Here is a 121,896-nt window from a genome sequence, read left to right on the forward strand (position 1 = left end):
CGACTTGACGAGCACTGGCCGGCGGGGCACAGTAAATACGTTTACAAATGAATGATCATCAAAGGAGTGAAAGTAGGAACCAATTGATTTCTGAGTGGGGTAGAAATCTCGCGCTGCGCGCGAAGGAGCTCTGTCCCGATGGAACGTGAACGATTTAACCTCTAGCCAATGAATGAAGAATGCATGAACGGGGAGTTTGGGCGTTCGTGCGTTTTTCGCCGCAGGGATCTGTTGACGGGGGAGGCCACGCGGAACGAACCCTTATCGATTCAACTAATTAAATCGGACGCAACGATTGAGCGGCGTCTTTGGTCACGGGCGAATCGATCGCCGGACGAATGGCAACGACACACGTAGTGTAGCCCAGCCCCTCCCCGCCCACCCCGCCCCGCCCCCCACCCCGCACGTGCCTTTGGTGACGACGCCGTGCCCGGCGGCACAGCCGCTGTGCCGCTCGCAGAACTCCTGCGGCAGCGTCAGGAAGGTGCCCGGCTCGCACTCGCACACGCGGTCGTGCGTGGGGCTGCACTCCTTCGCGAGCCGCTGGCCCTCCTTGCACGGCGGGCCGCAGTAGAGACACCGGTCCAGGGAGTTCCAGAACTGCGTGTAGTGGCGCGGCGGGCACGGCGTGCAACGCGCCTCCACGTCGGACGCGTCCTCCAGGAGGAGCTGTTGCTGCTGCTGCTCGCTGGCCTTGGTGGAACACGGCAGCGAGACGTGGTGGCCCGGGGGACACAGCCCGCACGGCGGCTGGGACGGTGAAGGCATCGGCGAGACGTCTACCGACGCCGCCGCCGCCGCCCCCGTCATCACCACCAGCAGCAGCAGCAACATCGTCGTCGTCATCGTCGTCATCATTGTCATCGCTAGCGTAGCCCCGATGCGATCTGCGAGGGGGGGGGGGTGCGGGAGGAGCGCGCACGTTTTGTGTTTAAGCACAGGCGGGCGGGAGATGCCGTGCATCGCGTTACATCGCTGGTGCGTCGTCACCAGCGACCGCTGAGAGACGGCCGTGGGTTGGCGGGAGCGTCTTCATCTCCGCCAAGGATCGAGCGTGGCTGACGACAACGATGACCGCGTGGCTGACGACAACGATGACCGCCGCGTCGAGATCAGCAAGGCGGGGGGGGCGGTATCATCGCCGACCATTCGATGGGCACCGATGCGATCACCACAAGTGTTGTTCGGCAAAGAGACGGACCGCGCGGGGGCGCAACGAGACGAAGGCAAAACCGCAGAATTCAAACGCGAGTTCACAGACAACGGGGATAAAACAATGAGACAAATTATACATTACTCATTGTGTTTTTTCGGTAAAGTCACGTGTGTAGGAATACCATAACATTATATTAAAACAAATCAATCACGATGTTTCGACCGCAACACAAGCGATCCTCATCAGGCGTAAGAAACGAATCACGGAGGCAAATACAACAAGGAGAGACGAGAATTCAACAAACCTAAGGAAAATTACGTGATACACAACCAGTCAGGTCAACAACACAGACACTTACCTGGCGGACCACGAATTTCAGAAGAGTGTTAAATTTCGTGTTCAACCTCTGGATTGAACATACCAGCATAGACAGAGTGAACAAATACGAGGTACAAGTCAGAAATACAGAGACACCAAGAGGCAAGGACGGACAGAGAAGTGAGGTCGGATGAAACGGAAGCCTTAAATAAGAAGTGAAGGTGGGGGGAGGGGCCAGAGAGAAAGGACGGGGCAGGAGGAAACGTCGTGATTTATTTGTTTTAATATAACGTTATGGTATTCCTACATACGTGACTTTACCGAAAAAACCAATGAGTAATTTATGCAGTCACAGAAGCTTTAATTCTTTATTAACACACTTCTACGGGGAAGTTACCTTTACATCGTGATTGATTTATTTTAATATAACGTTATGGTATTCCTACATACGTGACTTTACCGAAAAAACCAGTAACTAATTTATGCAGTCACGAAAGCTGTAATTCTTTATTAAATAATCCATTCTTCTGGAATCTTCTCGACACAATCGGATCGTGGTGGTGGGGGGGGGGGTGGATGAGAGGACGGGGATCTTGGGACATCGAGGTGGGGGGAGGGATACGGGGAATGTTTGGTGGGGAGTGCGAGGTTGTATGCCGAGTGGATCTCCACATCCTGCCGCACAGAGACATCAGCAGGGGACTCAAGCCCCAAGCCTGGGGCAGTGTCGCGAGCGACTTCGGCATTTCGCCTTGGTCAAACGCTACAATCACGTATTCCAATCACGGCTCCAACTCTTTATCAATCGCACGATTTGTAATAATAATAGGGTTTTTCCCCTTTTTTTCTGGCAACAAAACTGAAACCTTTTAACAAGGAATCATGTCTACTGCATTAACCACAATACCTGCAGTCAAAATGCAAACAAAAAACATACTATGATAATATATGTGGCATTGTCCCTTAGAAAGAAAGCCGTCCCTTGGTGTGGACCAACCAGTTTCAAGGTCAATGCATTATATATTATCATAGTATGTTTTTTGTTTACATTTTGACTGGAGGTATTGTGTAAAGTCACCACGTAGAATGAGAATAAAATAATAAATTGATAAAATAACACAATAAAATTCTCACGACGTTTTGGCCACAACACAAGTGGCCTTCATCAGGTGAAGGGACAAGACTGTCTGGAGGACAGCGCTGGAGCGAACAAAGCCAAGCTCAGACCTTTAAGCTGTGTGAGAAGAAACAGAGCGCCTTGACAAAGGAATTAGCATAGCATTTAGCATTGAAACGGCTTGTGTTGTGGCCGAAACGTCGTGAGAATTTTATTATTTTATTTAATCAATTTATTATTTTTATTCTCATTCTACGTGTTGGTGACTTTACCGAAAGAACCAAAGAAGATTAATCCTTGCAGTCACGAAAGCTTTCAATCGAAATTCCGACTTGTGCTTTTTAATCGATTTGTGTACACGCCACGAGGCTCTCTCCGCTCGTCGCGTTCACCGCGGCAGGGAGTCAAACTTCGGCCCCCACTGTCTCAGGTCACGCTCGATGTACCCAAAGACAAAGATCCCCCGGGTAGCCTCCGGCAAGACCGCCGGGGGCAAAGCGCTGCCGGCGAGCAGGGCCGCGAAGGCCGGGGAAAGGTTGCACGAGGCGGGAGGGTGGACCAAGCGCCAGGGCCGCACCCGACGAGGAGCTCACTCGAGGCCGAGTCGACCACCGGGGGGCACGGCCAGGAACGGCGCGGGCGTCCCCACCGCTCCATCCTCGCCGCGTCCCGTCTCTTACCTCGGGGGGCGTGGAGGCGGTGCGGAGCCCCGGGCGACTGTGAGTGGAGTCGCCCTTCGGATGTGCCGCTCGCCACTCGCTCGCTTCTCGTCGACTTGTGGGAAACTCCCCACCCCCACCACCACCCCCACCCCACCCACGTGCTCAGCCACCGAACAGCAGAGCCAAGTGGCGTGGGCGGAAGTGACGGGCGTGGGCAGGAAGTGAGGCGTGGGCAGGAATTGAGGCGTGAGCGGAAGTGAGGCGTGGGCAGGAAGTGAGGTGTGGGCAGGAAGTGAGGTGTGGGCGGAAGTGAGGCGTGGGCAGGAAGTGAGGCGTGGGCAGGAAGTGAAAGTGACGGGCGTGGGCGGAAGTGACGTAATTGGGCGGAAGTGAGGCGTGGGCAGAGAGTGACGGGCGTGGGCAGGAAGTGATAGTGAGGGGCGTGGGCGGAAGTGACGTGTATGAGCGGAAGTGTGTGTGGGGTGGGGGGGACAGGGGGGGTGATGCTCATTGCTGTGGCTTGTCATGTGTTCCGTAATGTAAGGACCAAGTCAGTCCTTACGCTTTGGTTCTTTCGGAAAAGCCACGTGACTTTACCGAAAGAACATTTTATTTTATACGTAGGTATAAAATAAAATATATATTTTTATTTTCTACCTACTACGTATGGATTCCTGCAGTCACGAAATCTTTAAATAAAGATTGAAGTCAGTCCTTGATTGACCCACTGCTGGATGATGGTCACGGTCACTTCACCCCTTCCGCACGCCGTTGTTGTCGGTCGTGATGGTGGTGGTGGGGGGGTGATTCACCATATTTGACCACTCTGGCCAGTGGGGGCTGGTGAAGTGTGGGGAGGGAGGGGTGTGTGGGGAGGGAGGGGTGGGTGGGCAGGTCCAGGACCGGTTCGAATATTGCCACTGATGCGCGCCGCCGTGGGCGAGGAATCGAATCCGGGCGGTGTGCTAACCACTGCGCCACCGCTCCACTCGGCTCATGCGGCAATAAGCATTTTAAATGTCACACTCGCAACCTGATGACGGTTATAATTACCCACAACAGCAAAACGTTTAACAACACCGTGGCCTTAGAATGTTTAAACGTATATATTCTTAGCTCTTTCGGTAAAGTCACGTTGAAGGGATACAAAATAATAAAATATATGAGGATTTTATTGCGTTATTTTATTAATTTATTATTTTATTCTCATTCTACGTGACTTTACCGAAAGAACCAAAGAAGATATATTATTTTATATATTTTATTATTTTATTGTTTCTCTTCTATGTGACTTTACCGAAAGAGCTAAGAATATGAATCACTGCAGTCACGAAAGCTTTAAATCAAAATGTTTAAACGTGTATGCAGTCGGCGGCGTTTCGGGCAATGACTCTTTAATTGTGCGTAAAAATAAAAGAGGCGAGCGATGGGAGTTGGGGTACAAAGGGAAACGCCAGCGGTGTTGACAATCTCTCTGCTGCTCGTGTTGAGGGAAGTTCGTCTGGCTGCTTTGACATTTACTGATGACGTCCGGCTGCATCAGAGGCTCAAATGGCATACATTGTCCTTGACAACAACAAAAATCCATTTCAACTTACACGTAATTATATTAATATTTCCTCCCTTGCAGGTTTGCACTCATTTTATAAAGAGACGTATATACGCACACACGTACGTGTGGGGTGAAACGTTCCCCGGGGGAATACAGGAATGCCTTCAGATGCGTCAGCTGTGACTTCACTCCATTCCGGTGTTCCACATTAAAGAGAGAGACGTCCCTGTAGGATCTTGGTGTGTGGCTGTGGACCAATCTTAGCACGCAAACTCAACAACAAAATAACAATAAAAGTCTCACGACGTTTCGGCCACAACGCAAGCGGCCGTCTTCAGGTGAAAGGTACAGACCTAACGGGATGACAGACATTGAAGCTCTGTTGTCCCGACAGGTCTGTACCTTTCACCTGAAGACGGCCGCTTGCGTTGTGGCCGAAACGTCGTGAGAATTTTATTGTGTTATTTTATTATTTTATTCTCATTCTACGTGACCTTACCGAAAGAACCAAAGAAGATGAATCCTTGCAGTCACGAAAGCTTTAAAGCGAAATTTAAACTCGACGTTTTAATTTAGGCAGGAATTCTGGAAAGGCTGCAACAACCGGGGGGTGGGGGGAGAGTAAACCACCCCAGGTGGCTGTGGTTGCAGGCCGGTTTGATCGCCTACGCTCAACGTTACGAGAGAGATGAAAAAAACAGCGTTGAACATTAATTCACCCGATTCCAATCGCACGCTCGAGAACCCAAATTCAAACGGCCGTGGCGAACGTCGCGCCCGCTAGCGGCACCTGGGCCCTGCGGCACGATGAGACAGATTACTTGTGGGGAGACAGCCGTCGTGTGAAACCAATCTTAGAAAGCCTCGCAAAGAGGGCACCGCCACAACGCGCCCCGCCGAGGCGTTCACAAGCGGCTTCGCGTCGCGACGCGCGTTGCTGTTGTTGATTGTGCGGTTGTTGTTGTTGTTTGTGCGGTTGTTGATTGTGCGGTTGTTGTTGTTGATTGTGCGGCTGTGGTTGGAGTGGTGACGTCGCCGTGCTCCTGGCGAAGGGGAGCGGTGGTGTAGCGGTCAGCGCGCTGCGCTACGAACCTGCCAACCCGAGTTCGATTCCCGCTCGCGGCCAACGCCAGTGAATATTATTATTATCCGAACCGGGGACCTGCGCATTCCCCAGGTCCCGGTTCGGATTAAAAAAAAAGGGCTTAAGGCCATCCTCTTAAAACGCCTAACTTGGCGATCGTGGTATTGTTGTATATCTGGAGGTGAGTTGCCCTGAACCGCCCATGTGCACGGCGAAGGCTTATTATTATTACGTAACACATTTTCTGCATTTAGCAAGGCAGGGTACTGCTGTTGTACGACGGGCAAATTCTTCAACGGGACACCTGTTAGGTGATTTTTTTCTTTTTTTAGGCCGGCATACATACGGGCACATGCACAACGCTATTTAAGACGGGCAGTTCGGGGCGAATTACCTCCTGATATCCACAATAGCATGATCGCCAAGTTAGGCGTTTTAAGAGGATGGCCTTAAGCCCTTTTTACAAACAGAGAATGATTCCATAAAATACAGGCACCACACTGTGAATATGCAAAGCGCGGCCTATACCACACGTACAATTGACATACTTTGCAGTTGCTTATTTAGTGATTTAAAATATAATCAGTTGAGCGTAGTGGCGTATACGCAGCTTACACAGAGTGATGCCAGAGTTTCATGTGAAATTCTCTGCAGTCTTCGCCAAAGGTGGAGGCAGTTCACGACTGCACCGGCCACAGCTGAAAGGCTACAGCTGGGTGACCCTGTTACGTGTAAGATTGCCCTGCGATTAAATTTAAACATCGTAAATAAATCAACGATCAAATTCACTGCTGGATGAAGGCCTCAAGCCACCGCCACCACTTCTCACGATTGTGCCGATGCAACGATCAACCCACAGCACGTGAGCTGATTTCATCATTTTCTTTGGTTCTTTCGGTAAAGTCACTTAGAATGAGAATAAAATAATAAAATAAAACAATAAAATTCTCACGACGTTTCGGCCACAACACAAGTGGCCTTCTTCAGGTGAAAGGAACAAATCTGTCGGGACGACAGAGCTACAATGAACGCTGCTAAGCTTCGCAGCATCTTTTAAGCTGGTTGAGAGAAGTGAGGCACCTTGACAAAGGGGTTTACATATCAAACAGGAGAGTTTAGCATTGAAACAGTTGAGGGATTAGCTTGTGACTGGTCACAGAAGTAGCTATGTTAAAGTGATTTCATCACCTTTATTATGAATGATTTCATCACCTTTATTATGAATGATTTCATCACCTTTATTATGAATGATTTCATCACCTTTATTATGAATGATTTCATCACTTCGTCTCCATTCGGAGGAATCTCGTTTCTTGGCTTCCACTCCATCGAGTGTTCTTGAATGTTGGTCATGAAACCCTTCCAGTGATGTGTCCTGCCCAAGCCCGCTCACTTTTGAATGTTTTCATCAACCTGCTTGTTTTCTGATCCACGTGTTCTTCTTCCTGTCTCTCGGCACAATTTCCAAATGTGCGTCTCGACAAGCCTGTTTACATAATTTCCAGTTTTCGTTCAATGTTGTTGTCGGTTGATGGCTGTGTCTCTAAACCGTATATCACAGCAGGCAGTACGCACCAATTCAACATTTTAGTCTTCAGGCCACGTTGCTATGTTACCTTTATTTATCAACCATGAGGTTTTTTTTTGGGTTAGCTCACGTAAATGTGTCGTTACATCCACCACCACCCCGCAACACAGCCAATCAGCAAGGTTTGTCACGTAAACAAAGCATGCCAATTCAGCACACCGGTTGGTTGTGTGTTGGATAATAAACCCCCACACAACATTTACAATTCGAGTACTGTGATGTTTTGCCAGTAATTACAGCCAGCCTCATCAGGCAGCAGCAGCCAGAGCTATGGAGAAATCCTCCTGTTTCCGTATATATAAAAAACCTATGGATATTGGTCACGAAAGCCTAAGTGTTGAATTGTCAAGTTCAGCGTTCTAAACTCCAACTTGCTCACATCTACCTTTTTACGTAAATATTTTGATCCTGGTCCATCTTAAAAAGCTGTCCCAGGTGAGCATTAATCTGCTGTTTCCAGTTGTGTGTGTGTTTTAATGTAAAATGAGCACAGTACTTCCCCATGTGTTTGCACAGTTACCCTGTGCATGAACGTACGGCCGACACTAAACACGTAACACCAGAGTGAAACTCGGTCATCTGAAATGTAAGCAATAGTGTCCCCCTGCTCGACATTGGCATTGTGGTTGGTGATATTCTTGGTTCTTTCGGTAAAGTCACGTTGAAGGGAAACAATAAAACAATAAAATATATATAAAACAATACAATTCTCACGACGTTTCGACTGTAACACAGTCATCATCTTGCTGTTGGTTTTTTCACACCTGATGATGAATGTTTGTGTTACTGTCGAAACGTGAGAATTTTATTGTTTTATATATTTTTATTATTTTATTGTTTCCCTTCTACGTGGTGACTTTACCGAAAGAACCAAGAATATGAATCACTGCAGTCACGAAAGCTTTAACTCGAAATTGGGTTGGCGCTCAACTTTGTTGGTGGATCTGAGTTACAGGTGGACATTCCACATTCATATGGCCAGGATTGGATAATGTGGAGCATAACCGCAAGTGACCTGGCCACAAAAGCGACGCGTTAGCAATCACCAGAGAGACCATGAGCTGACTTCATTCCTGACCAAGGATTTTAACTTTTAACCCATCCAAATGCGAGTTGTGCTGTCTAACAACAGCACTGCGTAAGCTAGAAACCGAATCTTCTCACAGTACAGCCATAATCCTAGCCCGGGTCCAAATCCCACGGTATTTGTACTTTTGGGGGCAGTCAGTTTTTCAAGCCCTGTAGGCCTCCTCTTTCACGTCGGCATATTATCCGCAAATCTTCCAATATCCGCTGCTGGCAGCGGATTTACAATTCCTGTTGTCGCTACCTTCGGACCACTGATATATTTTAATTTGAGTTGATTTGTAGATTTCCCACAAAAAATGTACATCTACCCTGATAAAGACCTTGCTCGAGTGGCCATCGTGCAGCGTGTCCACGTGTCACGTGCTTGTTCTTGCCGCACGGCTGCTGATGTAGACGCAGGGCAACGACACCAGTGTCACATTCGGGCGGTCAAGTCAGACAACCGCGTCAGGAGCGGCGAAGCGCGTCACCGCCGTGACGATGTCACCTTCGTATATATTTGTAAACTTTTTAGGCATAAGCGATTAGGCAGTAACACCGACGATCCAGGAAACAAAAAAGATTGCGTTACGTAGCGCAATCAGTGGCTGGCGAACGTTCCAACGCAACCGTACGTGACTCGCGAGAATGAAGGAACGGAAACGCTGAGAAATTAGAAACGTAAATGACACAACGGTGTCTAAAAGATGTGGATTACTTCACCTGGTTATAGAGGAGGTCGTGAGTTTGATCCTAACGCCTGCTGCACATTCGGAGTTTCCCTGTCTCTCCCCAACTCATCGCGTGGATTTTTATCTGGGTTCTCTGTTTTTCCACCCTCCAGATTCTAAATCAACGTCCCGATTTCAGACTATCTGGCTGCCATAAAGTTTCACGTTACGATGGGCCACTTCGTTGAGCTGTCATTTGTGGCCAGGTTGCTTCTGATCAAAAGCTTTACTTGAGAAAATGTTAATAATACGGTAACAAAGACAAAGACCCCCCCCCCCCCACCACGGAACCTACACAGACTGTCGGGGCAAGCGCTGTCAGCGAGCACCTATGAAGGCCGGCACTGTGGCACACGAGGGGGTGGGTGGCCAACACCACGCCCGTCCGCCTTTGTCTCCCCAGTGATGATGTTTAAACATTGCACCAGGTACTCATTTGAGGCTGAATCGACATAGGGGAGACCCAGGACAGGTTCAGATAATCATTTCTCTTCCGTCCTGCTCCCCACGCCCCCACGCTACTCTCCCACTACTTCCTGTCTCCCTTCCCCCCTCTCTTCACCCACTTGGGGTAAACTGTCCCTCAAGGGTCGTAGATCGAAGCCCCCCTCCACACCTCACTCTCTCCCTCCCTGCCCCCCCATCTCTCTCCCTCCCTGCCCCCCCATCTCTCTCCCTCCCTGCCCCCCCGTCTCTCTCCCTCCCTGCCCCCCCGTCTCTATCCCTCCTTCCCAACTGAACCCCCCTAACCTCTCGCTTACAAGTCGCTGAAGGTGAGGCGTCCTCTGATGTCTCTCTCTCTCTTCCTGCCGTGCCCTCGCCTCCCCGTCTCTTTGCCTCTCTCTCGCCACGTCTTTGCCCTTCGACTCTTCCAGCCCCGTCGTCTCTCTCGCTCCTTCCGAACTGTGCGCCCCTAACCTTTCCCTTAAAAATCGTTGCATGAAATTCCTCTGATGGCGATCTCTCTCTCGCTGCATCCCCCACGCCGTCAGGTCTCGCTGCCTCCCGCTCGCCCCGTCTCTCTCTCCCCTCTTCCCCTCCCGCTCCCCGGTTCCGCCAAGTTCCTGTGCCCCTCGAAGCGAGCCCCGGTCCCTCGCGGCCGTTCGTCGGCCCCCCTTCGATGCTCTCCCTCAGGCCTCCCTCGCCCCGTTCCTTGGCCACCTCTCTCCCTCGCCCCGCTCCCGCCTCTCTCCATGGAAGCTCTCCGCGGGTCGCGTCTCCTCGCTCCTCCGGACGCCGTTCGGCCTCCTGCGCACACCTCCTGCACCGCCGCCGCCGCCGCCAAAGCTCCCCCGTGTAGCCTCGAACAGGCTGTCGGGGGCAAGCGCTGTTAGTGGCGAGCAGCAGCACCTACGAAGGCTACCGGCACTGTGGCACACGAGGGGGGTGGGTGGCCAGAAACCACGCCCAGCACCCCTTTGTCTCCCCAGCGGTGATGTTTGACATGTCACACAAGGTACTACTTTTAGGCGGAGTCGATCTCGGGGAGGCCCACGACCGGTTCAGATAATTGTCACACTTCTAGATTTTTTGTTGTTTTTATTTTTTTACCTACGTGACTTTTACCGAATAGAACCAAAGAGTATAATTGTCACACCGGTTTTTGGGCCGTGAGCAAGGAAATCCAACTCGGGGTCTCTGCAGAGTTCGCTCGAGTTTGCAAACGAAAAAACTAAAACGTGTAGCACTAAACGACCAAATCGGTGATGACAATTCCTGCGGAACGCCGCAGAAGACCAGGCCCACGACGTGGATAGCAGAGCCACACCCCACCGGCATCAAACTCTGCCCACACATTGTAAACAAATGCAACTCGTGTAACGCGTAGGCTTTTCGCGAGCAGCATTATTCGTGAATGTTTTTGGGGGTTAGTTCGCGTTATTGTTAATGTGTCGTAACCCTCCACCACCACCACCACCGCCCGACACGGACAATCAGTAAAACAAATGCAATTGCTCCACTGTAGGGGCGGCCACGTGGATTTTCAAGAACGCCAATGTTGGTTTCACTGTTGTTAGATTTACACATTTTGGCCGAGGAGGTGAAAATCCACGAGTTGTTAATTCACGTCAAAATCTGAGAATTCGCGGTGAATCCACAAATTTGGCCGAGTCTGCTGTATCCATCAGTCACTTTCCGCATCAGATATTAACCAACATATCCATGATGCAACGTAACTATTGCAGTCTAACTGCATTCTAAATGGATTAAAAAAGCATGGACTGAATGACCATTCATTATGAATATCCCGAGATGACACCAAAACACACTTTACGCACATTCAACAATCTAACAACAACAATTCTACACTATGTGCCTGTGTTCAACCAAGTTAGCGATCTTAAAACCATTCAAATTCACCACCACCACAACCAAACCACCAGAATCGTAAAATCGAAATCCCAACGAAGTGAACGGCGGTCCACAGAAGTACGTCCTGGCATGAGAAAACATTCCCCGCTCAAACACAAAGAACACCACCACAACACCACCACCACCACCACACCACCACCTTCACCCCACACCACCTCCACCACACCACGTCCCCCACACCCCACACCACTACTACACCCCACACCACCACCACCACCTCACCACCACCACCACACCCCACACCACCACCACCACACCACCACCACACCCCAGACCACCACCACCACCACACCCCACACCACCACCACACCACCACTACCACACCCCACACCACCACCACCTCCCCTACACCACCACCACCACCACCACACCCAAAACCACCACACCCCACACCACCACTACCACACCCCACACCACCACCACCATACCCCACACCACCACCACCACACCCCACACCACCACCACACCCCACACCACCACCACCACACTCCACACCACCACCACACCACCACCACTACCACACCCCACACCACCACCACCACACCCCACACCACCACCACCACCACACCACCACTACCACAGCCCCCACACCACCACACCCCACCACACCACCACCACCACACCCCACACCACCACCACACCCCACACCACCACCACACCACCTCACCCACACCACGACTACCCCACACCACCACCATCACACCACACCCCACACCACCACCACACCCCACACCACCACCACACCCCACACCACCACCACCACACCACCACCACACCCCAGACCACCACCACCACCACACCCCACACCACCACCACACCACCACTACCACACCCCACACCACCACCACCTCCCCTACACCACCACCACCACCACCACACCCAAAACCACCACACCCCACACCACCACTACCACACCCCACACCACCACCACCATACCCCACACCACCACCACCACACCCCACACCACCACCACACCCCACACCACCACCACCACACTCCACACCACCACCACACCACTACCACACCCCACACCACCACCACCACACCCCACACCACCACCACCACCACACCACCACTACCACAGCCCCCACACCACCACACCCCACCACACCACCACCACCACACCCCACACCACCACTACCACACCCCACACCACCACCACACCACCTCACCCACACCACGACTACCACACCCCACACCACCACCATCACACCACACCCCACACCACCACCACACCCCACACCACCACCACACCACACCCCACACCACCACCACCACACCACCACCACACCCCAGACCACCACCACCACCACACCCCACACCACCACCACACCACCACTACCACACCCCACACCACCACCACCTCCCCTACACCACCACCACCACCACCACACCCAAAACCACCACACCCCACACCACCACTACCACACCCCACACCACCACCACCATACCCCACAACCACCACCACCACACCCCACACCACCACCACACCCCACACCACCACCACCACACCCCACACCACCACCACACCACCACCACTACCACACCCCACACCACCACCACCACACCCCACACCACCACCACCACCACCACACCACCTCTACCACAGCCCCCACACCACCACACCCCACCACACCACCACCACACCCCACACCACCACCACCACCACACCCCACACCACCACCACACCCCACCACCACACCACCACCACCACACCCCACACCACCACACCCCACACCACCACACCGCACACCACCACCACACCACCACACCCCACACCACACCACCACACCACCTCCCCTACACCCCACACCACCTCCCCCACACCACCACACCCCACACCACACCACCTCCCCTACACCCCACACCACCTCCCCCACACCACCACCACCACACCACCACACCCCACACCACACTCACACACCACCTCCCCTACACCCCACACCACCACACCCCAAATCACCACACCCCACACCACCACTACCACACCCCACACCACCACCACACCCCACACCACCACCACCACACCACCACTACCACACACCACCACCACACTCACCACACTCACCACACACGCTCACCACACTCACCACACTCACCACGCTCACCACGCTCACCACACACACCACACTCACCACACACACACCACACACCACACTCACCACACACACACACACCACACTCACCACAAACACACACCACACACACCACACCCACTCACCACGCTCACCACAAACGCTCACCACACACACCACACACCACACACACTCATCACACTCACCACACACACACACCACACACACCACACTCACCACAAACACACACCACACACTCACCACACACTCACCACAAACGCTCACCATACACTCACCACACACACACCACACACACCACACTACACTCACCACACCACACACTCACCACACTCACCACAAACGCTCACCACACTGTTCACACACACTGTTCACACACACTGCTCACCACACTGTGCCCCGGAGAGGCCTACCCACCTGCTGGGAGGCCTACCCACCTGCCGCTGGGAGGCCTACCCACCTGCCGCTGGGAGGCCTACCCACCTGCCGCTGGGAGGCCTACCCACCTGCTGGGAGGCCTACCCACCTGCCGCTGGAGAGGCCTACCCACCTGCCGCTGGGAGGCCTACCCACCTGCTGGGAGGCCTACCCACCTGCCGCTGGGAGGCCTACCCACCTGCCGCTGGGAGGCCTACCCACCTGCTGGGAGGCCTACCCACCTGCCGCTGGAGAGGCCTACCCACCTGCCGCTGGAGTGGCCTACCCACCTGCTGGGAGGCCTACCCACCTGCCGCTGGGAGGCCTACCCACCTGCTGGGAGGCCTACCCACCTGCTGGGAGGCCTACCCACCTGCTGGGAGGCCTACCCACCTACCGCTGGGAGGCCTACCCACCTGCTGGGAGGCCTACCCACCTGCCGCTGGAGAGCTCTACCCACCTGCTGGGAGGCCTACCCACCTGCTGGGAGGCCTACCCACCTGCCGCTGGAGAGCCCTACCCACCTGCTGGGAGGCCTACCCACCTGCTGGGAGGCCTACCCACCTGCCGCTGGGAGGCCTACCCACCTGCTGGGAGGCCTACCCACCTGCCGCTGACAGTGGTACCTGGAGCGTGCTGACGCTCAGCTGATGTGTCACACCGTGGCGAACCCCGCAGCTAACTCATTCACGTGGAGCAGGCCAAGAAACGACATTCCAGTCGTGGGCTGAGCTCAAGGAGGGCTAGCTCGAGCACCATCTTGCGGCGGGGAAAGGAGGCGGTGCAAGCGGTTCAGCCGAGCCCACAACAGCCAAGAATCTGCTGTCTGGGAGAGGGGGGTGGGCGCTGTTAAACCCTAGCACATGGGCGAGAAGCCGTGCATGTGTGACGAGTGCGGCAAGACGTTTTTCTCACGCTCGGCCTACAAGTATATATATATATTTTTCTATTCCACGTGTGTGTAAATCTGTGTATACCCCGGATATTTTAGAGATGGCAATTCTCCTGCTGTGTGTCCTACTGCTGTCCCTCCCGGCCATATCTAGTGCCACACTCAACTCTACAAACGGCTACCCTCGTTATTTTGCGTCAATACTTGTTGCTCGATTTGCCACTACACCTGCAAATGAAACAGCTCATAGACACTTCTACACTCCATCATTGTATCCTTTTAAACCCTATCTTTGTCCCATTACTTCACCAGCACTCCTTCCAAACTTCATTCTGCTCTTAAAAATAACACCATCTGCGAGCTGCTGCTATTCGTCCAAGGTTCGCCGCTCTTCATCCTTTCACAGAAAATACTTATGCAAACTGTTAATTCTACTTTTCTTATTTCTGGGTGGTATTGAGCTTCATCCTGGCCCAAATGAAAAGAGCTCGTATAATTCTGTAGATTTTTCTGGCAGGAAAGGTGTTGGTGTTCTACATGTCAACATCAGAGGGCTTGTGATTAAATTAAGTCAACTAAAACTAGAAGTGGCAAATCTTGACCCGGACTTTTTTTGCCTAACAGAAACATTTCTCACTCCAGCCGTCAATGACTTGCAGATTACGATTGAAAACTACAACCTTTTTCGGCTTGACCGAGGATCTAAAGGAGGTGGAATTGCCATCTATGTTCGTAACACTATTGCATGTTCACCAGCTCACTCCTTGTTTAAAAAATGTTGCTTTGAACGTCTGGCTCTCAGAATAACTCTCCCAAATAATCAACAGATATTGGTAGTGTGCTGCTATAGACTGCCTTGTGGGAAGGATGTTGAAGCTGCATCGGCACTGAGAGAGCTTTTTGGGGGCCTCCCTAAAGGTGAAATAATTTTAGTGGGTGATATAAATTGGAATTGGCTAAACCCGCCGGCCGTGGCCACAAATTTTACAGATGAATTTAACTTGTTTCAATTAATAAATGTCCCCACAAGACCCAACCTAAAAAATCCGGGACAGTCAACTCTGCTTGACGTCCTATTGACAAATGCCCCTCACAATTTCGCACTGACTGGTGTTCTGGGTAATAACCTTAGTGATCACTTTCTTTGGTTCTTTCGGTAAAGTCACGTAGAATGATAATAAAATAATAAATTGATAAAATTAAATAACACAATAATATTCTCACGACGTTTCGGCCACAACACAAGCGGCCTTCATCAAGTGAAGGGGGCGAGACTGTCTGGTAGGACAGCGCTGGAGTGAAAGAGCCACGTTCAGATACGACCTTTAAGCTGTGTGAGAGGAACAAAGCGCCTTGACAAAGGAATTAGCATATAATTTAGCATTGAAATGGCTCAATGATTAGCTTGTGACTGATCACAGAAATAGCTATGTTAAAAGTTAAAGCATACACACCCGCAGAGGCACCCATTGTTAAAGGGATTAGCATAGAATTTAGCATTGAAATAGCTAAGTTAAGGCATACACATCTTGACAATGGAATTAGCATAGAATTTAGCATTGAGATAGCTGAGTGGTTAGCTTGTACCTGCTGCAGAAATAGAGCTTGTACCTGCTGCAGAAATAGCTACGTTAAAGTCAGAGCATACACATTCACCGAGGCCCTTAGTACAAATCAAACAGGAGAATTTAGCATTGAAATAACTAGGCGAATCCAGCATTGAAACAACTGAGTGATTAGCTAGTGACTGGTCACAGAAATGACTACACATCTGAGCTATTCACAGTACTATATAGTGAACCAATAAAAACTAAAATATAAATTACCTTCATGTTATCAATAAACTCTATATTCTCCAATCAGCTAAGCTACCAACAATAAGTCGTTATATATGACAATGCTATATGGCGAAAAAATGGGTGGATTCTTACCCTCAAATTTCAGCACCACGGATAGCTACGGGTCCCGTTCAGACGGACGAGTTCGTCCATGGTCGGAACAGAGGAGGGGGAGAGAGACAGCTGCGAGGCCCTAGTATGCTCCATATTGTAAAACTATACCATTAACCGTGGTGTGAGAGGTATTAAGAGGCAATGCTGGCGAAAGAGCTGTGGTCTGATGGTCATCGTAAAAATACAATTAATTAAGAACAGAAATGATTTAAAACATCTTTCCAGTGGTTACTAAGCCTGAATCCATCTTCTCGGTTGAAATTGTCTCTGTGCTTGTATATGTGAATGGCCTCATGAATGAATCTCTCATGGTAGCCGTTGGTTTGCAAAGAACCTCCGTCTTGGAGAAGTCAATGTCATGTGAGCCCACTGAATTATAACAGTGATCTGCCACGGCAGAGGAGTTCGTCCTACCATGTTTCAAGTCTGCTTTGTGTTCGCGGATGCGGTCCCAGATATGTATTTTGGTTTCTCCAATGTAGCTACTACCACAGAGGCACTTTAGTTTGTAAACGCCCGGGTACTGTATGTCTGGAACAGCATCTTTTACAGATGGAACTAAATCACGGATTTTATGTACTGTGTTGAATCGGACCTGGATCTTGTGTTTGTTCAGGATTTTGGAGATCTTTTTAGTGACCCCTGCAATGTAGGGTAAGGTGATGGTTTTGAGTGGATCCACAAGAGAATCCTTCTTCATGACTGGAGTGATGGCTTTGCGGATTGTGTAGTCGGAGTAGCCATTAGCCCTGAGAGCCTGGTGTACGTGCTTGAGTTCACTGGTAATGTGTTCCTGGTCGGAAATGCATTGGGCTCTATGGTATAGAGTCTTGATGAGGGAGTTCTTCTGGGATGGATGGTGGTGGGAATCCGGTTTCAAATAAGCATCTGTATGGGTAGCTTTCCTGTAGACAGAGTGGCTCATTGAACCATCATGTCTTCTTTTAATTAAGACATCCAAAAAGGGTAGTTTGCCATCTTTTTCGACCTCCATGGTAAATCTGATGGCTGGGTGTATGGAATTGATGTGGTCGCGGAATTGGTCTAGAGCAGGCTGGCCATGTGGCCAGATGACAAAGGTGTCATCAACGTACCTCTTCCATAAGGTCGGGCGTAGAGTGGCAGTCTGGATGGCGTCAGTTTCAAAATTTTCCATGAATACGTTGGCTACAACCGGAGATAGGGGGGAGCCCATTGGGGTGCCCTCAGTTTGTTTGTAGAAAGTTCCATTCCAGGTGAAGTAAGTGTTGGTTAAGCAATGTCTCACCAGGGGGGGTATATCAGTATGCAGTCCTTGATGAACCAGGTCTTCAATGATAGCGATGGTGTCAGGTACCGGGACTTTGGTGAACAAGGACACCACATCAAAACTGACAAGCAGGTCGTTTGGGGACAGGGAAATGCCTTTGATTGTCGATACCAGGTGAGTAGAATTTAGTACCGCAGAGGTGGTTTTTCCAGTGAAAGGTCGCAGTATATCAGCAAGAAAACGTGCCAGTTTGTAGGTGGGGGATCTGATAGTAGAGACGATGGGACGAAGGGGTGTATCTTCTTTGTGTATCTTTGGAAGGCCATATAATCTTGGTGGTCTGGCAGCAAAGGGCTTCAACGAGAACTGTTTGATCTCATCAATTAATGCTGTTGAATCAGAGATTATTTTGTTCGTTTTGGTGACCAGGCTGTTGGTGGGATCTCTTTTTATTTTTGTGTAGCTGCCATCGTTGAGTAGTTCTTGAATTTTGTTGTTATATTCTGTTTTGTCCATGATGACAGTGGCATTGCCTTTGTCGGCTGAGAGGACGACAATATCATCCCTCTTTTTTAATTGAGATAATTAAAAACGTTCGTCTTTGCTGATGTTGCTGGGTGGCAACTTAGCGTTTTTGAGGGTTGCAGCGATTTCAGATCTTGCTACGTCTGCAGAGATGTGACTCAAGCCCTTGAGTGCAACGTCGACATGGGCAATGATATCATTAACCGGTAAGTGTCTCGGTGTGACAGCAAAGTTTAGACCTTTAGCTAAAACGGATTTCAGACCATCAGAAATGGAACTGTTACTGCGATTAAATACGACTTTGTTGACGTCTATCTTTTCGGTGTGTGGATCCGATTTTTTGCTGGAGAGGTGATTGAATTTGGGAATCAAATTTTCCCTACATTTGTTCGACATAGTGGCAGCCGAAGAGGTAGTCATATTGTCTACATGTTCCCAATCCGATGTAGACATTGTTGCTGTCAATTTTAAGTGTGATTTGTAGAGTGTCTTGTCTGATCGAGTTCGGTGCGTGTAAGTCTGATTTTTTCCGAGATAAGAGCGAAGCTAGTTCTAGCTAGAATTCGTTTTGCATTGAGAGAAGTTGCAACAGCAGAGGTTAGTGTAAATGCGGTTGGTATTACCTTAGAGTCGTGTAATTTTATTTTATCAATTTATTATTGTATTATCATTCTACGTGACTTTACCGAAAGAACCAAAGAAGATGAATCATTGCAGTCACGAAAGCTTTAAATCGAAACTTAGTGATCACTCCTTCATTTTTGGTGTGAGATCATCAGCCAGACCCAAAGCCCCCCTTAAAATTGTTGAGAAGCACTCTTTGAGGCACTTCAGCACTCAGGCATTTACAAATGATGTGCTTCACTCGGATATTGATAAGGTCTGTGATATCCCCAACCTGACTACGGCTTGGGAGACTTTCAGGTACACGTTTCTCCAAATTCTTAACAAACATGCTCCGTTGGTTAGATTTAAAACAAAAGGCAACCGCCCACCATGGTATGATCCTTTGATTACAAAGCTCATGAAAACTAGGGACAAGGCTTGGGCATGTGCTCAGAAAAGTAATTTGGTAAATGACTGGCTAGAATACAGGATTTTAAGGAATAGATGCGTAAAAAATACGGCATGCAAAAAATGCCTATTTTTCCTCCACTCTCCTGGAATCACATAGAAATGCCAGGATTTTTTGGAAAACAATCAAATCTATCGAAAAGGCATCCAAAACAGAAAATCTGCCTGTTGAGCTTCACCGAAATGGGGAATATTTTTCAGATCCCAAAAAAATAGTTGACAATTTTAACCTTCATTTTTCTGAAGCTGGTAATCTTTTTGATAATGTATTGGGAGTCACCCCTGCTCCTGCAAATTCCTACACCCCTGTCCAAACATTAAACGAATTTAGTTTCCAACCAATCCACGAAAATAATGTTCTGAAACAACTGTCCTACCTCAAAGGGTCCTCCTCTACCGGAGCAGATAGTTTTCCCGTCTTTGCTCTACTAACTGTTGGTCACCTAATATACAAACCTATAGCCCATATTTTCAACCTGTCCATCAAAGAAGCATCAGTTCCTCTAGAATGGAAACATTCCTACGTCCGTCCACTTTACAAAGGGGGCCCTAAAGATGATCCCAATAACTACCGACCTATCTCAATTTTGTCCCCATTGATGAAAATTTTGGAAAAATTATTGAACTACCAAATTAGCAGTTTCCTGTCCACCAACAATCTACTAGATCTAAAACAATCTGGGTTCCAGAAAAAATACAGCACCACATCTGCTGCATTAGACTCTTTGAATCAAATTTACAATAGCCTTGATAATAAGTAGTACTGTGCCTGTCTTTTTCTTGACCTGTCCAAAGCTTTTGATAGTTGACCACAACACCCTGCTTAGTAAACTAAGTTGCCTCGGTTTTTCCGAGAACACAGTACAATGGTTAAAAAATTACCTCTTTTCTCGCACCCAAACTGTATTCACAGATGGTTGGAGGTCAAACAGTGTTAAGATAACAAAAGGGGTTCCACAGGGTTCCATCCTCGGCCCCCTCTTGTTCTCTCTTTATGTCAATGACTTGGGCACTGAACTGGATCATTCCAGGGTAAATCTTCTTGCAGATGTCACGATACTGATTACTGCTGGCCGCTCTCCGGATGACGTGATTGCTAAGCTCCAGGGTGATTTCAACAAACTACATCAGCTAGTTTCTCTTAATCTAGTCCTGAATACCTCCAAAACCAAGGTGCTATGCTTCTCTCCGGGACTAAAGCAGGAAGTTATTTTTCCCCAATTATAATTCCTTGAATAATTATCAAATAGAGCAAGTCAAGATCTATAAGTATCTTGGGGTCATCCTGGATTCAAAACTTAGTTTTGAAGATCACATTGATTATATTGGTAAAAAGACAAAAATAAAAATTGGTTTTCTGTATCGACACAAGCACTGCTTCCCCCCAATGTTCCGTTTGGAATTGATAAAAGCTACAATACTGCCTCTACTTGACTACTGTGACATTGTGTATAAATCAGCCCCAAGTACTGTACTGAAGAAGCTTCATTCCATCTATCACTCGGCCTTAAGATTTGCATTGAACTGCCCATATAGGACTCACCACTGTGATCTCTACACTGGGTCAAACTTAACATCTCTTAATGTTCGACGGCTTGTGCACCAGATCTTATTTATTCACGATGTACTTACAAAAAATTCCGCAGACTACCTACTGGATCTCCTGTTTCAAAGAACAAATTTGACCTCAGGTCTTCGCTCATTTACCAGCTTCACATTCCCTATTGCCGTACAAAAACTGGAGGAAGGTCCTTTGCTATTGATGCCCCCAGGGTCTGGAATGCTATTGCCAATAAACTGCAACTTGAATCACTACCTATGAGATTTTCACTCAAAACTGCTCTAGAGGAGTTGTACAACCCTAGCTGCCACTGCTATTCAGTGGCCTAAAATATGGCTCTAGATTTTGGTGTTATAATTTATGTAGTTTATTGTTAAAAATTCGGTCACAGTCCCTATGATCACTGTTACATTGGATTTATGGCTTTTATTTTGGTGATTTCGAAAAGTTTGTTTTGTTTTGGCCATGTTTTTCTTTATTGTAGTACGGAGTTAGACTGATCGCCTTAATCTTAGTTGTCTTGTGGTTGTTGTTATTTGACTTGCATCCCACTGGGATTTTTGCATACAGCGTTGGTGTACGGTGCTATTTCAGGAATATTTTGATATTTTTTTCCTGTATTTTCTGTTTGCACAGTCACACAAAGTCACTTTAAGATGTTTTCTTGTTCATGTTTTTTGTTTGTTGTGGTTGCACCCGATTCAAGAGCCGAATGGCTCACAGGGCTATACCAAATAAATGAACTATGTCCTAGTTCGACAAAATCTACGTCAACACGTAATACAAAACTACAATTCGTGTTGCAGAGAATGAACCTCCTCTACGTGTAACCTTTGAGTGGTGTGCCATGTAACTGATTAATGATCCGAGTGTTCTCCCTATTTCAAAGACAATGAGTTGCTCCAGAGGGAGATGCTTCCTGAAAACACAAAAATACCCTTCTTTGGTTCTTTCCTCCAGACAGTCTCGTCCCTTCACCTGTTGAAGGCCACTTGTGTTGTGGCCGAAACGTCATAATTTTATTGTGTTATTTTATTTTATCAATTTAATATTTTATTCTCATTCTACATGACTTTACCGAAAGAACCACAGAAGATGAATCCTTGCAGTCACGAAAGCTTTAAATCGAAAAACAAAAATACCCTTTGACCTGTATCACAAGAACAATGAGTGTCACCTGAGTTATCTGTACAGGTTACTTCCAAACACACACACACACTTTGTCCTAACATCATTTATTCAATGTTTGACCCTCAGACAAAATGTTACATGTACGCACACAATCAAACAAGTATTCATTCTAAATTATTGACAGGCATATTAACAAAATTTAATTACTGCACTGAAATATACTGCATCACGTTACATCGCATTAACAAGAAGCTATTTAAAAAAATACGCACCGTCTGCTTAACAGTGTATGTACAACGTACTATTGTTGCGTCATTCAAAACGAGTAGGCCATTGCATGCTGGCGTCTGAGTCAAAATTTATCAAATTCTAAACATTACCTACAAACTCCACAACTAAGATGCCACATCAACCATCGCCCCCTACTGACAGGCTCTTGTCCACATGCAGGCTGGTGCAGGGCCACCACCTTGTGCCACACAGGGGCAGCTGCTACTTGGGGATGCTCTTCGTGTGTCTGAGACGAGATACAAAACTCCGAATTGCCAGAGGCGATTAAGCAAGCACCATATAAGTGGAATTATTAAATAACAAAAATCACGACGTTTCGGCCACAACACAAGTGGCCTTCATCAGGTGAAGGGACCGTGCTGTCATGATGAAGGCCACTTGTGTTGTGGCCGAAACGTCGTGATTTTTGTTACTTTATCTTTTTACCTACGTGACTTTACCGAATAGAACCAAAGAGTATGGATCCTTGCAGTCACGAAAGCTTCAAATCTAGAATGGAATTATTAAAACCGAGTGAATGCTTGGGAGCTTATTGGCTCTCGCTCATGGTTAGAGATCAACCCAACCCACAGGTCCACAAAGACTGGCCGCTCTCACCATGCAGGTTTAACCTAGGAACTGAGTGTTCAACTTCACGTTCTTGTCATTAAAGGCCTGTGACTAAGGTGCATCCATTGGAGCGACCAGAGTGGAGTCGGCTCCGGGAGAGGCAACCACCTTGCCCCACGCTGCTCCTCCACTTCGAGGTCTGCGGAGAACTTCGCCACCACCACCAGCGTGGCGATCTTCACGGCTGTGCTCACTGTGGTTCTGCTGCTCACGCAGCCAGTGGTTGAACTCCTCGGAGGATCTCGGCGTGGGGGTACGAACATCAACGGCTCCACCGCCACCACCACGATCAACAACTACTCGGGAGTAGTCCTGGCAAACAGCCAATCGTTGCGCGTGACGCAAACGTTATTTTTATATAAATAAATAAATATGCCGTTTTCAAAATACATTTATGCAAACCGACACACCTGATGATGACCGTTTGAGTTATGGTCGAAACGTCGTGAGAATTTTTATTGTTTTATATATATTTTGTTATTTTGTTGTTTCTCTTCAACGTGACTTTACCGAAAAAACTAAGAATATGAACTACTCGGGACTCGTGAAGGATGTCTCTCCACCGGCAGCGGTCGCCACCTGGGGACCGATGTTCACCAGCGGCCACGCAGACGGACAGGAGAGGGACGGCCCAGCCTGCCCCCCCGGGATGTCCTGGCTCATGGCCAGCGCGCCGACTCCTCTCCTGCACGCTGCGGGTCAGCTGTGCAGTAGCCACAGTGAGGACATTGTGGACAGCATGCTCCCTGCCCTAGTGCAGGCTATGGGTCAGCTGTGCAGTAGCCACAGTGAGGACATTGTGGACAGCGTGCTCCCTGCCCTACTGCAGGCTATGGGTCAGCTGTACAGCAGCTGCCAGGACATAGTGGACAGCGTGCTCCCTGCCCTAGTGCAGGCTATGGGTCAGCTGTACAGTAGCCACAGTGAGGACATAGTGGACAGCGTGCCCCCTGCCCTAGTGCAGGCTATGGGTCAGCTGAGCGGCAGCTGCCAGGACATAGTGGACAGCGTGCTCCCTGCCCTAGTGCAGGCTATGGGTCAGCTGTACAGTAGCCACAGTGAGGACATAGTGGACAGCGTGCCCCCTGCCCTAGTGCAGGCTATGGGTCAGCTGAGCGGCAGCTGCCAGGACATAGTGGACAGCGTGCTCCCTGCCCTGCTCCACGTCGTGCGTCAGCTGTACAGCGGCTGCAAGGAGGCCATCGGCTCCACCGTGCCGCTGAACACCCCGCACATCGCCGCGCGTCTCCGTCGTTTCGTACGTCGCAAAGTTGAGTGAGTAACATCCATCGTCGTCGTCATCACCATCAGCCACGGTCAATCCACTGGCGGGTAGAGACTTTCCCGTGCCGTCGCCACCTCCCACGATGCCGCTGTGCGGTGATCCACCCAGCGCCTGACACGTGTAGCGATTTCATTGCTTCGTCTCCCCACTGGGCATCCTCTCGGGTGACCCTCTCGCCGCCGATCGGCATCACTCGGCCCCTTCGCGCCCTCCACCGTCACCCTCAACTCCACCCGCAGTGTTTTCAACACTGCCTGGTTGGCCACTGGAACGGTATCCCGGACATTGCCGGATTAAGCTCGTGCGGGTCCTGTGGCATATATTATAAAGGTGCCCAAAATAAAATAACACAATTATTAAAACGCAAAGTTTACACATCTACCGGGTCTCCACTTGACTTTGTATTGTCTTGGAGGAAGTCCACCCACACCTCCACTTCCACAAACTGCTGGGAGTTGCCTCGCTCTGCCTCACAGTCAGAATTCTCCTTCTGCTTCACGTTGCCTCCATCGATGTGAAGGTCCCATTTTGGAGTTGAATCTTCATCTTCATATTTCACCTTCACTTCTTCGCTCTTCACCATCACTTCTTCACATTTCACCTTCACTTCTTTGCTCTTCACCATCACTTCTTCCCTCTTCACCATCACCTCTTCATATTTCACCTCGATACCTTTAAAAGTGTCCAAGCTGGGATTTTCTTTCGGTTCTTGTTTCATGAGGGATGGGCTTATTGTGGCACTTTGACTTTCACAAGCTGATTTCAGACTCCACTCCTTGTGGACCTTCTGATGCTTGTGCGTTCTCTGGTGTACTTGAAGATGTGATGACTGTGCAAACGCCATCCCGCACAGAGTGTACCTGAAGGGTTTCTCTCCTGTGTGTGCTCTCTGGCGTTTTTTAAGAGCAGATGAACGTGCAAACGCCTTCCCACACACACTGCACTTGAAGGGTTTCTCTCCCGTGTGTGTTCTATGGTGTACTTGAAGATGTGATGAAAGTGCAAACGGCTTCCCGCACAGAGTGCACTTGAAGGGTTTCTCTCCCGTGTGTGTTCTCTGGTGTGTTACCAGAGCAGATGAATGTGCAAACTCCTTCCCACACACACTGCACTTGAAGGGTTTTTCTCCCGTGTGTGTTCTCTGGTGTACTTGAAGATGTTGTTGCTGTGCAAACGCCATCCTGCACAGATTACACTTGAAGGGTTTCTCTCCTGTGTGTGTTCTCTGGTGTCTTTTAACAACAGATGACCGTGAAAATGCCTTCCCACACACACTGCACTTGAAGGGTTTCTCTCCCGTGTGTGTTTTCTGGTGTACTAAAAGATGTGGGGACTGTGCAAACGCCTTCCCGCACAGAGTGCACTTGAAGGGTTTCTCTCCTGTGTGTGTACTCTGATGTCTTTGCAGATGTGATGACTGTGAAAATGCCTTCCCGCACACCGTGCACCTGAAGGGTTTCTCTCCCGTGTGTGTTCTCTGGTGGATCTCAAGAACTGATGGCCATGCAAATGCCTTCCCACACACAGTGCACTTGAAGGGTTTCTCTCCCGTGCGAGTTCTCTGGTGCCGTGTCAAATTTCCAGTCCGATCCGTGCTGTATGCACGCTGGTCGCATTGTTTCCTTGTCGTACCGAGCTGCGCTGAGTGCCCTTGCTCCATCAGACCAGCGTCAGCTGCAGACAGAAAAAAATAATATCCACATCATCTACACGTCAGTATCGAGGCACAGAGGAATGAATATATACACAGTAACACGTGACTTACACGTCTATACTTATTCATATATTCATGAAGTAGTGAAGAAGTGTCCCAAATTCATCACAGGGCTGTTATGGCACACAATGAGAGGGCAAATGGTCATAAACATGCCTGGAAGCCCTCGTATTTTCAAAATGAATGTCCACCCAAAACTCCGAGCACACAATTTCAGCTGTCTGGCTACAAAAGGAATATTTATGAGAGCTAAATTCAGCTGACATAGCAAAGGGTGGTGAAAACAATACTATATGTGTTAGGCAGAAATGCATAAATTAACGTTCAATCGCAACTTTGAGGTGTGAATCCAGGCTCAGATGTCCTTAAATGCTGGGATGAACAGTTCCGACTTCAGCTGAATGTGTGTGCTGTGTTAACTTCCTGTTTCCATTCTTATAAAGAGTTCCAGAGGAAAACAAAAATAAACTATTGTTATGCTATAACCTCCATGTTCAACAGAGTTAATAGACGTTACTGCAAACACAAACTGTACACTGTCACTGGGTAAACAGGTGGTGGCGTGTCTAGAATCATGCCTGGCCACCTTCATCTGCTTGGCATGAATGCTTCCTCACTCCACCAAGTAATTAATTGAGGATCAATGAACACAGCCGAGGCTAACTGGAGTTTGCGTGTCTCTCTCCGTGGTGAGATGTTAACTACCTCACCTGGTATACAGGAAGTCGTGGGTTCGATCCCGACCCTGACGCCTGCTGTATATTTGGAGTTTGCGCGTCACTCCGTTTAGCATCTTTGACCGATAGACATTGACACACGTATTCTTGTTGATTTCGGTAAAGTTACGTAGATAGAAAATAACAATAACAGATAATACAATTACATGAAATAAAGACCACTTGTGTTGCGATCAAAACGACGTGAGTTTTTTTTTGCTTTATTTACAATTATTTGTAATTTTTATTTTATTGTTATTTTCATTTAACTTTCTATCTACGTGACTTTACCGAAAGAACCAAGAATATTAATTGCTGCAGTCACCACAGTTTAAAGTCAAAACATTCACACACGTTGACAATGCCTCACCTTGTGTTGTTGTGGGCAGGTCACTTCTGGTAACAAGAGCGGTATAGCAGCTTAAGCGGGCTTGGCCTGCTAACAAAAGAAAATAAAAACTGCGTGAAAATTGACAATAAAACAAAGTTACAAAGTGGCGAGCTGGGTGACGACAAATTAAACTTAAGCGAGATAATTAAAGTGAATGCAATCAGGCGAGGGCAGGAGGCAAGGCCCCGCATGGCTAGGCCCCGCGTTTTAAAGTTCCAACCTGGACGTCGATTCCCATGCTCGCTGCTACTCAACTGACATCCCTACGAGAGAGAGCGAGGCTCTACCTTGGTAAACAACAACAACCACCACCATGAGAATTTCTCACCTCGGATTTCAGTGCAAGCGCGGATCGGCAGCCTCCTGTTACCTCGCGACACCACGCGGGTCAGCAGGTAACATGACGTCACTTCCTGGGTAAGAGACACGCCCCTCCCATAATAAGCGGCTCTGTAGCTGAATAAATTATGTTAATGAGCCCGGCCCATATGTCGAGGGATGGGGCGTGGCTGCTGAACCCATCGCAATAAACTCTCGACGGCTTCAACGAAGACATTATGTTAATGAACCGCCAGTCACTGGGCGTAGCTTTGCCCAAATAAGGATTGCCACTGGATTGATATCGGCAGTAACCCAAGCGGAGGTGACGTCACGATCAAGAGCGCCGTGGACGGGGTTGGGGGAGTGTGAATACCTTGGTGACATGACGTCACTAGCGAGGTACACCTCCCGCTGGCACTTCATGCCGATGAGGTCATGGGGATGGAGTTTAAGTTGATTTAGATTCATTTTCCATTGCCCCCTCCCTTGAGTGCGTGAACTCAGCAACAACAACGTGGACATTATTGTGTATATGTACACACACTGTGTATACTTTGAGGCCACGTGAAGCGTCAAAGGCTCGCTGGAAGGAGGAAGTCGCGTGACAGACTCAGCAGTTGCGATGGGTTAACTGACGGATGGCTATCGATTAGAAATCACATATCCCCGAGTCTCACCTGTGAGTGGCACCGCCTCACGCTGTTGTGGATCCCCACGTGGCTCGGAGCCTCAAAAGCTCCGTCACTCCTGGGTGGTGATACAAAGACAAAGATCCCCCGTGTAGCCTTAACAGACTGTTGGGGCAAGTGTTGTTAGCAAGTATCAGCACCACCTATGAAGGCCGGCGTGGCACGCGAAGGGAATGGGTGGCCATCACCTCGCCCGATCGCCTTTGTCTCCCCAGTAATGATGTTTGCACACCACACCGGGTACTCACTTGAGGCTGAGTGGACCTAGGGGAGGCCCAGAACCGGTTCAAATAATCGTCACTGGGTGTTGGCTGTCGTTAGGTTCGTAGAGCAGCATACTAACCGCTGGACTACCGCCGAACACGTTACACACACACACAGTACACACACACAGTACACACACGCACAGTACACACACAGCACACACACACAGTACACACACACACAGTACACACACACGGTGCACACACACACGCACAGTACACACACACACAGTACACACACACACAGCACACACACAGTATACACACAGTACACACACACGGTGCACACACACGCACGACACACATGCACAGTACACACACACACGCACAGTACACACGCACGGCACGCACACACACACGCACAGTACACACACACGCACAGTACACACACACACGCACGACACACACAGACACGCACGGGACACACACACACACGCACAGTACACACACACACGCACAGTACACACGCACAGTACACACGCACAGTACACACACATACGTACACACACGCACAGTACACACACACGGTACACACACACACACACAGTACACACACACACGGTACACACACACACGACACGCACGGTACACACACACGCAGTACACACACACAGTACACACACACACGGTACACACACACGCGCACAGTACACACACGGTACTCACACACACACGGTACACACACACAGTACACACGCACGGTACACACACACAGTACACACACACGCACGGCACGCCCACACTCCTTCAGTCACGTGACTAAGGTTGACACGCCGCCCCGTCTCCCGAGGTGACCTCTTGGCTCTCTCGTCTCTGCTCCACACGTATATTTATTTCTTACTCTTACCTAGAAACCTCATTGTCTGTCTGTCTCTGTGGACGCAACTTGCGAGGAATTGTACTCACAAACTGTGGGGTTTACGTTTCAAATAAAGTGCCCAGATACCACGCGATAAGCCCCGTCGTGAGCCAGTGCTATTCCTAGTTCCAATCCGTCAACATGAAAGTAGTTAAATTAACAATTTATTACTAATCTCCATATATATCAAAGGCAAAGTTGTGAATGTGTGCGTCTGTTCAAAATGTTTAGCGTACTTCCCGACACGCACCAAGCTTGAAATTTGCCATGTGGGTAATTTCCAGACTGTACACCGTGCAAACATTATAAAAATAGACTTTTGTATATTTTTTGGGGGGGGCGCGCAATAATGGATAAGCATGAAAACACCACGATACATAGGACTTACTTTGATTAGAATCTTGGAATTGATTGTGTACATGTTGCAATTGTTAAATGAGCATTTTGAGCACACTGCTGTTTTAATAAATGTTCTTGATTCTGAGAATTTAAGTGTAATTCTGAGCATCATAATGACCATATTGGAATTGTCATCATGAATGGGGGTACAATGATTTTTTATAACAATAGGAATGTGGTTTTGAGCATGACTATTGATATTTCGGACTCATTTATGACAATAGATTCATGATTAAAGTGCGATTTTGTTTTGCTCATCAATCAGGATACTTTTGATTTAAAGCTTTCGTGACTGCAGTTATTCATATTCTTAGTTTTTTCGGTAAAGTCACGTTGAAGGGAAACAACAAAATAATAAAATATATAAAACAATAAAAAAAATTCTCACGTCGTTTTGACCATAACTCAAACGGTCGTCTTCAGGTGTGTTGGTTTGCATAAATGTATTTTTAAACGGCGCATTTATTTATATATAAAAAACGTTAGCGCCACGCGCAACGATTTGGCAGTTTATTTAGGACTAGTCCATCGATATTCTGAAAAGAGGAATATCGATGGACTAGTCCTAAATAAACTGCCAAATCGTTGCGCGTGGCGCTAACGTTTTCTATATATAAATAAATGCGCCGTTTAAAAATAAATTTATGCAAACCAACACACCTGAAGACGACCGTTTGAGTTATGGTCGAAACGTCGTGAGAATTTTTATTGTTTTATATATATTTTATTATTTTGTTGTTTCCCTTCAACGTGACTTTACCGAAAAAACTAAGAATATGAATTACTGCAGTCACGAAAGCTTTAAATCAAAATTTAATCGCCTCTATGGGGAGGGTTTTCACATAACTTTAAGATCCTTCAACAAACTCCGGGATAAGAAAGCTCAGCTGATCGAGTCTCTCACCTTCCTGAAGAGATGCCGCGACTCTGGGGTAATACCAATCGCATTTACACTGACCTCTGCTGCTGTAACTTCTTCTAATGCGAAACGAATTCTTTTCAAAACTAGCTTAGCTCTTATCTCAGAAAAAATCAGACTTATACGCACCGAACTAGATCAGTTAGACAAGACACTCTACAAATCACACTTATCATTGACGGCAACAATGTCCACATCGGATTGGGAACATGTAGACAATATGACTGCCTCTTCAGCTGCTACTATGTCGACCAAATGTAAGGAAAACCTGATTTCCAAATTTAACCTCCTCTTCAACAAAAGACCGGACCCACACACCAAAAAGTTAGACGTTAACAAAGTCGTAATTAATCGCAGTAACAGTTCTATTTCCGATGGTCTGAAATCCGTTTTAGCTAAAGGTCTAAACTTTGCAGTCACACCTAAACACATACCAGTTAATGATATAATTGCCCAAGTAGACGTTGCTCTCAGGGGCCTGGGTCACATCGCTGCAGACGTAGCAAGATCTGAAATCGCTGCAACCCTCAAAAACGCTAAGATACCAGCTAGCAACCTCAGCAAAGATGAGCGTTTTGAATTATATAAATTAAAAAAGAGGAATGATATTATAGTCCTCTCAGCTGACAAAGGCAATGCTACTGTCATCATGGATAAAATAGAATACAACAACAAAATTAAAGAATTACTCGACGATGGTAGTTATACAAAAATAAAAAGAGATCCCACCAACAGCCTCGTCACACAAACCAACAAAATAATTTCTGATTCGACCGCATTAATTGATCAATCTAAACAGTTTTCGTTGAAACCTTCTGCTGCCAGGCCACCAAGATTATACGGCTTACCAAAAATACATAAAGTAGATACACCCCTTCGTCCCATAGTCTCTACTATCGGCTCCCCCACCTACAAACTAGCTCGTTTTTTGTCTGAAATCCTGCGTCCTTTCACTGGAAAGACCACCTCTGCGATACAAAATTCTACTCACCTGGTATCGACAATCAAGGGTATTTCCCTGTCCCCAGACGACCTGCTTGTCAGTTTTGATGTAGTTTCCTTATTCACCAAGGTTCCTGTACCTGACACCATTGCAATCATTGAAGACTTGGTTCATCAAGGACTAAACACTGAGGTACCCCCCCTGGTGAGACACTGTTTAACCAATACATACTTCACTTTGAATGGAACTTTCTACAAACAAACTGAGGGCACCCCAATGGGCTCCCCCCTTTCTCCAGTTATAGCTAACATTTTCATGGAGAAATTTGAGACTGACGCCATCCAGACTGCCACTCTGCGCCCAACCTTATGGAAGAGGTACGTGGATGACACTTTTGTCATCTGGCCACATCGCCGGCCTGCTCTAGACAAATTCTTCGACCACATCAATTCCATACACCCAGCCATCAGATTTGCCATGGAAGTCGAAATAGATGGCAAGATACCTTTTTTGGATGTCCTAATTAAAAAGAGACCTGATGGTTCAATGAGCCACTCTGTCTACAGGAAAGCTACCCATACGGATGCTTATCTGAAACCGGATTCCCACCACCATCCATCACAGAAGAATTCTCTCATCAAGACTCTGTATCATAGAGCCCAATCCATATCCGACCAGGAACACATAAGCAGTGAACTCAAGCACGTACACCAAGCTCTTAGGGCTAATGGTTACTCCGACTATACAATCCGCAAAGCTATCACTCAAACCATGAAGAAGAACCCTCTTGAGGAGCCTTTCAAAACCATCACTTTACCCTACATTGCGGGGATCACAAAAAAGATCTCCAAAATCTTGAATAAACACAAGATCCAGGTCCGTTTCAACACATTACATAAAATCCGTGATCTGGTTCCGTCTGTAAAAGATGTGATTCCGGACATACAATACCCTGGTGTCTACAAACTAAGTTGCCTCTGTGGTAGTAGTTACATTGGAGAAACCAAACGCCATGTCTCGGACCGCATTCGTGAACACAAAGCAGACCTTAAACACGGTAGGACCAACACCTCGGCCGTGGCAGATCATTGTTCTAATTCAGTAGGCTCACATGCCATTGACTTTTCCAAGACAAAGGTTCTTTGTAAGCCATCTGGCTTCCATGAGAGATTCGTTCATGAGGCTATCCACATATACAAGCACAGAGACAATTTCAACCGAGAAGATGGATTCTATCTTAGCAATAATTGGAAAGATTTGATAAACCATTTCAGGTCTTAATTGATTGTTCACGCTTACAGTGGCTTTCAGACAGCATACATTATAAAAAATTTCGTCTCCCCCCTCCTTTTTTCAGAATATAGATGGACTAGTCCTAAATAAACTGCCAAATTGTTGCGCGTGGCGCTAACGTTTTTTAAAAATAAATAAATGTGCCGTTTAAAAATAAATTTATGCAAACCAACACACCTGAAGACGACCGTTTGAGTTATGGTCGAAATGTCGTGAGAATTTTTTATTGTTTTATATATATTTTATGATTTTGTTGTTTCCCTTCAACGCGACTTTACCGAAAAAACTAAGAATATGAATCAGGATACTGTTAATGATGCGCATGCCCATAAATTGTTGAAATTACTAGAACTGCAAGTTGTGTATACTCTCCAACCCCATTCCTCTACCTACCCATTCCCTTGACGGGCTCCGTGCCCACTTAAACCCATGACGATGGCGGTGATGATTCCACCTCTCGCTGTAACAATCAAAGCACCTCCAACTTCTGAATGCAAAGGTGCTGGTTGGTGTAACGCCAAAACACATCGTCAACGCCGCTCCCAAGCCCGCCCTACGTTAGTTAAAGCATCAGAATCAACAAAATAAAAAGTTCCACAGAGGAAATTAAAATGACATTACGCAATCCCCAAAGTCGCATGCGGTAGGCTACACGACTCGGAGAACAGCGTCAGACTTCAAGACTTGAATCGCCATCATCATCATCATCATTCTTCCTCTCCATAAGTCATCGCACGTCAATATTCAACAAGCTGCACACACGTGCAAGTCACCTCTCGACCCCCGCCACCTGCACAGTTAACGCGATCAGACCCGGGGGTCAAATTAAAATTGTGTCTTTGGTGACGTATTACAATCGGTGTAATTTTAATGATGTACATACAGCAACTGGTGTACGTACATCAAATTATATCATTGACAACGGGGTCCGCTTTTGCGATATCTGCGTGCGGTCTTTTAATTATATAGATACGTAGTCAGTTCATTAGTAGGGGGTTCCTCTATAAGGAATTGTAAAATGTATTACTTAATAATACGCTTCCAGGCCGCACTTAGCTTGTAGCAGTCAGAGCAGTTAAAATGACTGTACCTGTGTAGGTATGAAATAAAATAAATTTAATTTAAATAAAATTAATTTTATTTATTAAAACATTTAATTTAATTTAACGTAGGTATAAAAGAAATGCAATTTAAATAAAATAAATGTAATTTTTTTTTTTAAATACATTAATTAATTTATTAAAAATTGATTTAACGTAGGTATAAAATAAAATTAATTTAAATAAAGTAATGTAATATATTTTAAAAATTTAATTAAACGTAGGTATTAAATAAAATAAATGTAATTTAAATAAAATAAACTTAATTTATTAAAAATTTCAATTCAATTTAATTTTACGTAGGTATGAAATAAATAAATTTAAATAAAATTGAATTTATTACAAATTTAAATTAAATTTAACGTAGGTATAAAATAAATTTAAATTAAATTATGAAACTCATTCATTTATAAAAAAAATACATAGGTATAAAATAAATTTTAATTAAATTAACTAAAATTTTTAATAAAATGTAACTAAATTAAATAAGAAATAAATTTTATTTTCTACCTCCGTGACTTAACCGAAAGACACAAAGAGTGTGGACCCACGTGACATCAAGGCTGTCCTAGTCTAGGCAAGGCCTCAGGGTATACCGGGCCTTTCACAACAACAGCCGCAGCAGCAACAACGGTTCTCTTGAGAAAATGCTTTAAAAAATAAAGTCAACATAGCTTACCTTGACACTCGCGAACTTTAATGATTAAAATAATTAAAACAAAACTAAACACTCACACGCACATGGGCGCGCGGCGTTCAGCGTGCAGGGCATTAAAAATGGTAGCGTCCTCCCGCGATCTGATTGGTCGCCGCGTGCCAAAGTGGGGAGGGGGGGAGGGCCAGCGATCCGATTGGTCGAGAGGCAAACCTGGGAGCGTCTCCGGCGATGGTGCGCAGCGATTGGTCAACGGTTGTCCTATGCTAATTTTGGTATGCTAATTAATTTTAATCTGAATGCTAATGCAGTATATTTATCCATACTCATTAAGTTTAATGTTTATCCTAAATTAGTTAAAAATGTATGCTCGTTTAGTTAACATTCTATGATAGTATCGTTATATACTATCTGTGACATCGTGTATAAATCAGCCCCAAGTACTGTACTGAAGAAGCTTGATTCCATCTATCACTCGGCCTTAAGATTTGCATTGAACTGCCCATATTGGACTCACCACTGTGATCTCTACATTGGGTCAAACTTAACATCTCTTAATGTTCGACGGCTTGTGCACCAGATCTTATTTATTCACGATGTACTTGCAAAAAATTCCGCAGACTACCTACTGGATCTCCTCTCTGTTTCAAAGAACAAATTTGACCTCAGGTCTTCGCTCATTTACCAGCTTCACATTCCCTATTGCCGTGCAAAAACTGGAGGAAGGGCCTTTGCTATTGATGCCCCCAGGGTCTGGAATGCTATTGCCAATAAACTGCAACTTGAATCACTACCTATGAGATCAAAACTGCTCTAGAGGAGTTGTACACCCCTAGCTGCCACTGCTATTCAGTGGCCTAAAATATGGCTCTAGATTTTGGTGTTATAATTGATTTATGTAGTTTATTGTTAAAAATTCGGTCACAGTCCCTATGATCACTGTTACATTGGATTTATGGCTTTTATTTTGGTGATTTCGAAAAGTTTTTTTTGTTTTGGCCATATTTTTGTTTATTGTAGTACGGAGTTAGATTGATGGCCTTAATCTTAGTTGTCTTGTGGTTGTTGTTGTTGTTGTTATTTGACTCCCATCCCACTGGGATTTTTGCACACAGCGTTGGTGTACGGTGCTATTTCAGGAATATTTAGATTTTTTCCTGTATTTTCTGTCTGCACAGTCACAAAGTCACTTTAAGATGTTTTCTTGTTCATGTTTTTTGTTTGTTGCGGTTGCACCCGATTCAAGAGCCGAATGGCTCACAGGGCTATACCAAATAAATGAACTATGAACTAAATGAACTATACTTTTTTATGCTATAACAGCACTGCATACTGGCTGTGGTGGTACCTGCTATGATTACAGCAATGCATACTGACGGTAGTGGTACCTGCTATGATTACAGCAGTGTATACTGTGGTGGTACCTGCTATGATTACAGCAGTGCATACTGCTGTGGTGGTACCTGCTATGATTACAGCAGGCATACTGACTAGTGGTACCTGCTATAATTACATCAGTGCATACTGTGGTGGTACCTGCTTTCACTACAGCAGTGCATACTGACCGTGGTGGTACCTGCTAAGGTCACAGCAATGCATACTGCTTAAATGCTTTATCACGTGTCGTGAATGTGATAGTTTCATTCCAGAAATAGTGTCCTTGACCGGCCCAGAGCAGACATTTCCCTTTGCCTTAGAACCTGAGGTGGCACAGCATTAGCAATTCCAAGTTCTTTATGTGACCAATAGCAACGAATAATGTGGCAAGCATTTGAAATGAGTGGGTTATGACGTACTGTACTTCACTCTTATCGACCATTTACATAAGTCTGTGTGACTGGCGTTGTGCTGCCTTGGCTGGTACCAACTTCTTCTTTGACCACGTGGACCATGCGGATGAATGGTCTACGCGAGTCGAGCGACCGATGGAGAAGACCTATGGGGGCACGCGGCGGGAAACTCTCAGGCGAAATCGTGGAAGTCGCGTGACAGAAGCCACGCGTGGAGGATAGATGCATGCTGGCGAGACGTCGTCTTCAGTTTAATTTAAGTTTCATGTGTTAGGTGTAGAGCCCTGTGAGCCGTGCGGCCCTTGACTCGGGTGCAACCGCAACAAACAAAAACGTGAACATATTCATGTTGTGGGTCACTGTTGACGATGTGGGTCCCTACTGACGAGGTGAGTGTCCATATTCATGTTGTGGGTCACTGGTGACGATGTGGGTCCCGATTGAAGATATGGGTCCGGATTAAAGGGGTGAGCGTGCCTTTTGATGTGGGTCTCTATTGACGAGGCGAGCATCCCTGTTGACGATGTGGGTCCCTGATCACGATGTGGGTCCGTGTTAACGATGTTAGCACTCAATTGGTCCTCGTCTAATAGCCTATATGTTCTACTATATGTAAACCCATGCGACAATAAATGTTACAATACATAGCATGTATAAGAATTCAAATTCATGTCAACCACCACTCACCCTCCCCTCGACTCACTCCCACGCTCAGCCCTCCACTAGGGTACCCCCCCCCCCCGCCCACACCGGTGGCAGAGGGCCTTGTTTGACCCAAGACACCTCTCCTTCTTTCCACAGAGCTACAAGACAATCAGAGTCTAGTCGTCCTACACATCGTCAGCAAGACGGATGAGGTGAGCTACGTCTGGCTGTGTGTGGCGCCGAGCGTGAAGATTTTCTTCTCTTCTGCAGCGTGCGTCCACGTCAACTTTCACCATCAAGCGCGCCCAGACTCCTCCACGGCTCCGCTGTCTCTCCTGCCCTCGTCCTCCTGCTTCCGCTCCGTCCGATCGCCCCCCTCTCCTCCCGCCCCTTGCCGTCTCTCTTCACACGCGCACTCCGACCTCCCTCGCCTTCCACGTCAGGAGGTACGCCCGAGATCACTCGTCCTGCCCGCACCAACGGCTCACCCATCGTCTGACCGCGTCTCCGTTCATGCAGGTAAGGGCACCATCACGGCGTAGCGGTAAGCGGCGCTGCGCCATTCTCGCTCACGGCCAATACCAGCGACAATTAGGGGCCGTCCGTGAATGACGTCACGCACCTAGAGGTGGGGGGGGCGGGGTCAGACGTTTGTGACGATGTGTGACGAGGGGGGGGGGGGTTTGAGAAACGTGACGTGACATCAAATTGCGCAACTTTAAATAAATATAAACAAGTTCTACTTGATTAAATAGACTTTGTAATGTCTTCTACCTATGTAGTGAGTTCGAATTAGGTGCACACACGACTCCTTGGGAGGCAACGCTGATTTATTAGAACGGTAAGTAATATAACACTGCACATAAGGTGGTGACCACCAACCTACTCTAGCTGACACATACTTCTCAAATACTCTAGCGTGACCCAGCGAGGTGGGCTACTGCCAGGTCCGCTGACTGGAGGCTTGACTCTTCTTGGCGTCTTCACGATGCATCTTCGTTCTTGATACGGGCAGCCTCGAACCTCGTGAGGAGGCTGCTTATATGGGCTTCGGCGTGCCCGGGCCCCACCCCGGCCACGCCTCCCTTCGAAAACCCTCTCGAAGCCCCCCTGCTGTCCACGTGCCCTCCGAGGTGCCCCCTAGGCCCCCAGCCCCCACTGGGGTCCAGTCACGTGTCCAGCCGGGGTCACAGAGAGTGCCACGGCCCCACACCACCCTCGTGGCCTCCCGGAGCCCAGAACCGGCCCTGACGTCATTCCCGCCTCCAGCCGGGATGACGTCATGCGTGTGTGTAGACCCGCGTGGTCATGACGCTCCCCCGCATAGTGACGTCACGCTTGTGCGTGTGTACACAGTAGTGATTCTACAATCACTACATCACCCTCCCCCATGTAAAAAAACCAGCCGTCTCGGCTGTGACAATACAGAAAAAAAAAGCAGTGTGCCTCCAACAACAACGTCAACAAACAACCGGTGACCGACAATAATCACCCCAAGAAACATATGTACACACACCGAGAGGAGGGGAAGGGAAGAATGTATGGAATGAGGGGAACCAACAACAACATGTACACCAAAAGAACTGGTCAACCCACTTATCCCTTAGCACAGCCCATCCGTGTGAATTTGTACGCATGCACCGACATATGAATGTGGCTGCTTGACAACGGTGCAGGCAATCAACAAGGTGTGAGAGTCATGGACAGCGGCCAGTCTTCAAACGAATTCGCGTGGCCCTGCCTCCAGGGGAGGCGAGCACGCTCTCCCTGGAGGTCCTGGGGGAACTTGAAAAAGGCCCAAAAAGGGCACGGCCCCTCCCCAGGAGTTGGGCAACAGGATGAGCAGGAGTGACGTACGGGCGCTCCACTCTCCCCTTCAAGTCCACATCCGGTCAGCATAATCGGCGACTCCAAGGGCGGCAGGTGCATGAATCCTGTGACAAGAAGAAACCACCTCCTGAGGCACAGCACCACAAGCCCACGCCTCAGCTCGTCGGACACGACAGCCACCCGGCCCAGGGAAGTGGAGATGATCGTATTCCGCCCGGCGGAAGAAATAAAAACAAAAATACATAGATTCCGACGCATTGGATGCACAACCAACACCGGTAAATCAAACCAAAACCACACAACCACCCCATAGATGGCAGGGTCTCACACCGCCCTGTTACCGTTCCACCCCACAGGTGGCAATAGGGCGAAGACCGAAAGTCTAACACCCACCTACAAACACCACTTAACATTCCGGACGTCTCCCTACGTCCCAGGTCAAGAAGTCGCACTTCAGGGTCGACCCATGTACTGGCTCAAGGAAGTCACTCTTCAAGGTCGAGCCAGTATGCTGCAACCAAAGGTACAACCGTTGGATGTTGTACAACATCCCGGGTCAAGGAAGTCATGCTTCCAGGTTGACCCATGTACTGGGCAAAGAAGTCGCACTTCAGCGTTGCCTCAGTATCTACATTTTTTGTAAAAAAAGAATGTTAAATCGACGTGACAAAAAAATGCCTGCTCTTGCCCAGAAATGCTTCACACAAATACCCATGCATGTACAAAATGGCGGCCGCATGCACGAGCCGCATCCCCTGCGGTTTACCACGCTCACACAAAATGGCGACCCCACGCGCGTTTTCCGCGCTCGCACAACTCAGAAGCCCTCCCTTGAAGGCCAACCCAGACATCTCATGCCACTCGGTAGCACCCCCCGCCTTTCCGACGCGCACGTGTCGGCCGTATCGGGGGAATTATAACCCAGTCTCTCTCCAAGACTCGCATCGCAGCATGTAGCTGTTCCGACCGAGCTGAGAAGACACAAGAACACCTCTCTCCAGGACTCGCATTGCAGCAATCAGCTGTCCCAACCGGGTTGAGAGGACACACCAACCCCTCTCTCCAAGCCTCACATTGCAGCATTTAGCTGTACCAACCGAGCTGAGCGAGCAACTCACCACAAGCTCCCTGAGCCTCTGGCTCACTGTCTCAGACGCGCCTCAGAGTGTCTCGATCTCCGGGCCGCCAGGTCAAGCCATCAGCCACAGCATGACGGGACCACACTCTCCGAGCCATGTGAGCGAACTGCCCACTAGGATAGACACGCCACGGAGTGTCTCAATCTCCGGGCTGTCAGGTCAAGCCGTCAGCCACACCATGACGGGACCACACTCGTGTCAACACGCAACAATGACAGGGGGGCATTCTGGTCAGGATCTTTGGCCCAGATTAGCCACAGCCAGCAGCACAATCCAAATCACTGGCACCATGTCACCATCACAATTTAACGATCCGCAACAAGGATCACAACAATGTACGTCACAACCCGTATCAGTGCAGAGAGACAGTCTATGCAGTACACACAGTCCACACATCGCGATCTCGAGAAAAATCCCATACAATCAACACTTCGTTAACAAATGTGGCACAAGCTATACATTAACAATCACGAACAAAGCTCCATACAAAGCATACATTGTTAACACTCACAAGCAAAGTTTCGCACAGTCACACATTGACAACATTCACGAGCGAAGCGCCATACTGTATACGCAAAAACAATCGCGACTCCGCAACGGCAATCAAACAAAGTGTCAACAAATCATTAACCCGGCAATTCACTGGATCTTAACGGAGGCCGAGACCCCCCACATAGCCGAATTAATAATTAACTGGCTCCTTAAGATAGCAATCCCGACGCCGTACTTAACACTGTTACAAAGCAGACACACGCACGGGCGCCGCGTCAATCTGCCACGCACCCAACCCAACTAACACGCTTCGCAACCCAGCGAGTAAAAAAAACACCTAATCGCAACCCGGCGCACGCAAGATGGGTGAAGTGTGTTTTTAGGACCGGGTGCATTGTGTCACGACTCGCCTGAGAGGCCATGAGGAACGGAGGCTGCACTGTGGAACTTGAAGACTCTTGGATGGTGAGCACAGGATGCCACCAAGACGGCCCAAGATCTCCCTCCACAGACGTTGAGAATGGCGGGAACGGCGTTTTGGCGGGAACCGCGTCCCGACCGCCCGCCAAGATGGCGGCCGCGCGTGTACCATGCGCGCGCGAATTTCCCGCCCAAGGAAACGGCAGCAGCGGCGGACTCTCTCCTCCAGCTCCGTCGCTCTCTCTCTCGATGGCGGCGAAGCAGCGACGTGATGTGCGTGCTGCTGCCCCGCCTGCAGCGCCATCTCCCTCCTTCACCGAGGCTGCAGAACCCCGGGGCTGCCCCGAAGATGATCGTCTCGCCTCCTCGTCGTGTGAAAGCGATCAGGTAAGTTGTAGTAATCGTGCACATATTATACTGACTAGGATAACACCTAACGTTATTTATTTTTCCGCAACTTCTGACACCAAATGTAGTGAGTTCGAATTAGGTGCACACACGACTCCTTGGGAGGCAACGCTGATTTATTAGAACGGTAAGTAATATAACACTGCACATAAGGTGGTGACCACCAACCTACTCTAGCTGACACATACTTCTCAAATACTCTAGCGTGACCCAGCGAGGTGGGCTACTGCCAGGTCCGCTGACTGGAGGCTTGACTCTTCTTGGCGTCTTCATGATGCATCTTCGTTCTTGATACGGGCAGCCTCGAACCTCGTGAGGAGGCTGCTTATATGGGCCTCGGCGTGCCCGGGCCCCACCCCGGCCACGCCTCCCTTCGAAAACCCTCTCGAAGCCCCCCTGCTGTCCACGTGCCCTCCGAGGTGCCCCCTAGGCCCCCAGCCCCCACTGGGGTCCAGTCACGTGTCCAGCCGGGGTCACAGAGAGTGCCACGGCCTCACACCACCCTCATGGCCTCCCGGAGCCCGGAACCGGCCCTGACGTCATTCCCGCCTCCAGCCGGGATGACGTCATGCGTGTGTGTAGACCCGCGTGGTCATGACGCTCCCCCGCATAGTGACGTCACGCTTGTGCGTGTGTACACAGTAGTGATTCTACAATCACTACACCTACAACATCAGAGTGCAGCGCTACATTAAATACGCACTACAATGACAATAGTTTAAAGGGATTTGAAGCATGTTTTTTTTTGGGGGGGGGGGAGGGGGGCAGAACTTTGTGACGTCATAATTGAGGGGGAGGGGTCTGACTTTGTGTGACGTCGTGTGACGTCGTGTGACGATGGGGGGTCAAAAATCCTCTAAAATCGCGTGACGTCATTTAAGGTCGGCCCCTTACCTGAAGCAGTCCTGAGCGTCACTTAGGTGGACTCAGCCATAATTAAGGAGGTGGTGAGGTGGGTGGGGGTGCTAACATCAGAATTTGAGAGACGAGCGGCCAGCCGTGGTTCTGTCCACACCAGCCCCTGGTGTGGTTCCATTGCGACCCTCACCGGTGCTCGCTAACAGCGCACGTCCAGTGGGAGTCGATGAGTCCGTGGGTTTCTGTGCGAGAATGTGGGTCCATGTGTGGGTCTGTGGGTGCGTCAGTCTACATTGGGGAGCATTTGTCTTTGCAGTTTGGGGACTAGTGCAGCACTAGTGTGTAGTAGTGTATAGTGTAGTGTAGTAGTGTAGTGTATAGTAGTGTAGTGTATAGTGTGTAGTGTAGTGTATAGTAGTGTATAGTGTAGTGTATAATAGTGTATTGCATAGTAGTGTATAGTGTAGTGTATAGTGTAATGTATAGTAGTGTATAGTGGTGTATAGTGTAGTGTATAGTAGTGTAGTGTATAGTAGTGTATAATAGTGTAGTGTATAGTAGTGTATAGTGTAGTATATAGTGTAGTATATAGTGTAGTGTATAGTAGTGTATAGTGTAGTGTATAGTGTAGTGTATAGTAGCGTATAGTGTAGTGTATAGTAGCGTAGTGTATAGTGTAGTGTATAGTGTAGTGTATAATAGTGTTTAGTGTAGTATATAGTGTAGTGTATAGTGTAGTGTATAGTAGTGTATAGTAGTGTAGTGTATAGTGTAGTGTATAATAGTGTATAGTGTAGTGTATAGTAGTGTATAGTATAGTGTATAAGTGTTTAGTATAGTGTAGTGTATAGTAGTGTAGTGTATAGTGTAGTCTATAGTAGTGTATAGTGTAGTGTATAGTGTAGTGTATAGTTTACTATACTAGTTATCACGTGACTAGTGTAGCTAGCCAGGTGGTGACCACACTCGTGCGTGCATCTCCACCCGTCCGTGTTTGCAAGTAAGCGCTCGTGTGTGTATGTGCACCCGCGTGTTTGTTCGTGTCTGTATGTACGCACACTGTTGCACATGGTTCGCTCGTGTGGGTGCGTAGTGGAACGCACTGCTCATGAAAACGTTGCCTCGTTACGCGGTAAATGCTGCGGCACAACAGGAGGGAACTGCAGGGATGAGGCTCTCCAGTCTTGGTGCTGTGAATTAAAACAGCGCCAGGGTGGAGCGTCCCGTCCCTAAGGCTCGTAGCTGTGACGGAGCGAGAGTGATCAGCGGACAGCCACCATGGTTGCCAGGTAAGGGGAGACTTCACCCGGAACTCTCCTCCACACGTGTTCCCCGTGAACATTGTCGCAATAAACGTACGATCAGGGATCTTTAAAATATCCGACCTTTGTTGTTCCGCAATAATTTTAACGCTCAAACTCGTATCGAACTCTTCATGAATTCACTTGGTCAAACAGTTCAGGTACTCGGCAAAGCATTTCACCACCCGGTATGCAACAGTTAAACAATCTACTCCAAATCAACACCGAAATGTCAAATTATCATCCACCATTGACTTCCACATCGATGGAAGCCATTTGCCATGCCATCCAAGCCATTAAACACCGGAACAACGAACGTGCCATTCAAGTACATCTTGAAACCCATTATCTGAAGAAGTTTGTATTAAACAATAACTAAATAATAGAAACACGTTTACAATATTTAGCGAAGTTATAGTCACGGACTTTTTCCAACTTTAGCTCAACAGGACCACAAAAGCTCGGATATGTGGTGCATAATAAATGAATAAATCTGATTGAAATCATCAACTGGCCAAATACTTTCCGATTTCAACATCACATTATAAAAGAATAATATTTTAAATATAAGCGCACAACTTTATCTATCTGTGATGAACGCTGCACTTTCCGCTGTTTTCATGCAGGGGGCGCTGCAAACCTACGCACCCCCTGCATGGACGACAGAGGCGCAGGGACAGACGTTCGATTACGTTGGAATCAATCTGCAGACAGCGGTCTTCTCGCACGGCCAGCTCAGTGTTGCCTTATCTCGATCCCGCAATCCCAAACAGGTGAAAGTCCGCATCGAACCGAATCCCCGGCAAGGCCATCTACTTAATGACGAGAGAAAATTCACACGAAATGTCCTTTTCAATTAAGTCTTCCACATGTAAATTGATACAAGCTTTTAATGAAGAAATAAAATCATCCAATTCAAAACACAACACAATTCAAAGATGTTTCATTTTAAAACTTCAAAACGGAGCATGGGGTACTTGCGTGAATGCATCCTTCGTGTGCAAATGTTGTGACTTTCCTGGCCTGAAGGCCGTCAATGTGTTGGACCCTTATTGGTGCACAGCGTCTCAACAACAGCAGTGGGGTTTGCTTCAACCGATGGTTACGAACATCCAGACGTGAATCAGCAAGGAGCATTTATAGTCCCAGCTAGACAAAATCTACGTCAACACGTAAGACAAAACTACAATTCGTGTTGTAGAGAATGTACCTCCTCCTATACGTGTAACTTTCAAGTGGTATGCCTTGTAACTGATGAATGATCCGAGCGTGCTCCCTATTTCAAAGACGATGAGTTGCTCCAGAAGCAGACTCTTCGTGAAACACAAAAGTACCCTTTGACCTGTATCACAAGAACAACGGGTCTCACCTGAGTTCTCTGTACAGGTTACTTCCAAAACACACACACACACACACTTTGTCCTAACATCACTTATTCAATGTTTGACCCTCACAGACAAAATGTTACCTGTACGCGCACAGTCAGACAAGTATTAATTCTAAATTATTGACGGGCATATTAACAACATTGAATTACTGCAGCGAAATATACTGCATCACGTTACATCGTATTAACAAGAAGCTGTTTTAAAAAAATACGCACCGTCTGCTTAACAGTGTATGTACAACGTACTATTATTGCGTCATTCAAAACGAGTAGGCCGTTGCATGCTGGCGTCTGGGTCAAAATGTAGCAAATTCTAAACATTACGCTACAAATAATAGATCACGGCGTTTCGATGGCAACACAAGCAATCGTCATCAGGTGGGACAAGCACAGCAGCAATAAGAAACTGCTAGAGTAGGCGCCTACTACTTCAGCAGTTTCTCTTGCTGTGGTTGTCCCACCTGATGACGATTGTGCGTGTTGTGATCTAAACGCCGTGATCTGTTATGTTTCTACCCACGTGGTGACTTTACCGAAAGAACTCAAGAGTGTGGATTCCTGCAGTCACGAAAGCTTCGAATCAAGATTACCTACAAACTACACAACTGAGATGACGCATCAATCATCGCCCCCTACTGACAGGCTCTTGTCCACATGCAGGCTGGTGCAGGGTCACCACCCTGTGGCACACAGGGGCAGCTGCTACTTGGGGTTGCTCTTCGAGTGTTTCAGACGAGACACTAAACTCCAAGTTGCTGAGGCGGTTAAGCAAGCACCGTGTAAATGGAATTATTATGATAACATAGTGAATGCTTGGGGGATTATTGTCTCTCGCTCCTGGTTAAAGATCTACCCAACCCACAGGTCCACAAAGACTGGCCGCCCTTACTCTGCAGGTTGAACCTAGCAACTGAGTGTCCAACTTCACGTTCTTGTCATTAAAGGCCTGTGACAAAGGTGCATCCATTGTAGCGACATCATCTCAAGCTAACTCATCTACCGGGTCTCCACTTGACTTTGTATTGTCTCGGAGGAAGTCCACCCACACCTCCACTTCCACAAACTGCTGGGAGTTGCCTCGCTCTGCCTCACAGTCAGAATTCTCCTCTTGCTTCACGTTGCTTCCATTGATGTGAAGGTCCCATTTTGGAGTTGAATCTTCATCTTCACATTTCACCTTCACTTCTTCGCTCTTCACCATCACTTCTTCCCTCTTCACCATCACCTCTTCATATTTCACCTCGATACCTTTAAAAGTGTCCAAGCTGAGATTTTTGTCCGGTTCTTGTTTCATGAGGGATGGGCTTATTGTGGCACTTTGACTTTCACAAGCTGATTTCAGATTCCACTCCTTGCAGATCTTCTGATGCTTCCGTGTTCTCTGGTGTACTTGAAGATTTTATGACTGTGCAAACGCCTTCCCGCAGAGTGCACCTGAAGGGTCTCTCTCCCGTGTGTGTTTTCTGGTGTACTTTAAGATGTGATGACTGTGCAAACATCATCCCACACAGTGTACCTCAAGGGTTTCTCTCCTGTGTGTTCTCTGGTGTACCTGAAGATTTGATGAATGTGCAAATGCCTTCCCGCACACACTGCACTTGAAGGGTTTCTCTCCCGTGTGTACTCTGGTGTTTTTTAAGAGCAGATGAATGTGAAAATGCCTTCCTACAAACACTGCACTAGAAGGGTTTCTCTCCCATGTGTGTTCTCTGGTGTGATTTAAGACCAGATGACTGTGAAAATGCCTTCCCACACACACTGCAATTGAAGGGGTTCTCTCCCGTGTGTTTTCTGGTGTGTTTTAAGAGCAGATGACTGTGAAAATGCCTTCACACACACACTGCACTTGAAGGGTTTCTCTCCCGTGTGTGTTCTCTGGTGTTTTTTAAGAGCAGATGACCGTGAAAATGTCTTCCCACAAATACTGCACTTGAAGGGTTTCTCTCCCGTGTGTGTTCTCTGGTGTTTTATTAGATGAATCTGGAAATGCCTTCCCATACACACTGCACTTGAAGGGTTTCTCTCCCGTGTGTGTTCTCTGGTGTGTTTTAAGAGTAGATGAATCTGAAAAAGTCTTCCCACACACAGTGCATTTGAAGGGTTTCTCTCCCGTGTGTGTTCTCTGGTGTTTTTTAAGAGCAAATGACTGTGAAAATGCCTTTCCACACACACTGCACTTGAAGGGTTTCTCTCCCGTGTGTGTTCTCTGGTGTGTTTTAAGAGCAAATGAATCTGAAAATGTCTTCCCACACACACTGCACTTGAAGGGTTTCTCTCCCGTGTGTGTTCTCTGGTGTCTTTGAAAATGAGATGAATCTGAAAATGCCTTCCCACACACACTGCATTTGAAGGGTTTCTCTCCCGTGTGTGTTCTCTGGTGTGTTTTAAGAGCAAATGAATCTGAAAATGTCTTCCCACACACACTGCACTTGAAGGGTTTCTCTCCCGTGTGTGTTCTCTGGTGTCTTTGAAAATGAGATGAATCTGAAAATGCCTTCCCACACACACTGCATTTGAAGGGTTTCTCTCCCGTGTGTGTTCTCTGGTGTGTTTTAAGAGCAGATGAATCTGAAAATGTCTTCCCACACACACTGCACTTGAAGGGTTTCTCTCCCGTGTGTGTTCTCTGGTGAATTTTAAGAGCAGATGACTGTGAAAATGCCTTCCCACACACAGTGCACTTGAAGGGTTTCTCTCCCGTGTGTGTTCTCTGGTGTTTTTTAAGAGTCGATGAATCTGAAAATGCCTTCCCACACACAGTGCACTTGAAGGGTTTCTCTCCCGTGTGTGTTCTCTGGTGTTTTTTAAGAGTCGATGAATCTGAAAATGCCTTGTCACAGACAGTGCACTTGAAGGGTTTCTCTCCTGTGCGAGTTCTCTGGTGCTGTGTCAAATTTCCAGTCCAATCCGTGCAGTATGCATGCTGGTCGCATTGTTGACTTGTCGTCCCGGCTTGCTGTGCTGAGTGCATTTGCTCCATCAGACCAGCGTGAGCTGCAGACAGAAAATAAGAATATCCACACCATCTACACGTCAGTATCGAGCCATGGAGGAATGAATATATACAGTCACACGTGACTTACACGTCTATATTCATTCATGTATTCATGACTAGGTGTACTAGCCGGCTTCGACCGGGACTTGGATCCACCACGTCCGGCCGCCTTTGTCTCCCCAGTGGCGATGTTCACACCACGACAGTTACTCGTTTTAGGCTGAGTCTACCTAGGGGAGGCCCAGAAGCTGTTCAAATAATCGTCACCGGTGGTGGCCGTGAGCGGGAATCGAACTCGGGTCGCCGGGTTCATAGCGCGGCGTAGCGCTAACCGCTACACTACAATGCGTTAGGCTTCCACACACACACAGACACACACACAGACACACACACAGACACACACACACAGACACACACAGATACACACACAGACACACACACACAGACACACACACAGATACACACACAGACACACACACAGACAACGCTAACCGCTACACTACAATGCGTTACTCTTCCACGTGCGAGGGTCACGTGACAGATTTGACGTCACAGCTCACTTGCCGTGCAAAAAATCTATACATTATTGAGCTCCCCTCCCCCCACCCCAATAAAAACACAAAAGTGTATTTGTATAATGTTTGCATGGTGTACAGTCTGGAAAGTACCCACATGGCAAATTTCCAGTTTGTTGTATGTTGGGAAGTACGCTAAACATTTTGAACAGACACACACAATCACAACTTTGCCTTTTATATATATTTGGAGATGCAGTGAAAAATTTTCCCAAAATTCATCACGCGGTTTCAGTTTTTTGATTTTCAGTTTGATTTATTTTGGTTATAGTCCCGTGAGCCATTCGGCTCTTGAATCGGGTGCAACCACAACAAGCAACAAAACAAAAACACGACCAAGAAAAACATCTTACAGTGGCTATGTGTAACTGTGCAAACAGCACTGTCATGGCACGCAATGAGAGGGCAAATGTCAAATATTCCTGTAAGCTCTAGCATCTTCAACATTAATGTTGCCATAGAAACGTTGTGGGGTTTTTTGCTTCATTTAAAAAAGAAAAATGATTATCTGTTTTTATTTTATTTTCTATCTACGTGACTTTACCGAAAGAACCAAGAATATTAATTCCTGCAGTCACCAAAGTTTTAAGTCAAAACATTCACACACGTTGACAAAGCCTCACCTTGTGTTGTTGTGGGCAGGTCGCTTCTGATAACAAGAGCGGTATAGCAGCTCAAGCGGGCTTGGCCTGGTGAAAAAAATAAAAACTGCGTGAATATTGACAATAAAACAATGTTACAAAGTGGCGAGCCGGGTGCAGACAAATTAAACTTAAGCGAGATAATTAAAGTAAACGCAATCAGGCGAGGGCAGGAGGCAAGGCCCCGCGTGGCTAGGCCCCGCGTTGTAAAGTTCCAACCTGGACATCGATTCCCATGCTCGCTGCTACTCAACTGACATCCCTACGAGAGAGAGCGAGGCTCTACCTTGGTAAACAACAACAACAACAACCACAACAACCACCACCACCACAACAACCACCACCACTACCACAATGAGAATTTCTCACCTCGGATTTCAGTGCAAGCGCGCACACGGCAGCTTCCTGTTGCCTCGCGACAGCAGGAAGTAGTATGACGTCACTTCCCTCCCACGAGCTGCTCTGTAACTGAATAAATTATGTTAATGAGCCACCAGTCATCGGGCGTAACTTTGCCCAAATAAGGATTGTACTTGAACAGATAACGGAAGTGACCCAGACAGAGGTGACGTCACGCTCAGCGGTAGACGGGGTGGGGTGAATACCTTGGTGACATGACGTCACTAGCGAGGGACACCTCCCCCTGGCGTTTCATGCAGATGAGGTGATGCTGAGTAGTGACGTCACAGAGCAGGATTGGAGTTGATTTAGATTCATTTTCCATTGCTCCCTCCCTTGAACTCAGCAACAACAACAACGTGGACATTGCATCCCACTGGGATTTTTAGCACACAGCGTTGGTGTACGGTGCTTTTTTAAGGAATATTTTGCTGTTTTTTTCATGGATTTTCTGTTTGCAGAGTCACACAAAGTAGCCACTTTAAGATGTGTTTCTTGTTTGTGTTTGTTGTGGTTGCACTTGATTCAAGAGCCGAATGGCTCACAGGGGTATACCAAAATAAACTGAAATTATTGTGTACACACTGTGTGTCCGTACACTTTGTGTGTGTGTACACTATGTGTGTACACTGTGTGTGTGTACACTGTGTGTGTGTGTACTGTGTGTGTACATGTACACAGTGTGTGCAGTGTGTGTGTGTACACTGTGTGTGTGTGCACTGTGTGTACACTGTGTGTGTGTGTGTGTACACTGTGTGTGTACACTGTGTGTGTACTGTGTGTACACCGTGTGTGTGTACACTGTGTGTGTGTACACTGTGTGTGTGTACATTGTGGGGGGCACAGTCATCTCAGTCGACCAATGGGCATCTTTTAATCAATTTATTATTTTCCAATTTTCTTGTTTTTTTTTCTATTTACGTGACTTTACCGAAAGAACCAAGAATGTTGTAGCACATTCTCTATTTATTGCAGAGGTTCAAGGTTAAAATCCGACAGGCACACCTGGCTACCCCAGTAGCATTCACCACAATATGTGCAGTCTGCTAAACGGCAGATGTAAAACATAACGTTGCGTCATTCACAACGCACAGGTCATTGCATGTTGGTGTCATGGTCAAAATTGCGGAAATTCCAAACATTATCCAGAAACTCCACAACGGAGACACGCACCGCCTGTACCAACGACGGAGGCGCAGGGGCAGACGCTCGATTATGTTGGAATCGATCTGCAGATGGCCAGCAGCTCCGTGTCACCTTATCTCGATCCTGCAATCCCAAACAGGTGAAAGTCCGCATTGAACCGAACCCCCGGCAAGGCCGTCTACTTAATGACGAGAGAAAATTCACACGAAATGTCCTTCTCAATGAAGTCTTCCAGATGTAAATTGATACAAGCTTTTAATGAAGAAATAAAATAATTCAAAACACATCACAATTCAAAGACGCTTCTTTGCAAAACTTCAAAATGGAGCATGGGGTGCTTGCGTGAATGCGTCCTTCGTGTGCAAATGTTGTGACTTTCCTGGCCTGAAGGCCGTCAATGTGTTGGACCCTTATTGGTGCACAGCGTCTCAACAGCAGTGGGGTTTGCTTCAACCGATAGGTACGAACATCCAGACGTGAATCAGCAAGGAGCATTTCTAGTCCTAGTTAGACAAAATCTACGTCAACACTTAAGACAAAACTACAATTCGTGTTGTAGAGAATGTACCTCCTCCTATACGTGTAACCTTTAAGTGGTATGCCTTGTAACTGATTAATGATCCGAGCGTGCTACCTATTTCAAAGACAATGAGTTGCTCCAGATGCTTCGTGGAACACAAAAACACCGTTTGACCTGTATCACAAGAACAACGGGTCTCAGCTGAGTTCTCTGTACAGGTTACTTTCAAACACACACACACACACTTTGTCCTAACATCACTTATTCAATGTTTGACCCTTACAGATCACATGTTACAAGTATGCACAAAATCAGACAAGTATTCATTCTAGGCATATTAACAAAATTGGATTACTGCAGTGAAATATACTGCATCACGTTACATCGTATTAACAAGAAGCTTTTACAAAAAAGTTGCACAGTCTGCTTCACAGTGTATTTAAAACATACTATTGTGTCATTCAAAACGAGTAGGCCATTGCATGCTGGCGTCTGAATGAAAATGTAGCAAATTCTAAACATTACCTACAAACTACACAACTGAGATGATGCATCAATCATCGCCCCCTACTGACAGGCTCTTGTCCACATGCAGGCCGGTGCAGGGCCACCACCTTGTGCCACACAGGGGCAGCTGCTACTTGGGGATGCTCTTCGAGTGTTTCAGACGAGGTACGACATAAAACTCCAAGTTGCCGAGGCGATAAGGCAAGCAGCGTGTAAATGCAATTATTATAACATCGTGAATGCTTGGGGGCTTATTGTCTCTCGCTCCTGGTTAAAGATCTACCCAACCCACAGGTCTACAAAGACTGGCCGCTCTTACTCTGCAGGTTGAACCTAGCAACTGAGTGTCCAACTTCACGTTCTTGTCATTAAAGGCCTGTGACAAAGGTGCATCTATTGGAGCGACATCATCTCAAGCTTACACATCTATCGAGTCTCCACTTGACTTTGTATTGTCTCGGAGGAAGTCCACCCACACCTCCACTTCCACAAACTGCTGAGAGTTGCCTCGCTCTGCCTCGCAGTCAGAATTCTCCTCCTGCTTTACATTGCCTCCATCGATGTGAAGGTCCCATTTTGGATTTGAATCATCTTCACATTTTCCCATCACTTCTTCCCTCTTCACCATCACTTCTTCACATTTCACCTCGATACCTTTAAAAGTGTCCAAGCTGGGATTTTCTACCGGTTCTTGTTTCATGAGGGATGGGCTCATTACGGCACTTTGACTTTCACAAGCTGATTTCAGACTGCACTCCTTGTGGATCTTCTGATGCTTCTGTGTTCTCTGGTGTGTTTTAAGAGCAGATGACTGTGAAAATGCCTTCCCACACACACTGCACTTGAAGGGTTTCTCTCCCGTGTGTGTACTCTGGTGTGTTTTAAGAGCAGATGACTGTGAAAATGTCTTCCCACACACACTGCACCTGAAGGGTTTCTCTCCCGTGTGTGTTCTCTGGTGTGTTTTAAGAGCAGATGAATCTGAAAATGTCTTCCCACACACAGTGCACTTGAAGGGTTTCTCTCCCGTGTGTGTTCTCTGGTGTTTTTTAAGAGCAGATGACTGTGCAAATGCCTTCCCACACACACTGCACTTGAAGGGTTTCTCTCCCGTGTGTGTTCTCTGGTGTGTTTTAAGAGCAGATGAACCTGAAAATGTCTTCCGACACACACTGCACCTGAAGGGTTTCTCTCCCGTGTGTGTTCTATGGTGTTTTTTAAGAGTAGATGAATCTGAAAATGCCTTCCCACACACACTGCACTTGAAGGGTTTCTCTCCCGTGTGTGTACTCTGGTGTGTTTTAAGAGCAGATGACTGTGAAAATGTCTTCCCACACACACTGCACCTGAAGGGTTTCTCTCCCGTGTGTGTTCTCTGGTGTGTTTTAAGAGCAAATGACTGTACAAATGCCTTCCCACACACAGTGCACTTGAAGGGTTTCTCTCCCGTGTGTGTTCTCTGGTGTTTTTTAAGAGCAGATGACTGTGCAAATGCCTTCCCACACACACTGCACTTGAAGGGTTTCTCTCCCGTGTGTGTTCTCTGGTGTGTTTTAAGAGCAGATGAACCTGAAAATGTCTTCCGACACACACTGCACCTGAAGGGTTTCTCTCCCGTGTGTGTTCTCTGGTGTTTTTTTAAGAGTAGATGAATCTGAAAATGCCTTTCCACACACACTGCACTTGAAGGGTTTCTCTCCCATGTGTGTTCTGTGATGTGTTTTAAGAGCAAATGAATCTGAAAATGTCTTCCCACACACACTGCAATTGAAGGGTTTCTCTCCTGTGTGTGTTCTCTGGTGTGTTACTAGATTACATGACTGTGCAAACGCCATCCCGCACATCGTGCACCTGAAGGGTTTCTCTCCCGTGTGTGTTCTCTGGTGTTTTACAAGATCAGATGACTGTGCAAATGCCTTCACGCACACACTGCACTTGAAGGGTTTCTCTCCTGTGTGTGTTCTCTGGTGTGTTTAAGAGTAGATAAATGTGAAAATGCCTTCCCACACACACTGCACTTGAAGGGTTTCTCTCCCGTGTGTGTTCTCTGGTGTGTTACAAGATTATATGACTGTGCAAACGCCATCCCGCACATCGTGCACCTGAAGGGTTTCTCTCCCGTGTGTGTTCTCTGGTGGTTCTGAAAAACTGATGGCCATGCAAATGCCTTGTTACACACAGTACATTTGAAGGGTTTCTCTCCCGTATGACTTCTCTGGTGCCGTGTCAAATTTCCAGTCCGGTCCGTGCTGTATGCACGCTGGTCGCATTGTTGACTTGTCGTACCGAGCTGCGCTGAGTGCCTTTGCTCCATCAGAACAATTCTGCAGAGGAAGCGTCAGCTGCAGACAGAAAAAAAGAATATCCACACCATCTACACGTCAGGCACAGAGGAATGCACACGTGACTTACACGTCTATACTTATTAATATAATAAGATCTTACATATGAAAAGCTAATGGTCAGTGAGGTCAGCAGCACTGTAGGTTCTGGTGTCAAGGACATGGGCCTGCATTAGCTGAATCCACGATGTTGTCTGGATGCACAGATGCCAGAACAGCCTGTTGGAAATGAGAAGCCCAAAGGCTGCACAGAAGTCTAACAGCCTCCTACCGTTGTTATTGAGTTGATCTGGCCCATGCCTTCCAATGGCTCCAGACCAGGTGCCAGCATCATCACCAACTCGGGCATTGAAGTCACCCAACAGGATGACTCTATCAGGAGGGGCCACTTTTAGCTAACACCTGTGACAGGAGGTCATAGAAGGAATCTGAATCCACGGGCTTGCATGCATCCCTCCACTGATGTTCATCTTCGGTGGGGGCGTAAGCAACCACCACCACCATTCTCTGCCTCCTGTTGATGGGGAGGCGAGCCCAAAGTAGCCTGGGGCTTACAGCTTCCCACACCTCGCCGCCACCTTCCCACGCCGCCTTGATTCTTTTTTTCAGAATAAGAGCCACTCCTTGTTGTTTGGCATTCTCCTGCCCTGAGTGGAGGACTCTGCACCCCTCATGATGATTGGAGTCAGAGCCAGTCCACTGGATCTCCCGAATGCCACAGAGATCCAGGCGGTACCGGTCCAGCTCTGTACAGAGTAGCAGCCTCTCCTCCACGTGGCCACTCTCAGTGGCTTTTTGCCATTTCTAGAGGAACCCCAAGGGTAAGGATTCAGGCATTGCTCATTCTGTGTAACTTCCTGGATAATTAAATTATCATCATTTACACTCCGCACCCAGTTGTTATTTTTGCTGTCATCTGATGTACCGATTTGGGGAGGCATCACGCGCGTGCAGGGGCAGAGCCACAGGGGGGGGGGGGGGCTGGGGGGGGGCTTAGCCCCCCCTGAAATTTTGGGAAAGTCGGTAATCGGGATAACCCGATATCTGGCTGCTGCAAAATGCTGCAGGCTGCCACCTTGTGCTGCCATCTTGTGCTGCCCTGCAGGCTGCCACCTAGTGCTGCCCTGCAGGCTACCACCTCGTGCTGCCCTGCAGGCTGCCACCTTGTGCTGCCACCCTGTGTGCTGCCCTGCAGGCTGCTTGAGCGGCAGCCTTTCGAACTTATCGGCCACGTCAGCGGCTCCGACCTAATAATAAACTCCGCGTTCAAATCCAATAAAATGTGTTTCATACATTTGTGGCGCCCATTGGAAAACATAAACTGGATATCGCAGAATGTTGAAGTCAGCAACCCCCCAAAGTCAAAATCATGGCTCCGCCCCTGCGCGTGTGGACAGATGGAGGGGAAACTCGTGAATGTTGCGCGATTCTAGTTTATCGATAATGAAACTGTTCCAGTGGGATAAGGCGTTGCTGGAGAGCGTTACGGTATCCATCATGACGCCCACTCTCCCCCCCCCCCCCCCCCCCTTGGTTATCATTTGCAATCAATGCAGAACTAGTGCACCACTATACGCCATCATGAACACTACAGCCGACTTAATCGAGATCCAAAACGCACAGAAATTACAGTGATACTCTGATTTAACGTCGCTTCGCAAATTAGGTGGTCACTTTATTAACCTCGCCACCCGATTTGCGTCGCCTCAACCCCCACACTCACGTCGCTGACAGCATCACCGTTCGTCCTCTCTCGTTATCCATCGCCTCTCAGCCCCTTCGCCTCCACCACCACCACCTACTACCACCATCACCACTTACTACTACCACCACTACCACCTACTACTACCACTACCACCACCACCATCACACTATCAATCGCTTCGGTATAACGCCGTTTCGATACTCAGGAACGCATCCCCGACGTCCACACACACAGATAGACACACAGAAAATTACTTTTATAGGCAAGGTTGTCTACAAGTGTAGCGTGAAGTGTATACAGTGCAACGCGGCTCAGTGAAGGGTATGACGGATGCTGCAGGGGCGGCTCCCTAAACAACTTTGTAGGGGTCACCGAACCACACTGTGAACCCTCAGTGTGCCGAGTGAATGTTTCTAACATTTGGCAAAACGCGGCGTTAACAAGAACGGAGTTAAAAGGAACAACAAGGCCACTTAGTCACTAACCGCATTCAAGTGGTGACGGTCAAAAACAACGGTGCTTCTGCATTGTGGAAATTCACCATGTGCGGATGTTGACAAGTGTATAGTAGGGTAGTGAAGTGTAGCGTATCAACGTGTAGCGTTTGTAGTAGTGTAATGTATAGTGTGACGTGGCTCGTAGCGATGGGCATGCTGGATGCCATGGTGCCCCAAACAAACTTCGTGGGGGTCACCAAACACCCGCAGGACCTGGGGCTGAAACCAGATGGAGTCCGATTTCAGCCGAGGCCACCCCTAGGCTGCGGCTTGAGGCTACTTGCACAAGAATTGATCGGTCCATGGGCACAGCTCGCAATCGACGTTCCAGTGGAGTTGTTCCTTGCATCCGCATTGCTTCTCCACCGTGACTGGGGGGGGGGGGGGGGAACAGCACGGGGCGAGAGTGCGAAACGAACGCGAGAAGCGTCGTCGTTTTGACCGCGAGATATTTTTTTTTGACCGCGAGATTTTTTTCATCGCAATCTTGCGATCGCCGTTGACGCCGCCGTCTCCGTGCCGGCGTTGCTTGGGTGGCTGTCCTAGCCCAAGTTTTTGTTTCTATCCTAGCCCAAGTATTTGTTTCTATCCTAGCCCAAGCGCTGTATATGCTGGTCATAGCGAAGTACCGTAGGATATGAAAGTATGTTATCTGCACGATGCGCCCTAATAAAAAAAAGAACAAAGGCAAGTTTTCCGAGGGACATTACAGTAGTGTAGAATAGTGTAGATTGGTGTATAGTTGTATAGTGTAGCATGCAGCGTAGTGTATAGTGCAGTGGTTCTTAACCTGGGTTCGATCGAACCCCAGGGGTTCGGTGAGTCGATCTCAGGGGTTCGGCAGAGCCCCCGCCACGGAGGTCCGGACACACTTGAATTATTGTGTAAATTTGTGATGACACACACGGCCCGCTTGGCCATCACTGGCTGCAGATGATCATGCTACACTGCTTGGCCAATCAGCGCTGCGGGGAATTTAGTGCGTACTCAGTAGTCAACATGTGACTGTTGTTGTCGTACGTCGTGTGATTTCTTTAATATTTTATCCATACTAACTATGTCGGGCAAAAGAAGAAAGTGATCGGACGAATATGTACAACATGGATTCTCATGTATCACGGAACGTGATGGGAGTGAGCGTCCTATCTGCATGATTTGCAACGCCAAGTTGAGCAACTCTAGTCTTGCACCGGCAAAACTAAAGGAACACTTCTTGAAGCTGCATGGAGACGGGGAATACAAGAACACAACACTTGCTGAATTCAGGGTGAAGAGAGCCAGATTCGATGAAAGGGCCTCTCTGCCTGCTCTTGGATTTGTACCTGTTAACAAACCGATCCTGACAGCATCGTACGAAGTTGCTTACCTGATCGCAAAGCAGGGCAAGCCACACACCATTGGTGAAACACTTGTGAAACCAGCTGCATTAAAGATGGCGAATCTGATACTCGGAACAGCGGCCGAAGGTAAATTATCCCAAATTCCCCTTTCAAATGACACCATCAGTGACAGAATAGAAGACATGAGTAAAGACATCTTGGCTCAAGTAGTCGCGGATCTGATTTCAAGCCCGGCAAAATTCAGCCTTCAACTCGACGAAACCACAGACGTTTCTGATCTAAGCCAGCTTGCTGTTTTTGTACGCTATGTGAAAGACGACATGATAAAAGAAGAGTTTTTATTTTGTAAGCCTCTTACAACAACAACGAAGGCAGCCGATGTGAAGAAGCTTGTGGATGACTTCTTCAGAGACAACAATCTTTCATGGGATATGGTTTCTGCAGTTTGTACGGATGGAGCTCCAGTCATGCTGGGAAGAAAGTCTGGTTTTGGTGCGCTAGTAAAGGCCGATGCACCACACATCATTGTGACGCATTGTATTCTGCACAGGCATGCATTGGCAACAAAAAACTTACCTCCAAAAATGGCAGAAGTATTAAAAACTGTGGTGGAATGTGTGAACTATGTGCGAAAAAGTGCTCTGAGGCACCGCATCTTCAGTGAGCTGTGTAAAGAAATGGGCTCTGAATTTGAGGTACTTCTGCTCCATTCTAATATTCGGTGGTTATCCCGGGGACAGGTGCTGAATCGTGTTTTTGCCATGCGTGTGGAATTAGCCCTGTTTTTGCAAGAGCACCAACACTGCCATGCAGATTGCTTCAAAAATCCTGAGTTCATTCTCATTTTAGCGTACATGGCTGATATATTCGCAGCTCTCAATCATCTCAATCAGCAGATGCAGGGTGGTGGAGTCAATATCATGGAAGCGGAAGAACACCTGAAGGCTTTTCAAAAAAAGCTACCGTTATGGAAACGACGAACAGAGAACAATAACTTCGCAAACTTCCCGCTTCTGGACGACTGTGCAAGTAAGATCGAAGATGTGTCTGGAATCGGAGATATTTCTGTATCCACGGAACTGAAGCAAACAATTGCCACGCACTTAGATGAGCTTGCAAAGTCTCTCGACGGATATTTCCCTACAAGAGAGTCATATCCAGCATGGGTGAGACAGCCGTTCACGTTTGCTGTTGAAACAGCAGATGTCAATGATGAATTCCTCGACGAAATCATTGAAATTCAGCAGAGCCAGGTTCAACAGCAACTCTTCAGAACAACAACGCTCTCAACGTTTTGGTGTCGACAAATGAACAAGTATCCAGTTATTGCTAAGAAAGCCCTGGATTTTTTATACCATTTGTTACAACATATCTTTGTGAGCAATCCTTTTCGAGGATGCTGGACATAAAAACGAAGAAAAGGAACAGACTTTGCTGTGAAAATGACATGAGAGTGGCACTTGCCAAGGTGAAGCCACGCATATCTGAACTGATCTCTCAAAGGCAACAGCAGAAGTCACATTGATTTCCAGGTATGTAATTTGTTGTGAGTTTATGCATTGTGTTGGTTTTATTCTTTGAACAAGGTAATGTTCATGCACGGCTCATTTTGTGTACCAGTAAAAAATATATCTATGTCTTGAATTTGAAAAAAATCACATTTTATTTTTCACTAAAGAGGGGTTCGGTGAATGCGCATATGAAACTGGTGGGGTTTGGTACCTCCAACAAGGTTAAGAACCACTGGTATAGTGTGTGATGTGTAGTCGTGCATTGCAGTGTATAGTGTGCGTGCTGAACTTCTTCACACCGTACGTAGCTAACCATGCTCAGGAGGTGCGGGGGAAGGGCAAACACTAAAAGTGCTTCTAAAGAAGAGCTTTAAATCTAAGCGCCTTCTAATATCGGAAGAGCATTCCAGACGGCCACAGAAGCACATCCGAGAGCGCTGCGCAATGATGCAGTGACCACCGCCTTTGTTCGATGGCCGAGCCAAAAAGCCGTTGCTACCAAGATGACCGGAGTTTGTTCCAACGGTTCACGCTCCTGGACGAGATCATTTTTTTTACCGTGGTTTATTTGTGGAAAGCCGAGTGGCTGAGCGGAATCAAAATGGCTGACTCCGTTTCAGATCGCGGGCTCCCAATTCCGTGTTTCGGCCGTCCGTAATTTCAACAATAAATGCTGCTACGTTTGAGTTGTACATTTTTGCTCGATACCAGATTAGAAAAATTCCGAAAATGTCCTTTCACTGAAATGTGACACACATGTAGAGAGAGACAGCAGAGGTTGTGGGTTCGATGCCTGCCCCTGCTGCTGCATATTTGGAGTCTGCGTCTCATCATCATCACGGTGGCTAGTAGATGTTAACTATCTCGCCTGATATGCAGGGGTCGTGGGTTCAATCCCAACTCTGACAATGACCGCTGTTGTATGTTTGGAGCGTTTCAGATCTGCCTTGTGCTCGCGGATCTGGTCAGAGACGTGATGTTTCGTTTACCCAACGTAACAATCACCACATGTGCAACTTCGTTTGTAGACTCCAGGGCATTGCAGGTCAGGAATGACATCCTTCACAGATGGGATTAGATCACGGATTTTATGTAATATGAAATAGTTGCCGCTTTTTAATGAATAGTTTTAGTTTATTTTCGGGGAGGGGAGGGGGGGTGGGTGGGGTGAGGTGTGCACCTTGAGAGGTGTCGTATCCTCTGTCACAGCACGTGACGGAGCGTCCCTCGGTGGCCCCCTCCGAGGTGACGCTGTACTGCGGCCCCACCGTGCCGGGGACGCCGTGAGTCTTGTCGCGCTCGCAATACTCCGGGCTGGCGTTCACGTGAACCAGGTCGCTCGCCGTGGGCGCCGTCAACCGCTCGTTCACCGCCTCCAGACGCCGGCGGGGCCAGCGGGCGGCGCCGCCCCTGCCGCCGTTGGCGCCTCCGGCACTGCCCCCACCGTTGTGGCTTACCAGCTGCACGGCGGAACTTCTGTCGTACTTTTCCTGCGGCAACCATAATCGTGGTCATCAGGGGATGTGGTGGTTGTTGAGTGAATGCGGGGAGCTCCCTTAGCTGTGAGGGACCCCCCCCTCCCCCACCCCCCACCCCCGTCTGTAACCCTCCTATGGATTCATCCTCACTCTTGGTTCTTTCGGTAAAGTCACGTAGGTAAAGAAAATAAAAGATAAAAAAATGTAATCACGACGTTTCGATTGCAACACAAGCAATCATCATCAGGTGTGACAACCACAGCAAGAACATTTTACTGAAGTGGGAGAGAAACCGGAGTCAAGGGGTTTATACTGGCCATGGTAGGGGGGGGGGGAGTGGGCGGGGCTGTAGGTGCGGGAAGAGGGGCCAGTGGGGAGAGAGCCACGCATCTACAACGATTGCCGCCAACACGGATGGTGGCACTCGCAACAAAATAGCCGCACTGCCAAGCGCTGACGATGTAATTAACTCTGTAAAATAAACTAGTATCCGGTAAATAAGAGGGAACAACTATGAACTGTTCAATTTTACTTGGTTAATAACACATTTTAATGATTGCTCAGTTTGTATCTGTCCTCTGGGTTGAAGTTATGTCTGTGTTTGTATATCTGGATGGCTTCATGAACAAATCTTTGATGGTAGCCAGACGGCTTGCAGAGCACTTTGGTCTCGGAGAAAACAATATCATGGGAGCCCACGGCGTTGTAGCAGTGATCAGCCACGGCGGAAAATTTAGTCCTGCCGTATTTCAAATCTCGCGGATACGGTCTGAGACATGACATTTCGTTTCCCCAATGTAACAATCGAAACAAATGCAACTCAGTTTGTAAACTCCAGGGTATTGCATGTCAGGAATGACATCCTTCACAGATGGGATTAGATCAGGGATTGTGTACTGTACTGAATCGGACCTGGATCTTGTGCTTGTTTTTAAGATTTTGGAAATCTTTTTGGTAACGCCTGCTATGTATGGTGACGTGATGGTTCCCCCACCCCCACCATGCCCAGTATAAACCCCTTGACTCCGGCTTCTTTCCCACTTCAGCAAAATTTCTTGCTGTGGTTGTCACACCTGATGACGATTGCTTGTGTTGCAATCGAAACGTCGTGATTTTTTAAATATTTTTATTTTTTATTTTCTTTACCTCCGTGACTTTACCGAAAGATCCTTGCGGTCATGAAACTTCAAATCTAGAAGGCTTCATCCTCGTCACTCCCACCCCACACTCACCTCCTCTGGGTGCAGTCTCATCACCTGCAGCCGTGAGCTCACCTTCAGAAAGTTCCCAACGCTGCGAAAGTCGGCGAGCTGCTGCCAGCAGATTTTCAGCATGCAGGTGCCAAATAACACGTGGCACTTGCAGCCCATGTACGCCAGATTGTACACCGCCTGCAGCACCACCACCACCACCGTCATCATCGTCACCACCACCACCACACTCACCGCCACCATCATAATCGCCACTACCAACCGCCGTTCGCTAACAAGTGGCGGTGACGTCACGACGGCACCTGTGCCTGCGTCCGGGGATGGAATTCCTTTCCAGCTCAGACCCAGCGTGCCCTTCGCCACAAACATCACCTCCTGCTGTGTGTAACGGCTCTCTCGCTGCTCCAGCAGTTCAACTGCTGGGGTATGCTTTTTCGCCCTAAAGACGACCGCTTTGTGGTGTTGCGATCAAAGCAGCGTGGACGTTTTATTTTTTCTACCTCCGTGATGACTTTACCGAAAGAACCCAAAGGGGTGTGGATTCCTGCAGTCGCGAAAGCTTCAAATCAAGATTCATGCATAACAATAATCTTAAATGTAAGAACTGTATCCTGCGACCAGACGTTATTGTACTTGAAACATAAACCGGTAAAATTTTGATTTAAAGCTTTCGTGATTGCAGGGATTCATATTCTTGGTTCTTTCGGTAAAGTCACGTAGAAGGGAAAAATGAAATAATAAATAAATATATAAGCCAATTCAATTCTCACGATGTTTCGACTGCAACACAAGCAATCATCAGGTGTGAAAACCACAGCAAGAAAATTTGAAAAAAGTTGTGTTTTTTCCTTCAAATTTTGATGATGATTGTTTGTGTTGCAGTCGAAACGTCGTGAGAATTTTAATGTTCATATTTTTTTATTATTTTATTGTTTCCCTTCTACATGACTTCACCGAAAGAACCAAGAATATAACCGGTGAAAGTTAAAGCGAGAATCATTGCATCAATCACGATTGGTAATACAACCCGAGCCGACAAAGCCGAACCTAATTTGCATTGATCGCATAAAATAACTTTTTTCCATTACATTTGTTTTTTTAATGACAATACACACACATGCACAACCCACCCGTTCACCCACTCACCAGCCGGCCGGCCTCGTTGTTGTGCAAATTCATCGCCAAAGACTCCCCTCCTTGCCCGCTGCCACGATTGTGATCGCCCGCATCCACGAACCACTTGGCGAATTGGTATCCGTATTCGACGTCGTCTCCGGAGCCGCCCCGCCGAGCATCCGGCGGTAGCTTCATGGCGTGGGGAACGACCCAGGAGCAAGCACCCTGCAGGGCCCCCTGGCGGCAGGCGCGCGCCACCGCGTGGGCCACTCCGGCAGCGGTGACGGCGGAGACGAACGCGGCCTCGCGCGAGCCTGGGGAGACTCCCAGGGGGGCGTCGTGCGTGAAGCCCGCCCCGTCAGCTGGAGACGGTGCGGCCAGACCGGTGTGGGAAGGGGTTTTGGGGGAGAACACGCCAAGCAGGTGGTAGGGAAAACGTCGCCTATTTAGAGACAGACCCCTCTCACGGGATTTGCCCGGGGACCGAACAATGGGCTCCGCGGCCCTGCGAAAGGAGAGCCCCCGAATCGGCGGCGTGGGGGCGCGCAGCTCAGAAGCGGCAGCAGCACGAGCGGCTGGGGAGAGCTCCCACCCTCAAGGACCGACACGAGTGGGGACCAGGGGGATCGTCGCCGCGGGTAGGAGCCGAGCGCCGTCTCCAACTCCGCGGAATAGATCTCGGGACAGGGAAACGATCAGGTGACGGGTATTACGATCGCTGCTTTTACAGCGGCCGACCTGGGGAGCGAACTAGGGCCGGTGGGACGTCCGGGACCCCCAAGAGGCGTGCCAGGAGCGTCAGGAGCAGTGAAGCGAGCGAGCCGCAGCCTGGCACTGGCCCAGAGCGAAGGCGGTTGCAATCGGGATAACGGGGCGGCCGCTTGGGCCGCCCGCGGACATCTCCCGCTGCCCGAGGACGGGAACTCTGCGAAGCAGAGTCGCGTAGGGGAGGGGGAAACCCCTGGAGGAGGAACGCGGGAACTCCGAAGCAGAGTCGCGTAGGGGTGGGAGGTGGGCGACCCCCCCCCCTTTCCCCCCCAAAAAAAGCTTCTGTGTGCGTGTCTCGGGGAAGCGGTCGGGCACCTTAGGTGCGAGTGGATGTGGCGGGCTCGCTCTGACCCCTTACCCGACTCGGCCACGAGGTCCAGTGCGTCCTCCGCGCCAGGCACGGTGCAGTTCCACCGTTTGCCCTGGAACTGGTGCCGGCACTCGGACAGCGCCAGGTGGACGCCCTCGGCCACGTGCGCCACGTGGTCCCGGTGCCGCAGGCATATTCTGCGCTGTGCGGGAGACAGCCCCGGCACCCAAATGCACAGCGGCCGATACTCGGAGGGGTCAAAGTTGGGGGCCCACAGTGCGAGCGACCTGCAGAGGGATGGGGGCGGAAGTCACGGTGGCCGGGGGATGTTGACTACCTCGCCTGGTACGCAGGCAGTTGTGGGTTCGATCCCAACCCCTTAAAAAATGCCTGCTGCTGCATGTACGTTTTGAGTTTGCATGTCTCTCCCCGTGGTTGCGTGGATTCATCTCCAGGTCCCTCTGGTTTAGAATCAACGTCTCTACGCGTTTGGAGTGATTTGGCTGCTGCTATAAATCACCACGTGATGATGATATCGGCCACTTGCTTGAGCTATAAAGTGCGATAGCCAGGCCTCTCCTGAAAAAGTGCTACATGATAAAAAGTTAAATAGAGCAAATATCTGTGGAATTTCTACAGGTTTGTAAATTTGAATATTACACGATGTACACACACACACACGAGTTATTCTTCTCTGAAGTTGTGTAGTGACACAGCGCCGACCGCTGTCCAGCGGCGGCAACTGCTGTGGACAGCGAGTGCACTCACGCCGTCGAGAGTCTACACACGGCCGCTGCGTGCCGGCAGGGCGGAGGAACCGGGGCAAGGGTCACGGAAGACCTCACAGGGAGGGAGGCCCCTGGAACCCTCTGGTTGGTTTGAGAAGGGAGGTGGGGCCAGGGGCGGGGCCAGGGCAGGGCCAGGGGCGGGGCCAGACCAGGCCAGGGGCCAGGGGCAATATAAAAGCAGCGGTGAGAGCGCTCCGGGCTGCCGGTACTGGGAATGGACTCTTCTTCTCATTGTCGCCTTCACCGGTAATTGTGCGGCCGGACAGCGGTTGGTCGTCTCGGTCGACGCAACGCGGTTCAGGGTCGTGTCTGGGCCGCGGCTGTACGGCAGCGTGGTCGAGAGAGAGAGGCCGGAGTTGGTGTAACGGAAATAAGAGACGGTGCCTCCTGCGACTGCATCGTCTCCGACTGTGCGTGTGCGTGCCGCACGCCGGAGGAGGACGCTACATGGGCGCAGGATGGGAAACAAGCGATTGTCTTTTAGCGCGCAAGACCCCGGCCGAGCCAAGTGACTCTTTCCTCAGCGGCGACCTGGCGATCATCACGCTGACACTTACAGCAGTAGGCAAACACTCTCAACGCGTGCTTCTAAATGTGGAGGAAATAATCGGAGGACCCCGGAATAAAAATTCTTAAGACGACCACGGGGAAAATATAGCAACTCCAAATATACGGCATGTGTCAAGGTCGCGATTGAACCCACGACCTCCTGCATAACAGCCGAGGTCGTCAACATCTCATAGCCACCATGGTGCCCCAATATACCGCGGTAGATACTGTATATGTGATGTATATACACGCACACGATAAAAAAAATCCCGTACAACAACCGTATTGAGTGTGCAAAATAGAGGCAAGGTAAGAAGGTTGCTCAAATCGACGTCGAAACTTGTGAGCTCTCATCGCAGCAGTGAGGACGAAGACAGCGGCAGTGGCGGCGGCTTGCGGTCACCACAAGGAGGCGCTGGCGACTGCCCACAGCTGTGCCAAGGCGCAGAGCCCCAGCGGGAACCAGTCCACACGTCGCAGGGGATCCATCGAAATCCTCGTGGTCAGCGGCGCTGCGCAGAAGAGAAGCGGCCCGGTGGTGACGATGTTAACTCCCTCGCCTGGTACACAAGAGGTCGTGGGTTCGACCCTGACGATGCCCGCTGCCGTATGTTTTGAGTTTTCACGTCTCGCTCATCATCATCATCATCACCACCATGGTGGCTGGGAGATGTTCATTACCTCGCGTGGTACGCGGGATCGAACCCACGACCGCTTGCGTACCAGGCGAGGGAGTTAACATCTCCTAGCCACAGTGATCGTGACCAACTCGACTGCCGTCACTCTGGTGGGTACGATGGAATTAAGCTGCGGTAACGACGTTAAATCTATGAATGCATGCGGGGTATATGGAGGTGCGGGCTATCTGAATTTCTGCGGGTTACATGCTTGAAACTACGGTAGTCTCAATGGAGCGTGGCTGCTGGTGGAGGGGGGTGAGGGCATGTGAGGATGATGAGTCTCCCCGGTATCGTCTGAAGAGCGCGATGGGCCGGGGAGTTTCATGCTCCCCACCGTGAAACACTTGCACACGCACACACAAAGACAAAGGTCCCCCGTGCAAGCCTTAGACCGTCGAGGCAAGTACCGTTAGCGAGTAGCGGCGCCACGCTCGGCCGCCTTTGTCTCCCCTGTGGCGAGGTCTACCCATCGCACCAGGTGTGCTCATTTGAGGCCGAGTATACCTAGGGGAGGCCCAGGACCGGTTCAGATAATCGTCACTGGCGTTGGCCGTGAGCGAGGGAACTGAAATCGGGTCAAGAATTGACTCCACCTACGTTCATCAGATTTATATTTTTAAGGCCGGAAGTTTGACCACTCGCTCGCTCCCTTCGGGGCGAAGCGGCTAAGGAGCGAAATCCTTTCGCGTGAAGACGAAAAAAAACTCGCCCGCAATGTGGCGCCATTCCGATTGCAAACGGTGCGACACTTCGGGACGTGCTCCACGGGCCGTGGACGAGTTTCCCCGTCGTCGGCAGTCTCACCTGGCAGGTGCACAGGCAGGTACACAGCCTGGCAGGCAGGTAGGTAGGCTGGAAGGCAGGAAGGCAGGGCAGGCAGGTGGGGCAGGCAGGCAGGCGGGTAGGCAGGCAGGCAGGCGGGCAGGTAGGCGGGCAGGCAGGCAGTGGAATCCACACCCCCGCAGTGTCAGCGGAGGGCCCTTTTATAGATCTTGTTGTTTGTCAAATTAGTCATCACGGCGTGCTCATCACGAGTCCACGTGCTCCCGAGATGATCTCATCCCACACACACCTGCAGCCACTTTCCACAAAGCCCTGCCCCCCTCCCCACGTGCGTCCCTCGCTCCTCATCAATCAAGAGACACCCTGCCCCCAACGCCATCACTCTGACTGCCACAGTGATAGACTTGGGGGGTGGGTTATGTCCGCAACGTTGTGTCCAGGTTCACGCAGATGCGTAAACGTGGTTTTCTCGACATATTATTTATGTTGAGTTTAACACGTAGGCTTTCGCGACCAATATTATTCACAATCAAGGTTTTTGGGTTAGATCGTGTTATTTAATGTGTTTTAACTCTCCACCACCCGACACGGCCAAACAGTAAAAAAGTGTCACGTTTAAAAAAGACAAATAGTTCACTGCTTTAGCCAATCGGTGTGTTGAAGAGTGAATCAACATCATTTACATTTTTTGAGTAGTACGACGTTTCGCTGGTAATTACATTCAGTATCAACGGGCGATTTGCCAGAATGGTGAAGCCCTCTCCACTTGCTCCCGGTCTTAAATAGAGCAGCAGCAGGGTGACGTCATCATTTAACCCAGTCTGGTGCGGTGATTTGAGGCGGAGCGGGTATTGTAATTATATAATAGATTGGTAATCATTCAATCGTTATTCATTGGTTTTTTTCCCATGTAAGGAATTGTTTGGATTGCCACGTACGGCGCGAAAGAAGTCCAACGTCTATGTTGAGTGATCGCTGCACTCTCACGGGTCACTACGCTCTACCGTACAACACCGCGCGGTCTGTCAAAGGCCCTCCTCGCTCGTGGGTGAGTTATTCAAGGCAGAGCCATACGGTGAAGAACAGAAGTCAACGGAAGCCCGCGAATGTGTTAACAAATTCATCAATAACGGAGGTTTTTTGGGGTCAGATCGCATAAATGTGTAAATGTTGTGTTGTTGAACCCGCCGCCACCCGAGACAGCCAACCAGTGAGGGTTGTCACGTAAACAGAACGTGGCCAATTCGTCACTGGTACAGCACGCCGGTTGTGTGTTGGAGAGCTGGCTAGCTGTCACCTGAAGCTCGTTGTGATTAATGGCGAAACGTCATGGTACTCAGTTTGTTAATGTCGTGGCTTGGCTGTCCAACACACAACCGGTGTTCTGTACTAGTATACTACACTATACACTACACTATACACTACACTATACACTACACTACTATACACTAATATACACTACACTATACACTACACTATACACTACACTATACACTAATATACACTACACTATACACTACTATACACTACACTATACACTACTATACACCAATATACACTACACTATACACTACACTATACACTACACTATACACTACACTATGCACTAATATACACTACACTATACACTACACTATACACTACTATACACTACACTATACACTGCACTATACACTGACATACACGACACTATACACTAATATACACTACACAATACACTACACTATACACTACTATACACTACACTATACACTGCACTATACACTAATATACACTACACTATACACTAATATACACTACTATACACTACACTATACACTGCACTATTATACACTACACTATACACTACACTATACACTACACTATACACTACACTATACACTACTATACACTACACTATACACTGCGCTATACACTAGTACACACTACACTATACACTACTATACACTACACTATACACTAATATACACTACACTATACACTACACTATACACTACTATACACTACACTATGCACTAATATACACTACACTATACACTACTATACACTACACTATACACTACACTATACACTAATATACACTACACTATAAACTAATATACACTACCCTATACACTACACTATACACTAATATACACTACACTATACACTACACTACACACTCGTGCTGTGCTAGTGACGAATCGGCCACGTTCTGTTCATGTGACAACCCTTACTGGTTGGCTGTGTCGGGTGGTGGCGGGTTTTAACGACACAACATTTATATTTGTACGCGATCTGACCCCACAAAAACCTCTCGTGGATGATAATGTTCGTTACAGCCTGCTACGTGTTAAACCGTTCAGAAATGCTTCGTATAATTCACAGCAGCCATTATAAACCATGATGTTGTCTTAAACAGAGACATCCTCCGACGAAAGTAAAATCATTGATCGGCCTACGCTTTAAAAGCGCTGGCATTGCAGCGGCACTGCGGTGTTACCACACAACAAATCTGCACCGCTGATTGTAGAGGCTTGGGGGGATTTGCCAAGGCCACTCCGTCATCAAGAAGGGCCCCTGGTGACTGTCGCGGTCCCCAAGTGACGAGATTCATTCCCCGGGCCGGACGAACGAACGGCCGGGGGCGGCGCAGCACGTGACGCAAGAGTCACGTCGGCTGGGGGTCTCGGTCGGTGATGCCCAGAGGGGCGGCAAGGGAAATCCGGCCAGGCCCCTCTGACGGCCGATAGCCGAGAAGCACCGAACGTCGGTGAAGCTGCTTGTTGTGATTACTGACGAAACGTCGTGTTCACGTTGTTCATGTTTGGGCTTTGCTCTCCAGCGCACCGCTGTTGCCGTGCTAGTGACGAATTGGGCCACGTTCTGTTCACGGGACAAACTAACTGGCTGCGTCGGGTGGTGGCGGGTTTAACGACACATTTATATATTTACGCGATCTAACACAAAAAACACCTCTATCACGGAGGTAATTCATGATTTGCAGCAGAATGTAGTTTGTGTGTTACAAGTCCTGCCACGCGCGACAATGGTCAGACAACATTTGTCTTTATCCTGGGACCTCCTGTTGCCAGCGCCAAAAAGTGATGGTAGGTTTGTCCACCTTTTTGTCTGGCAACGAAACAGCGGCGTCAAGATGTTAAAACGCCAAAACTGAAACCTTTTACAAGGAATCACGTTGCTGCATTCACCACAATGCTTGTAGTCAAAATGCAAACAAAAAACGTACTCTGATCATATATGATGATGCATTGTCTTTGAAACTGCTTGGGTCTACACCAGAGACGCATTTTTGGCCTTTTGGCGTCCTCTGGTCTAACACCGTCTGAGACGAGGCTCCTAAGAAAGCTGTCTCTGGTGTGGGCCAATCAGTTTTCAAAGACAATGCATCATCAAATATTATCAGAGTGTGTTGTTTTTGTTTGCATTCTGACCACAAGCATTGTGGTTAATGCAGCAACGTGATTCCTTGTTAAAAGGTTTCAGTTTTGGTGTTTTAACATCTTAACGCCGCTGTTTCGTTACCAGAAGAAAAGGGGAAAACCCCTATGATCATGTATTCGTCTGTTTGGTTTTTATTTTATCCGCAAATTTCAGGACTAACTGAGCAGCACTTCAATTACTGTTTTCAAGCCGATGCGGTTGAGTTTCTAAGAGACTGACGTTGTACAATGGACTGATATCCTTTAGGCTCTTCACTGAAATCTATTTGAAACCCAATTTCATCTCAAAATGCCTTTTTTTGCTGATGGATTTCTGAGCAGCTCCAGTTGTTTATCTTGAGTGTCGTTGGGACGGACGGATGGACGGATCTGCAGCGAGGGCATTGAGCCAGAATCGCCGAGACCCTGGGTTTGAATCCAAGCAACAACCGCCTAATGTTTAAACCGTACCCTTAAATGTGTACATTTGATGTCGGCCAAATCACCAACGACTACGCTAACCATCGTGCTAAAAATAGTTCTCACTTAATTTGGGCCAAGTTCCAGCTCTACACAAATAAATATTTTTTTTCTCACCATAATTCGACTCGTCCAATCAACATGCTGTTTGTTCGCCTCGTCGCAGGGCATCGACGTGAAGTGTTGTGCCCCCTCCTCCTGGTGGGTGTGTGTGTCAATCGAAGGTCATTTGAAGGGAATCTCAGAAACGCTTGCGAAATCCGCCTCGCGAGCGGGGGGAGGGGGGAGGGGTGGTGGAGGCCGCCGCTCCGCTTCGCGAGAGTTCCAGACGGACACTTCGTCACGTGACGTCATACGGAACGCACGTTTCTGGAATAACGTTTGGGGGGAAAAAAAGATGCCAAAAACACATCTGAGCATGAATTTTGATTTGAAGCTTTCGTGACTGCAGTGATTCATATTCTTGGTTCTTTCGGTAAAGTCACCACGTAGAAGGGAAACAATCAAATAATCAAATATATAAAACAATAAATTCTCACGACGTTTCGACCGCAACACGAGCAGTCATCATCAGGTTTTCACACCTGATGATGATTGCTTGTGTTGCGGTCGAAACGTCGTGAGAATTTTATTGTTTTATATATATTCTATTATTTTATTGTTTCCCTTCAACGTGACTTTACCGAAAGAACCAATAATATATCTGAGCATAGTTAAGAGGCGTGCGTGCAACTGTCCCGATTAAGCAAATGGCGTGGTAAAGTGGGCTTGGCCTGCCTTTGTTTATCATCATGGCTCTGGAAGAAATCCCCCAACCCCTCACCCGGGGTCGGTGGGGGGAGAACCCGGCCCCTCAACGTCCCGGCTCCCTGTCTCTCCCCAGCGCAGGGTGGCACCCCCAATTTGACTGTGCCCCCAACCACAGGTAAGTAGACACCGGGCAGCATGTGCTGTGTATGTCCGACGCTACACAGGGTCCTCGCGACGTGGTGATACTACGCCGTATCAACGACAATCGTACGATCCGTGATGATCGTACGATCCATCTGCTAGATACCGTCATATCCCCGTGATTGTTGTAGCTGGTTTAAATTTGTTTTATTTCCTGACCGGGAAAAACTAAAACATCAATAACAAATAGGTTCGTTAACGTCGTTAATAAATGGGCATCGTCCATTACATTAATGCTCTGCAATATTTTTCAAAATAATTGACGCCACGGTGATTGACCTGCATGATTTTCATAATGAAGATAATTACGTAATTTGTTTCAGTGGAGCTGACAGCATGTACCGAGTACGTTATAAGTGTGACAGATGGCCTTGATTATAAAATACTAGCTGTACTACCCGGCTTCGCCCAGGACTTGGATCCACAACGCCCGGCCGCCTTTGTCTCCCCAGTGGGGATGTTCACACACCACAGCAGTTACTCGTTTGAGGCTGAGACGACCTAGGGGAGGCCCAGGACCGGTTAAAATAATCGTCACCGGTGGTGGCCGTGAGCGGGAATCGAACTCGGGTCGCCGGGTTCGTAGCGCAGCGTAGCGCTAACCACTACACTACAATGTGTTACGCTTCCACACACACACAGACACACACACACAGACACAGACACACACACAGACACACACACATGGACACACACAGACACACACACGGACACACACACAGACACACAGACACACACACAGACACACACAGACACGCACACATAGAAACACACACAGTCACACACAGACACACATACAGACACACACACAGACACACACACACACACAGACACGCACACACGCATACACACACACAGACACACACGGACACACGGACACACAGACACACACAGAGACACACACACAGACACAGACACACACACAGACACACACACACAGACACACACAGACATACACACACAGACAGTCACACACAGACACACACACAGACACACACACAGTCACACACACAGACACACACAGACACACACACAGACACACACACACAGACAGTCACACACAGACACACACACACAGACACACACACAGACACACACAGAAACACACACAGACACACACACAGACACACACACACGGACACAATGTATAAACCTCCACCCACTCGTGCGAGTGATGAATATAATAGATAAGTGCCAATAATGCATTGTAAACACGCGTCTACGTCACGTGCTATCGCAATTAACTCATTAACCCGATTGGCAATCATTGACATCCACGCGCGTGGCTTCCCAGCGTCACGTGGCCGTCAAGGCATCGGCCAATCAATTATGCAAATTAGTGTCGCAATCCCACTGATTGATGAATCAAGGCGGGCAGGCTGAAGGAGGAGTGCGCCTAGTGAATAGTGAATTGTTCACTCGGTGCGTGTGTGGAGCGGTGGCTACCGCCGGCGCTGTGGAGGGCTTGTTAATGATCGTTCACTGGACTCGACATTGGTGGTGGTGGTGATGTTGTAAGGAGTTGGGGCACAAAGTGAAGCTTCACCAGGCCAGCAGGACGGTCTGTTGTCTCGCGTTTACGTTTGTTATTCGAGCTACAAATAGCCGAGTGGGGGGTGGGGTGTGGACGCGTGGCAGACCCCCAACTCTGTGCGTTCTCTACCGTAGTCTCCAGATTCATAGACGCACTTTCTGGAGAATGTGACCATTCTTAATTTCAACAACAACAACAAACACCGCGTTAAGCAGTGGTAGTAGTAATAATACTGTAGCTCTTGGGTTACGTTATGCATTTCGTACAATGCCGAGCCGTTTGGATTTTTTGCGATGACCATAATATTAATGACTTAAAGCTTTCGTGACTGCAGGAATCACATTTATGTTTACTGCCTCAGCAGCTCTCCCGCTATATATTGTTATTATTTTTATATATATTTTTTATCTACGTGGCTTTACAGAAAGACCCAAAGAATATAACAATCATGTTTGTCAATCATCATCATCAGCTGCGATAGCATTAAGTGGCATCATCAGTTCAATCATCATCAGCAGCAGCATCATCATCGGCCCTCAACAGCAGCAGCAGCATCATCATCACTGCCCTTGTCGCTATCTGACAGCATCATCAGCACTGCCCTTGTCGCTATCTGACAGCATCATCATCGGCAACAGAGGCAGCAGCAGCAGCGTCACGACCGCCATGCAGTGCAGCGCTGCCAGCGAGACTCTTCCCAACTCCAACTCCTTAGCAGGAGGAGGAGGAGGAGAGGCCGCAGCCGCGAGCACCACGTGGCCACTCGCAGGCGCTGCGTCACGTGGTGTCGGCACCGGGCTAGTCTCACTATCGCAGGGTTACCTGCGCGTAGCTCCAGATGTGCCTTGGCCAGGTGTGTCTGTGTATCAGCCAGGTGTGTCTGTGTACCAGCCAGGTGTGCCTGTGTACCAGCCAGGTGTGTCTGTGTACCAGCCAGGTGTGCCTGTGTATCGGCCAGGTGTGGGTGAGTGACAGCCAGGTGTCCCTGTGTATCAGCCAGGTGTGTCTGTGTACCAGCCAGGTGTGGGTGAATACCAGCCAGGTGTGCCTGTGTATCAGCCAGGTGTGCCTGTGTATCAGCCAGGTGTGTCTGTGTATCGGCCAGGCATGGCTGAGTATCGGCCAGGTGTGTCTGTGTATCAGCCAGGTGTGTCTGTGTATCAGCCAGGTGTGTCTGTGTATCAGCCAGGTGTGTCTGTGTATCAGCCAGGTGTGTCTGTGTATCGGCCAGGTGTAGATAAGTACCAGCCAGGTGTGGCTGTGTATCAGCCAGGTGTGGGTGAATACCAGCCAGGTGTGTCTGAGTGCCAGCCAGGCGTGGCTGAGTGCCAGCCAGGCTCTCAGAAGGGCCACGCTCGTTGGAGGTTCACGACGGGCGTGCGGCCGGTGTCGACGCCGGCGTGGGCGGCGGGCGAGCGGCGGGCGCCCCGCCCGAAGCCGGAGTCGCGTTCGCCCGGTTGGCAAGCCGGGCGGGCGGGCGGCGAGCTCGCGGGTCGCGGTGCAGGCGACGGCGAAGACGCCGCCGGGACTCGTGCGGGCGCGAGGAGCGGAGGCGACGCGGAGGCGCGGTCTGGCGTGCCCCGGTCGGACGCCAATCTGCGGGGCGCCTCTCACACAAGTGTCGGCAGCCCAGGTGCGAGTCGCCGCACGGGTGCGCTGCGGGTAGACCCGAGTCCTCCAGGTGAGACTCGGTCCGGTGAGCCCCAGCCAGGCGCTGCGAGTCGTGCAGGCGTGCCGCAGGTAGGGCGGCTTATTCCACGTGCTGGCGGCAGTGATGACAGTGGTGGTATTGATTACGGTGGCAGTGGTGGTTATGACATTGGTGGTGATGGTAGTGGTATTGATGATGGTGGTGGTGTTGGTAGTGGTGGTTGTAATATTGATGGTGGCAATGGTGGTAATGGTAGTAGTGGTATTGACGGTCGTGTTGGTAGTGGTAGTGCTGGTTGTAATATTGATGGTGGCAATGGTGGTGATGGTAGTAGTGGTTATGACGACGGCGGTGGTGGTAGCAGTGGGGTGTTATTGTGGCACGGCGTGAAAGCCCTTGGCACTGCTGCTGCTGCCGCTGTGAGCCAGGCAGGCACCAGGCGCGCCCCGCCGGCACCCCCGGCCGGGGTGATCTGCCGCGTGGCGCCGCGCGACGCCTCGCACGGCCGTGCCATCCCACAACGCTCACAGGTAACGGAGCTCCTTCGCCACCCCCCTCCCTCCCCCCCCGCGATGTCGCGAACGTCAACACAATTCTCTCCGCGTGGTGGCCCCTGGGCGCTGGCGGTCCTCCGTCCAGAAGTAGCGGTTCACGCAAAGGCGGCTCAACGCAAGCGGGCCCTGTCGATGAGACCACGGCAGTGGGAACCGGTCTAGATGTTGAACCTACCGGTGGTTAAACCGACGCCCGTGAGATTTCGCGGTCCCCAGGAGGCCGTGTCGCTGATGGGATGTGTTAAAAACACACAACTGCTTTATTTTTATATGGAGGCGCAGATATGCGGAGGCAGATTGCCAGCTTGGCTCTTTTGCTACTTATTTCCACGACGAGGTTTTTGCGGTTTGCATTATGAAGACTCGATGGTTTCACACGACGCACAGAAGCATGTTAGAAGCACTCAGCCTTTGCGCATTCCACAGAAAAAACTACAGGGACTCTTCTACTGACGAGCATTCGACTTGCGAAGTTTCAGAGATACGAACAAACCTGTCCGTATGTCCAGTTGCCTGTTCAGACCGAGAGTCGTAGGTTCAACTGCCGCGCAATAGATGACGGTGGTGGCATCAACACCTGCAGAACATGAAGAACCAGTGGCATCTACATCTGTAGAACGTGAAGAACCAGTGGCATCTACATCTGCAGAACGTGAAGAACCAGTGGCATCTACATCTACAGAACATGAAGAACCAGTGGCATCTACATCTGCAGAACGTGAAGAACCAGTGGCATCTACATCTGCAGAACAGGAAGAACCAGTGGCATCTACATCTGCAAAACGTGAAGAACCAGTGGCATCTACATCTGCAGAATGTGAAGAACCAGCAGCATCTCATCTACAGAACGTGAAGAACCAGTGGCATCTACATTTACAGAACATGAAGAACCAGTGGCATCTACATCTGCAGAACGTGAAGAACCAGTGGCATCTACATTTACAGAACATGAAGAACCAGTGGCATCTACATGTGCAGAACACGAAGCACCAGTGGCATCTACAGAACATGAAGAACCAGTGGCATTTACAGAACATGAAGAACCAGTGGCATCTACATCTGGAGAACACGAAGAACCAGTGGCATCTACATCTACAGAATACGAAGAACCAGTGACATTTACAGAACATGAAGAACCAGTGGCATCTACACCTGCAGAACACGAAGAACCAGTGGCATCTACATCTACAGAACATGAAGAACCAGTGGCATCTACCGAACACGAAGAACCGGTGGCATCTACGTCTACCGGAGATTATACATCTTTTAAAGACATTCCCCGTGTTTAGTGTACTTTGGACTTCGGAACGCATCGACTTACAAACAGACCTCTGTAATCTAACTCATTCGTAAGTAGGAGAGTCCCTGTATCAGCAGTCCCAGAAGAACTGCATTCCTGCCCTCTTTCTTGCTGCCTTAGGTGACCGTCAAAAGAAACTGAGAGCAAACGTGACACCGACCAATGACCAGGACGGGCAGCAGCAGCAGCAGTGATGCTGAGCTGGGTAACTACTGGGTCGTGTCCGTCGTCACTGGGGCTCATCAGCACAGTTTAGTCTGCTGCAAAGTGTCCTGGAAATCCAAATGTGTTGCGGCCACTTCCACGCTCTGTGCAGCGTGGCTAACGCCACCACGAATAGTCGCCTCTGTAACTGAACGCACAACCCACCAGCATCCCATCACCATCTTCATCACAACCACAGCAGCAGCAGCCGCAGCAGCCTCAAACGGGCTTCGCTCTGCGGTAACTTACCCAGTCACTGCTGCCCTCTGCTGGGGATCAAGAGCGGTGTCCAATTTGGGTTAGGTCACGGGAGATGTGGCTTTTGATATTCAGGGTTAATTTCAATTGCACAGTAGGGCATTAAGACCACACATTTATTTCACCGATCTGTTGTGCAAATGAATGAATGCACGTGTGTGTGTGTTGTGTTTGCTGTGTTGTGTTGGCTGTGCTGTGTTGGCTGTGTTGTGTTGGCTGTGCTGTGTTCGCTGTGCTGTGTACACTGTGTGTGTACACTGTGTACAGTGTGTGTGTACACTGTGTGTGTGTACACTGTGCATACACTGTGTGTGTGTACACTGTGTGTACACTGTGTGTGTACACTGTATGTGTACACTGTGTGTAAACTGTGTGTACACTGTGTGTGTACTGTGTGTATACTGTGTGTACAGTGTGTACACTGTGTATACAGTGTGTACACTGTGTGTGTACACTGTGTGTGTAAACTGTGTGAGTACACTGTGTGTGTGTACACTGTGTGTGTACTGTGTGTATACTGTGTGTGTACAGTGTGTACACTGTGTACAGTGTGTACACTGTGTACAGTGTGTACACTGTGTGTGTACACTGTGTGTACATTGTGTGTGTACACTGTGTCTACACTGTGTGTCTACACTGTGTGTGTGTACACTGTGTATGTACACTGTGTGTGTACACTGTGTGTACAGTGTGTATACAGTGTCTACACTGTGTGTGTACACTGTGTGTGTACTGTGTGTATACTGTGTGTACAGTGTGTACACTGTGTATACAGTGTGTACACTGTGTGTGTACACTGTGTGTGTAAACTGTGTGTGTACACTGTGTGTGTGCACACTGTGTGTGTACATTGTGTGTGTGTACACTGTGTGTGTGTACACTGTGTGTGTACTGTGTGTATACTGTGTGTGTACAGTGTGTACACTGTGTACAGTGTGTACACTGTGTACAGTGTGTACACTGTGTGTGTACACTGTGTGTACATTGTGTGTGTACACTGTGTCTACACTGTGTGTCTACACTGTGTGTGTGTACACTGTGTATGTACACTGTGTGTGTACACTGTGTGTACAGTGTGTATACAGTGTCTACACTGTGTGTGTACACTGTGTGTGTACACTGTGTGTACACTGTGTGTGTACACTATGTGTGTGTGTACACTGTGTCTGTGTACACTGTTTGTGTCCGCATTGAACCGAACCCCCGGCAAGGCCATCTACTTAATGACGAGAGAAAATTCACACGAAATGTCCTTTTCAATGAAGTCTTCCAGATGTAAATTGATACAAGCTTTTAATGAAGAAATAAAATCATCTAATTCAAAACACAACACAATTCAAAGATGTTTCATTTTAAAACTTCAAAACGGAGCATGGGGTACTTGCGTGAATGCGTCCTTCGTGTGCAAATGTTGTGACTTTCCTGGCCTGAAGGCCGTCAATGTGTTGGACCCTTATTGGTGCACAGCGTCTCAACAACAGCAGTGGGGCTTGCTTCAAGCGATAGGTACGAACATCCAGACGTGAATCAGCAAAGGGCATTTCTAGTCCTAGTTAGACAAAATCTACGTCAACACGTAAGACAAAACTACAATTCGTGTTGTAGAGAATGTACCTCCTCCTATACGTGTAACTTGCAAGTGAAATGCCTTGTAACTGATGAATGATCCGAGCGTGCTCCCTATTTCAAAGACAATGAGTTGCTCCAGAGGCAGACGCATCGTGAAACACAAAAGTACCCTTTGACCTGCATCACAAGAACAACGGGTCTCACCTGAGTTCTCTGTACAGGTTACTTCCAAAACACACACACACACTTTGTCCTAACATCACTTAATCAATGTTTGACCCTCAGACAAAATGTTACATGCACGCGCACAACATTGAATTACTGCAGCGAAATTGACTGCATCACGTTACATCGTATTAACAAGAAGTTATTTTACAAATATGCACCATCTGCTTAACAGTATATGTACAACGTACTATTGTTGCGTCATTCAAAACGAGTAGGCCGTTGCATGCTGGCGCCTGGGTCAAAATGTAGCAAATTCTAAACATTACGCTACAAATAATAGATCATGGCACTTCGATGGCAACACAAGCAATCGTCATCAGGTGGGACAAGCACAGCAGCAAGAAGAAGAAACTGCTGGAGTAGGCGCCTACTACTTCAGCAGTTTCTCTTGCTGTGGGTGTCCCACCTGATGACGATTGCTTGTGTTGTGATCTAAACGCCGTGATCTGTTATGTTTCTACCCACGTGGTGACTTTACCGAAATAACTCAATAGTGTGGATTCCTGCAGTCACGAAAGCTTCGAATCAAGATTGTCTACAAACTACACAACTGAGATGACGCATCAATCATCGCCCCCTACTGACAGGCTCTTGTCCACATGCAGGCTGGTGCAGGGCCACCACCTTGTGCCACACAAGGGCAGCTGCTACTTGGGGATGCTCTTCGAGTGTTTCAGACGAGGTACGACACAAAACTCCGAGTTGCTGAGGCGATTAAGCAAGCACTGTGTAAATGCAATTATTATAACATAGTGAATGCTTGGGAGCTCATTGTCTCTCGCTCCTGGTTAAAGATCTACCCAACCCACAGGTCCACAAAGACTGGCCGCCCTTACTCTGCAGGTTGAACCTAGCAACTGAGTGTCCAACTTCACATTCTTGTCATTGAAGGCCTTTGACAAAGGTGCATCTATTGGAGCGACATCATCTCAAGCTTACACATCTACCGGGTCTCCACTTGACTTTGTATTGTCTCGGAGGAAGTCCACCCACACCTCCACTTCCATAAACTGCTGGGAGTTGCCTCGCTCTGCCTCACAGTCAGAATTCTCCTCCTGCTTCACGTTGCCTCCATCGATGTGAAGGTCCCATTTTGGAGTTGAATCTTCATCTTCACATTTTACCTTCACTTCTTCGCTCTTCACCATCGCTTCTTCCCTCTTCACCATCACTTCTTCACATTTCACCATCACCTCTTCACATTTCACCTCGATACCTTTAATAGTGTCCAAGCTGGGATTTTCTTCTGGTTCGTGTTTCATGAGGGATGGGCTCATTGCGGCACTTTGACTTTCACACGCTGATTTCAGACTGCACTCCTTGTGGATCTTCTGATGCTTCTGTGTTCTCTGGTGTACTTGAAGATTTGATGAATGTGCAAATGTCTTCCCACACACACTGCACTTGAAGGGTTTCTCTCCCGTGTGTGTTCTCTGGTGTACTTGAAGATTTGATGAATGTGCAAATGCCTTCCCGCACACACTGCACTTGAAGGGTTTCTCTCCCGTGTGTGTACTCTGGTGTGTTTTAAGAGCAGATGAATCTGAAAATGTCTTCCCACACACAGTGCACCTGCAGGGTTTCTCTCCCGTGTGTGTTCTCTGGTGTGTTTTAAGAGCAGATGACCGTGAAAATGCCTTCCCACAAACGCTGCACTTGAAGGGTTTCTCTCCTGTGTGTGTTTTCTGGTGTCCTTGAAGATTAGATGAATCTGAAAATGCCTTCCCACACACAGTGCACTTGAAGGGTTTCTCTCCGGTGTGTGTTCTCTGGTGTTTTTTAAGAGTAGATAAATTTGAAAATGTCTTCCCACACACACTGCACCTGAAGGGTTTCTCTCCCGTGTGTGTTCTCTGGTGTGTTTTAAGAGTAGATAAATCTGAAAATGTCTTCCCACACACACTGCACCTGAAGGGTTTCTCTCCTGTGTGTGTTCTCTGGTGTGTTTTAAGAGCAGATGACCATGAAAATGCCTTCCCACACACACTGCACCTGAAGGGTTTCTCTCCCATGTGTGTTCTCTGGTGTGTTTTAAGAGCAAATGACCATGAAAATGCCTTCCCACACACAGTGCACTTGAAGGGTTTCTCTCCCGTGTGTGTTCTCTGGTGTCTTTGAAGATTAGATAAATTTGGAAATCCCTTCCCACACACACTGCACTTGAAGGGTTTCTCTCCCGTGTGTGTTCTCTGGTGTGTTTTAAGAGCAGATGACCATAAAAATGCCTTCCCACAAACACTGCACCTGAAGGGTTTCTCTCCTGTGTGTGTTCTCTGGTGGTTCTGAAAAACTGATGGCCATGCAAATGCCTTGTTACACACAGTGCACTTGAAGAGTTTCTCTCCTGTGTGAGTTCTCTGGTGCCGTGTCAAATTTCCAGTCCGGTCCGTGCTGTATGCACGCTGGTCGCATTGTTGACTTGTCGTACCGAGCTGCGCTGAGTGCCTTTGCTCCATCAGACCAATTCTGCAGAGGAAGCGTCAGCTGCAGACATAAAAAAATAATATCCACACCATCTACACGTCAGGCACAGAGGAATACACACGTGACTTACACGTCTATACTTATTAATATATTCATGATGTAGTGAAAAAGTTTTCCAAATGAATCAGATTTGATGAATCTGCAAATGCCTTCCAGCACAGAGTGCACCTGAAGGGTTTCTCTCCACGGGCTGTTATGGCACACAATGAGAGGGAAAATGTCATTAATATGCCTGGAAGCCTTCATATCTTCAAGATGAATGTTAACTCATTAATATGCCTGGAAGCCTTCATATCTTCAAGATGAATGTTAACTCAAAACTCTAAGCACACAATTTCAGCTGTCTGACTACAAAAGGAATATTTATGAAAGCTAAATTCAGCTGACATAGCAAAGGGTGTTGAAAACAATACAATTTGTGTTATGCAGAAATGCATAAATTAACGTTCAATCGGAACTTAGAGGTGTGAATCCAGGCTCAGATGTCCTTGAATGCTGCGGATGAACAGTTCCGACTTCAGCTGAATGTGTGTGCTGTGTTCACCTCCTGTTTCCATTCTTATAAAGAGTTCCTTAGGAAAACAAAAATAAACTATTGTTTTGATATAACCTCCGTGTGCAATAGAGTTAATAGACTTTACTGCAAACACAAACTTGACACTGTCACACACTGCCATGAGTAAACAGGTGGTGGTGTGACCAGAACCATGCCTGGCCACCTTCATCTGCTCAGCATTAATTCTTCCTCACTCCACCAAGTAATGCATCGAGGATCAATCAACATAGCCGAGGCTATCCGTGTCTCTGTCTCTCTCTCCCCGTGGTGAAGGTGTTCCCCTCCACACATTCAGAGTCAACAGCGGCACGCGCTTAGCATCTTTGACCGATAGACATTGACGCACGTATTGTTGGTTCTTTCAGTAAAGTCACGTAGATAGAAAATAAAAATAACAGATTAAATTCAATAAGATAAAGACCACTTGTGTTGCGATCGAAACGTCGTGGGTTTATTACTTTATTTTAAAAATTGTATTTTTCATTTATTTTTATTATTTTATTTTCTATCTACGTGACTTTACCGAAAGAACCAAGAATATTAATTCCTGCAGTCACCAAAGTTTTAAGTCAAAACATTCACATACGTTGACAAAGCCTCACCTTGTGTTGTTGTGGGCAGGTCGCTTCTGATAACAAGAGCGGTATAGCAGCTCAAGCGGGCTTGGCCTGGTGAAAATAAATAAAAACTGCGTGAATATTTACAATAAAACAAAGTTACAAAGTGGCGAGCCGGGTGAAGACAAATTAAACTTAAGCGAGATAATTAAAGTGAACGCAATCAGGCGAGGGCAGGAGGCAAGGCCTGCGTGGCTAGGCCCCGCGTTGTAAAGTTCCAACCTGGACATCGATTCCCATGCTCGCTGCTACTCAACTGACATCCCTACGAAAGAGAGAGGGGCTCTACCTTGGTAAACAACAACAACCACCACCACCACAACCACCACCACAACAACCACCACCACCAACACGATAATTTCTCACCTCGGATTTCAGTGCAAGAGCGAAGCGATCGCTTCCTGTTACCTCGTGACGTCACACGACAGCAGCAGGTAACATGACGTCACGTCCGGGGTACAAGACACTCCCCTACCACGAGCGGCTCCGTAACTGAATAAAATTATGTTAATGAGCCCGGGCCATATGTCGAGGGATGGGGGCGTGGGTGCTGAACCCGTCCCAATAAACTCGCGACGGCTTTCACGAACTCATTATGTTAATGAGCCACCAGTCACTGGGCGTAGCTTTGCCCAAATAAGGATTGTACCGGAACAGATATCGGCAGTGACCAAGCAGAGGTGACGTCACTCTCAAGGGCGCGCTGGACGGGGGTGGGGTGAATACCTTGGTGACATGACGTCACTAGCAAGGCTCACGTGACATTGACTTTTCCAAGACAGAGGTTCTTTGTAAGCCATCTGGCTACCATGAGAGATTCGTTCATGAGGCTATCCACATATACAAGCACAGAGACAATTTCAACCGAGAAGATGGATTCTGGCTTAGCAATCATTGGAACGATTTGATAAACCATTTCAGGTCTTAATTGATTATTCACGCTTACAGTGGCTTTCAGACAGCATACATTAATTTTTCGTCTTCCCCCTCCTCTTTTCAAAACATAGATGGACTAGTCCTTCTAAATAAACTGCCAAATCGCTGCGCGTGGTGCTAACGTTTAAAAATACATAAATACACCGTTTAAAAATAAATAAATTTATGCAAACCGACACACCTGATGACGACCGTTTGTGTTATGGTCAAAACGTCGTGAGAATTTTTATTGTTTCATATATATTTTATTATTTTATTGGTTCCCTTCAACGTGACTTTACCGAAAGAGCTAAGAATACGGAATATCATTTGGGTAATTTTTTTGGAACTCAGATGAGATTTCTGATATTACCGCGTTTTATAAATATTTCCATAACCAATAACTTTTTAAAAAAATTTTAATCAGACCGCGCTAATACCAACGCGAGTGTTTATTGTTGATGGTGAGTTTTGTAAATCCGTCGTACGGTTAAAAAGAATAAAGTTTTCCCGTAAAAAAAATAAAAATCTCTCCGCCTTGGAGCCAATCAGGTTTCAGTTTCTCCCCTCCCACGTGACGCAGAGTTTTCTGGCTCCTCCCCCTCCTCGCTCGCCGCCATTTTGAGAGTCGTGAGGGAGGTGAAGCCTGCGGCCTTGACAACGACGAAGATTCACCAGGGTCAGTGACAACCTCACACTCACACACACTGTGACAACCTCACACTCATACACACACTGTGACAACCTCACACTCACACACACTGTGACAACCTCACACACACACTGTGACAACCTCACACTCACACACACTGACAACCTCACACTCACACACACTGACAACCTCACACTCACACACACTGACAACCTCACACTCACACACTGTGACAAACTCACACACACTGACAACCTCACACTCACACACACTGACAACCTCACACACACACACTGACAACCTCACACTCACACACACTGACAACCTCACACTCACACACTGACAACCTCACACACACACACACTGACAACCTCACACTCACACACTGACAACCTCACACTCACACACACTGACAACCTCACACTCACACACTGACAACCTCACACACACACACACTGACAACCTCACACTCACACACTGACAACCTCACACTCACACACACACTGACAACCTCACACACACACTGACAACCTCACACTCACACACACTGACAACCTCACACTCACACACACTGTGACAACCTCACACTCACACACTGACAACCTCACACTCACACACACTGACAACCTCACACACACACTGACAACCTCACACACACTGACAACCTCACACTCACACACACTGACAACCTCACACTCACACACTGACAATCTCACACTCACACACACTGACAACCTCACACACACTGACAACCTCACACTCACACACTGACAACCTCACACTCACACACTGACAACCTCACACTGACACACTGACAACCTCACACACACACTGACAATCTCACACTCACACACACACACTGACAACCTCACTCTCACACACACTGTGACAACCTCACACTCACACACACACTGACAACCTCACACTCACACACACTGACAACCTCACACTTACACACTGACAACCTCACACTCACTCACACACTGACAACCTCACACACACTGACAATCTCACACTCACACACACACACTGACAACCTCACACTCACACACACTGACAACCTCACACACACACACACTGACAATCTCACACTCACACAGGCTGACAACCTCACACTCGCACACACACACTGACAATCTCACACACACACACATTGACAATCTCACACTCACACAGGCTGACAATCTCACACTCACACAGGCTGACAATCTCACACTCACACACTGACAATCTCACACACACACTGACAATCTCACACTCACACAGGCTGACAATCTCACACACACACACTGACAATCTCACACACACAGGCTGACAATCTCACACTCACACAGGCTGACAATCTCACTCTCACACAGGCTGACAATCTCACACTCACACACACACACTGAAAATCTCACACTCACACACACACACTGAAAATCTCACACACACACACTGACAATCTCACACTCACCCACACTGACAATCTCACACACACACAGGCTGACAACCTCACACACACTGACAATCTCACACTCACACACACACACTGACAATCTAACACACACACACTGACAACCTCACACTCACACACACTGACATCTCTCAGGGACATGATCTAACCCACGCCCTCCTGTATACCAGGCGAGGTAGTTAACATCTCTCAGGGACATGATCTAACCCACGACCTCCTGTAGACCAGGCGAGGTAGTTAACATCTCTCAGGGACATGATCTAACCCACGACCTCCTGTACACCAGGCGAGGTAGTTAACATCTCTCAGGGACATGATCGAACCCACGACCTCCTGTAGACCAGGCGAGGTAGTTAACATCTCTCAGGGACATGATCTAACCCACGCCCTCCTGTATACCAGGCGAGGTAGTTAACATCTCTCAGGGACATGATTGAACCCACGACCTCCTGTATACCAGGCGAGGTAGTTAACATCTCTCAGGGACATGATCGAACCCACGACCTCCTGTAGACCAGGCGAGGTAGTTAACATCTCTCAGGGACATGATCGAACCCACGACCTCCTGTATACCAGGCGAGGTTGTTTTGTTAACAAAGTAAATAATCTCCTCATCGTGTAAATGTACACGCGTGTGTGTGTGTGTGTAGAGAGAGTCACGAGTGATAGATAATTAATAATTAAGCTGAAGTTAGCCGTCCAAGTGGGAACGTGAAGAGTTTGCGGTGTTGGTTTTGGTGACGGTTTGTTTTTGGCGGGAAAAGTGGAAACGGCTGCGCTGGGGGCTCGCATGAGGTAAACTTTTAATTAAACACAACTCTTAAATTACTCGCCTAATGTTTATTTTATAATCGTAATATACACGGCGTTTAATATTTGCGCAGGTTGAGCACGTTTCGGGCGACGGGGGGAGCGGTGGCACAATGGTTAGCACGCATTGACCAGCGTGGTGAAGTATGGTCAGTACACATTGACCAGAGTGGTGAAGTATGGTCAGTCCACATTGACCAGGGTGGTGAAGTATGGTCAGTACACATTGACCAGAGTGGTGAAGTATGGTCAGTCCACATTGACCAGGGTGGTGAAGTATGGTCAGGTCACATTGACCAGCGTGGTGAAGTATGGTCAGTACACATTGACCAGCGTGGTGAAGTATGGTCAGTACACATTGACCAGCGTGGTGAAGTATGGTCAGTCCGCATTGACCAGCGTGGTGAAGTATGGTCAGTACACATTGACCAGGGTGGTGAAGTATGGTCAGTACACATTGACCAGCGTGGTGAAGTATGGTCAGTCCACATTGACCAGCGTGGTGAAGTATGGTCAGGTCGCATTGACCAGCGTGGTGAAGTATGGTCAGTACACATTGACCAGCGTGGTGAAGTATGGTCAGTTCACATTGACCAGCGTGGTGAAGTATGGTCAGGTCACATTGACCAGCGTGGTGAAGTATGGTCAGGTCACATTGACCAGGGTGGTGAAGTATGGTCAGTACACATTAACCAGAGTGGTGAAGTATGGTCAGGTCACATTGACCAGGGTGGTGAAGTATGGTCAGGTCACATTGACCAGAGTGGTGAAGTATGGTCAGTACACATCGACCAGGGTGGTGAAGTATGGTCAGTACACATTGACCAGCGTGGTGAAGTATGGTCAGTACACATTGACCAGCGTGGTGAAGTATGGTCAGTCCACATTGACCAGAGTGGTGAAGTATGGTCAGTACACATTGACCAGCGTGGTGAAGTATGGTCAGGTCGCATTGACCAGATTGGTGAAGTATGGTCAGTCCACATTGACCAGGGTGGTGAAGTATGGTCAGTCCACATTGACCAGGGTGGTGAAGTATGGTCAGTCCACATTGACCAGCGGTGTGAAGTATGGTCAGTACACATTGACCAGGGTGGTGAAGTATGGTCAGTACACATTGACCAGCGTGGTGAAGTATGGTCAGTACACATTGACCAGGGTGGTGAAGTATGGTCAGGTCACATTGACCAGCGTGGTGAAGTAGGGTCAGTACACATTGACCAGCGTGGTGAAGTATGGTCAGGTCACATTGACCAGGGTGGTGAAGTATGGTCAGTACACATTGACCAGCGTGGTGAAGTATGGTCAGTACACATTGACCAGCGTGGTGAAGTATGGTCAGTACACATTGACCAGCGTGGTGAAGTGTGGTCAGTAAACATTGACCAGCGTGGTGAAGTATGGTCAGTCCACATTAACCAGAGTGGTGAAGTATGGTCAGGTCGCATTGACCAGCGTGGTGAAGTATGGTCAGTACACATTGACCAGCGTGGTGAAGTATGGTCAGTACACATTGACCAGCGTGGTGAAGTATGGTCAGTCCACATTGACCAGCGTGGTGAAGTATGGTCAGTACACATTGACCAGGGTGGTGAAGTATGGTCAGTACACATTGACCAGCGTGGTGAAGTATGGTCAGTACACATTGACCAGCGTGGTGAAGTATGGTCAGTCCACATTGACCAGGGTGGTGAAGTATGGTCAGTCCACATTGACCAGCGTGGTGAAGTATGGTCAGTCCACATTGACCAGGGTGGTGAAGTATGGTCAGTACACATTGACCAGCGTGGTGAAGTATGGTCAGTATACATTGACCAGCGTGGTGAAGTATGGTCAGTACACATTGACCAGCGTGGTGAAGTATGGTCAGTCCACATTGACCAGCGTGGTAAAGTATGGTCAGTCCACATTGACCAGGGTGGTGAAGTATGGTCAGTCCACATTGACCAGCGTGGTGAAGTATGGTCAGTACACATTGACCAGGGTGGTGAAGTATGGTCAGTACACATTGACCAGAGTGGTGAAGTATGGTCAGTCCACATTGACCAGCGTGGTGAAGTATGGTCAGGTGGCATTGACCAGCGTGGTGAAGTATGGTCAGTACACATTGACCAGAGTGGTGAAGTATGGTCAGTACACATTGACCAGCGTGGTGAAGTATGGTCAGGTCACATTGACCAGCGTGGTGAAGTATGGTCAGTACACATTGACCAGAGTGGTGAAGTATGGTCAGGTCACATTGACCAGGGTGGTGAAGTATGGTCAGTACACATTGACCAGGGTGGTGAAGTATGGTCAGTACACATTGACCAGCGTGGTGAAGTATGGTCAGGTCACATTGACCAGCGTGGTGAAGTATGGTCAGTACACATTGACCAGCGTGGTGAAGTATGGTCAGTCCACATTGACCAGCGTGGTGAAGTATGGTCAGGTCACATTGACCAGGGTGGTGAAGTATGGTCAGTACACATTGACCAGGGTGGTGAAGTATGGTCAGTACACATTGACCAGCGTGGTGAAGTATGGTCAGGTCACATTGACCAGCGTGGTGAAGTATGGTCAGTACACATTGACCAGCGTGGTGAAGTATGGTCAGTCCACATTGACCAGCGTGGTGAAGTATGGTCAGGTCACATTGACCAGCGTGGTGAAGTATGGTCAGTACACATTGACCAGGGTGGTGAAGTATGGTCAGTACACATTGACCAGCGTGGTGAAGTATGGTCAGTACACATTGACCAGCGTGGTGAAGTATGGTCAGTCCACATTGACCAGCGTGGTGAAGTATGGTCAGGTCGCATTGACCAGCATGGTGAAGTATGGTCAGTACACATTGACCAGCGTGGTGAAGTATGGTCAGGTCGCATTGACCAGCGTGGTGAAGTATGGTCAGTACACATTGACCAGCGTGGTGAAGTATGGTCAGTACACATTGACCAGCGTGGTGAAGTATGGTCAGTCCACATTGACCAGCGTGGTGAAGTATGGTCAGTACACATTGACCAGGGTGGTGAAGTATGGTCAGTACACATTGACCAGCGTGGTGAAGTATGGTCAGGTTACATTGTCCAGCGTGGTGAAGTATGGTCAGTACACATTGACCAGGGTGGTGAAGTATGGTCAGTACACATTGACCAGCGTGGTGAAGTATGGTTAGGTCACATTGACCAGAGTGGTGAAGTATGGTCAGTACACATTGACCAGCGTGGTGAAGTATGGTCATTACACATTGACCAGGGTGGTGAAGTATGGTCAGTACACATTGACCAGGGTGGTGAAGTATGGTCAGGTCACATTGACCAGCGTGGTGAAGTATGGTCATTACACATTGACCAGGGTGGTGAAGTATGGTCAGTACACATTGACCAGGGTGGTGAAGTATGGTCAGGTCACATTGACCAGCGTGGTGAAGTATGGTCAGTACACATTGACCAGCGTGGTGAAGTATGGTCAGGTCACATTGACCAGCGTGGTGAAGTATGGTCAGTACACATTGACCAGGGTGGTGAAGTATGGTCAGTACACATTGACCAGCATGGTGAAGTATGGTCAGGTCACATTGACCAGCGTGGTGAAGTATGGTCAGGACACATTGACCAGGGTGGTGAAGTATGGTCAGTACACATTGACCAGGGTGGTGAAGTATGGTCAGTACACATTGACCAGGGTGGTGAAGTATGGTCAGTACACATTGACCAGGGTGGTGAAGTATGGTCAGTCCACATTGACCAGCGTGGTGAAGTATGGTCAGTACACATTGACCAGAGTGGTGAAGTATGGTCAGTACACATTGACCAGCGTGGTGAAGTATGGTCAGGTCACATTGACCAGCGTGGTGAAGTATGGTCAGTGCACATTGACCAGAGTGGTGAAGTATGGTCAGTACACATTGACCAGGGTGGTGAAGTATGGTCAGTACACATTGACCAGCGTGGTGAAGTATGGTCAGGTCACATTGACCAGCGTGGTGAAGTATGGTCAGTACACATTGACCAGGGTGGTGAAGTATGGTCAGTACACATTGACCAGCGTGGTGAAGTATGGTCAGTCCACATTGACCAGGGTGGTGAAGTATGGTCAGTACACATTGACCAGCGTGGTGAAGTATGGTCAGTCCACATTGACCAGCGTGGTGAAGTATGGTCAGTACACATTGACCAGAGTGGTGAAGTATGGTCAAGCAAATCCCTCCTCAACTTCTCACCGGGAGATGAGCATGATGTTTTGTGTTTCTCATTCGTGATGGGACTTTGTAGTATGAACGTTGAGATGTATAAGGGGCACCGAGGGGTGATCAATAAGTTCTGAATTAATCATTGGTTTTGTCGGTAAAGTCACGTGTGTAGAAATACAATAAAATTATATTAAAACAAAAAAACACAATCACGACGTTTCGATCACAACGCAAGCGATCTTCATCAGGTGTCAAGAACAATTCACGGAGTTAAATACAGCAAAAAGATGAGAGACGAGAATTCAATAAACCTGAAACAACATTATGTGAAGCACATCCAGTCAGGCCAACGACACAGCTAGACACTTCCTGGCGGACCACGAATTTCAGAAGAGTGTTACATTTCGTGTTCAACCTTTGGATTGCACGTACCACCTGATGAAGATCGCTTGCGTTGTGATCGAAACGTCGTGATTGTTTTGATTTAAAGCTTTCGTGACTGCAGTAATTCATATTCTTACCTCAATTGGTAAAGTCACGTTGAAGGGAAACAATATTGTTTATATATTTTATATATATTTTATTGTTTCCCTTCAACGTGACTTTACCGAAAGAGCTAAGAATGTCGTGATTGTTTTTTGTTTTTATATAATTTTATTGTATTTCTACATACGTGACTTTACCGAAAAAAACAATGAGTAATTTTATGCAGTCACGAAAGCTTTAATGCTTTATTAAGTTCTGAATTGTCTCGTAGTAAGGTAGGGGCAACTGATGAGGGGTTGACAGCTGCGCCATCGAGAGGGAATCTTGATGGTGACGGTGTTTGTCTTTGTGGGTGAAGGACGCCAGTGGGAGAGCCTCGCCATGGACACGTCAGGTGACGAACTTGGTCGTGGTGCCAGCAGCAGCAGCAAGGCCGCTTCTGACAGCCGGTGATGGCTCTGTGGTGATCGTGATGGGGTTGGTGGTGGCGATTGTGAGGGTGGTAGTGATGGATGGTGATCGTGATGGGTGGTGATCGTAATGATTGTGGTAATGGTGGTGATGGTTGGGGATCGTTATGGTGATTGTGAGGGTGGTAGTGATGGTGGTGATCGTGAGGGTGGTAGTGAGGGTGGTTATCGTGATGGGTGGTGATCGTAATGATTGTGGTAATGGTGGTGATCGTGAGGGTGGTAGTGAGGGTGGTTATCGTGATGGGGTTGGTGGTGATCATGATGATGGTAGTGATGGTTGGAGATCGTTATGGTGATTGTGAGGGTGGTAGTGATGGTGGTGATCGTGAGGGTGGTTATTGTGAGGGTGGTGGTGATGGTGGTTATCGTGATGGGGTTGGTGGTGATCATGATGATGGTAGTGATGGTTGGAGATCGTTATGGTGATTGTGAGGGTGGTAGTGATGGTGGTGATCGTGAGGGTGGTTATTGTGAGGGTGGTGGTGATGGTGGTTATCGTGATGGGGTTGGTGGTAATCACGATGATGGCAGTGATGGTTGGGGATCGTTATGGTGATTGTGAGGGTGGTGATCGTGAGGGTGGTGACCGTGAGGGTCGTGGTGATGGTGGTGATTGTGAGGCTGGTGGTGGTGATTGTGAGTGTGGTGGTGATCGTGATGATGGTGATCATGATGGTGATGATGTTCATGACGATGGTGCACGTGATGGGGATGGTTATGATGGTGATCGTGGTCATCAGGGCCATAGAAAGTAATAGACGACGGTTAGGCAATACGTAAAAAGATGTATTCTTGACCAGGGAGTATACATTTTGTGAAGTATAATTACCTTCTCAGGGAGTATAATCTCCAAAGTTTTGCACTATTGGACATTGTGCTCCCTAGTTGGATCGTATTCTCCCCGTACAGAAATTCACGATCACATTGTGTCTCGTACATTTTCTCTCCCACCTGTCACAATCCCAACACCAGGTACGATTCCAACACCAATTATGGCCCTTCCACCCAATTATCTCCAGCCGCCGAGGAGGCCTTGACCCTGCTCTCAAGCCCCTCAGGCAGGCCCACCTCTGACGATCTGACAAACGAGCTGGAAGCACTGGTGCAGGAGATTAACGATAAACGTGCCAGGGACTTGGAGATGTTGAACGAGTTCCAGAATTCACTATTATTCGAGGTGAGAGGATGTTACTACGACCCAGGGTCGCCTTAATCTGGCTCTCTTGAGCCTCTAGGGCTTAACGCCTGGGTCCTTAGGCGCCCTCATTCTGGCTTTGAAACTGTGCGAAGGATTTATGAAACAAGCCTCAGAGTTGTAACACTGAACCTGACGGGGAGCCTTCAGACCAAATTGAACGAGGGCCATTTTCAGGAAACGGTTGGCAAAAATCATCAATGATGATTGCATGTGAAAGAAATGCTGTATCTTAAAAAAAAAACTGACTCAAATCTGATGACTTGATCTCCCTGTTGTACATTTGGGTAAGCAACTTCCGTTGAGATCTTAGAAGTCACCTTTCTTGAGGTGCGCTCTTCAGTGGTCGTTCATGTAACCCACGTAGCAACAAACTCGTTTTTTTTACCAGCTCGACCAGGGGGTGGGCAATTTTTTTGACTCGCGGTGCCACAGTGGGTTCTAAAATTTGACAGAGGGGCCGGGCCAGGAACAGATGGATGGAGTGTTTGTGTGAACTAAATATAAATGACGTGTTAAAAATCATTACGTGAAAGGATCTGGCCTTTAACAGGTAGCAAAGCATTCATTTGCAAGGCAATTTAACAAGTTGCACGAACATAAACGGTACAAAAACATAAATTTTGATTTAAAGCTTTCGTGACTGCAGTGATTCATATTCTTAGCTCTTTCGGTAGTCACGTTGAAGGGAAACAATAAAATAATAAACTATATATAAAACAATAAAAATTCTCACGACGTTTCGACCATAACACAAACGGTCGTGATCAGGTGCGTCGGTTTGCATTAATTAATTTATTTTTAAATATATTTTATTGTTTCCCTTCAACGTGACTTTACCGAAAGAGCTTAGAATATGAAATACAAAACGTGTCGTAACTCGCGGTCAAAGTGCGCCATGTAATGGGGAAATGGGGGCATTACAGGATAAAGGTAAAATTTCATTTAACAATAATAATAATAATATTTGGACAAGTTCGGCGGGCCGGATTATAAAGCCCAACGGGCTGTAGAAGGCCCGGGGGCCGTACTTTGCCCACGTCTGAGCTAGACACAACTCTTTCACCATACGGCAGGATTCCTCACGGCTATTAGGCCACGTGACATCATGCACGTTATCTCTGTCTTGGGGGAGCTTGGCTGCAATCTCGCTTTATCTCTTATCTCCAGCTATTTAACAACAAAAAAACACTCAGTGGGACACTCCAAGAGCATTTGACTTACAGCCCACCGGTTGCGCATTTACTTACCGTGACAATATGTGTTTCCCTCAAGTTTAGTTCAAATAAATGTTTAACGAGGTGAGAACTCAAGGGACCAGGATAGTCTCATTATTCAAAATCGATCCCCCGAGTCCAAGGTTGACAAAAGAGTAAGCAACAAAGAAAGTACAGAAATTATCAAATAAAAAATCGGAAGAAAAAACAACAACAGCCGCCATTCACCGCTCCGCCACTAACTGGTGGTAATGCCACCAAATAGCTTGCGCCTTTGAATCCATGGTGCCCGTTTCGAAGGCAAGAGGTCATTGGACAGGCCCAGATCATTGTGGGTTAACTGACAGAGGTAAATGGCAGATGCACGGCCTGTGAGCCACACTGTGCCAACTTGTGTGTTTTAGCCGCCCACTGCTCCACTCTTGAGCGTCGCTCCTCCACCCTACGTTGATGCTTGCAGAGCGACTGCCTCCAACTGCCCAGTAGCATCCTTCATGAGCCTCCTCCACAGAGGCCGATCTTGACAACGCTGGTACCAATCCTTGGCAAGTCCAATCAGCTTTATATTCTCCTGTACCACAGCAGCCCCTGTGTTCTGTAGCTTGTACCATGACCATGCAGTCCCTTCTATCTGGCTAGACAGAAACTGATTGGGCATGCGGTGGCTGGGCATGTGGGCTATGTGACCCAGCTAACACACAGTCTAGCCTCATTGAGGAAGTCACTGGTGTGACTTTGTCCAGATCTTTCAAGAACATGTGAGTTCCTCACAACACAGCAGGGTGGATTGGAGGCAGGCCAGCCTGAATGTTTCAAACCGATGCAAAATGTTCCTTTAAATGTGTTCAGTTCCATGAAAACAAAACACGATCATATGAGGAATTGAAAACATTTCCCTCCATTATTGCTTGTAAAATTGCCCTTTCGCCCCCCCCCTCCCCCCACTGTAGGTGTCTCAGGTGTGCGATGCTATCCGCTCCTCCATCATGTCACGTCACGAAGGCTACAATATCCGCTTGACCATGCAGTTTGGGGAAATGGCGACGGTGCTGCAACAAGCTCGACAACAAGAGGTAGCTCTCGCCACCTCGTGGCAAGCCCTGGACTCAATCATGCAGTTACAACAGAGGCCCTAGAGGGCGTCAGTAATGGTCGTGTCAGACATGAGCCCTGGGGTGTTTATTTACAGAGAGAAAAAGCAACGTTGGAAGTTCACAACGCCCATGGCGGATTAACAACGGATTTGTTGGTTAAGTCACGTAAAATAGAAATAATAATAATAATAAAAGGAAATGAATAAAAATAAAACCTACGATGTTTCAATCGCAGCACAAGCGGCGATCGTCATCAGGGTTCATATTGGCCATGCCATGTTCTGACTGAGTTCGTACCGGATTGAGGCTTCACTTGAGCCTAACGAGGTGCAGAGTAATGGGAGAAAACTGGCAGAGGAAAAAAAAACCCTACAGAGGAATCGAGCCGGAGGACTCCACCATTTGTGAGGTGCAGATGTGCGTGTTTGGCAGGGGTTTTACACGAGACCAGCATTTGAAACATTCATATGCCAGGTTCCTAAACTTAAATACAAATTGTTGGCTAATCCTTCACTCACAACGCTCCTCCACACGTGGAATTATATCACATTTGTATAACATCTAAACATGATCCTGGCCCACTCAGTTTTTATAATTGTCAAGTCAAAGTTGATTTCCTGCTCAAATGTGCAATGGTGTTGTGTTTTTACGGCCCTTAACCAGTCTTAGAAATGTCACATTTCAATGATGGGTGTGAGTCGACCCATAGGACAACCACTGTTTACTTCCCTACTTAGTGGTACTAATTGTATTGGCCCTTGAGGGCTCATAGGCTGAGTCAACCCCCAACCTTAGGATTTTATTGGTTTTTAATAAGCTATTAATTCCATAATTGGATGTTATAAATTTGAGCGCTTTTCAGTTTTGTTGCATAGATAGTGTGAGTTTTCAGATTTTAGTTAGACCTTTTCGGCAATGTTAATTGTAAAATGTTGTGAAATGTATTCTAATATATTCTTAGCTGTTACTGCAACTGCTTTTAAAATTGCTTTGTACTTGCTGTGCTTTCGTGATGTTTCATGAGTGCTGACCCAGGGCTCACTGAAATAAAATACATCGAGACTCTGGGCTTACACTTGGTTATAAAGTTAATACTGGTAGGAACCTCCTGGTTATTACACCACCAGCCCACGGGATTATTGTTAGGTCCGTCCGTCGTGCATCCACCAATGGGAGGGGTGGGGCTGGGTGGAGAGGGGAGGGTGGGGAGGGGCTGGGTGGGGAGGGGAGGGTGAGGAGGGGAGGGTGGGGCTGAGTGGGGATGGGTGGGGCTGGGTGGGGAGGGGCTGGTCACCCCGTGGTGCCCTTATAAAACTCAACGTGTAACCTACTCACGCCGGCTCATGCCCGCCCTCACAGTCGAGCATATTTACGGAATACACCACGTGGTGGTGCCGCCGTTGACCCTGGCCATTGACCGAGCAGCCCAACGTTCCTACTACCAACTCCCTCCGCAAGAGAATCTGTTATCTTATGGTTGTGCCTCTACGTGCCTTTGGCCTTGCTTTACATACCCTTTAACTCTCTAAACATTGGGCCTCGCTCTTTGGCTCTTTAGGTAAAGTCACGTAGTAGGTATAAAATAAATAAAATCCGCGACGTTTCGGGCGCAACACAAGCGTCCGCCGTGAGGTGGGACAATAACAGCAAGAAAACAATTGCTGAAGTGGGCAAAAGGGCTGCTGTGACAAGAGGCTATGTAGGTAAGAGAGGGGTTCAGGAGCCAGGGAGGAGAGAGTAGAGGGGGTGTGGAGTAGGGGCAGTGGAGTGCTGCAAGTGAGTCACATCTAGATTGGGTCTTGCGTTTCATTATCAAGTTACATTTTCCGAAAGCGCACGAACCTGCTCTCATCCGCTTATTTTGTAAGTTTGATCCCAGGCGGCCTTCAGTTTTATGCGTGCCTCTTATGGCAGCCAGGATGCGTTCTTGATAAACGGAACACTTCGTGAAACAGCGCTGTAGGAAGTCATCATAACATGCTTCCAATGGAGATGCATTACCGAATGAGCATTGGTTTTCCTCTGACCAAATATGAGCACTTTATTGGGGTATCAGTACCCGCCTTAATTACGATACTGTGCACATGATAAATGTTTAGAGTTTTTATATGTATTTAAAACAAGTTCAATGGTTAAAGACGTAAGAGTTATTCCTGTACATGTGTAGTGGGTTCTTTAAGACAGCGTAGAGACGAATCGGTAGAGGCAATGCTTATTTATTACAAAGGTGCTTAACACAATACAATACAGCCTTCTACTTGAAGGGGTAACGGCCCCTTCACCCGCTGCTAGCTGAGGAGGTACGGCTTCGGTCTAACTCGCCCTATTCCTGGGCTATTCATTTACTCACCTAGCCACCCACACACTCAGTCATTCACTCACCTAGCCGCACACACACACAGTCACTCATTCACCTAGCCACCCACACACTCACTCACCTAGCCACCCACAGACACAGTCACTCACCTACCCACCCACACAGACACTGTCACTCACTCACCTAGCCACCCACACAGTCACTCACTCACCTAGCCACCCACACAGTCACTCACTCACCTAGCCACCCACACAGTCACTCATTCACTCACCTAGCCACCCACACACTCAGTCACTCACTCACCTAGCCACCCACACACTCAGTCACTCACTCACCTAGCCACCCACACACTCAGTCACTCATTCACTCACTCACCTAGCCACCCACACACACTCATTAACACACTCACCTAGCCACCCACACACTCAGTCACTCATTCACTCAGTCACTCACTTAGCCACCCACACACTCATTCACTCACCTAGCCACCCACAGACACAGTCACTCATTCATTCAGTGACTCATCTAGCCACCCACACAGTCACTCACCTAGCCACCAACACTCAGTCACTCATCTAGCCACCCACACACTCACTCATTCACTCAGTCACTCACTTAGCCACCCACACAGACACTTAGTCACTCATTCAGTCACTCACCTAGCCACCCACAGTCACTCACCTAGCCACCCACACAGTCACTCATTCACGCAGTCACTCACCTAGCCACCCACACATTCACTCACTCATTCACTCAGTCACTCACCTAGCCACCCACACACTCATTCACTCACCTAGCCACCCACACACTCAGTCACTCAGTCACTCACCTAGCCACCCACACACTCAGTCACTCACCTACCCTATGCCCAACTTCCTTCATGTCTCCACGCTCATGTTCAATCGATTCCAGTTCGATGTCAAACATGCATCTCTCCATACTTTTATTTTCAAACACTGTTCTATTTTCTCTTGGGGTTTATATTTGCAAGCGTATTAACCTGCTAAATACACGCACTGTACAGAATGGCAACCCATGTTTTTCAATGGGATTGTCAATGAGTCAGGGTATATTTTTACCAGCCCCCCCCCAAAAGGGTCTTTAATTTCAGAGCTCTCCGTTATGAAATTAAATGGGCAATATTAGTGCCATGGGCTACAGCAAGAAAGGAGCATCACTCGTGGTGGGAGCAAAAACTTTGGCTATGAGCAAGTTGAGAACCCCCCCAAATTGTAAATTAATTGGAGCCGCTAAAGTTACCGCACCCGAGGACTGCCAAGTGAAATCTGGTTTGGGGCTCATGGACAAAATGGCAATGCACACGGCAGACAAACTCGGCAGGTTAAGGAGACTAACCATAATTATTTTAATTTCAACATTCTTCATTTCCACTGCGACCTTTAAAATCTTTCGGTGCAGTCAATATAGAAATCTAAATTAATCCTCCAAAAAATGACAACTAAAATGTAAACACATCAAATTGCACTTTCGACCTATACCCACGGTTAACTTTCAACAAGATGGGACATTCACAAATAATACACAAAGTGACAATGATGTTGACACCGACGTTCAATACGGCATGAAACATGTTGAGTTGTCTTCTATGAAGGCTGGGCAGTGGAGAAGCACAGTTTGAGGGTGTAGAAGTATGGAACATCTGAGAAAATAAAAACAGGGGAGCCACATGACGTCTTCACTGGAGCACACAAAAACTTAAAACAATGAAGCGATTCTTAGGAGGGTCTTTGTCGGTCGACAAACTCGTTCAGGGAGCTAAGATAACGTTGAGTTGTGATAAGTGAAAGTGCTTGGCTATGTCAACTTTCAATTCCATTCTGTATATGCAAACAACGAAATCCAAATCGCCCATAAATAACAACCTGTTAATATATAATACAACAATCTACAACTGCTTTCACTTCCTGCAATTTCACCCAAGGCTGCTAGGCAGCCAGTGTACACAGATGGTGCTATGGTAATAACAAGCGCCCCCCCCCCCAAATCTGAACATTTGGTGCTCAACAGAGCGTACGACCAAAGATTTGCCGATAATGCAGCACTGCTTCAATGTCATCGCACCAACACAAATGGCCAACACCCCACAACTTACTTGCGTTCTTCAGGGGGTGATGGTTAATGCACGCCAGAGCCTCCATGGCATCGTTCTTGGTCTCCCACTCCGTCAGGCCGGACACGCTCCTATCGGCTGGACACGTGGACGGACCGTTGCTCATGGAGTCATTTGGGTCGTGTAAAACGCAACACCCTTCACCATTTTGATTTAAAGCTTTCGTGACTGCAGGGATTCATATTCTTGGTTCTTTCGGTAAAGTCACCACCACGTAGAAGGGAAACAATAAAATAATAAAAATATAAAACAATAAAATTCTCACGACGTTTCGACTGCAACACAAGCAATCATCATCAGGTGTGAAAACCACAGCAAGAAAATTTGAAAAAAGTGGCGGTTATTTTTAACGTTAGCACCACGGAGAGCGATTTGGCAGTTGTTCAGATGGACGAGTCCATCTATATTCTGAAAAGAGGAGGGGGGAGACGAAAATAATGGATGCGGTCTGAAAGCCACCGTAAGCGTGAACAATCAATTAAGACCCGAAATGGTTTATCAAATCCTTCCAATGATTGCTAAGCCAGAATCCATCTTCTCGGTTGAAATTGTCTGTGTATATATTTATTATTCTGTTGTTTCCCTTCTACGTGACTTTACCTAAAGAACCAAGAATATGAAACCCTTTGCCGTGTTTAAAGGGTGGTGTCAGTCGTTGGTGAATTTCTGCAGCAGGAAGGCTTCAGTCCGATGCCTTGGCTACGCTAACACGCTTCAGTCAGCTTGGGCGCGAGTGAATAGCAAGGACTGCTCTCGGGAGAGAATTTCTCACAGGGTTTCTTGAGCATGGCCTCATAGCACACGTTGCAGATCATCTGGTGTCGTGCTGTAAATCAAGCGACGATTGCATGGAGAATACAGTACACGATTTATTCTGTGCCATGACACGTAAGATAAATAATAAACATACTTTGCGGGACTTACTTTTTCCAGAAAACACTTTGAAAGAGCGGGGCCTCGCAATCGACATTTCGTCGCACAGCTGCGGGGACAGAACGGGTGGCGTTCACGTTATAGTTGGTAACAGTTAACGTGCACCGGTAAAGCATTCGGGAGATGTCATTTTAATTGCAGGCACAAATCCCATTGTCCATTTTTAAATTTACATTCGCCAGCTTTGGAGCAGTCTTTCAAAGTGCTCAGATTATTGTGAACACCAAGCATAGACTCAGGGGGAATGCAACCATTTGCAGAAACAATGTCCAAAGACTGAAATGGAAACCTTTCGAATACGAATGAATATGAATCGTAATGTATTAAACAGGACAAATTAACGCGAGGTGTTGTCTAGTCTGTAACAAAAAAGTCCCTTTGGAACATCGACTGCATTATTTATACATCTTATGTTTTAACCGCTGAAAGGAAACTACATTACACCATTTTACATTTGTCCCGTCACAGGAAACGTGTCATGGGCCACCACAAACTCCACAACATCAATAGGCTCATCTTAAAAACCCACGATTGTTTCACGTGCAAACTTTGGACTTGAATATTTATAAAAGCTTCACCTGGGAAAACTTTTAAAGAAACCGAACGCGCTCCCCTTCTGCGCTGCTGGCAGCAGGCTGAAGGGGCGGCGGGGGCACGGACCTGCGCGAACATCTCGGCCGTGATGTCCGTGGGCGCGTTGAAGAAGTGCAGCACCGCGGTGGGACGCTGGTTGCGGTTCTTCGCCGCCTTCTCGCTGTCGGCATAGCGGTGGTTGCGAGAACCTGCGTAGTCCCTGTAGCTGTCGGTGCCGTCCGGCAGCTCGAACGCCTGGCCCGGCACAATCGACCGCTGCCTCGACACGCTGCCGAAGAAACTGTTTTTAGTTTTTATTTTATCACGTTCCAAATTTCATGTGCTCTTTGGTTCGATTCGGTAAAGTCACGTGGGTAAAAAATAAAATAACAAAAAATCACGACGTTTCGGCCACAACACAAGTGGCCTTCATCAGGTGAAGGGACCGGACTGTCCAGAGGACAGCGTTGGAGTGAAGACAGCAAGCCCAGGTCGCGTCCTTTAAGCTTGTTGTCGCGGCATCTTTTGAGGAAGGTCAGCGTCTCGATGAGCTTTGACTTCTTGTCCCATTGTCTGTTGAAAGCTCTAACAGATAGGTGAAAGCCCTCCCCGTAGAGCTTCAAATCTAGAATCCAAATTTCACGTTCGCTATTTCAATAAAGGCCCTCCCCGTAAAGCTTCAAATCTAGAATCCAAATTTCATGTTCGCCACTTCAATAAAGGCTCTGGACAGTAAGTAATCGGGGTCCTCGTGAGCTGTGTGACAAGTGTTTCGTTCACGGTATTCATCAGCTCTCTTTTTCACCGTCCTAAAATTTCGTCATTTGCACTAAATATTTACTAAAGTGTCTTCCCTAAAGAGAAAGCAGTATCCAATTACATTAACAGGATATGACGAGTTACATTTACCAATTTAACACGGGAACAAAAAGGCTCACCAGAGGTTGATTTTATTTCCAAAGATCTGAGACATATTGAGGTGAAAAACCGCCCTGTGCACGGCGTACTGATCTCCCATCTCGACCATGGCGGCTCCCGGCTTGCTCTTCAGGAACTTAACCTACAAAAATAACAACCCGTAAGACGGTTCAGCATCGCGCAATCTTGCACGAAAATATCTACAAGTTTCGTTGTAACGCATTGTTTAAATGTGAAGTGTTGGCCGAGGGGCCATTAGAAAACATGCACAAAGAACACTTCGCATTGGGTACATTTTTGTAAAGAAAATGACCAAATGTGTATGTTGTCAATCGGTGAACAAATTTGGTCGTGTGAATCTCCCACTTTATATAACACGATCAGCGCACGACGTGCACCACACGCATGCGTACGCATTGCACCGCGGTTGAACCTTTGGAAGAAAAAAAACGGGGACTCATTTCAAAGCAGGTGCGCGCAACACCCAGCGAAGGCACCTTCTCCACGTCGCCGAAGAGGCAGAGGATGTTAAACACGCGGTCGCAGTTGAAGCGTTCGGCGTCCAAGTCGTACACAATGAGGACCTTGTTGTCGGCCTGCTGGTTCATCATGGCCTGCACGTGCTGGCCCTGGGTACCACCCAGGTTGCCCATTCCTCCCATGCCCATTCCTCCCCCACCGCCCATGCCCATGCCGTCGCCGCCAGATCCGTAGTCGACGCCCGGTGGCGATGGCTGCTGGTGGCCTGTGACGCAAATACACAAGAGGGGGAAACGCATCGTGAACAGCTGAAACTCTCTAAACTTCTCTGAAAAACAGATTTACCACAGCCATCATCCTACACACACGTGTGCCCTTTCCTATAAGATCAGGCAACCCAGGATTCACCACTCTACCCCTTGGAGACACTGGAAAACATTGGTCCAGAAGACTCAGTTGCCTAGGGAAGACTAAACTAGTTTTTATTTTAGGTTGAGGCCCACCAAGCTCTTATTCAGCATAGCTTGTTTTAAATACCCAATACATCTGATAACTGTTGGAAATATCGTCTCTTAAAACACAAAGCAACTCGTACGTTGCAATTGTTAACCGCAAAAAAAGGTTTTTAGGATGCACCTTAACACTAATTCCAAATAAGAAATGTTCTCAACAGGCAGCAGGTTCTTTCAATCTGACAGCAAGCTGAAGGAAACCGAAATTACAGCATTCGCAACAAAGGGATTACCTCCACAGTCGCCACCACCGCAAGCGTGTGCTTTGGGATGTTCGCCAAGGAGAGACGTTTGCTTCGCTGGCATCACTGCATTGCCCTCTGAAAACAACAAAAAAACGATCACCAAATTCACCCACGGGAAACATAAGCGCTCACTGCTGCACAAAATATGACAATCCAAAAAATTAATTCTGCACCCAGAACATTCACACTACCAACACATTAAGAAATTCCGGGCACACTCCACAAGGGGGCGCGCTGCGTCTGCCCATAAAACAATCGGCGGTATTTTAAAAATGCAGATTTCACACGGCGCAACATAAATAACGAGTGCCATACAAAATACAGCGCGTAAAGAAATGCTCATCGCAAGAAGAAGAAAAAAACAAAATTTATTGGAGGTGTACAGATGCACGCGACAAATTGTTCTGAGGTGCGGCGTCAGCGAGTGTCCGTGGTTGCCGCCTGCGATGCCCGCTCGTTTCTTACCCAGTCTACGCTTCGACGGGAACACAAAGTTGCCCAGAGTCGGGCGGCGGCTGACGACCCATCGCGAGGAGGATGCAACAGAAAGGCCGGCACCTTCTTTCCTGCGCCAACAGCAGTCAGACTCGGCACAAACGGACCCCCCCGCGTTGTCCGTGCCACCGCACCTCTCGCTCTCCGGCGACCCTTTTTGGTTTGGGGCTTAAAATTGGGACGCTTGAAGTGGGCGACGGGGCCTTACGAACCTTTAAAATGAAAAAGATCGCCGCTTATAAACCGATGCGAAATGCGTTGTGTCTGGCATCTGCAATGTCAAAAGCCTCGTTTGCAAACAAAACTTTAGCAAGGCAGTCTAAACGTACGAGCGTGGAGGTAAATTCTCACCAACGGAGCGATTTTAAGCCCCAAACGCATCGGCACGCATTCCGTTCGGCTTATTTCCAAGTCCCGTTCGCGGTGAATGCGGGCTTTCGTCGCTCCCGGCTTCTTCGCGGCGGTTCCGGTGCTTTGCCGGTCTGTCAGCGCCGTGTCCCCCGGTGCCTGCGGCTGGACGCGGGTTATCCGATGGCCTCTGCCAAGCGGCACGTGGCGGTTGCGGTGCAGCGGACGCGGCGTGCTGCGCCGAGTGTTCCGTGACGTGGCGCTGCAGGCGTGGGGTGCGCGGGTCAGCCGTGCGTGTCACAGCGGTGGCGGCGTGTTGGTTGCTTGGTCCCTGGTGCCTCCCAAGTGCCGACGAGGATGTCGCCAATGTCGCCGTTCGTGTCGTCGCCGTTAACGTCGGTGGCTGTTGGCTGCCGGGCGCTTGATTGCTCGTGTGTTGCTTGCAAATTGCCTCCGTGTGCTTCTGTGTGCGGCAATGCTCGCAGATGCTCCTTGTAGCGTTGATGTTGGGAGTGAGGAAAATACTCTTCGAAGCGTTTACGGAAATTTGGCGATTAAATCAAACCGCACCGTGTCCCTGAAGCTCCTTTGATAAAGTGGCGAGACTTACCTCTTCGGAAACTAATATCTGTGCGTACACACAATGTACTCGGGACAAAGATACCATTTTCCTGTTCAGGCTCAATCGTACCAAATTAAAAGGGTTACTTTATAATAAGTGATATTTTCAATCGTAAATATCGGCTTTTCTGACATCCTCTAAGCTTCTCCGCTTAGTATCCAGACACCACATAATGCAGTCAAGGTTTCTCAACCCTACAAAATATAAAAACGCAACGTGCAATGTCCACCTCAAATATGCCAGTGAAAGTTGGCACCTACTTCTGATCCAACAGACACACACCCTGGTAAATCTAAATATAAAAGTAAAACCTTGGATTGCGAGTAACTTGGTCTGCAAGTGTTTTGCAAGACGAGCTAAAATTGTAAATAAATATTAACTTGATAAACGAGCGAGGTCTTGCAATACGAGCAGTGTACGTGTAGACACACTTTGTACTGCCGTGAGTCACGTGATCACACAACTGATAGACGAGTGCTTTGATGTACGAGCGCTTTGGATTACAAACACGTTCCCGGAACGAATTATGCTCGCAATGCAAGGTTTTACACTGAAGTGTTATAATGCCCAGCCTTGATACACCCCGAACAACCGAGTACCCGCCTATGGGCCACATGCACTTGACGTTGGGAAAATCTTCAAAGCTGATCAAAATCTAAAACGCCACCAACTTAATGGCAATGTCTATCGCATGTCCAGTACCAGGGCAACAGCTTTAATGGTAACATAAAAATGAATCCAATGGATTATTGAACACTCCAGCAGCCACATGCCTCCTTGTGAATCCTGTTCTTCACAACATTCACTTATACTGCCACATTGTTCTGAAGGGTAAACTAGAAAAACAAAGTACACGGGCACGAGTTTAAAACCAATCTGCCCAGAGTAAACTACGCAAGCTGAGCATGGGCTAAAAAAACACAAAGATTATTTACTTATATGTTGCGCTAGCTGTTACTACCCGGCTTCGCCCGGGACTTGGATCCACCACGCCCGGCCGTCTTTGTCTCCCCAGTAGCGATGTTCACACACCACAGCAGTTAGTCGTTTGAGGCTGAGTCGACCTAGGGGAGGCCCAGGACCGGTTAAAATAATCGTCACCGGCGGTGGCGGTGAGCAGGAATCGAACTTGGGTCGCCGGGTTCATAGCGCAGCGTAACGCTAACCGCTACACTACGGGTCACGTGACAGATTTGACGTCACAGCTCACTTGCCGTACAAAAAATAAGTGCATTATTGAGCTCCCCCCCACCCCCCAGAAAAAAAGTGTATTTTTATAATGTTTGCACGGTGTACAGTCTGGAAAGTACCCACATGGCAAATTTCCAGTTTGTTGCATGTCGGGAAGTACGCTAAACATTTTGAACAGACACACACAATCACAACTTTGCCTTTTATATATATGGAGAAGATAGGTATAAACGAAAATAACCTTGACCAGCTCTACACAATTGCAGTGATTGCATGTTTGATACAGAAGAGGGGAGTGGCGTTTCAAATAACTTCCTGTGACATCGACCAAGTTCTGTAGATTTTTCGATTTAAAGCTTTCGTGACTGCAATGATTCATCTTCTTTGGTTCTTTCGGTAAAGTCACGTAGAATGAGAATAAAATAATAAATTGATAAAATAACACAATAATATTCTCATGACGTTTCGGCCACAACACAAGCGGCCTTCATCAGGTGAAGGGGGCGAGACTGTCTGGTAGGACAGCGCTGGAGTGAGAGAGCCACGTTCAGATCACGGCTTTTAAGCTGTGTGAGAGGAACAAAGAGCCTTGACGAAGGAATTAGCATAAAATTTAGCATTGAAATGGCTGAATGATTAGCTTGTGACTGGTCACAGAAATAGCTATGTTAAAAGTTAAAGCATACACATCCGCAGAGGCACCCATTGTTAAAAGGAATTAGCATAGAATTTAGCATTGAAATAGCTAAGTTAAGGCATACACATCCGCAGAGGCACCCCTTGACAATGGGATTAGCATAGAATTTAGCATTGAAATGGCTGAGTGATTCGCTTGTAACTGCTACAGAAATAGTTACGTTGAAGTCAGAGCATACACATTCACCGAGGCACTTAGTACAAATCAAACAGGAGAATTTAGCATTGAGATAACTAGGCGAATTTAGCATTGAAATAACTGGGTGATTTGCTAGTGACTGGTCACAGAAATGACTACACATCTGAGCTATTCACAGTACTATATAGTGAACCAATAAAAACTAAAATATAAATTACCTTCATGTTATCAATAAACTCTATATTCTCCAATCAGCTAAGCTACCAACCATAAGTCGTTATATATCACAATGCTATATGGCGAAAAAATGGGTGGATTCTTACCCTCAAATTTCCGTACCACGGATAGCTACGGGCCCCGTTCAGACGGACGAGTTCGTCCATGGTCGGAACAGAGGAGGGGGAGAGAGACAGCTGCGAAGCCCTAGTATACTCCATGTTGTAAACCATACCATTAACCGTGGTGTGAGAGGTATTAAGAGGCAATGCTGGCGAAAGAGCTGCGGTCTGAAGGTCATCGTAAAATTACAATTAATTAAGAACAGAAATGATTTAACACATCTTTCCAGTGGTTACTAAGCCTGAATCCATCTTCTCGGTTGAAATTGTCTCTGTGCTTGTATATGTGAATGGCCTCATGAACGAATCTCTCATGGTAGCCAGTTGGTTTGCAAAGAACCTCCGTCTTGGAGAAGTCAATGTCATGTGAGCCCACTGAATTGTTACAGTGATCTGCCACGGCAGAGGAGTTCGTCTTACCGTGTTTCAAGTCTGCTTTATGTTCGCGGATGCGGTCCGAGATATGTCTTTTGGTTTCTCCAATGTAGCTACTACCACAGAGGCACTTTAGTTTGTAAACGCCCGGGTACTGTATGTCTGGAAGAGCATCTTTTACAGATGGAACTAAATCACGGATTTTGTGTACTGTGTTGAATCGGACCTGGATCTTGTGTTTATTCAGGATTTTGGAGATCTTTTTAGTGACCCCTGCAATGTAGGGTAAGGTGATGGTTTTGAGTGGCTCCACAAGAGGATCCTTCTTCATGACTGGAGTGATGGCTTTGCGGATTGTGTAGTCGGAGTAGCCATTAGCCCTGAGAGCCTGGTGTACGTGCTTGAGTTCACTGGTAATGTGTTCCTGGTCGGAAATGCATTGGGCTCTATGGTATAGAGTCTTGATGAGGCAGTTCTTCTGGGATGGATGGTGGTGGGAATCCGGTTTCAAGTAAGCATCTGTATGGGTAGCTTTCCTGTAGACAGAGTGGCTCATTGAACCATCATGTCTCCTTTTAATTAAGACATCCAGAAAGGGTAGTTTGCCATCTTTTTCGACCTCCATGGTAAATCTGATGGCTGGGTGTATGGAATTGATGTGGTCGCGGAATTGGTCTAGAGCAGGCTGGCCATGTGGCCAGATGACAAAGGTGTCATCAACGTACCTCTTCCATAAGGTCGGGCGTAGAGTGGCAGTCTGGATGGCGTCAGTTTCAAATTTTTCCATGAATACGTTGGCTACAACCGGAGATAGGGGGGAGCCCATTGGGGTGCCCTCAGTTTGTTTGTAGAAAGTTCCATTCCAGGTGAAGTATGTGTTGGTTAAGCAATGTCTCACCAGGGGGGGTACATCAGTATGCAGTCCTTGATGAACCAGGTCTTCAATGATAGCGATGGTGTCAGGTACTGGGACTTTGGTGAACAAGGACACCACATCAAAACTGACAAGCAGGTCGTTTGGGGACAGGGAAATGTCTTTGATTGTCGATACCAGGTGAGTAGAATTTAGTACCGCAGAGGTGGTTTTTCCAGTGAAAGGTCGCAGTATATCAGCCAGAAAACGTGCCAGTTTGTAGGTGGGGGAGCTGATAGTAGAGACGATGGGACGAAGGGGTGTATCTTCTTTGTGTATCTTTGGAAGGCCATATAATCTTGGTGGTCTGGCAGCAGAGGGTTTCAACAAGAACTGTTTGTTCTCATCAATTAATGCTGTTGAATCAGAGATAATTTTGTTCGTTTTTGTGACCAGGCTGTTGGTGGGATCTCTTTTTATTTTTGTATAGCTGCCATCGTTGAGTAGTTCTTGAATTTTGTTGTTATATTCTGTTTTGTCCATGATGACAGTGGCATTGCCTTTGTCGGCTGAGAGAACGACAATATCATCCCTCTTTTTTAATTGAGATAATTCAAAACGTTCGTCTTTGCTGATGTTGCTAGGTGGCAACTTAGCGTTTTTGAGGGTTGCAGCGATTTCAGATCTTGCTACGTCTGCAGAGATGTGACTCAAGCCCTTGAGTGCAACGTCGACATGGGCAATGATATCATTAACCGGTAAGTGTCTCGGTGTGACAGCAAAGTTTAGACCTTTAGCTAAAACGGATTTCAGACCATCAGAAATGGAACTGTTACTGCGATTAATTACGACTTTGTTGACGTCTATCTTTTCGGTGTGTGGATCCGATTTTTTGCTGGAGAGGTGATTGAATTTGGAAATCAAATTGTCCCTACATTTGTTTGACATAGTGGCAGCCGAAGAGGTAGTCATATTGTCTACATGTTCCCAATCCGATGTAGACATTGTTGCTGTCAATTTTAAGTGTGATTTGTAGAGTGTCTTGTCTAACTGATCGAGTTCGGTGCGTGTAAGTCTGATTTTTTCCGAGATAAGAGCGAAGCTAGTTCTAGCTAGAATTCGTTTTGCATTGAGAGAAGTTGCAACAGCAGAGGTTAGTGTAAATGCGGTTGGTATTACCTTAGAGTCGCGGCATCTCTTCAGAAAGGTGAACATAAAGCAGACTTGAAACACGGTAAGACGAACTCCTCTGCCGTGGCAGATCACCTTTACAATTCAGTGGGCTCACATGACATTGACTTCTCCAAGACGGAGGTTCTTTGCAAACCAACTGGCTACCATGAGAGATTCGTTCATGAGGCCATTCACATATACAAGCACAGAGACAATTTCAACCGAGAAGATGGATTCAGGCTTAGTAACCACTGGAAAGATGTGTTAAATCATTTCTGTTCTTAATTAATAGTAATTTTACGATGACCTTCAGACCGCAGCTCTTTCGCCAGCATTGCCTCTTAATACCTCTCACACCACGGTTAATGGTATGGTTTACAACATGGAGTATACTAGGGCTTCGCAGCTGTCTCTCTCCCCCTCCTCTGTTCCGACCATGGACGAACTCGTCCGTCTGAACGGGGCCCGTAGCTATCCGTGGTACGGAAATTTGAGGGTAAGAATCCACCCATTTTTTCGCCATATAGCATTGTGATATATAACGACTTATGGTTGGTAGCTTAGCTGATTGGAGAATATAGAGTTTATTGATAACATGAAGGTAATTTATATTTTAGTTTTTATTGGTTCACTATATAGTACTGTGAATAGCTCAGATGTGTAGTCATTTCTGTGACCAGTCACTAGCAAATCACCCAGTTATTTCAATGCTAAATTCGCCTAGTTATTTCAATGCTAAATTCTCCTGTTTGATTTGTACTAAGTGCCTCGGTGAATGTGTATGCTCTGACTTCAACGTAACTATTTCTGTAGCAGTTACAAGCGAATTACTCAGCCATTTCAATGCTAAATTCTATGCTAATCCCATTGTCAAGGGGTGCCTCTGCGGATGTGTATGCCTTAACTTAGCTATTTCAATGCTAAATTCTATGCTAATTCCTTTTAACAATGGGTGCCTCTGCGGATGTGTATGCTTTAACTTTTAACATAGCTATTTCTGTGACCAGTCACAAGCTAATCATTCAGCCATTTCAATGCTAAATTTTATGCTAATTCCTTCGTCAAGGCTCTTTGTTCCTCTCACACAGCTTAAAAGCCGTGATCTGAACGTGGCTCTCTCACTCCAGCGCTGTCCTACCAGACAGTCTCGCCCCCTTCACCTGATGAAGGCCGCTTGTGTTGTGGCCGAAACGTCGTGAGAATATTATTGTGTTATTTTATTTTATCAATTTATTATTTTATTCTCATTCTACGTGACTTTACCGAAAGAACCAAAGAAGACAAGTTCTGTAGATTGTAAACAGTACACCAATGTGCTTCAAGACAACCAAGTGTCTGCAGGTGTGACATTTTTCTGCAACCAAAATCTCAAGTGCAGAAGCTGCATTATCCTCTTGAGAACGCTCCAAACTTCCCCCTCTACTTGGCCACGGATCTTCAAGTATAACACGGCAAAGCCGGCTGCGTACAGAAATAGTCAATGCCTGTTTCATCACGCCGTGCACACCCCCCACCCCTTGCGTTAAAAACGTCACCCCCCCCCCCCCCCCCACACACCGAGGGCTCACCACCACCAGCTGTCGAGAGAGCGCGGCTCTGATATGCTCAATATTGGTCTTACCTTGCTTGAGGCCAGGGTTGGTGAAGTCCCAGGTCTCAGAGTCATTTTTAAACACATTCAGACGCGTCGCCTGTAAAGAGGACACAGCAGGGGGAAAAGATAAACATTATTCGTGGCCAGCATATAGGGCATAGATGCTCGGAAAAAAATTATATTACTTTAGAACCTTCTTTGGTTCTTTCGGTAAAGTCATCACGTAGAATGAGGATAAAATAATAAACTAAAACAATAAAAGTCTCACGACGTTTCGCCACAACACAAGTGGCCTTCTTCAGGTGAAAGGAAGAAACCTGTCGTCCCGACCTTGTGTTGTGGCCGAAACGTCGTGAGAATTTTATTGTGTTATTTTATTATTTTATTCTCATTCTACGTGGTGGTGACTTTACCTGAAAGAACCAAAGAAGATGAATCCTTGCAGTCACGAAAGCTTTAAATCGAAACTTTAGAACCATTTAAAATGTACAAGCATAATAATTATTAAGCAAGTCATTACCCCCGAGACAATTACGGCATGCAACTTGCGGTGAAACCGAGGTACTTAACGCAACCCTTCACCTCCTGGGAGATGAATGAATAAAAGCTGCCACACGTAGGAAGTCAACGGTAAGCTAAACTTTCGCGCCGTACGTAGCAAAAGCGTGCTTCTTCTTTGGTTTTGCAGTCACGAAAGCTTTAAATCGAAATAAAAGCGTGCTTATCGGAGTTGTGGGAAACAGTGGCCATTCTGCCACCGTTTTTTTTTTAATATCACGTGTTGATTATCCCTCTTCGTTGGAACAAGCTCCCTTCGTGTTTGCAGATAAAAATTGCTAACCCTCGGTGGCCTATTTAAATTCCAAACTTGTTTAATTGCACATAAGTTTGGCATGCTTTGCCTAACTTGGTATTATTTATTCGCGGTGTTCCTCGTGTACTGTGAAGCGTTAGCCTTGATCGTATACCTCAAAAATGTTGAAGTGCCATAACCCCGTTATGAAAATGATGCATTCGTTATTACTGTTCTGTAATTTTATTTCCTGCTAACAATGTAACATCTCCCCTCAAGTACTCTGCAGGTCTCGCAAAGCAGCCTATGGCTGAATGTTAATCACCCGTCACCAAATAAAATTGAATTAAAAACCAACTCTACCCTTCCCACTGGATGCGAATTTTCCACTAACTGGCTCAGGGCACTGGCTCAGATGAGAACCACCCTCACGGTAATATCAATTAGGAAAAGTTTGACTTTAGACAACGGCAAGGATGACCGTCATGCACAATGGGTTGTTGTAGGTTGTGGGGCTGTGTGGTGGGCAGCTGTAAAACCCACTGGGTGCATTGTATTTCTATGCTGCCACAAAATATGCTACACTCCTTTACCCCGCACACAAGTCAAATAACCCCACAACAGGCGTCGAGTGCGGAAGCCCTCATCTGGCAATGAATTGCCGTGTGTATTCAGCATTATTTGCTCACCAAAGTGGTCAATTCAGAATATTAAATTAATCTTTGGTCTGTGGGTGAAAAAACCCAGGTTGTGGTGCACACACTTGTGAATGTACAAAGTATCGGTTGTACTTGCCCTCGCATAGTCCACTATAAGAGTACAGCAGCCCGAATAGATGTCTGCTCCATTCAGAGATGAGTTCGCTCTCTCGGCGCTCTCAACCGAAACAAACGTGGCCAAAAATTAAGGAAAACACGACCATTTCATTTTAAAAACAATACATTTACCATCTCCAAAATAACACGTAAAATTACGTGAATGGCGGACATGTCGTTACGGTTATGCATCTCGTTGAAAGGATATTCCACAAAGGCCTGCAGGCCATTCTTCCTGAAGATCACAATGCGTTGCAGAGGCCCAAATGGTTTGCAAATGTTGTAAAGCACATCCTGCAGGACCACATGGAGCACACAAACGCAGCGAGGTGATTTTGCACGCATTACCAAGTAAATTTGAAAAGCTTTTTTTCCAGTGAATTTTTAAGATCGAGCCATACAGGACATCAACGCTTTCCAAAATCAACATTAGGTCTATATATTTTTTTTTTTATTCAATGCCATTGGTAGACTTCAAAGCACAAACAAAAAACACGACTTCAATTGCCTCAAATGAACCAAAGGATCGATGTAATTTCCTTAGCAAAGCCATTCACTGTAATCCAAAACGGACATAATTTCACTCGTAAAAATGAAACACACGTGTGTGCGCGCGTGTGCGCATGGCACACCCGACAAATTATTCACGAGTGAATGTCCAGCTGCTGTGAGCGTAACAATGCCCACCGTGGTGATGGGGTTGAGGATGGTGAAGAGCAGGACGTGGTTGCTGTTGCCGTTATCCCCCGGGACGCCAGGGCGCCAAAGCTTCTGGCTGGTAGAGAAGTTAAAATAGGCCGGCTGCCCGCACACGTAGACGGAGCCCGTGGACGAGTAGTCGACGCAGCTGCGGGAGCTCTCCGGGTCTTCAAACTCCACCAGCGCCTGCCGCGTCTTGGGCATCATCACCACGTAGCTGCACGGAGGGAGCGATTCAAACGAGTGCCGTTATTCAAAGATGTGGCCGACTTTAAAATGCGTGCCTGTTGTTGATGTTAAACACGAGGTTGGTCTGCTCCAAGTCACCTCATTTGATCTCAAGAAATGTTTCAATGCATGCAACGGAGTGGAGACTGGTTGGATGCAGGTTAGATGCCACGTCCCATTTCAGTTTGGCAGTGTAGTGCGTTGGAATTGAATGTACTGTAACAATATAATTAGATTTAGAATACATCTTGAGGGTAATGTAGTCTTCTTCTGTCGATGTATCACCTGATAAAGGAAGCCTCTTCAAACGTACATAAACAAGGTATGTGTGCACCATTTCAATACAAGATATTAATTTTTAACACGGTTACTAATCACATTTGAACGTGTGCCGCTTTTGTCAGACGGCACAACAAAAGCAGCAGCGGCACTTTAATTCGGAGGGAATTCGTGACTTGGGAAAATTGAAAAACAAACGGTTTTTTGTTTCGATTTAAAGCTTTCGTGACTGCAAGGATTAATCTTCTTTGGTTCTTTCGGTAAAGTCACCAACACGTAGAATGAGAATAAAATAATACAATAAAATAACACAATTCTCACGACGTTTCGGCCACAACACAAGTGGCCTTCATCAGGTGAAGGGACGAGACTGTCCCATTTCAGTTTGGCAGTCTCGTCCCTTCACCTGATGAAGGCCGCTTGTGTTGTAGCCCGAAACGTCGTGAGAATTTTATCGTGTTATTTTAAGTTTTATTAATTTATTATTTTATTCTCATTCTACGCGGTGGTGACTTTACCGAAAGAACCCCAAAGAAGATGAAGCAGTTTTTGGTTGGTCACTTCAGGCTGTAAAGGCCCCGAGTAAGCCACGCACGGCGGCGCCGCTCACGCCGTGACGTGGGCAACGCCGCGCCCTCTCGTCCACCGCCACACGCGGCCACGGCTTTTTATTTACGGAAGTGGTTCTTGAGCTTTAACCTGCAGCCTTGCCACCCCCCCTTTGGTTCTCAATATTTTTTTTAAAACGTACAATGTTTATTAATTTAGAGGTTTGATGGAACAAAGTAGCGGTGCTTACGTGCCCGTGCTCAATGTGTTTCGATGATTTACCTTGTTAAAAATAATCTGGCACGTCTTGCGCCCCCAGAAAGGGCATCTCCCACCCCGTGCTTAAGAACCATCGAGTATTTTCGTGTTATGCAATTTCTTGAGTTGTCGAAGCGAAAATCGGTAATATTCGAATTTCCAAGGTCCAAGTTCACTCCACGTCCGCAAACACCACCACCACAACAATAATAACAATAACAACAATAATAATAACAACAATAATAATAACAACAATAATAACACCAATAATAATAACTATAATAACAATAATCTTTGTTTTTTTCGGTAAAGTCACGTATAAATAAGAAATAATAAAATAACATAATAGCGTACGACGTTTCGGTTGCAACACAAGCAGCCATCATCAGGTACAGAAGAGCTAAATTTATGAGAGAGGGGAGACACATAACCTCAGATGTATATACAGACACCCAAGTAGGGGGGAACTAACACCGACACAATAGGGGACACAGAGAGAGAAGCATACCAAACAGACAAGAGTTTAGCAGAATTTGGAAACCAAATAAAGCAACACAGACGGTCGGTCAAAACACAATTAACGCAAAGCCTGGTTGATTACGTTATTTCAAAGATTGCTAAATTGCAAGTTAAGTATGAAATTTAAGATACAGACGGCACACACACACATAGACATTCAAGTAGAGCGGACCAGCACAGGTACAAGCACACAGTGAAGTCGCCTTAAATAGGCAGAGAAGGCAAGGCTGAGAGACAATGGGACATATTAGCATGAGAAGGCAAGGCTGAGAGACAATGGGACATTTTAGCATGAGGTATGCATAGAGCAAAGTGGAGCACGGCAGCAAACATTCGGAAGCACCAAGACCGACACACAGGCAGAGACAGCACAGAGAAACAAATCCAAGCACAGACACAAAGGCAGATACACAAGCAGAGACAACACACAGACAACACAAGACAACACAAAGACAGACACAAAGATACAGACCTTATACCTCCCCGTAGAGGCGGTTTAAACTTGGTTCAAAGCTTTCGTGACTGCAGGAATTAATCTTTGGTGTTTTCGGTAAACAACAATAATAATAATACAGCTTCCTTCCCCATGCGGGCAACGGTCACCACCGACTGGTCACCTGACTAGGCCAAAGTGCTGCACGGCCTCCACGAGGTCCGACTCGAGGGCTGTGTCCAAGAGTCCCCGCACGTGAACCACAGCCGACGGTGGGGGCTTGTGTGGGTCCTCAAACGTGTCCTGTGCACGTCGGCAAGGAAGCAAACTCAACACGACTATTGTGCAAAGCTGTTGTTTCCTCCTATACCGAGAAGAGTTTTCAGTTTCATTTATTTGGTATAGCCCTGTGAGCCATTCGGCTCTTGAATCGGGTGCAACCGCAACAAACAAAAACATGAACAAGAAAAACATCTTACAGTGATTATTTGACTGTGCAAACAGAAAATCCAGGAAAAAACAGCAAAATAATCCTTGAAATAGCACCGTACACCAACGCTGTGTGCAAAAATCCCAGTGGGATCCAAGTCAAACAACAACAACAACCACAAGACAACTTAGATTAAGGCCATCAGTCTAACTCCATACTACAACAAAACAAACATGGCCAAACCATAAAACTTTTTCAAAATCACCAAAATAAAGCCACGGCTAACATCGCCGGCAAGTGATATCGGAGCAGATGCAGACACTTGCATTAAAGGGGTTTTTAAATCTGCATCCGTTTGGCAAAAAATGTCCATAGCTCAGTGCCATCATTTCAGTAATTGCTAAGAACGTTCGCGAGTTTAACTTTAAATCTAAACGGCCCTCGAGTTACAAACTCTGGAACTCGCATCCCCCACCGCCAGGTGCGCTTTTGTAGATGCTGTAAAGTTTTATTATTCCGCAAAGTTTTTAATCACATTGGGGAGGGTCGAAGAGCTACCCCACGACGCCATCGCGTGGGACATTTAACACATCGGTATTTTAACTTAATTAGTATTTTAACTTTTGATTTAAAGCTTTCGTGACTGCAGGGATTAATATTCTTGGTTCTTCCGGTAAAGTCACCACGTAGAAGGGAAACAATAAAATAATAAAAATATAAAACAATACAATTCTCACGACGTTTTGACTGCAACACAAGAAGCAATCATCGTCAGGTGTGAAAACCACAGCAAGAAAATTTGAATAAAAGTGGCGTTTTTTTAACGTCAGCACCACGGAGAGCGATTTGAGAGTTTGTTCAGATGGACGAGTCCATCTATGTTCTGAAAAGAGGAGGGGGGAGACGAAAATAATGGATGCGGTCTGAAAGCCACCGTAAGCGTGAACAATTAAGACCTGAAATGGTTTATCAAATCCTTCCAATGATTGCTAAGCCAGAATCCATCTTCTCGGTTGAAATTGTCTCTGTGCTTGTATATGTGGATAGCCTCATGAACGAATCTCTCCTGGTAGGCAATGTTTTTATTCGTGGTCCGCCAGGAAGTGTCTGTGTCGTTGGCCTGACTGGATGTGCTTCACGTAATGTTGTTTCAGGTTTGTTGAATTCTCGTCTCTCATCTTTTGCTGTATTTACCTCCGTGATTTGTTCTTGACACCTGATGAAGATCGCTTGCGTTGTGATCGAAACGTCGTGATTGTTTTTTGTTTTAATATAATTTTATTGTATTTCTACATACGTGACTTTACCGAAAAAAACAATGAGTAATGTTTTTATTGTTTCATATTTTTTTATTATTTTAGTTCAGTGCAAAGAGAATACACACCCTTAGAAGAGAAAACGCCGTATAAAAAAATTACACTGGAAATAGCCCAAAGTGTTAACGAACACGAAATCCACGTTTACCAAAACGCGTTTTACTGAACGTAAGCAGAGCCTAGCGATGCTGTGGTCCGCGTGGTCCATCCCCAACACCAACAACGAGAAGCTCTTCGCAACGGCACTGGAATCTGCGAGTTACAAAGCTAAACAATCACGTTAAATAATATAAACACGGCTGGTGGTGGTGGTGGCACGTCGCCTGAGTGAAGCCTCTGGCCCAGGCCTCACAACGAGGCTCTGGGCGAGGAGTAAAATAAACATCTTCTCGTTATAAAAACACCTCGTCAAGTCGCTCGTCACTGACGCTCACCATCGCGCCCGCCTGGACGCGGTCGTTGCCTTCGCCTTTGACTCCCAGGCGCTTGGCCGCGTGCCGGGCGGCGGAGGCGGCGGTGGTCAACATCGTCGTGATGGCGTGGAGCGCCGGAGGGAATCGATTCGCGATCCTGTCGCTAAAAATCGACGCCTGCGCGGATCGCCGAGCGTCAGCGGCAGCAGCGGGCGGCGGCGGGGCGATTCGCGCGGCTTGGTGTGACCCCACAGCCACTCGTCACGTGACGCCTCTCTCGGCCGACTGGGGCCGGCGACGGAGATTTGAAGCAGTCGTGGGCCTCCCCCTAGGTCGGACTCGGACTACAATTAAATTTGATTATATTTTTATAATATTAAATAAATAATAATAAAAATGATAAATAAAAGTACTCAAATTTGATTATTGTAAAATCATTATAAATAAATAAAAATAACTTAAAAATAATCAAATTTGATTACTTTTAAATAAGAATAAATTAAAAAAACAAATTTGATTATTTTTAAAATAAGCATAAATAAATAAAAATGTATAAACTAAAATAATGAAATGTAATTATTATTAAATAATAAACAAATATACATTATATGTTAAAATAATCAAATTGGATTATTAAATAATAATGAATAAATATGAAAATAATTGCCCAATTTCGATCACTTTTACATAATAAATAAAGGCAGAAATATTTAATTAATAATTTCGCCTTTCTTTATAACCTAATTTTAATATTTTAAAGTAATAATAAATAAAACTTACAAATAATCACATTTGATTATTTAAAATAATAAATATATAACATTTCGTTTAAAATTTAACTAAGCAAATTTGATTATATTTAAATAAGAATAAATAAATAAAAATAATCAAATTTGATTATTATATGAATTAAAAAAAGAGGGATGACATTGTCATCCTCTCAGCCGACAAGGTCAACGCCACTGTCATCATGGATAAAATAGAATATAACAACAAAATTCAAGAATTACTCAATGATGGTAGCTATACAAAAATAAAAAGAGATCCCACCAACAGCCTCGTCATACAAACCAAAATCATTTCTGATTCAACCACATTAATTGATCAAACCAAACAGTTATCTTTGAAACCTTCTGCTGCCAGGCCACCAAGATTATACGGCTTACCAAAAATACATGAAGTAGATACACCCCTTTGTCCCATCGTCTCTACTACAGTGAGGGAAAAAAGTATTTGATCCCCTGCTGATTTTGTATGTTTGCCCACTGACTCAACACCGCACCATAGACTCAACACTGCCCATAGACTCAACACTGCACCATAGACTCAACACTGCACCATAGACTCAACACTGCACCATAGACTCAACACTGCACCATAGACTCAACACTGCTACCCATAGACTCAACACTGCACCATAGACTCAACACTGCACCATAGACTCAACACTGTACCATAGACTCAGCACTGCACCATAGACTCAACACCGCACCATAGACTCAACACTGTACCATAGACTCAGCACTGCACCATAGACTCAACACCGCACCATAGACTCAACACTGCACCATAGACTCAACACCGCACCATAGACTCAACACTGCCCACTGACTCAACACTGCACCATAGACTCAACACCGCACCATAGACTCAACACTGCCCACTGACTCAAAACTGCACCATAGACTCAACACTGCACCATAGACTCAACACTGCACCATAGACTCAACACTGCACCATAGACTCAACACTGCACCATAGACTCAGCACTGTCCCATAGACTCAACACTACCCATAGGGGGATCCCTGCCTAGGGGGTGTGAGGGGTCAAGGAGATCCCTGCCTAGGGGGTGTGAGGGGTCAGGGGGATCCCTGCCTAGGGGTGTGAGGGGTCAAGGGGATCCCTGCCTAGGAGTGTGAGGGGTCAAGGGGATCCCTGCCTAGGGGTGTGAGGGGTCAAGGGGATCCCTGCCTAGGGGTGTGAGGGGTCAAGGGGATCCCTACCTAGGGGGTGTGAGGGGTCAAGGGGATCCCTGCCTAGGGGGTGTGAGGGGTTTTACCGGCACGAAGTTTTCGCCGAGGCTTCGCGGTCCGCCCCTCTAGGCCGCTGTAACTTTATTGACACCACGTGGTGGCTGTAACTTTATTGACACCACGTGGTGGCTGTAAACTTTACTGACACCACGTGGTGGCTGTAACTTTAGTGACACCACGCGGTTCCTGTAACTTTATTGACACCACGTGGTGTCTGTAACTTTATTGACACCACGTGTGTCACTATGTGTGTCGCTGTGTCACTGTTTGTGTACACTGTGTGTGTGTACACTGTGTGTCACTGTGTGTGTGTACACTGTGTGTGTACACTGTGTGTGTGTACACTGTGTGTGTGTACTGTGTGTCACTGTGTGTCACTGTGTACACTGTGTGTGTGTACTCTGTGTCACTGTGTGTGTGTGTCGCTGTGTCACTGTGTGTGGGGAGCGATAGTGTAGCGGTTAGCGCGCTGCGCTATGAACCTGGCGACCTGGGTTCGATTCCCGCTCACGGCCAACACCAGTGACGATTTTCTGAACCGGTCCCGGGCTTCCCCTAGGTCGACTCAGCCTAAAATGAGTACCTGGTGCGGTGTGTAAACATTGCCACTAGGGAGACAAAGGCGGTCGGGCGTGGTGCTGGGGACCCACCCCCTCGTGTACCGTTCAGGCCTTCATAGGTGCTCGCTAACAGCACTTGCCCCTATAGTCTAAGGCTATATGGGGGATCTTTGTATCTTTGTTTTTGTCACTGTGTGTGTCGCTGTGTCACTGTTTGTGTACACTGTGTGTGTATACACTGTGTGTGTGTACACTGTGTGTGTACACTGTGTGTACACTGTGTGTGTGTTCACTGTGTTTGTGTACACTATGTGTGTATACACTGTGTGTGTGTCCACTGTGTGTGTGTACACTGTGTGTATACACTGTGTGTGTACACTGTGTGTGTGTACACTGTGTGTGTACACTGTGTATACACTGTGTGTGTACACTGTGTGTGTGTGTACTGTGTGTACACTGTGTGTGTGTACACTGTGTGTGTGTACACTGTGTGTGTACAGTGTATATACTGTGTGTGTGTACACTGTGTGTGTGTACACTGTGTGTGTGTACACTGTGTGTATACACTGTGTATAAACTGTGTGTGTACACTGTTTGTGTCCACATTGAACCGAACCCCCTGCAAGGCCATCCACTTAACGACGAGAGAAAATTCACACGAAATGTCCTTTTCAATGAAGTCTTCCACATGTAAATTGATACAAGCTTTTAATGAAGAAATAAAATCATCTAATTCAAAACACAACACAATTCAAAGATGTTTCATTTTAAAACTTCAAAACGGAGCATGGGGTATTTGCGTGAATGCGTCCTTCGTGTGCAAATGTTGTGACTTTCCTGGCCTGAAGGCCGTCAATGTGTTGGACCCTTATTGGTGCACAATGTCTCAACAACAGCAGTGGGGTTTGCTTCAAGTGATAGGTACGAACATCCAGACGTCAATCAGCAAGGAGCACTTCTAGTCCCAGTTAGACAAAATCCACGTCAACACGTAAGACAAAACTACAATTCGTGTTGTAGAGAATGTACCTCCTCCTATACGTGTAACTTTCAAGTGGTATGCCTTGTAACTGATGAATGATCCGAGCGTGCTACCTATTTCAAAGACAATGAGTTGCTCCAGAGGCAGACGCTTCGTGAAACACAAAAGTACCCTTTGACCTGTATCACAAGAACAACGGGTCTCACCCGAGTTCTCTGTACAGGTTACTTCCAAAACACACACACACTTTTTCC

At 47.5% G+C, this 121,896-nt stretch overlaps 5 protein-coding genes and 1 pseudogene across 9 annotated transcripts in view; all 6 read right to left on the reverse strand.

Annotated features, from left to right (window-relative positions):
* LOC142913443 (uncharacterized) overlaps positions 1-3,408 on the reverse strand; it is a 7,737-nt gene extending 4,329 nt beyond the window's left edge. Inside the window, exons 1-2 of the mRNA XM_076060970.1 lie at positions 3,272-3,408; positions 411-887 (exon numbers count right to left, since the gene is read on the reverse strand). Coding sequence (XP_075917085.1) covers positions 411-864 — 454 coding nt within the window. The 5' untranslated portion in view covers positions 865-887; positions 3,272-3,408. The remainder of the gene's footprint in view (positions 1-410; positions 888-3,271) is intronic.
* Positions 3,409-23,760: 20,352 nt separating this feature from the next.
* On the reverse strand, positions 23,761-27,590 carry LOC142913446 (uncharacterized). The gene is made up of 2 exons (XM_076060972.1): positions 27,529-27,590; positions 23,761-26,402 (listed from the first exon to the last, which is right to left on the reverse strand). The coding sequence occupies exon 2, from the start codon at positions 26,386-26,388 to the stop codon at positions 25,099-25,101; it is 1,290 nt and encodes a 429-aa protein (XP_075917087.1). The 5' UTR covers positions 26,389-26,402; positions 27,529-27,590; the 3' UTR covers positions 23,761-25,098.
* Positions 27,591-45,932: 18,342 nt separating this feature from the next.
* On the reverse strand, positions 45,933-54,357 carry LOC142913466 (uncharacterized; annotated as a pseudogene).
* Positions 54,358-56,325: 1,968 nt separating this feature from the next.
* Positions 56,326-67,305, reverse strand: LOC142913447 (protein Wnt-5b-like). The gene is made up of 7 exons (XM_076060973.1): positions 67,143-67,305; positions 66,062-66,170; positions 64,370-64,608; positions 63,274-63,605; positions 62,191-62,307; positions 60,619-60,928; positions 56,326-56,958 (listed from the first exon to the last, which is right to left on the reverse strand). The coding sequence occupies exons 2-7, from the start codon at positions 66,145-66,147 to the stop codon at positions 56,864-56,866; spliced, it is 1,179 nt and encodes a 392-aa protein (XP_075917088.1). The 5' UTR covers positions 66,148-66,170; positions 67,143-67,305; the 3' UTR covers positions 56,326-56,863.
* Positions 67,306-78,755: 11,450 nt separating this feature from the next.
* Positions 78,756-81,746, reverse strand: LOC142913460 (uncharacterized). Its single transcript, XM_076060998.1, has one exon. The coding sequence runs from the start codon at positions 81,726-81,728 to the stop codon at positions 80,208-80,210; it is 1,521 nt and encodes a 506-aa protein (XP_075917113.1). The 5' UTR covers positions 81,729-81,746; the 3' UTR covers positions 78,756-80,207.
* Positions 81,747-97,601: 15,855 nt separating this feature from the next.
* Positions 97,602-120,224, reverse strand: LOC142913448 (heterogeneous nuclear ribonucleoprotein L-like). 5 transcript variants are annotated; one of them, XM_076060975.1, is made up of 14 exons: positions 120,127-120,224; positions 118,088-118,410; positions 116,092-116,210; positions 113,630-113,858; positions 113,151-113,236; positions 112,923-113,019; positions 111,362-111,431; positions 103,499-103,585; positions 102,771-103,018; positions 102,294-102,415; positions 101,443-101,644; positions 100,774-100,831; positions 99,832-99,927; positions 97,602-99,378 (listed from the first exon to the last, which is right to left on the reverse strand). In XM_076060975.1, the coding sequence occupies exons 2-14, from the start codon at positions 118,178-118,180 to the stop codon at positions 99,323-99,325; spliced, it is 1,563 nt and encodes a 520-aa protein (XP_075917090.1). In that variant the 5' UTR covers positions 118,181-118,410; positions 120,127-120,224; the 3' UTR covers positions 97,602-99,322. The 5 variants fall into 5 exon arrangements, with proteins under 5 accessions (XP_075917090.1, XP_075917089.1, XP_075917092.1 ...); XM_076060974.1 differs by having other exon boundaries at positions 118,058-118,410; XM_076060977.1 differs by lacking the exons at positions 116,092-116,210; positions 120,127-120,224 and having other exon boundaries at positions 118,058-118,127.
* Between the last annotated feature and the right edge of the window lie 1,672 nt (positions 120,225-121,896).

This window comes from Petromyzon marinus, unplaced genomic scaffold, assembly GCF_048934315.1.
Source record: "Petromyzon marinus isolate PM22_M1 ecotype Great Lakes invasive population unplaced genomic scaffold, UKy_Petmar_22M1.pri1.0 PM_G_Scaffold_26, whole genome shotgun sequence".
NCBI lineage: Eukaryota > Metazoa > Chordata > Hyperoartia > Petromyzontiformes > Petromyzontidae > Petromyzon > Petromyzon marinus.

Excerpts from the sequence above, each read along its gene's own strand:
- LOC142913446 (XM_076060972.1), bottom strand. The coding sequence starts at position 26,388 with ATGGAGCAAGGGCACTCAGCGCAGCTCGGTACGACAAGGAAACAATGC.
- LOC142913447 (XM_076060973.1), bottom strand. The coding sequence starts at position 66,147 with ATGGATCCCCTGCGACGTGTGGACTGGTTCCCGCTGGGGCTCTGCGCC. Across the intron at positions 64,609-66,061 it reads GTCGCCAGCGCCTCCTTGTG|GTCGCTCGCACTGTGGGCCC; the intron begins GTGACCGCAAGC and ends ATCCCTCTGCAG. Across the intron at positions 62,308-63,273 it reads ACAACGAGGCCGGCCGGCTG|GCGGTGTACAATCTGGCGTA; the intron begins GTGAGTGGGTGA and ends GTGGTGCTGCAG.
- LOC142913460 (XM_076060998.1), bottom strand. The coding sequence starts at position 81,728 with ATGGAGCAAAGGCACTCAGCGCAGCTCGGTACGACAAGTCAACAATGC.
- LOC142913448 (XM_076060974.1), bottom strand. The coding sequence starts at position 118,180 with ATGTTGACCACCGCCGCCTCCGCCGCCCGGCACGCGGCCAAGCGCCTG. Across the intron at positions 102,416-102,770 it reads TCTTCGGCGACGTGGAGAAG|GTTAAGTTCCTGAAGAGCAA; the intron begins GTGCCTTCGCTG and ends TTATTTTTGTAG. Across the intron at positions 99,928-100,773 it reads CAAAGTGTTTTCTGGAAAAA|CCGATAGGAGCGTGTCCGGC; the intron begins GTAAGTCCCGCA and ends CCACGTGTCCAG.